The sequence below is a fragment of the Ylistrum balloti genome, unplaced genomic scaffold (assembly GCF_031769215.1).
Source record: "Ylistrum balloti isolate Yb309-2 unplaced genomic scaffold, AGI_CSIRO_Ybal_v1 Utg371370, whole genome shotgun sequence".
Classification (NCBI taxonomy): Eukaryota; Metazoa; Mollusca; class Bivalvia; order Pectinida; family Pectinidae; genus Ylistrum; species Ylistrum balloti.
In genome coordinates, this window is record NW_026782725.1 from 1 (window position 1) to 105246 (window position 105246).

At 35.6% G+C, this 105246-nt stretch overlaps 9 protein-coding genes across 11 annotated transcripts; 3 read left to right on the plus strand and 6 right to left on the minus strand.

Annotated features, from left to right (window-relative positions):
- Window positions 1–3242: 3242 nt before the first annotated feature.
- On the plus strand, window positions 3243–19832 carry LOC132562219 (protein Smaug homolog 2-like). 2 transcript variants are annotated; one of them, XM_060226952.1, is made up of 12 exons: window positions 3243–3618; window positions 3910–4560; window positions 4815–5114; window positions 5460–5578; window positions 5828–5914; window positions 6441–6630; window positions 8121–8209; window positions 9663–9769; window positions 9959–10157; window positions 11179–11248; window positions 12496–12585; window positions 14436–19832. In XM_060226952.1, exons 1-12 carry the CDS (start codon window positions 3417–3419, stop codon window positions 14462–14464), a joined length of 2133 nt encoding a protein of 710 aa, XP_060082935.1. In that variant the 5' UTR covers window positions 3243–3416; the 3' UTR covers window positions 14465–19832. The 2 variants fall into 2 exon arrangements, with proteins under 2 accessions (XP_060082935.1, XP_060082936.1); XM_060226953.1 differs by having other exon boundaries at window positions 5460–5569.
- A 1778-nt stretch (window positions 19833–21610) lies between these two features.
- On the minus strand, window positions 21611–25121 carry LOC132562226 (small ribosomal subunit protein uS12m-like). The gene is made up of 3 exons (XM_060226960.1): window positions 25053–25121; window positions 22819–22924; window positions 21611–22148 (listed from the first exon to the last, which is right to left on the minus strand). The coding sequence occupies exons 2-3, from the start codon at window positions 22919–22921 to the stop codon at window positions 21676–21678; spliced, it is 576 nt and encodes a 191-aa protein (XP_060082943.1). The 5' UTR covers window positions 22922–22924; window positions 25053–25121; the 3' UTR covers window positions 21611–21675.
- Window positions 25122–25429: 308 nt separating this feature from the next.
- Window positions 25430–31876, plus strand: LOC132562227 (mitochondrial 2-oxodicarboxylate carrier-like). Its single transcript, XM_060226961.1, has 8 exons — window positions 25430–25511; window positions 26758–26890; window positions 28801–28930; window positions 29156–29263; window positions 29572–29736; window positions 30260–30441; window positions 30728–30780; window positions 31815–31876. Exons 1-8 carry the CDS (start codon window positions 25430–25432, stop codon window positions 31874–31876), a joined length of 915 nt encoding a protein of 304 aa, XP_060082944.1.
- A 15550-nt stretch (window positions 31877–47426) lies between these two features.
- LOC132562218 (RNA-binding protein 25-like) lies at window positions 47427–64488 on the plus strand. Of its 2 annotated transcripts, none has more exons than XM_060226950.1 (19): window positions 47427–47482; window positions 47868–47968; window positions 49441–49481; window positions 50394–50486; window positions 51064–51156; window positions 51524–51581; window positions 51890–51981; window positions 52371–52704; window positions 53720–53781; window positions 54255–54335; window positions 57564–57820; window positions 58171–58279; window positions 58728–58817; window positions 59085–59158; window positions 59601–59751; window positions 60169–60502; window positions 60620–60882; window positions 61812–61958; window positions 62798–64488. In XM_060226950.1, the coding sequence occupies exons 2-19, from the start codon at window positions 47890–47892 to the stop codon at window positions 62888–62890; spliced, it is 2451 nt and encodes an 816-aa protein (XP_060082933.1). In that variant the 5' UTR covers window positions 47427–47482; window positions 47868–47889; the 3' UTR covers window positions 62891–64488. The 2 variants fall into 2 exon arrangements, with proteins under 2 accessions (XP_060082933.1, XP_060082934.1); XM_060226951.1 differs by having other exon boundaries at window positions 52371–52674.
- A 3251-nt stretch (window positions 64489–67739) lies between these two features.
- On the minus strand, window positions 67740–70376 carry LOC132562220 (uncharacterized). Its single transcript, XM_060226954.1, has 6 exons — window positions 70037–70376; window positions 69689–69883; window positions 69379–69450; window positions 68756–68950; window positions 68438–68512; window positions 67740–67822 (listed from the first exon to the last, which is right to left on the minus strand). Exons 1-6 carry the CDS (start codon window positions 70374–70376, stop codon window positions 67740–67742), a joined length of 960 nt encoding a protein of 319 aa, XP_060082937.1.
- Window positions 70377–76804: 6428 nt separating this feature from the next.
- On the minus strand, window positions 76805–82829 carry LOC132562221 (uncharacterized transmembrane protein DDB_G0289901-like). The gene is made up of 6 exons (XM_060226955.1): window positions 82754–82829; window positions 81043–82278; window positions 80873–80914; window positions 80481–80567; window positions 79915–80208; window positions 76805–76965 (listed from the first exon to the last, which is right to left on the minus strand). Exons 1-6 carry the CDS (start codon window positions 82827–82829, stop codon window positions 76805–76807), a joined length of 1896 nt encoding a protein of 631 aa, XP_060082938.1.
- Window positions 82830–85016: 2187 nt separating this feature from the next.
- LOC132562223 (uncharacterized) lies at window positions 85017–89059 on the minus strand. Its single transcript, XM_060226956.1, has 6 exons — window positions 89043–89059; window positions 88238–88364; window positions 86419–86449; window positions 85956–86099; window positions 85561–85803; window positions 85017–85045 (listed from the first exon to the last, which is right to left on the minus strand). Exons 1-6 carry the CDS (start codon window positions 89057–89059, stop codon window positions 85017–85019), a joined length of 591 nt encoding a protein of 196 aa, XP_060082939.1.
- An 889-nt stretch (window positions 89060–89948) lies between these two features.
- LOC132562224 (uncharacterized) lies at window positions 89949–92294 on the minus strand. The gene is made up of 4 exons (XM_060226957.1): window positions 91850–92294; window positions 91546–91746; window positions 90725–90913; window positions 89949–90529 (listed from the first exon to the last, which is right to left on the minus strand). The coding sequence occupies exons 1-4, from the start codon at window positions 92292–92294 to the stop codon at window positions 89949–89951; spliced, it is 1416 nt and encodes a 471-aa protein (XP_060082940.1).
- Window positions 92295–102386: 10092 nt separating this feature from the next.
- Window positions 102387–103600, minus strand: LOC132562225 (uncharacterized). The gene is made up of 2 exons (XM_060226958.1): window positions 103558–103600; window positions 102387–103327 (listed from the first exon to the last, which is right to left on the minus strand). Exons 1-2 carry the CDS (start codon window positions 103598–103600, stop codon window positions 102387–102389), a joined length of 984 nt encoding a protein of 327 aa, XP_060082941.1.
- Window positions 103601–105246: the final 1646 nt, after the last annotated feature.

The following is a 105246-nucleotide window of genomic DNA, read 5'->3' on the forward strand; positions in this document are numbered from 1 at the left end:
CATATCTCCTTGAATTGTGTTCTTAAAAGCCAAGCATACCTGATATTATCGTTCTATGGTTTTTTCTATGTTTCCTCAACCAAACATGATTATTTATGATTATTTATTATAGTTTCCATGGTTAATTCCTTCCAATTTCTCGTTACAGGTTCGTATTGTGTCGTCCTTCGTAATAGGAAGCCATTTTGTTTGACTTTGTCACATGAATAAAGTTAGAGTTATTCCCCTTTCCCCATTGAAAAAAGCATACCCATGAGCATATACAAAATAACACAACATTTTCATTCTACATTTTATTTACAAAATAACAATAAATAACATGTACAAGAATATTACATAAAATAAATAATCAGAAGTTTTTTTGATTATGGATCGTTTATCAGAAAGTCTTAATACATAGCAGGCCGGTTTAATAGCGTTTCTCGAAACCCCAGAAGTCGTCGTCGTCACTGTGGAAGAACTCCTCGGCGTTGAAGTTGTCTTCCTCTGTCTGGTCGTTGTAATAAATGGCGTTCTCGTCGTCTGATGGTGTGTCAGTAGGGTCAGTGGCGCCGTGGGTCATGGGCGGGTCATGTTACTGTATAGTTATCGTTAATTGGCTAATCACACGCTGTCACTCACTCACACTCGAGGTGAGGAGACGACCCAAGCTGTTTATAACACTGCTGGGCTAACCCTTATCAAAACACCAATTATCGAAATGAGGACTTGTCATACTGGTAAGCTTACTGTACCATTATGGAGAATAACTGTTGTTAGAAACAATTAAGTGAATTCTTGAATGGTACCTGTAAGTTATACACAATGCGACATGCTCTCGGCCATTACGACATTAGCGTACGTGAAATGAAATCGGCAGCTTCAATTTGCATTTTTTACCCGCGGACATTACATGGAAGGTGGGTTTTTTCCCCAGATTTTTGTGTCAAAAAAGGGGTGCGGACATTACACAGATGCGGACATTACGTGGGTTTTTACGGTAATTTGTATTTAAATGAGGGTGTCCCATGGTCTCCTGCTGTGTCTGAGATACATTAGGAAAAAAATGGCAGACAGATTGCCATTTTAGGTTTTGACATATGATAGCACTCAAGAGATTAATCTCAAATTTCATAGATATCAAACACCAAAGTTTCTCTATTTTCCCTTTTTGCTTGTTAGTAACTTAATGCAACAAAGTTATTGAGTATAATTATAAGAGCAAAGAAAAGGAGGTCCCTTTGTTTTAGTAGAGATGGTTCCTCCAAACTTTAATGCAAGTATCTTCTCATCATTGGTTTCGGTTGGCAATATGTTTTGGTATGGCTAACTTTTTTTAACTGTATAATGTGACTTTATTTTTAGATTATCATTTTCAATAACCTGCTTTCTGATTTGAATAAACAAGTGAGGTGTAGACGAGCTCATGAGAAAATAACCTGATTTGAAAAGATTGTGGTATGAAAAGTTAAGAAATTTGGCCCATTTCAGAAAAAAAGAAGAAATAATAAAATCTTCAATCTTACCCTTTAGATAAAGGTGCATATAAACACAGACATCTACCATTTTCTCTTGACAAGATTTGATTTTTTTTTTCTTACATCTTACTGTCATTCCTGTTCTGTTTAGTGATTTGTTTATGTATAATAGCGTTCTTCTGTGCCATTCTTGGGCTATATATATATAGCTAATTCAATTGTCTCTGTGATATCACAAGTAATTGAAGCGTAGACATGCTAATGATACACATGATGATGTCTGTCACTTCAGGTAAGCAAATTTGAGGTTGTATTTGTGGATATCTTCCAGAAAAATACTGGTGTTTCACTGAACACTTTATTGAATAAAGTTTATATTATGAATACATTTCAATAGATTTATGTATTTGTTTGGTTGCAACTAATCGACGTAACATTGCTACCAAGATAAGATTGTTAAGGGTTCAGAAACTAATGTGGCAAGGATATCAGTCACAAAAATTCACCAAGTTTGCCGAGTAGAACAAACAATTTAAAAGTCCTAAATTAGTTGTTGTCACACGAAAAATAAGTAAAAGTATTATTGCTAGATGCATTGGTCTTGTATTATGCATGTCAATGTTGCTTGAAATGTAAGTGTATTTGTGGGCTTCTCATTTGAAATTTAATTCATACAGCTAGCATTTATGCAAATGTGTGAAACGACAATATTGTTAGAACAACATGTACACTCTACATTAAATTGGATTATTTTTTTGTAACTTCGTCATAATTTATGTTCTAATGCATTCTGGCTAATTACGTAAATCATACAATTTATATTATGGACATTATAATCAACACAACAGGCCAGTTTTGTCCGTGGGTGTGTATAAAAATTGTTTTAGTAAATTGATTTAATCATTTTAGTAGATTATTTCATGTAATAGTTCACTAGTTAACAGCACAATAACATTTGATTTCAAAATATTAATGAAATTACACCGTGAAGAAATCAACTAATTTTATACAATTTGAGTTAGTTGATGGGAGTAAATGTATACTGCTGCCATTACTTCACTTTTTTAAGTTATAGATATCTAGCAAAATTCCAGCATGAACACTTAGTGGACAAGAGTACTTGTGTTTGTCAGCTATCTTATATTTTTGTGAAGTATGTCTGATTTAATTGTCATTTTTTTGTGTTCTCATACACTCTTGATATTTTCTATGTATGATAATTAATAGTAACTGTAATTGAAAGCTTGATTTAAATTTTCAAATTTTGGCTGAGTTTTTTTTTTTTTATATAAAAAGTGATTATAATTGAAAATATATATGAGACTCATCAAATCAATTATATATAGCTAGATCAAATAAAGTTTGAGTGAGTCATGTTATGAAATTATGAAAACTTCTGTCCGGTGTCTCGTTGGCAATGCATTACAGCTGTCATCTATAATTTATTAATTTCCAACATCAAAATTTTGTTGTTGCAAAAGAGTCATACAATTTAATTTGTCAGTCTAATGTATAATAATAAGTTTAGCGAGTAACAAGAGATTTTTACTTCACTTGATATTCATCATGATGTTTGTCATCTTTAATAAGCATGATCACCAGTTACCAGAGGTGACAGTGTTTATTTGATTTGTGACTAAACACTAAAACCAAACATTGTGATGTATAATATATATGATGATGTGTATGGATATATTCTCATTATCTTGACTTAATTCAGCTAATTTCACTAGGTTTGTTTGTTTTTAGATTGATTTGGGGTTCAGAGTACCCAGACAGCATGAGAAGTACCAGTATTATAGAGATGATGTACCTTTTTGATGGAGTGGGACTAGGTGATTGAGGAACTCTATTGTAGACGCCAGATGTACATTGAGGATGTTCCTGAAAATGTTGTTTTTTAAGTGACAGAACATTTTATTGTTGTAAGATGTGAACGTAGAACATAACTTTGGAAATATGAAATCAAATAATTTGTTTCGAGATCAGGTGAACTCGGTGACTAATTTGTTTGAGAAATGGAGTGAATGTGAACAGACAGTGGCTCTATGTACACTGTTTAAACAGATTTCTCCTACACAATGCCGATTCCTGGCTCAAGTGTTGGACCAGACGGACTGTACAGATATAAGCCAGACGGAGAATGAGGCCAATGATCCAGGTATGCTTTTCAATAAAGAGACCAACATGAAGAACACCATCAATATATTTTTGGATTACTTTAGTATTTGTATTGCTTTAACCATTTTTTATGTGAAAATATATTGATAGGTAGAAGAGAGCTGCAAAAGTGAAATAATCATATCTGAATAAGATCATACAGTGTCATATGTCTATTTGTTGAGTGTTCTTAGCTTTTCCAAATAATTAAAATCTCATTCTCTTACAACTTGTCTTTGAATACCCAATCTCCAATATTTTTGTTGAAATTTTTAACATCCTTCTTTTACAGGATATATTCACAAATTGGCCAACAATGATTCCAAAGAGTATACTATTGGACAGCTCCTAGCTCATCTTCCACTGCTCCGAACAGGAGAAAATCAGGCCAAGGTTGAATATCTATCTTTGATCTCATCCATATTGGGTTACACAATTCAAAATGGTACTCATATTGAAGAAAGTCGGCAGATTATTTCATATTCATTGATGCATCCTGCAATTACAAGTGATGAACGTTCAGAATTTACCTTATGGATTGGGAAGCTAGAAGAACAGTTCACATATAGTATTCATCCTCAACAAAAGAAGTCTGTGAAAGATGAGGAAAGTATTAGTCAATCTCTAGGGAACTTGAACTTAAATTTCAATGCCACACACAAACCAGTTGAGAGTGGGAGAACAAATGGCTGGCCTGTACACCCACCGGGAGATCCCCTTGTCATCAACACGATGGACCCAATGCCTGTCCCGCCTAATGATCTCCTCATCACTCAACAAAATCTCATCAATCAGCGACAACATCAAGTACCCCCACCTCCACCACCTAACAGTAGTCAAATAAGCTACAATCACACTGCCTGCAAGTCACACCATCCACCTCTCCAGCCAACTAAATCAGCTCCACCCAACTTCATATCAGTGCCTTCTTCACAATCTTCACGTAAGTTTGTTCTTTCAAATATATGATGTCAACTCATTGTTCTGTCGTATTGGTACTATTGTAGATTTGATTTTCCTTGTCATTTAGACATCCTCAGGTATCTAATTCCTACTGCATTGTCAGTTAACTTTTCTATATTTATCAGTTAATGTAATTGAACAGGTAATTTGAGTAGTTATTTTTCAGAATAAATCTACACTTGTTTATATATATATATCTATTTTTTTATTTTGCATTCTTTGTGTTTTCTTTAGTGAACCCTGGTTCACGAGTTCATCAGCCATTAGCGAGGACCCCGTCGGTGTCAGTGGTACCTCCTAGCTCCATCCTAGTGCCAAACCACATCAATGACTGGCTACAGTCAAGTGAGGATCAGTCCTCACATTCCTCATCTGATAGGGGGCGCTCACACTCCATGACTTCATCAGACCATGCTCCACTTTCCCCACAGAGCAGTATCACATCCTCTAGTAGCAGTAGTGGCGACACCCATCAAGATGATGGTCCACAGCCAGTCAAAAATAGCTTTCTGGAGGAAGGCAGTGGAATGAGGGGTAAGAAGTTAGGATGTATACTCTCTTTTATTGTATTGTTTCGGTCAGATATTTAAGTTTACTGAAAACTGCTTCACTGCTTATATCACTCAAGATATTATATCTGAGATCCTTCATGATGCCTATAGCTGTTTGATGTGAAAAGTTAATAATGGTCAAAAAAGTTTTAGTTTCTTAAATTGATGTGGATGTTTTGTTGTTAAAGTAACCGTTTATACTTTAACACCGAGTTTACAGGATAAAATAAACCCTATTACATGTATTGACAATGACTGTGATTTACTGATTGCACAGATAGTGTTGACGGCTTTGAGTTAAGAATATTTAATGTTCTGAATTTTACAGATGTACCTTTATGGTTAAAAACTTTGCGCCTTCACAAATATGCCTATATCTTCCAACAATTAACTTATGAAGAAATGATGAACCTGACAGAGGAGTGGTTGGAATCTCAGGTACAATGGGTTCGTCTTTTTTTATTGGTTGCAATTTTTACCTGTTTTTAGTTTAAATTGTCACAGTTTTCCTACATCATCGGAAAAGATTGTCTATTGATTAATTATAATTGAATCTATTGTCTGTATCCCGTTTTATCTTGGATGTAATGATATTTGATTTTCAATGATGTATTTCACCTGAAATTATCTTCTTGATTTCTAGAATGATTGATTGTACAATTTAGAAACACATAACTTTGTTATATCCATTTATAGAATGTAACGAAAGGTGCTAGAACAAAAATTGTGCTCAGTCTGAACAAGCTTCGTGAAAGACAGTCCTTGCTTCGCTCACTTGAAAAGGTTTGTACTGATTTGATTGCATAAGTTAATTTTACTATGTTTGTTTGGACACTTAAAGTACATTATTATCATGTATCTGAGTGTCAAGACACTGGTCAGATTGTAGAAGTAACCAAGTTCGAACACATGTACTTGCTTGTGCTTGTAAGATTAATGGATTCAACATCACTGCTTACTTAGGTCCTAACATGATGTAAAATTTCCATCAATCACCCTGCATACCTTTGGGTATCCAGAGGAGGGGTCACTTGAAGACATGACAGTGTTGACTCAACACCCCCTTACTTGATTTCATGGTTCTAGTTATAAAGTTGTCAAATGATGTAAGGATATTATTACAACAATACTGTCAATGAATGTTCACAGAGGGTGGTTTTATTATTTCTCCTCGGTTATAACCACTTCTCAACAGAGGTACATTTCAGGTTGATTATGATATGTTAAGTACATAAATATGGGCTAGGTTTTAAAAATTTTGAGTACCTGGGACATATTTATTGTTGCTGTCATTGTCTTTGTGATGTAGGAGATGATGGATGGTGGATCTGTAAAGGCTGCTCTCACAGAGATGAAAGTTATCATCAATACCCCAATGAAGGCGTTCTCCCAGGACACTGACCGACTCCCATCTGTACCTTCAGGTTCAGAAGGAAGCGAATACTCTTATATTGTTGAAGGGGACCTGGTTGCACAGTTTACCAGAGTTATGGGCAAAGGTAGACTTTAGCAAGAAAAGAATTTGAAAAATGAATGATTATGAAGAGTAGAGTAATGGCACCATTGAGTGAAGAAATGTATGTTTTACTGATCAGTGTTAAATTGAAGAATATTAGGTAGCTGAAGAGTAGAAAATGCTGTTTTTAGAATATCAATATTTTTTTTGTGATCTGACTTTAATTGCCTGATTGACTTAATGACTTTAACTGACTTTTAATAGGAAGAAATAGAGCATTGTTCTTGCTTCTGTGTAGATTGTTCTTGGCAAGACTATGATACTGTAAATCACTTAGATTTCTTACTTTATTTCACAAATTTACCTCTTCAGACATATTTGGGAATACGGAAGAAACTCATCTTGAAATTCAAGAGATGTGGAAAATATTTCTCCTTATCTGTATTTCAACTCAAACAAAGTGTCCAAATAAGGTTGACATGTCAGTTTCCTGACGTTGATTACTGTTGAATGAAGTACAGGCCAGATAGCTTGATACAAAAAGCATGATTTAATCTGTTATTTGAAATAGCAGTAAAGAAAAGGAAAGAAATAAATTTCTATTTTCCCTTTTTATTGTTTATTAATCAGAATACATATAAAACAATACCAATCAACTACATTTGCACTCATGTCATTCTGTACACATACACTACCTGTACTGGTGAAGCACTTATACATTATATATTTTACATAATGACAATAAAATAAATTAAAATTTGCTTTTTATAAGCGACTTTAAACGATGTATGAAGCTATAGGTCATATTAACAGAAGTTTACCATGAATAGATCGATATATAAAAAAAACGTGACACTAGAAAATTTTTAGCTGTTAAAGAAAACACTATACAAGTCTTTGACTCGCGCAAAACAAATCACGCAAAAATAAAGACTATCAATGAAAATTCTTTCAGCACTTCGTTGTCAAAGACTAAATCTAGCAAAGTACCCGATCACAGTCCTTTAGTAAACAAACTAAAAATAATTCTCTCATGAAATCATGGGGATCAGATTTTGTCAAAAAAGTTAATACTGGTTTTAGTGTTTGTCTCTATCGTTCCTGAATATGCACCTGATGAAGGATTTGCCTTAAATGCTGAAAACAAACATTTTGACTTTTAAGATCAAGATTCGTTACACAAAAAATGATTTTACAGTACATTAGATAGGGAATTTTGTATCTCATGAGATTTTTTATATACTTCTACATGATGAGTGATGCCACAATTACAATGGCATCATTGTATTCAATAGTCCTTCTGATGTTTAGCCATTCAGAAAAGGAAGGTATCATTACTATAGAGTGGAAACCAGTCAAGTGTTGTGCAATTTTGGAGGGGGTGGGAATATGTATAAGAAAAAAGAAATCATTACCCATATGATTCCAGATTGATTAATCAGTCAAGGGCTGACATTCTACAACAAAATCTCATTCTATACTGGTGGCAGATTCTGTTGATTTGTGATTGTAGATTTATTATTTTGTTTTCAGTTTGTACACAGTTGTTGACGGCCAGCCGTCCAGATGATGAATGTTTTAATCTCTACCTCAGTCTCATTGACAAGTGTATCAATCATGAGGTAATTTGTACATGTTTTTCTGTGTTTGAGACTTGATTCATCTATTCAGTATGATCAAGTATTGTTAGTTGAAAAAAAGTTTATAAATTTGTAATACATACATGAAATATGTTTTACAAGCTTCTGAAAATGTCTGTTTGATCAAGTCTTGACAACTGACAGGCAAAACATAATTCTTGTTATAAGTTATTATGTGATTGATAAAATCATATTTCTTTTTTCGATTCACATCTTTGAGATGCTGTAGGTCATTTGTGATTATTTTCAAGCTGTTAAACTAAATAAAAAATGCTCCAGATTGGTACTGTAGCAAGTCCAACAACACACAACGTTCTTTTGGAAAATTAGTACTGTATTTTCTGGACTATAAACCGCACCTTTTTTCCTTGTGATTATATGTGGATGAAAAGAAAAAAAAAATAGTGAACTAGTACGAGAGAGTACTGAGTTTTTAAGGTGTACCTGCTCCTCACATGTTTGTGACTGAAACAGATCATCTAGAGCCGTCATTTGCACAGGATGATTTGAAGATTGAAATAAAGTAACATTCTCAGGGATTTTATTAATTATTTTTTTATATGAATCGCAATAATATCTTCTGGACGTTCACAGTTACTTCAAAGTTGTAGCTGAAGTTTACAATAGCCTTTTGCATCCTGGGATTGATAGGTCATTGTGTTATAGGCCATATTCTAGAATATCAGCCATGCTTGTTTACAATATGAATGGCATTGTGTAGCGTATAAGAAGAAATGATATGGGATTTTGATTAGTATGCAAGGGCCTTCATTAATAGTTAACAGTAAATATGCTGATGGGGAGATTGTTAAGTAAAATGTACATAATGTCAGGCCCTATATCTGTGCATAGACAATCTGTGAAAGCACCTAAGCCAAACAAGTTTGATATTTGCTGTTTTATTTTTTTTTGTAAATGCATCAATAAAAGAAAGGATTATGTGTGTATAATTCGTTATAAAACTTTAATAAAGGTTACTTTTTCAAATTTTATTGAATGTTTCACTGACGATCTTGATAAATTGCCCTCCGTTGTCTGTTATATCAAAGTATTTTGGCCAACTTAACTGTACCACTTGGTAAGAACTGCCTTCTGTTATCAGTATATCCACAAAACAATAGTAATCACCATGTTGTAACAAAGGTTGTGGTTTATATTCTGGTGCAGCTTATATGTAGATCAAATTGAAAAAAAAAATGCTAAAAATTGGCCCTGTGGCTTATAAACCAGTGTGGTTCGTTAACCAGAAAAAACAACATAAAAACAATTTTGAGAAGTCACAGCACAAAAGTAAGACGAAAATTATTATATCATATGTTGATATCAGTAACGTGCATTGTTCTGAAGCAAGAACAGGATTATAGGTAATCAGGAAGTCTTAATTGATGTCAATAGTCAGGTAAGGTTATTTTAATATTGTTGATTTTGTTTGTAGGCATTTACACATAGACAAAAAAAACTGTTATCCACCTGGAAGCAAGAAACACAGAGAATATATCAACCACCACTCAAATACAGTATGGATAGGAAACTGAAACAAGGGTAGGTTTTTGTATATTTGTATTGATTGGTTCTTGAGTTTTCTAGATGAATTTTTGCTCAACAATAAGTTTTATATATTAAATATATAAAAAGGATATGAAAGCAATCTTGAATGGCCTTTGGTGCACAAATATATTAGTATAACTGGAATGAAAACCAAATGTTTCATCATATTCTTAATTTGTCCAGATGGGGTAATACATTTCCTCTTGGTGCCTCATTGCGTGGAGGTTTAAACCAAAAGGTCCAACGTCAGCCCCGTACAACTACACAGTGGAGTTTTGGTGCCAAAAGGTCTATAGTTGGAGGCACTACCAGTGGTCACCTTCCTCTGACACGCAACACCTCTCTCAATCCAGCACTCTTCTCTCGGCCAGGATTTGTTGAGGTAATTTAGTGATATTAAATGAATGGTTGTAGTTTAAACGGACTCAATGGTTAGATTTCGAGCAAGTAGTCTATTCACAAAATTATAACACCTTTTTGAAAAAAATGGTTATCAGCTTCAAACTGACACTAGTCAACACTCGCGGTTGTGTCTACATTATTGTCAGGTGACCTTTCAGAACCTTCTCTCAATCCGTTGCTTTGTTATGATTTCTAAACTTTCCCGCAATGTGCATGCGCAAGGAGGTTTAAACCAAAAGGTTTCACAGATATTCCAAAGTTCAAGGGTCTACTAAAAAAAAACCTTGATATATCAAGACCTTGAATCATTCATAGTGGGTTATATCGATGTTTCCATGTTCATGGCTATTTTATGACACAATATTTTTACGGGAACAAACACAACAAATACCAAATCAAATTTAAATGAAAAGATGCATTTTAAAAAAAAAAAAAACCAGCATAACTTAAAATAGAAATTAACAAGAAATTGATAATGCATGCTGATGTTTACATTCATGCCTTCATGTTACACAGTATATGTATTTTACGGATCAATTACAATGAAACGATGCTCAGATTTAAGTGGTCTTCAAGTGTTACAGAAATTGTTCCAAGCCTGATACATAAACGTTATAGTCACTAATGAATTCGAAAGAAAGCATATTAATATCATAATGTATTCTATTCAGAAAAGACAGCAATAACATCACACATCTTCGGTCTTGGAAATAACAAGAGTGTGATTTCTTTGATTCAAGCATGGTTAGAATCCTTAACATGGGAAGGCAGTTAATGAGTGCTATGTGCAGTATACACTAGTTATTTCACTTTGTTGTCAAGATTATTTTTATGAATTACAAGGACAACAAGAGCATTCATAGAACTCAAGTGACTATTCAGGCCCTTCAGAATATTGTTTACCCTTTTTTGTCTTTGTCCACTCAATCCACACTTTGATTTTCATAAGATGAATCAAACATTTAACTTTGATAAAAAAATAGATATTTTAATTATTTCAGGGCAAGCAGCCAGTGACAAGAACCCATTCTGCTCCTCTGAGGTCTCCAAATCTTGGTCTGGCTGTGTCAGGTGTGTTATCTATAGAATGCTTAGAAATTGGTCTAAATCTAGCCATTGGTACGGCTAGAACAGCAAACATAATTGGAACTTAAATGATGTCTGTGTGGAACTTGAATTTAACTTGAATTAAAACTGTGGACCCAGGATAATTTGGACCCCATTTGTCTAATTTGAAATTTTGACAGAAATGTTATGGAATATGTCTTTGAAATTCCAGATATATTTGTTAGTTAGTACACACAGCTTTGTGACTGACACACAGATTGAACTTGTATTATTAGGTAGTGATTGGAGCTGTTGTAACTGCTTTCAAGTCATATTATAGAACACTTGCCTATGCCAAATCTATGGATTTAACAATAGTAAAGAAAACATGACCATGGATAGAGTTAGTAAAGTTAAATATCAATGACTTAATAATTAAATTAATGATACATATATTATTAATGATACATATTGTTTTCTATTGATCAAGGAGTACAGCAAAAATATGGAGGTCATAAAAAAGTATTTAAAAAAACAAGTCTCATAAAGTCCCGATTTTCTTTACACATCAAACGCAAAGGAAGTAGGGGTGCAAATACATTGTACTTTAAAACTGGTTTATCATATGTTTCACATACAGAACTATTTAATTGGCAATATTTAATTTACTTCACTGAGGATTACATATTTGACAGCTCAATTTCTAAAATAGAACTTGTAATCGCTTACAACAAAGGGAAATATGTCCTTCATGGAAATTGGAGATCTGGCTATGCAGTAGTGAGCTAACAGAAAATGATACAATTTGTTGCATATTATCCACTAAATTCTTCTTAATCATTCAAGAAAATTTCAATTTCCTACAAAAAAAATGCTTCCAAATGAAAGCAGTACTTAAAGTACTTATAGACATTCATTCATGTGTGTGTTTATAATAAATTGAACATTTATCAAACAGTATAAACATTAAGATAACACCAGTGATAAATAATATCGTAGATATACAACCAATAAAATGTCTTCTTGATGAAAGTTCAAAGTATTGATAATATCAAGTTAAATATGTTGTGATATTTCACTATTACCAAAATAGTGCACAAGTCTATTTGCTTGACATCTACCATAACTTGTTGTGATATGTTTTAAAGTGGAGTTATGTGCTTGTGGAATTAAAAGAAACAATTATTACAAGGCTAGAATGGTAAACTGTTATTTAGATCAGGTAAATTGTATGATAAAATATTGCTAGACCTTCATTTGTTACTTTTCAGATTGTGAATCTACAGCAGACAATGCAGAAAACTATGCTCAGCTGGATTCTCTGTGCATGAGTGTAACAGAACATGCCCTTGGAGGGCCAGGTATTGAAACATCTTCTATTCTATAAGTGATGGTAGACTTAAAGAATGATCTTTGCCCTGTCACTGAGATAATTGAGGGCATGTTTTGGTCTAAGAAAGCAATTGTTTCATTTTGTGTATATTATAGTAAGAAAGACCCAACCACTTATAAAAAAAATTGGATAAATTAATATATATGGTTTCTGATAAATTTCTTTTCAAAGTGCTATAATGTATACTAAAAGGATAAAGAAACACAGGGTGAACTTTAAACCAGAAATTAAGTATGATATCGGGCTTCATTTAAAACGAAATTTTGTATACTTACAGATAAATAAAAGCTTAAAAATTTCCAAAGTCTGTATTTTGCATCTGACAATTGGTTTAGAGGTACTAACGATTAAATTTAATGGACCCATAGGATTTTTAAATTGAAATTGAACTGAGTCATCAATATCTTGTGTGTCCGCCATTTGCTGTGGTCACGGCCATTATTCTTCTGGTCATAGAGTTCATGAGAGCGTTAATCCGTCTTATGGGGATGTTGTCCTACTCTTCAATCAGAGCTCTGGTCAACTGCTCTCAAGTAGCAGGGGGTGGCTAGTGCTTTCGAACCTGTCTATCCAACTGGTCCCAAAGATGCTCGATCGGGGACAAATCAGGGCTATATGGCAGCCAATCTAGTGGTTGAATGTTGTTGTTGGCCAGAAAGACTTGGCAAGTCCTTGCTACGTGGGGCCTAGCATTATCCTGCTGGAGAGTTAGATTATGCTGCTGTAAAAAGGGATAACATGGGGTAGGAGGATTTCATCTCTATACTTAGCTGCTGTTAAATTGCCATCAATAACAACCAATTGTGATTTTAACCCGTGTGAGATTCCTCCCCACACCATTACTGAACCGCCCCTAAACCTATCCCTCTCTACAACGCAAGCGTCCGTAAAACGTTCGCCACGACGTCGGTAGACACATTGACGGCTGTCAGATTGATAAAGACAGAATCGAGACTCGTTCATGAAGAAAACTTGTCTCCACTGCCTCAGTGGAAACCATCGTGGAGCATGTGTAGCGACCCAGGCCATACGACGCTGAAGTCGAGCAGGGGTAAGGTGTGGACCTACGTAGGGGCGACGTGCTCTTACACCAACTTCTCGTAATTGATTCCTTACAGTTTTTTAACTTATAGGACGCCCATGATTTCCACGAACATTAAATGCACTCTCAACGGCAGTAAGGCGCCGATTACACACATGAGAGACGACAATATAGCGATCCTGACGTCGTGACGTTACGCGTGGACGTCCTGACCTAGGTCGATCGGCCAATCGCCCAATTTCCTGAAGACGTCTTTCAAGCCGTTCTGTGGTGGAAACATTAACACCAAAGTGCCTAGCAACCTGATTTTGCAGCTGTCCTTGCATCAGCATCTGAATGGCCTGACCCCTCTGAACTTCTGTGAGTCGTGCCATTCTTAAAACGAATCAAATTCTCAATTAATTTTAGGGAAGCAGTTGGTTTGTATAAAGACTAACGAAGAGTGACTTGACCAACGCTGCATGAGACCAGAACAACACGGTGCACGAGATTCTTCTTTTTTCCTTCCTCCATTTACCAGAGCTGCGCACTGTACCGTGACTAAATTTTCGATACATGACAAGGTGTAATATGACCTAATTACTCAATCCACAAAGTTTCACTGTATTTGGAGAACGCGTTTTCAAAATATCGGAATAAATATTACCCTGCATTTCTTTATCCTCTCAGTATATTTGTCATCAGATATTTCATGTTACATTGCAAAATTATTTCACATCAGGTTTGGTCCAAACTTGATAGATCACTTAATTGAAAATTCAACTTCAAATTTTCAGATTCTGGAGATAAAGGTTCAGGATTTTGAAAATAATGAAGAAAGAAAGAGTGAAAAAGCAGCTAGCAGGAATGTGTACAGACATAACTTAATTCTGTATGAGTTAACTTTTATGAGTTTATGTTAAGAGTTTGTTTTAATAAAATCAAGGCTATAGGGTCAAACCCATTAAAGACAGAATTATCAATGTTATGAATATTTGCTTGGTCTGCTGTGGTGTGTATGAGGATGTTTTTTTTTCTTCTCTGTAGCTTTGTATCTATTTCACCAACCATTGTTTAATTGCCTGTGTTTTCATCTTTACATTTTTTTTTTTTTTTTTTCTTGTAATTTACACTTGAATGAATCCACACCAAGATGTTTCCTAGCTACCATTCATATACTAGTGACAGTATATGTAAATAGATCATATAACCTTGTGATTGTGGCGTGTTCAATATTCACCAATATTTTGCGTTGTTATTGATTTGTTGAATTTTTTTTTCTTTCTTTCTTTTTTCATATCAAGCTTTTTCATATTCTTCCAAACTCAGATGTGTATTGTTTATTTAATTTTATAAGACATAGAATGTTTTGCTGTTTAATTTTAGATTTTAGTTGAATGTATAAAAAAAGTATGGTTACAGCCGGATCTGATACCTATCTTGATTTATGTGTACGCATACTGTGTATATGTCTATTATTTAACATTATGAGTTACCTGTGATCATCGCTTTATAACTTATCATTCATAAATTCACAGAGTGCCTTTTGTCATAAGAGATAAATGTATACTGAAAGGTTCTGCCAAAATCTATGCATGCACAAATCAACCAAATCGGTGCAGTATTCCATGGGTTAAAGTTGGCGTCTTTGTACTGATGGACCTATACTTCAGTGTCAAAGACACTTGTTTTATTATTTGATGGGAGTGAGGATTCTTGCATAAAGAATTTGTCTAAATACATTCTTATTAAGTCTGAGTAGGAGAAAGAATGTCCATGCCTTTACAGAATGTGTTTGGCATAACAGCAAGTGAAAAATGTGATTTTATGAGTTTTGTCTGGGGTGAATCTACCATGGCCAGTAATTTTTGTATCATTTAGTAGTACCTCCTATATAAAGTGTTAGAACCATGAAGTGTCAGTTTGAGAAAATATCAAACCTTATATTAGACTGGTAGATATTTGATGTACATGTGTAACAGATATAATGATATTTATTTAAATGCTGTGTAAAGAGTTTAGAGTTCAAGATTTGACATATGTTGAAGTCTATTATGTGTAGTGAACCAAAATGGACAAACAATATCAAAAAGCATACTGATGTTTGGTTATGTTATCATTTTTCCAAGACTTAACCCAACAACTATCATCTTCAGTCCTTTAGTATCCGTTTACAGAGAATAATCCTGGTTAATTGCAGGGTCTGCATGTTGTGCTGATCCTCTGCATTTGATATTTTCGATGTTCAGTATTTCCTTTCAAAATTTTTATCTTTTTTAAATTGTAATAAACAAGGCATAATGTCAGTTGATTGTACAAGGGATGTCGTGCCCACATTTTTACAATTGATGTCATGTCATTTTTTGTACAAGGAATGCCATATCATCATTTGTTCAAGGGAGGTCTTGTCAAAAGATGTTGTTTGTAAAAATGATGTCATATATAGATATTGTACAAAAGATGGTGTGTCGTTGGTTTTACAAAAGATGGTGTGTTGTTGCATTTACAATGATGTCATTATCCATTGTACAAGAGACGTCATGTTCTTCAAAAGGAAAATCAATGGGATTGTACAAAAATTTCATATCTGAATGTGTCATGTTGGTTTAAGTGGTTGCGTGTGTTAAAAGTGTGTGCCAAGTGTGTTGAGAATGTACAATAATGCAAGATTTATCCCTTTTTTCTTTTTTTTTTTTATGTTTTTGTCGTTTTATGTATTTGAGACGTGTATTGAATGTGTGATATCTTTCGTGTAATAGTCATTGGCACAAGCAGTACTTGATGTTCGTTATATTAAGGAACATATGTGTGATTCCTTGGTCATCTTTTAATTTGTCTTGTGCCATTACTAGAAAAAGTGCCGTCATTTTCTTGTTAATGTGTCTCACATGTTTAGGTATCTCTGCCGGTACAGAGATCAAACAACCGTAGCCCAAATGTACATTTATCACAATTTTATAGAAGTACATGGCTATCTTTGGTTGTAATTATCACACTCAGAGTAATTATATCCCATATATATATAGATTTTAGGAGAGTATGTTAATACAGAGGATGTACATTTCATTAAGAGATATTCTATAACACCATTGGTAATGTTGTGGGAACTATTATACATCAGAGTTATGATGATTTTATGTTAAGTTTGTATTTTTCTTGCTGTAGTAATACAGTGCCTGTAATTTTTTCCTATCTGTAGCAATGCAGTGTTTAATATAGCAGAGAAATCTACCCCCAAGTTGCACTTCTTTTAAAAGATGCAAGTTTTTGTACATTTTTCTACTAAAATGTAATATTAAAGTACTTTTAATTAAAAAAAAAAAGTTTAATCTTCAGCAACTGCTGTTTTTAATGTTGAAGCTGATTCCGTCTAACTTTTCAATACTGCTATAATCTGTAGATTAAATTTGACCGATTATTATGGATGGAAGTGGTTAGGCATGTCTATTTGATGTGTAGTGCTGTTGTGGTAATTTTGATTTTTAGTTTGGTTTCCTATAAATATTTCAAACAATCTGATCATTGATTATTGATGCAGTGCTGAGGAACTTCATTTGTGTTTGATATGGAAGGTATGCCTTCTGTATATTTTTACTGCCTCACACTGTAGATAACTTTATGTTGTGCATTCACATTTCCATTCTTCCTCAATAATCCTACCGGTAACTGTTATGGAAATGACACATTTTAAGAAAGTAAAAGTTTTCACTTCTGAGTTTGAATAAAGATTGAAAAAAAAACCACCCAAAATATTTATCATATATGAATTTATAGTGCATGGTTTCTATAAATTACAGTTCATTGATGTGTTAATACATAAACATTTATGTAAAGTTTTTTTTCTACTATTGTGACAAATAATAATGACAAATTGAAATGCAGCGTTTCCATTTTGATAAACTGAAGATATGTACATCATTGGTGTATTTGCTCTATTTAATATAAATTTTAGTGTTTTTTGATATTTTATAAATTACTGTGTAGGTGTTAACAAAACTACTGCTATTTACTGTTACTATCAGTTTACACTAATATCTGACAAAAAATTCTCTAGCAAAGGGTTCTTGTGTTAACCTGGTCATATGAAGTCATTTGTAGACTTTGGTCGGAAGGCTTAACCAAGCTTATAAGTGTCATTGTTGAATATTTATGAATTCAATTACAACTACAGACCCAACATGTTTGTATTTAACTTTGGTTTATTTCTAAATGTATTGTATTTATAACTTATTTGTAATACAAGTAACCTTTTGAAAAGCTCTAAAAAGCATGATTAACCAGTGATTGAAGAACCTTGATGTATGAATTTTATATATCTTATATTTGTCAGCAGGAGTATGTTATAAATTGTTTCCTTTTACTGAAATTTCCTGTGCTTTTATAACAGCTTTTCTTTTTGACATTGAAAGTTACAAAGCAACATCAAGGCAAAGACATTTTTTTTAACTTAATCCCATTTAGTGTGTACCTGTATAGAGATACATTACACAAGTTCATGTATGGAAAAACTTGTTGGCAGTTGGACTGTAATATAATAGAATTTGTACAAATTGTTTCTTGTTGTGTTGAAGTTAAAGTTTATAACCAAGTTCTGGCAAAAACTAAAGTGTTAATATTTTGTTACATTGTTATGTATTTTAGAGAATTTAAGAATGAAATTCCAATTTAAATTTCTTTAGCTTTACTTTATGTGTATGTTAAAAGTGTGGATAACACTGTGATAATGTTGTATCACAGTGGTAGTGTATACAGGAAAACATGGATATGATGTATGCTTGGTACAAACTGAACTTTAGTCTTTGCTTAAATTCTATTAATTCATAAGTTGCTATCAAACAGATATGGGGCATCCTTGATGATTTAAGTACCAACCTAGTTTCAGGAAATATTCCTGCTCTTACAGAAATAGAACTTTGACACAGTGTAACACTCTTTGATAGTGCATTTATATGGTGAAGGAGGGATCCATACGAATCTTAAAAGAACAATTCTCAAGACATCATTGTACACTGTTGGACGTAACAGTAACTGAACTATATTACAAACATGTGACATTAAAATCCTCCACCATTCCTGTTTATGTACTACAATACCAGTATTACCACTGCATTGCCAATGCCGTCTGTATAAAAATACAAATAATACACTGATATGACAAAGAGTTTTGCTTTTCAGAGCATGACCTAAGCAGGCTTGTGACCTGGTAGTCCAAACATCACTTGAAAACTTAGCTACACATGTGTATATCGTATGTATATCCATAGCATGACGTACCTGTTACAGTATTATAGTGTTGTACCACCTTCCAGACCTTAGAGGTTTCCTTAGATGTCATACCATTTTTCAGACGTAAATTGCATAGCAATGTCCATTGGTTTAAAGCTAGTGTTAGCAAAATATGATCACAGATAAGGTATTTATGATTATTGTAACAAGTTCTTCGTTTTAACCTGCACTTGTTAAAATGAATTGTTTTGGGATATTTTTATTCTTGTTACTATGAAATGAAAAAAAATTGTTTGGAATGGGAAAAAAAATTTGATGAACATGCAATTTTGTAACAGGTTCTACAGGGTATTTGTTTCAATTGCAAAATGAATTTTGTTCATTGCCAAGTGAACATTTATCTTCAGTCTGGAAATGATTGATTAACCGTGATTGAATAATTAAAACTGGTATTGTAACTAACCCCCCACGTGCAAAAGTTCATGTTTTCTAAATAACCTTGAGAATTTAACAACCTTTTTAACCTGTTGATATTATTTACATAATTGTATGGTAATGAAGAATTTTTTTATCTTGTACTCAATACTACTTAAAAGTGCTTTATTCTGTGTAAATCAAAGTTAGAACTTAAATTAACTTTGCTCAATTTTGAATATAGATACTAATATTTACATGTGGCTCTATGACTTTGGAGGTGTGTGTGAAGTAATCTTCCCTGCTTTCATATTTAAACCATCATGAACTGAAATTTTATCACCTGCCAGATAACCATCCATGACTAGTAGCATACAAAGAAATATTGTTTCTCTGTACCCACACATTGACGAGAAACCAATTCTATGGTTTCAGTTGTATTTTACATGTGCAGAGTTTATAATGATGAAGTTGTACACATTGATTTTTACGAGTAAGTTGGTAGTTTGTCAGAGGAATTATCCTGGAAGGGAAATAAATGGTCTTGTTCTGAATATTGCTTTGTGTTATTTGTTGAGGGTTAATCAGGGGTAAATCAAATTTGAATGCAAACCACAAGGAACACAAAAACAAGGGATACGAGAGCGGCCTTGTTGCCCACCATCTTATCTTCATTGATGCTTTTTCAGTTGGATCTTTTCCGTTCTTTTCATCTGAAAGTGGGATATTCAAATTGCCGTGCATCTGTTGTCCATAAGCTATGATTTTTAACAAAATTTCTTCAGAAGCACTTAATGAATCATTCTCAAATTTCATATGTAGTTTCCCTTGGTCCCCAGTTAGTAGTTATGTATTACACATTTTGGAACAGATTATAAAACTAAAATGACCAATAGGTCAATTTTGACATCATATGAAACTTGAGAACGATTAATTCAGTCCTTCTCAAGAAATAGTAATGATAAAGAAGATAAAGACATGAAAAGACCAATAAAAAACAATCAGGCTCCACGTCAAGGGAGTTGTTGATAAGTTGGGGCTGTTTTCTTTTATAATATCGGCTGAATTGCAAGTGAGCTTATACTGTGATGCTGCATCCATCACCAGTGTCAGTTTTGACTGAATATTTGGACGATGCATGGATGAAGGGCTTTCAAGTTTGTTCAAATTAATTACCTACTTTCAAGGTCTCACTTGTCCAATGTAATAAGATATGTATCTTCAAATAAAGTGTGGCTAAATAACCAGAACCTTGCAACCATGATACTTGTTTAGCAGCATGCTGGGATGATATGCTATCATGTTGTAAAACTGATTGACCTTGACTCACTAAGGTTGATGGAGTCAAATCTGATTTCTCAATGATCTCTAGATAAAGGCTAGAGGCATATCAAGATTTTAGGTCATCTGAAACAAAGTCAAAGATAAAGTTGTCGCAGGTGAAGGTCAAGGCCGCTAGGCCTGGTTTTTAAAGTTAATCTTTACCTACTTTCAAGGTCTGCGGGATTCAGTAGATTGGAATCCTTGAAGGACTTATGAATAACAGGACAAGAGTTGTGATCTGTATGCATGTAGCCTGAATAAGATGCACGACAGGGAAAGGTACAGGCCCAATTGCTCTCTTGGTGATGTTGGCTTCAGAAACAACTCTACTGGATGGTATTGCTACTTGTACCAATGCATAAACATAATGAACTGGTAAAATGAGCTTAATCCATAGTTTGTCCTAAAGGAAATTTGTTTTCAACTCATTTCTTTCAAACTTGGTAGGCTTTATAACTATGACATTAAACCGAATTTTCTTAAACGACAGTGTAAAAATGAAATATTTTTGAAAGAGTTAACACCCTTTTTTTTAAACAATTTGTTAGAAATTTTATAGGCAGTCTTCATTGAAATTCATACCTGAGCAAAACTGAAGATCAAGTTATATGGCTATTTGTATGGTTACTGGAAAACGATGGAAACTAGAAATTTCACCATTAAAAGGCACTACAAGATCTCCGATAGATACATATGTAAGAGATGTGAAATTATCTTGGATGGTTTCAGGATAACATAGAAAGCATTGGTCTTTATAGAAACAATTTAGTTTTGTTTTGTTTTTTGTTTTTCGTGATGTTTCCTCATTTGACCAATGAAGTCTTTGAGAGCAATGAAATGACTAGGATATTTTAGAACATTTTGAGACAGATCTTTTACATAAATTCACAAGAAGATACAGAAATGAATCTGTTGATTTTCACTGTGTCAAATTACTTTCCTTAACCCTATGTCCTGTGTGATTGGTCTGCAACGTAATTGCAGGAGGTATAATAAACACATTTAAGACTAAAAATGCAAAATCAATTTATTTTTGAAGACATGAAGCAAGCCAGTAGAATTGCAGATATACATTCATACTTTTTTCTTTTTGATGACATGTGGCAAGTCATATTTTCCACGAACACAACACAGTCTTACTCCTGGGACGTCCTGAAGTCTACCTCCTTTGAGCAGTACCATAGAGTGCTCCTGTAGATTGTGTCCCTCATATGGGACATATGCTGTAGTCTCAATTCCGTTACTAAGCTTTACTCGTACACATTTTCTGGAGGCAGAATTAGGTTTTTTGGGCTTTTTTATAATGGCTTTTAATACAAGACCTCTTTTATAAGCATTTCCACCAAGAATACCATACTTCTTCTTCTTCTTTTTGACTTTTCCTCGTCTATGCAATTGGCCTAATGTCATATCACGCTGTAATGAGATTTGGGGAAAGTGATATTTCTGACATAGACTATGAGCATCTGTCCTTGTATTGCTGCCAATTTGTAGGGTTGATAGGCTTCGCAAATTCACACTTCCAGTTGCAAAATTGGTCTTTATTCCTAGAATTAAAAAGAAATTTATTAAGAAATGCAGGATAAAATCTGTATTTAGGTTGTGTAATAATATAATAATAAATTTGGAGTCATGCATGGCTTATTTTTATACACAGAACTTACTAGCTGCATTTGATATAACCCAAATCTTTAGAAGCTGTATGCTGCTTTGGACTAACATACAGCAGAGACCTAAATGTCCAATATATAAATATTTTAACAGAAACAATGTTTATAGTTAATAGGTATTCAATTCACACAAATTGTATATTACTAATGCTAAACATGTCATGCATGTGATCATCAGAGTTATCTGTATGCTTATGCTATATGTCAAATGTACATGGGTCCTTACAACGAATGATCCAATCCCTCCCAATTCAAAATGAGGTACAAATATCTGGAAACAGGTGATGAACACTACCAAGAGGTTATCAAGAACAATTCACATACCACCAAGATTCAGCTGTGTACAATACATTGCTGTATACTAGTATCATATCAGTCCACTTTCTTTGTGTATAATACTGATTTATCAACTAGTATCATATAAGGGCATGGGTGATTGACTGCCAAGATTTTTCTGTGTACGATATCGTGTTACTTGTACCTGACCATAGTTATCACTGTCCTACTTCAATCTATTAATGATCAATTCCAAAATGAAATATTTTACCTGACATTATTCCAGTCTTCACTTGCAAGTGTCGAGTTACTTTTGGAAGACATCTTACAGACAAAGAAGCAAATTGTTGACATATACCCAGCAGTGCCATCATCTCCTACAATTCACAAAATATCCAAGTTGTCACAAAAGATCTATTTATAATATCCAAGCAAATAATAGAATTTTTCGTTGATAATGAAAATGTAATATCTTTTTAACATAGTCCTCTATCATTCAATTCATTACTTTTGACACCATTGAAAGGCATCTATAATTTTCAAAACTTTGTCTTATTATTATAACAAAAACAAGGAATAAGAAATTAAATGAAACAAAATTATACCAAATATGGAATTAATGTTTAAACTACCATTTACAGAGTTTTCAAGCAAAATGATCCCCCCCTCCCTCAGTGATGTTTCAGGCCAAATTTGGTTTAATTATATGTCCAGACATAACAGAGGGTGAGTTATAAAGGCTAATTCCTTTAAGGGCTCTCACTCCTTGCCTCCTAGAGGTCAATATACCTTCAGTATCATAGACTATGATTGTCTTCTCCACATAATGTTTCAGACCAAACTTGGGTAACATCTGTCCAAGCATATCCAAGGATAAATATTACAGAGGAACAAGAAACTGCCTGTATCTCTGTAATGCTATGGTCAAGAGTTTATAAAACATTTTTCTCCAATAGCTCATATCTGATTTTTTCAAAATGAATAGTAGTACAACGCTTAAAAATTGATTGTGTTTACTTTTATGACAAATAATTTCTGTTCATGAAACAAAATGCGTGTTTAAACTATTAGCAATTGAAATACCACACTACTTCCAGCTTGAAATAGGAAGAAATGATTTTTAAGTAGAAAGGTCAGTTTTGGACTGATTTATGATTTATTAGTGTTAATTCTGTCACGAAATTGAAATTCACTTGTCACTAGCAGAAAAAATTGCTCTGATCAGTGCTAAGTCAACATTAAGGTAACTTTCATGTAAGCAGTTGAAACAGTTGGATCGGTTGTACCTGCAAGAAAAACACCAGGTACAGATCAGGAACATGGATGGCACATGCTGATTGAGGGGTTCAGCCGTACCTGTCCAAAACTCACTGGCTAAATATCAATAGTTTTTAGAACTTCAGCATATTTCCGAAAGCATTAGGCTATTAAGTATGAGTGAGATGAATGGTATCTTCATTTCAGTTAACTGTTATATGCTTGACAAAATATGTAACTGTGCATTTTGAACTTAACACATGGTAAACTTTTGGTTAGTTCAAACAAAATTAATATAACATTGTTGAACCTGTTCAAATCATATAAAATTATGCTTGAGACAGTAAGTTAGAGTTTGAACTATCAGGATCGACATTGCCCAAAATCACGACAAAGTGTCTAAAAGTGTCTTATCAGGACAGGAAACTACCAGTCAGAAATGGCATTTTCTGGAGGTCGATTATAAAATCATTATCTTTTGAAACACTAACTGTACTGTAATACAAGGTAATAAACTGTTAAGAAATCACAGGTTTCATTTTGATCTCCATTTATTACTTTAGATACCGTGGCAAAGAACCCAGCATGAAAAATGCACATTTCTGCTTGTGTATTAGATGTGTATTGGACAGTCAGTGTTGACATATTGGTATGCAGGGAGTAAATTGAGACTTTATATGACTACAGATTAAAGTTTATCAAAATCTTCAAATCTTAATGTGAGGTGAAACAATGTTGCTGCATGACAAAGTGTATATAATCCATACTGTCCCCTCCTTTTATTACATAATAACAGTAAGAAGAGAAGACTTTGAGGAGTTCACAACTCACGAAAAGTCACCACTAGGCTTATCCCATATTTCCATATCAGAGGAGGAATTTTTTAAGCCAATTCCAGCGTTTAAAGCAAAATTTGCAGTTTTAGACCCCATTTCAAGTCCCAAGAGGTAGGATCAACTTAATTTGCATAGAGTAGGGAACCCAGGTTCGATTCTTGTAATGACATCGGACATGAATGTGTTTTCTCCGCCCAATTAACCGATAAATCAAATGAACAAAAAAGACCCAACCGATATGTCCAAAAATGTTGACCACATGAAGGTCGAAACCGCTCGACGGTAGGGCCTGTATTTGTTCGCTGAGTCGTAATGTATGATGATGCCGGTACTGGTTTATATAGTTTATGATGCTGATGAACTGAAATAACCAAATACAATATCTTTTTAAAGAAATATCTCAATATCTAACCTTTTAACGACTCACTCGTAGGTTGGAGGAGGGCACTATGGAATCTAGGTGCTTTAGACGCTCAACTTTCGCACGTAAGTCCCCAAAAAAATCAAACATTAGAAAGGCAAGATACAGGGAGAAACTATTTATTGGAAATAAGAAAATATGTAATACAGAAAATAGCTCTTGGTTGCAAATCGCTATAGTTTCTAATCTTCCCAAGTGACTTATATAATATTCTGCGATTAAAATCATAATGTGGTAGTTCATTGAAAATAAATGGACGGTAAATGCTATCTTATTATATGCTCCCCTCAGCTGAAACTACGGGTCAAAGAAGCAGAAGGTGCCCGTTTCGAGTACTTGCCAAACTTTATCATCTGTCAAAACACGTAATGACGTCCCCCGCAATGAACACTCAACAAAGGAGTCCATATGCCTTAGCCCTAATGCAGTTTTCTGCAGGAGGTTGTGCAGGTGATATTGAGTGTTTATTTATTTACTGCACACACTTTACCGTTGCCGGAGCATTTCAGTTCATTTAAAGAGGCATGCTCCCTTCCATTACTTTTATAATTTTCAATACAGTTAACCCAGATATTATTGAACATACTCTGAATGTGATAGGCTAAATTAGTTTAGATCTTTCACAGATTGCTACACGTCGGAAATTTGTAAAATGTATTTTTCTTTGAAGTGACAATATTATAAGAGTTGCATCCCTTTCATAATTGATAACCACAGAGACAAAGTTGACATGCATTTGAAAACTGAGAAAGTCATCTGTTACACTGATATATTTTATCGATGTTGAATCATTGCCTTCCAAATTTGGTCCAAAACCAAAAAGTCACTAGTGAGCTGATTTGCACTCTTGTTGGTCCTAAACATTTCTGGACTGTGGAATCCATAGATTGAAGCAAGGAAATTTAACAAGTGTTCTGCATTCTGCATCTGATTTTGAGAGTGGTTATCAAATTACAGAGTAGCTAACTAATTGACAAAATCAAAGTATTTCACAAATCAAGACTTATTCATGTTTACTTTAACAGTATAAAAGTTTGAGGTGTCAAACTTACAAAACAATTGTTATGACTATATCCATGAAAAGTTTGAAGATCAGAGAAGAAAAATAGAAACATGAAAGTTAGAATTGTATGTACAAACAATTTTTTTTTTCAAATGATAGGGAAAAAATATAAATAGAAAAATAGGTCTTATACAGTCTCCCATGGGACCCCAAAAAAGAACTAATAACCAAGAACTGCTTGAGGTACCATCTCATTCTCATCCCATTGGACCCCAGATAAACAACAATTTAGAAAAAGAAAACTGATTTATGGAATTCTTGATAGACTTAGTGTTCTGTGTGGGTATTTCAGGTTTAAGAAAAAAGGTTATAATTTGGTAATCTTCATCATAATTTTTAACACAAAATTAATATGACTAGGAAACATTACTATGATTACACTCGGCTTGTGCTTAATTTTTTCAAAACCGACTTTATTTATATTTCCCCTTAAAACTTGTTCTCAATTCCTTTAACTGTTTCCTTCAATATTAAAAGTTTTAACAGTGTTAAGTGGTATTATTATCAGGTCTTACAATGCATGCTGTCCCTGTAGTCTATACCTGTTGTATAAGTTAAGCTATAGACAGATTAGAATGAAAATGCTGAGAAAATTTAACAACTTGTATCTATAACATGGTGCTTTTGGAATAGGTTTTGTGGAAGTTTCAATCATGCATCCTCTGGATTTGGTAAAAACAAGATTCCAGATTCAACGTGGTCCTGAAGACCCAAACAGATACACCTCTCTGCTGGACTGTTTCCGTAAGATGTATAGACAAGAGGGGTAAGTGCTGAAGGCAAAAATCATTGAAGTACTGATAACATGTGACAGGGTTGTTCCTAAACATATTTCTTACTATCTTCATGATATATTTGTCTACAGTGGAACTTTGTTACACTTGCTATTGTGATTAAAAAAAAATTAAACAGGGAGCCAACACATTGTTTTTTACTCATAGACAGGGAGTGGGCTTATTGCATAACAATGAAATATCATTTCTTTGTGATTTTCCAATGCAATTAACATATAGGTGGGCTTATTACCAGTCATGGACTAAATGAGGGATAAATCTGGTATATGAATACTTCACAGCAATAGTCTAAGCATAACCAAGCTTGACAATTTTGTGTAGAGAGAGGATAATTAAATGAGGTTATATTGTATACAGTTATTACTTTTTATAATGAACGAAATTTTAGCAGATGATTGAAATGTGTATGAATCTGAAGCTTTTTTATTTACTGGAGAGGTTATATGTTTTAACATCTATAGCACAACAAAATTATAGTATAATGCTGCATCTATCTGCTAAAGCTTTTGAAAATGCAACTTATTCAAATCTGACCATATTTGGTTAGTTTCCACTTAGATGGATTTGCTGTAAGGTCTCTTGGATAAATGACATTGACTAACAGAGTTTTGTGACAGCAAGGGGTGAAATATATTGTAAATATTTTACTACATTGTCTGAAATATCTGAAAATCTATGATATTGTAGTATGTTATGAAGACCAAACATGTACAGATTTGTGTTGTTTTGCGATAAGATGTCAAATGTTAGGTCTTGTAAAGTCCAATATTCTTTTTTTTCTTTTCAAATTGATAAGTTTAGAGGCTAAGTTCATCGCAATATATTCTATTTAAGGTTGGTCTGAAAATAATAAAAAGATATTATATAATGACTTGAATGCCTTTCATGCCTTGTAAGTTCAAACAGCTTCTTCTGAAGAGCCACCTTGCTCAATCACAACATTTCGTTATGCATTGGAAAACAAAATACATCAAGAAAATACCAACATGTCAACATAATCATAATCCAAACTCAAATTCCATAAAATTCAGGCAAAATATAAACAAAAGAAAGATTTACACAGAGACCCCTGATAAAGGACTAGGAGAATAAGAACAGGTGTTCTGGAAGAATAAGCACCTTCTGCTTCATTGACGATACTTGCCATGTAAACCTTGGTCAATCCAAGTAAATAATGTCACAGTCTCAAATGAGAAAAAGGTATACAACAACGGAACCAACAGGCAAACTAACAAGCATCAAAAACATCAGCTCACAAAGAGATAGAATATTTCTCAATGCAATCACTATGGCGACCATAAAACTGAAAACTTAAAATCGAAGTGATACTGAATAAGAAAGAAAAACTATATAGAAATTAAAGCTTAAACCCTGATATTTAATTTGAAAATATATGCACTTATTTAAAGAACATTGTACTATTTAAAGACGAAAGTTTGACCACCAAGAATCTCAAGGAAGAACAGAATAACTGTAGCCAAAACACTTTGTTGGTCATAAACATATGATAACAGAATAATCTTGTATTGGCATCTCATTAGACCTATAACTCTGAAATCTGTTTTTTTTTCCCAAAAAGAGTATTAGGTTTTTATTATGTATGAAATAAAATTTATGATAAGTAAAATATCTGTTTAAAAGCTGCTCTTTTTGGTCCTTGTCAAGAGCGCATTTCACTTCCGGCAAAATTCTACCTGATGAAATGAATATGGCAGTATGAATACTACCATTTACAGTCAGAGGAAAGGATTGCTCTTGTTAAAATCCGGACAAAATCTTGTATAAAGTATTTCTTAATTCTGCTCTTTCTTTCCTTCTGCTGTTTATTGAATCTCTTAACAGGTAAAACACATAACTGATATCTGCATTTTACATGGAACAGGGCCTTTTCCTTCTACAAAGGTATTTTACCTCCACTGATGGCAGAGACACCAAAAAGAGCTGTTAAATTCTTCACCTTTGAACAATACAAAACCATATTTGCTTATGGATCTTACCTCCCAGAATCTGTTGTAAGTATCTGTCATTCATGCTGTTAATTGCATCATGAATAACCATGTTTACTGATCATATTTTTCTGTATTTATATATCAAAATCTACTGGGGGAAAAGGCATAGCCTTTTTTAAGGTCTCTGTAGTTTGTATTGATCAGCTGTGTGCTATTGTAGATTCTTGCCCAAGTGACAGCTGAGTTTGGACTATTGCACTAAAGGATGGATTTCTCTTTCAATTGTAGATATTCACACTTTCAGGACTATGCTCTGGCTTAACAGAAGCATTTGTCATCAATCCCTTTGAAGTTGTAAAAGTGAAATTACAAGCAGAGCGCAGCTTATTCACAGAGGTCAGTATAATGGATATGAATATTCAGCCTTGATATGTTAGCTCAGTTGGTTTAAGAATCGGACTTAAACTAAATGTGAAGATTAAAATTTTGTGGCTTGGTTCTTACTTGAGGAGGTTTGTGTTTCCTTAGAAGCATGTCTTTGAGGAGCTGAGAAACAAGCTGTTACAGCAATGTGCATTTACCTACATCTGTGATCCTGTTCTCCAGTAATGTAAACTATTAATTTATTGTACATGAATGTGATGTTTTTAAAAAGAACTCACATATTTTAAATAGGTTACCTAACAATGATTGTACACTTACAGCAAAAGGGTACCATTGCTACTGCCAAGGAGATCCTTGCTCAAGACGGCTTTGGTAAAAGAGGATTAAACAAGGGTCTGACCTCAACACTAGGTAGGCATGGCGTCTTCAACATGATCTACTTCAGCTTCTACCATAATGTCAAGGGCATGGTTCCTGAGTATGAGGTATGAATATATCTACCACTTCCAAGTATTATTTAAATAAGGCAAATGATTTATAATATTAACTTAATTTGTTCATCTCCAATGTTTGTCTACAATGGTTGCTTAAATTGCAGTAGAGGAATTTGTTACTTAAAATTGTAGCTCTCCATGAGGATAACATATCTCATTCTTAGACCTTAAATGAAATAAGTATAACAAGTATACACAAGTATGAAATGATATTTAGTCTGATGTATAAGCATGCTTGTTAAGGCTATTAAAGATTTTATTTCTATATATGACTGATAAGAAATGTCTTTATTGCAGCATTTATTAGCAGATGAACATAGCAGCCCATTGGGTCTCTTATTCTTTTTTTGTACTGATAACTTACATCATGGAATATGTTTGAAAGGATCGGTGGTGGGCACAGTCATAAGAGTTAAAAGAATGCTTAATCCTTGAATATTATTATTATATATAACTGATAAGAAATGTCTTTACTGCAGCATTTACTCTGCTTTATTTGTTCTTATATTTTTAGGATAAGAAACTTGACCTGATGCGAAGATTTGTCATCGGTTTGTGTTCTGGGGTCCTAGCATCTTGTGTAAACATTCCTTTTGATGTGGCTAAGAGCAGAATCCAAGGACCTCAGCCTGTTCCAGGCCAAATCAAGTACCGCACCTGCTTTGCCACGATTAGAACTGTATATGTAGAAGAAGGGTAAGTAGCTCAAGAAAACCTTTGATTTGATCTTACAATTCAAACTGTTCAGCAGAAAATAATTCTGCTGATTGGATATGAAATTAAAATGACTGGAAAAGTATGATGACTAGATTTATGTCACAGTAGTCAAACAAAACATAGGGGGAAGCTTCAGTTCAATCATCTTTATCAACTTCAATGTATCTTGTTGCAGAGAAAAATTCACAAATTGAAAGACAGTATATTTACAAGGATATTCATTATGAACTTCAGTATTTATCTCTTTATTCATTTTAACTTTCAGATTCTTGGCTCTTTATAAAGGATTACTACCAAAGATATTGAGACTTGGCCCAGGTTAGTGATATTTATATTTAGACATTTTAACTAGTGCCTCCAGGGATAAGAAATTTCAATAATCATTTAAAACTCTTTATTCTTTCATGGTTCTTGTTGTTATGGAAAGTGTCTTATGTCTTAAACAAAAATGGTCAATGGTACTTATTTGGATATGTTTACTCTTTGAAATGTGTACACTTGCTGGTCACATGACAACATGTCTTAATGACCTATTGCTGTTGTTTTTTATCTGTTGATCAACTTTTACTTTTAACTTTTTCTTGTGAGCATGATTTATTGAGTAAATAGGAACAGAAGTCTGTGAAATTTTGTATGCAGTCTTATATCAATAAGATTGCAGATGAGTTTGCCAATAGATGTGACTTAATCATAATTAACAGAGTTATAGCCCTTTGAAATTTTATTACTGTTGGATCTTGTGAACACAATAACATGAGTAAATAAGAATGGATTTTCATTAAACTTGCTGTACATCTTTATATTATTTATATCTTGGATGAGTTTGGTAATGGGACCAATTTTAATGGCAAATTTCAGAGTTTCAGAGCCCTTAATTTGCAGTTTAAGTTCGGTTGAGATTAGTAAGGTGATATTTAGGCTCATGGGTCACTTGTCTAATTATTTGCTATATTGAATTTCTGGTGTTGGAAATGCAGTTCTAATGATTATGAGTTGTAGAAAATTTGTGCTTTTTTTTGCCATGGTTTGGTAACTGACAAATTAGTAAAAAATCATCACAGCTCTTTCAGTAAATCCATAAACCAAAGACTTCATAATGTGTTCAGTGTGTTGTTATAATTAATGTACCCTGGTAATTGAAATTTATTATTCTTGTATGTTAAATTCATTCAGGTTAATACAGGCTCATAAGTGATATGATATAATCAGGGGTGATATTTCTTGAGTCTTTGTTCATATGAATGCATAATATTGACATAAATATCCACTCTGATGTATGTAGGTAAACAAATTATAAGGCTGAATACAACCAAGAAATGATCACTAAAGCATTAGTTATTGTTCTGTTGCAGGAGGGGCTATAATGCTGTTGGTCTATGAATATGCATTTGCTTGGATGAAGGAGAATCTATGATCTGGATTCCTTATTGCTACCTGTCGCCAGGCATAAACTTGTTGTGATATAAGTAACTTCAGCATTCCGACAAGAAAAAAATGAGGTTTATATTTGTTTGGTTTAAGGGGTTTACTCGTATTTTTCTGAAACAACGTTTTTAACATTCACATTAGTGTTAAAAGATGTCTGTTACATCTATACATCAGTATGTTGATGTAGCCAATTTGCATTCATATTGGCATTTTAATCAGTCTCAATTCAATCTGTTATGTTTTATCAGCTTATGGTTATAAGTTATCTTATTACATTAAGTATTTGATAGATCTCTTTTGTATAATCTGGTTGAAGCAGTTCAGGCAGAAAAGAAAATATATAGACTGATATTCACAAAAAATATCAACAAATCAAAAAATCAGGAAGACATCTTACCTTTACCTGAAATAAATATAAACCCCTAAGCCAGTTACATAATTTTAAACAGACTAGACCTATTTAATAATATATGCTAGTTTTTTAGATTAGATGTGGTCTCAATATGTACCTTTCAGGCTCAACCATTTCAACCATTTATGAAGAAGTAGTGCTATTGTTTGTGGTATTGAAGGATCTTTATTGTCAGTGCAAATCATACTCAAGCAGCAAACTGATGTCATCAAAATGTTTGCTTCTTATGAAAGTCGCATGTTAGCAATGCAAGTCTCACGGAAAGAAGTGAAGTCACTAATCTAATTGCATTCATAGCCCTATAAAAACACATTCAACTTTAAGTGTTCATATGAATACGAAATGCACTGGCCAGCAGAATTGATATCAAGGTGTTTGTGAATTCAGTGTATTTTCCCATTAACATATCTTTACAACTAAGATTTTTAAGCAGCAAATCCATGTGTGAATAGATGTGAGTACCAGTATGGGAGTTTGGATTGTATTTTTGTATTAACAGGGTGTGAGGTTGAATATGGCTTCCTTGTAGATAAAAGTTGAATATAAATATTTGTGTGAAGTTCATGGGTACTTAGGTACTGGTGTATATGATTTGTTAAGAAGGAAAGGATATGGTAGTTTGTGTTGTTAGGTACAATATTATGATTGAAAAGTGTTGTAAAGTGAAAATTTATGTCTTGATCAGTACATTTTGATGAGAAAAAGCGAGACAACAGTTTTTATGAGTTGATAGATACGATCTTTGTATGTACAGTGTGTAAAGAGGGCATTCATTTGAAAATATAGTGATGCATCAATTTTATGTTGTTGCTAGGAGAAAATTCTGGTGAAGAACTTTAGTGTTTATTTCTTTTGATGTTATTGATACACAGATTGTCTAGATATTCTGTCACTTTAAAGTTTTCCAAAACATCAGGTAACAGGTGGTAGATAATCTATAAACCAGTGTTGTTCTGAACGTGAGGTAACAGATGGAAGTTAATTACCTATCCCACCAGAGCTGAAGGCTCAAATGAGCTATAGTTATAGGGTTCCATAATTTATTTTCATGTTTTAAGAGAAAATGAATTCAAAATGGCCATCATTACTGCCATCTGTAGAATCTACTTTGACTGAACAATTCTTATGCTATTTGAATGATGTTGATGAAACTTTGTAGGGATGATCAGTGGGTGATTTTTTTACATATAGTGATTTCATGGTCATTAGAAGTAAATTATGGCCACCAGGGCAATACTTGTTTGTTAAGTTATGAAAAGTTGTGGAACTGTACAAATTATCAGTAAGGAGGTGGATAAAATTTGGGATCATTACAGTACATGGTTTCATTTTAATTTAACTGTAATTTTTAATTTTTGTCTCTCTGTTAAACTGCATATGTAGAGCTAAAGCTAGAACTTACAGTTAGAAGCCATACCAAGGGTATTCTAGTGATAAGGATTATGCTGTTAAAAATATTCTGGGAAAATGCTTGCTGTCCGAAATTGCTGTGCTGGGTCTAGCAAGGGAAGATTAATCTCTATTTGTAACTTTTCTGTACCTGAAATGTAACTTTTAGACCATAAACTAAGAAGTCAGTGTTATGTATTGTCAGCTTAATTGAAATTGTATAATGATTGAAAAAAAAAAGAACAATATGGTCCAATCAATCCATATCAGTAGGATGAAATATTGATTGAAATTGACGACTTATTTGACCTGTAACATTTGTTGTCCTTAATGTTGACCTTTGACAAACCTTTGTATTGTAATAAGATGTGCAAATGAAAATGATTCAACATTGAATGATAATGATGACTTATTTGACCTCTGATCAAATATATATTGACCTTTGACATTACATGGTAATAAGATGAGCAAATATAAAGGATACAACTTGGATTGAAATTGCATACAATTTTGATTGATTGATATATATGGACAACTTATTTGACCTGTGACCTTTGTCATCTATATTTGATCATTGGCATAATAAGATATGCAAATATAAAACATACAATCTCAATTACCTGTACTTACTTGGTCTTTGGTAATCATTTATTGACCTTTGACTTTGATGACTTATTTTAGCCAGTACCATTGATGACCTTTATGTTTTCAAATACATGTATTAAATGAGAGAGAGAATAGAGAGAGAGAGAGAGACTATTCCTAAAAGTTCATTGTATATTTAGAAATACCAAAAATTATACCATTGACAAAAATTAAAGAACACTTTACATTGTATATTTCAATATATGTTTTCTGTAAAATAGAATTATTTACTACCACATCTTCTAAAAACAACAGAAGCCAGAATGACTTAAAGACTATCCTGTTGGCACATCTTTTAAAAGTAGCAGTACATTAATTCATTAAAGTTTTTTTCATTTTAATTTGTTAATTGATAAATAAGATAAGATGCATTATCATCAAGGAATACATAATGATGTATGTGTTCGATACACACGGGTAATACAGCTCAGCTTGAATTTGTCAATACTTTTTTTTACAAAGGTACCTGATTAAGTTTTTGTAAGTGAGGTAGAAATGTTTTCTAAAAGCAAATCTGTGATTTTCTTGTGTTATTTTTTAATCAAATATTGATACATACCATCTACAGAAAAGAATAATACACATGGAGTTAAATGTTTTATATGTTTCATATATCTTTATATACATTAGTGTGAAAATAAAAAAAAATAGAAATTGTGGATTGTTACAACTCAATAGCTGTGATATTTCCATCATTATTATATTGTAATTTAGCACTGTTTTTTTCTACATAGTCCATTTTTTCATACAATTAAATAGAAAAATATAGCTAACTGATCAGACATGATTTTTTTTTAATTTTTGAAATTTTGAAGAGAAATTTATTTTTTTTAATGGGACCAAAAATGTTTGTTGTGTTCTTCAATTAGAGCTTTATTATTGAATAATATTATTGATATATTATTAAATTCAATGGTTATATCAACCATGTATCTTTGTAATATATAATTGGTAAGCAGAACATGCAAGACCACTTTTTATGGATATTCTGGTTTTTATTACATTAAATGAAATAATTTAGATCTTGTAATTATCACTTTATTGATTTTATAATGATAATGATTTTACATTAGTTGTACAACATACAGCAGGTTGATTTTATAATGATAAAGGATTTTTAGGTCACCAAAGACAGTCTCATGGTGACCTATTCTAATCACTTTCATTCCGCATTGTGCACCGTGCATCTGTAAACAATTCAACATTTTCGACTTCTTCTCAAAAACCCCTGATCCGATTCAATGAAATTTTGCAGAAACCTTCCCTGCCCTAAGATGTACCAAAATTGTGAATTATACAGTCCGCAACCCCAAGGGGCCAGAGGGGTGTAGTTAAAAGGACTTAAATTTTAAAAATCTTATGCTCAAGACCCAGATATGATAGACTCAAATACTCTTCATGAATGGAAGCATTTTAAGGTGCTTTACCTAAATTGTAAATTTCGTAGCCCTAGGATCTCACATTTGCCTTGTGGGCAGGGAGTAAAGTTTACTATAGTTTATATATAGAAAATTAGATTTTTTAGCATGATTTGTTTTATTTCCGTTGGAAATATCGCAAACATGGTTAGAATTATCAGTGAAGGATGACGACTTGATGGTATGCCCATTTTGATCCTACTAGGATCTTGTCATATTGCTTGTGCGCCATACAATAGATTGAATTTGCAGTGATAAAGGATTGTTATATTGCTGGCACAGCACAACATACAACAATTTTTTTTTATTACTTAGTTAGTAGAGATATAATGTTCATGTATACTACAAATTCTTTTTGATGATGAACTTGTTGTGAATCCACATATATCAATATCTATTTTTAAAGTCTTTCTTTCCCTGGTTTTGTTTTGATATCAGTTATAAGCTCACCAGGTGCTAAGGGTTAAGTAATCGTATGTCAACTTTTCCTTTCACACTTTTTTTTCTGATGGTTTTGTTTTGATATCAGTTATAAGCTCACCAGGTGCTAAGGGTTAAGTAATCGTATGTCAACTTTTCCTTTCACACTTTTTTTTCTGATGAAACAGAAGGCCGACAATCAAAATATGTAAGTGGTAGGTTCCTTTGATGAAGCCTGAAAAACTCCTGTACAGAATGACCTGGACCTATGTTGTAGGTCACAGGGGTCAAACCTGTTATAACACTGAAATGCCTTATGATTAATTTTACCAAAAGGTCTTATATATTGTTATATTTCAATGATAGGTCTCTAGTATGATGTCTGACAAAATTGCAAAAAAGAAATGACCTTGGCCTATATTCAAGGTCACAGGGGTCACATTTGATATAACACTCAATTGCCTTCTACTAATTCACCAATAGGCCTAGAATCATGATTGGCACTTCAACATTTACCATTGAATCACTTAGATTAGTTTCAATACTTTGTAAGGGGTTATGATTGTGGTTGTGTTATTTTCAAGATTTTTATAGATGAAAGCACCTATTCAGCAGGCAACATACATTTCTAGTCTACAATATACATTTGTATAAGTAATTATGTTGTAAGATTTCAAGTTTTATATCAAAACCATCATGTGAATCAAATCTACATGACGTTTTAAAAATGTTTAATATAATCATATACCTTTACCAGGCTTTGTAGAATTTACAACCTTAAATTTTCATGAATTTGTCAGTATTCTTTTAATGCTGTCTCGGCTTTACAAATTAATGTAATTTTCAGACTTTGTTCAACTGTTGTAAGATTGATATATATATGACAATATGGGAAACCTGTTTCCTAATGTGTTCAGTCAATGTGCAAGTCATTTTTAAACTATCACAATCAGGCATTATGATATGTATTCATCATGAACCCCATTGAAATATATCAAGTGTTCCCATAGAGGTGATGTGTCTCTTTTCTACATTTATTTCTTTTCAATTTTTTCAAGTACAATATTTAATACAGGTACCATAGATGTGGACAGCTTCATGCCTAATCATGAAAATATTTAAGGTGCAATGTCCTTTTGTTTTGTGCATTATTGTTCTTCTGCCCAGGAAACCTATACTAATAACATGTGTTGTGAGAGACTGGTCTTAGAGTGTGATGAAAATTCAAAAATCATTTGTGATATTCAATAAAACAATAATATATGGGTGTGTGTGTTCAGATGTTATTCTTTAAACCACATGTGATGTGGATGCTAGTTTGATAAAAGAAATTTCTTAATTCAACTGTGTGGATGCAATACTATTCTCCAGATGTAAGACTGCTACACAAACCACCAGTGTATCCTATCTGTCTGGAAAGTATGATCAAGATGCATCCATACTAGTGAGATTATCAGCCCTACATCCTCATGCTCTTTATATATGATTAGGGTTCATTTTGTTAGCTCAGCTGGTACTGTGTTAATTAAAACCTATGTTAAATATCTGAAAACAGGAAAGATGATGTAAGTGGACAGATGGTAAAGGTAGGAAGATATATTTATTAAGGAATTATGCTGTTTCCATCTCTCTGCTTCATCAGTACGACTCTCACCTGCTGCCTCAATCTCTCTACTTCATCAGTATGACTCTCACCTGCTGCCTCCATCCCTCTGTTTCATCAGTAGGACTCTCATCTGCTGCCTCCATCTCTCTACTCCATCAGTACGACTCTCATCTGCTGCCTCAATCCCTCTGTTCCATTCTGCTTCATCATCTCTCTCTCATCTGCTGCCTCCATCTCTCTGCTTCATCAGCATGACTCTCACCTGCTGCCTCCATCTCTCTGCTTCATCAGCATGACTCTCACCTGTTGCCTCCATCTCTCTGCTTCATCAGTATGACTCTCACCTGCTGCCTCAATCTCTCTGTTACATCAGTACGACTCTCATCTGCTGCCTCCATCTCTCTGTTTCATCAGCATGACTCATCTGCTGCCTCAATCCATCTGTTACATCAGTACGACTCTCATCTGCTGCCTCCATCTCTCTGTTTCATCAGTAGGACTCTCATCTGCTACTTCCATCCCTCTGCTTCATCAACATGACACTCATCTGCTGCCTCCATCTCTCTACTTCATCAGCATGACTCTCATCTGCTGCCTCCATCTCTCTGCTTCATCAGCATGACTCTCATCTGCTGCCTCCATCTCTCTACTTCATCAGCATGACTCTCACCTGTTGCCTCCATCTCTCTGCTTCATCAGTATGACTCTCACCTGCTGCCTCAATCCCTCTGTTTCATCAGTAGGACTCTCATCTGCTGCCTCCATTCCTCTGTTTCATCAGCATGACTCATCTGCTGCCTCAATCCCTCTGTTTCATCAGTACGACTCTCATCTGCTGCCTCCATCTCTCTGCTTCATCAGCATGACTCTCACCTGCTGCCTCCATCTCTCTGCTTCATCAGCATGACTCTCACCTGTTGCCTCCATCTCTCTGCTTCATCAGCATGACTCTCACCTGCTGCCTCAATCTCTCTGTTACATCAGTACGACTCTCATCTGCTGCCTCCATCTCTCTGTTTCATCAGCATGAGTCATCTGCTGCCTCCATCTCTCTACTTCATCAGTACGACTCTCATCTGCTGCCTCCATCTCTCTACTTCATCAGTACGACTCTCATCTGCTGCCTCCATCTCTCTACTTCATCAGCGACTCTCATATGCTGCCTCATCCTGCTGCCTCCATCTCTCTGCTTCATCAGCATGACTCTCACCTGCTGATCTCACTCTCATCTGCTGCCTCCATCTCTCTACTTCATCAACATGACACTCATCTGCTGCCTCCATCTCTCAGCTTCATCTGCATGACTCTCATCTGCTGCCTCCATCTTTCTACTTCATCAGCATGACACTCATCTGCTGCCTCCGTCTCTCTGCTTCATCTGCATGACTCTCATCTGCTGCCTCCATCTCTCTGCTTCATCAGCATGACTCTCACCTGCTGCCTCCATCTCTCTGCTTCATCAGCATGACTCTCATCTGCTGCCTCCATCTCTCTACTTCATCAGTACGACTCTCATCTGCTGCCTCCATCTCTCTGTTTCATCAGCATGACTCTTCTGCTGCCTCAGTCTCTCTACTTCATCAGCATGACTCTCATCTGCTGCCTCCATCTCTCTGCTTCATCAGCATGACTCTCACCTGCTGCCTCCATCTCTCTGCTTCATCAGCATGACTCTCACCTGCTGCCTCCATCTCTCTGCTTCATCAGCATGACTCTCACCTGCTGCCTCCATCTCTCTGCTTCATCAGCATGACTCTCACCTGCTGCCTCCATCTCTCTGCTTCATCAGCATGACTCTCACCTGCTGCCTCCATCTCTCTGCTTCATCAGCATGACTCTCACCTGCTGCCTCAATCCCTCTGTTTCATCAGTACGACTCTCATCTGCTGCCTCCATCTCTCTACTTCATCAGTACGACTCTCATCTGCTGCCTCCATCTCTCTACTTCATCAGCACGACTCTCATATGCTGCCTCCATCTCTCTGCTTCATCAGTATGACTCTCACCTGCTGCCTCCATCTCTCTGCTTCATCAGCATGACTCTCACCTGTTGCCTCCATCTCTCTGCTTCATCAGTATGACTCTCACCTGCTGCCTCAATCCCTCTGTTTCATCAGTAGGACTCTCATCTGCTGCCTCCATTCCTCTGTTTCATCAGCATGACTCATCTGCTGCCTCCATCTCTCATCTGCTGCCTCCATCTCTCTGCTTCATCAGCATGACTCTCACCTGGTGCCTCCATCTCTCTGCTTCATCAGCATGACTCTCACCTGCTGCCTCCATCTCTCTGCTTCATGCATGACTCTCACCTGCTGCCTCCATCTCTCTGCTTCATCAGTTTCATGACTCTCACCTGCTGCCTCCATCTCTCTGCTTCATCAGCATGACTCTCACCTGCTGCCTCCATCTCTCTGCTTCATCAGCATGACTCTCACCTGCTGCCTCCATCTCTCTGCTTCATCAGTATGACTCTCACCTGCTGCCTCCATCTCTCTTCTTCATCAGCATGACTCTCATCTGCTGCCTCCATCTCTCTGCTTCATCAGCATGACTCTCATCTGCTGCCTCCATCTCTCTACTTCATCAGCACGACTCTCATCTGCTGCCTCCATCTCTCTGCTTCATCAGCATGACTCTCACCTGCTGCCTCCATCTCTCTGCTTCATCAGCATGACTCTCACCTGCTGCCTCCATCTCTCTGCTTCATCAGTATGACTCTCACCTGCTGCCTAAATCTCTCTGTTACATCAGTACGACTCTCATCTGCTGCCTCCATCTCTCTACTTCATCAGTACGACTCTCATCTGCTGCCTCCATCTCTCTACTTCATCAGTACGACTCTCATCTGCTGCCTCCATCTCTCTACTTCATCAGCACGACTCTCATCTGCTGCCTCCATCTCTCTGCTTCATCAGCATGACTCTCACCTGCTGCCTCCATCTCTCTGCTTCATCAGCATGACTCTCACCTGTTGCCTCCATCTCTCTGCTTCATCAGTATGACTCTCACCTGCTGCCTCAATCTCTCTGTTTCATCAGTATGACTCTCATCTGCTGCCTCCATTCCTCTGTTTCATCAGCATGACTCATCTGCTGCCTCAATCCCTCTGTTTCATCAGTACGACTCTCATCTGCTGCCTCCATCTCTCTGCTTCATCAGCACGACTCTCATCTGCTGCCTCCATCTCTCTGCTTCATCAGCATGACTCTCATCTGCTGCCTCCATCTCTCTGCTTCATCAGTATGACTCTCACCTGCTGCCTCCATCTCTCTGCTTCATCAGCATGACTCTCACCTGCTGCCTCCATCTCTCTGCTTCATCAGCATGACTCTCATCTGCTGCCTCCATCTCTGCCTCCATCTCTCTGCTTCATCAGCATGACTCTCACCTGCTGCCTCCATCTCTCTGCTTCATCAGCATGACTCTCACCTGTTGCCTCCATCTCTCTGCTTCATCAGCATGACTCTCACCTGCTGCCTCCATCTCTCTGCTTCATCAGCATGACTCTCACCTGCTGCCTCCATCTCTCTGCTTCATCAGCATGACTCTCACCTGCTGCCTCCATCTCTCTGCTTCATCAGTATGACTCTCACCTGCTGCCTTAATCTCTCTGTTACATCAGTACGACTCTCACCTGTTGCCTCCATCTCTCTGCTTCATCAGTATGACTCTCACCTGCTGCCTTAATCTCTCTGCTTCATCAGCATGACTCTCATCTGCTGCCTCCATCTCTCTACTTCATCAACATGACACTCATCTGCTGCCTCCATCTCTCAGCTTCATCTGCATGACTCTCATCTGCTGCCTCCATCTCTCTACTTCATCAGCACGACTCTCATATGCTGCCTCCGTCCCTCTACTTCATCAGTACGACTCTCATCTGCTGCCTCCATCTCTCTGCTTCATCAGCATGACTCTCATCTGCTGCCTCCATCTCTCTGCTTCATCAGTAGGACTCTCATCTGCTGCCTCCATCTCTCTACTTCATCAACATGACTCTCATCTGCTGCCTCCATCTCTCTACTTCATCAACATGACTCTCATCTGCTGCCTCCATCCCTCTGCTTCACCGGTTAGACTCTCATCTGCTGCCTCCATCTCTCTACTTCATCAACATGACACTCATCTGCTGCCTCCATCTCTCAGCTTCATCTGCATGACTCTCATCTGCTGCCTCCATCTTTCTACTTCATCAGCATGACTCTCACCTGTTGCCTCCATCTCTCTACTTCATCAGTATGACTCTCACCTGCTGCCTCAATCTCTCTGTTACATCAGCATGACTCTCATCTGCTGCCTCCATCTCTCTACTTCATCAGTACGACTCTCATCTGCTGCCTCCATCTCTCATCTGCTGCCTCCATCTCTCTACTTCATCAGTACGACTCTCATCTGCTGCCTCCATCTCTCTACTTCATCAGCACGACTCTCATCTGCTGCCTCCATCTCTCTGTTTCATCAGCATGAGTCATCTGCTGCCTCCATCTCTCTACTTCATCAGCATGACTCTCATCTGCTGCCTCCATCTCTCTACTTCATCAGCATGACTCTCACCTGTTGCCTCCATCTCTCTGCTTCATCTCTCTCTTCATCAGCATGACTCTCACCTGCTGCCTCCATCTCTCTGCTTCATATATGTTCCCTGCTCCCTCTACTCTCGTTTCATCAGTATATGACCTCATCTGCTACACACCTCCATCCTCCTCTACTTCATCACCTTTATGATCTCATCCCTGCCTCAATCCCTCTGTCATGACCTTTATATGTTTCCTCCATCCCTCTTCATCCGACTCTCACCTGCTGCCTCCATCTCTCTGCTTCATCAGCTTTATATGACTCTCACCTGCTGCCTCCACCTTTATATGTTTCCTCTGCATCCCTCTACTCCGTCAGTACCACCTTTATATGTTTCCTCCATCCCTCTACTCCGTCAGTACAACCCTTATATGTTTCCTCCATCCCTCTACTCCGTCAGTACGACCCTTATATGTATCCTCCATCCCTCTACTCCGTCAGTACGACCTTTATATGTATCCTCCGTCCCTCTACTCCGTCAGTACAACCCTTATATGTATCCTCCGTCCCTCTACTCCGTCAGTACAACACTGATATGTTTCCTCCGTCCCTCTACTCCGTCAGTACGACCCTTATATGTATCCTCCGTCCCTCTACTCCGTCAGTACCACCTTTATATGTATCCTCCATCCCTCTACTCCGTCAGTACCACCTTTATATGTTTCCTCCATCCCTCTACTCCGTCAGTACAACCTTATATGTATCCTCCGTCCCTCTACTCCGTCAGTACGACCCTTATGTATCCTCCGTCCCTCTACTCCGTCAGTACAACCCTTATATGTTTCCTCCATCCCTCTACTCCGTCAGTACCACCTTTATATGTATCCTCCGTCCCTCTACCCCGTCAATACCACCTTTATATGTATCCTCCGTCCCTCTACTCCGTCAGTACCACCTTTATATGTTTCCTCCATCCCTCTACTCCGTCAGTACCACCTTTATATGTTTCCTCCATCCCTCTACTCCGTCAGTACCACCTTTATATGTTTCCTCCATCCCTACCACCTTTATATGTTCCTCCGTCCCTCTCTCCGTCAGTACCACCTTTCCTCCTCCGTCCCTCTACTCCGTCAGTACCACCTTTATATGTATCCTCCGTCCCTCTACTCCGTCAGTACCACCTTTATATGTTTCCTCCTTCCCTCTACTCCGTCAGTACCACCTTTATATGTTTCCTCCGTCCCTCTACCCCGTCAATACCACCTTTATATGTATCCTCCGTCCCTCTACTCCGTCAGTACCACCTTTATATGTTTCCTCCATCCCTCTACTCCGTCAGTACCACCTTTATATGTATCCTCCATCCTCACAGTTATATGTATCCTCCGTCCCTCTACTCCGTCAGTACCACCTTTATATGTTTCCTCCGTCCCTCTACTCCGTCAGTACCACCTTTATATGTTTCCTCCATCCCTCTACTCCGTCAGTACCACCTTTATATGTTTCCTCCATCCCTCTACTCCGTCAGTACCACCTTTATATGTTTCCTCCGTCCCTCTACTCCGTCAGTACCACCTTTATATGTTTCCTCCGTCCCTCTACTCCGTCAGTACCACCTTTATATGTTTCCTCCATCCCTCTACTCCGTCAGTACCACCTTTATATGTTCCTCCTCCCTCCCGTCTACCACCTTTATATGTTTCCTCCGTCAGTACCACCTTTATATGTTTCCTCCGTCCCTCTACTCCGTCAGTACCACCTTTATATGTTTCCTCCGTCCCTCTACTCCGTCAGTACCACCTTTATATGTTTCCTCCATCCCTCTACTCCGTCAGTACCACCTTTATATGTTTCCTCCATCCCTCTACTCCGTCAGTACCACCTTTATATGTTTCCTCCGTCCCTCTACTCCGTCAGTACCACCTTTATATGTATCCTCCGTCCCTCTACTCCGTCAGTACCACCTTTATATGTATCCTCCGTCCCTCTACTCCGTCAGTACCACCTTTATATGTTTCCTCCATACCCCTTTATATGTTTCCTCCATCCCTCTACTCCGTCAGTACCACCTTTATATGTTTCCTCCGTCCCTCTACTCCGTCAGTACAACCTTTATATGTTTCCTCCGTCCCTCTACTCCGTCAGTACAACCCTTATATGTATCCTCCGTCCCTCTACTCCGTCAGTACGACCCTTATGTATCCTCCGTCCCTCTACTCCGTCAGTACGACCCTTATATATCCTCCGTCCCTCTACTCCGTCAGTACAACCCTGATATGTTTCCTCCGTCCCTCTACTCCGTTAGCACGACACTTATATGTATCCTCCGTCCCTCTACTCCGTCAGTACAACACTGATATGTTTCCTCCGTCCCTCTACTCCGTCAGTACCACCTTTATATGTATCCTCCGTCCCTCTACTCCGTCAGTACCACCTTTATATGTTTCCTCCGTCCCTCTACTCCGTCAGTACCACCTTTATATGTTTCCTCCATCCCTCTACTCCGTCAGTACCACCTTTATATGTTTCCTCCATCCCTCTACTCCGTCAGTATACCACCTTTATATGTATCCTCCTCCCTCTACTCGTCAGTACCACCTTTATATGTACCACCTCTTATATGTTTCCTCCATCCCTCTACTCCGTCAGTACCACCTTTATATGTTTCCTCCATCCCTCTACTCCGTCAGTACCACCTTTATATGTTTCCTCCATCCCTCTACTCCGTCAGTACCACCTTTATATGTTTCCTCCATCCCTCTACTCCGTCAGTACCACCTTTATATGTTTCCTCCATCCCTCTACTCCGTCAGTACCACCTTTATATGTTTCCTCCATCCCTCTACTCCGTCAGTACCACCTTTATATGTTTCCTCCATCCCTCTACTCCGTCAGTACCACCTTTATATGTTTCCTCCATCCCTCTACTCCGTCAGTACCACCTTTATATGTTTCCTCCATCCCTCTACTCCGTCAGTACCACCTCCGTCTCTCTACTCCGTCAATACCACCTTTATATGTTTCCTCCATCCCTCTACTCCGTCAGTACCACCTTTATATGTTTCCTCCATCCCTCTACTCCGTCAGTACCACCTTTATATGTTTCCTCCATCCCTCTACTCCGTCAGTACCACCTTTATATGTTTCCTCCATCCCTCTACTCCGTCAGTACCACCTTTATATGTATCCTCCGTCCCTCTACTCCGTCAGTACCACCTTTATATGTTTCCTCCGTCTCTCTACTCCACTATTATACATTAATCTTTTTCTTTACGTGTCTGATATATTCACATTTCTGAATGACATACTATTGAAAACTTGAAAAACTCTTCATATTGATATGTTTATTTTTCGAATATTTATGTCATTTTTGCGTTACAGTAACACCTATAGTCATATACCATACCATAATGCACAAAAAGAAAGGAAAAATGGAATAAATCAACCTTAATGTTACGGTGAATGGCAGACTATTTGTAACCACCATTTGGTATACGTTTACATTTCTGATTCCAATTCCAAAGTCAAGATCATCTGAAAAAGTATTTAGATTTTACTCTTTTCCATCAAGTCAGACTTGAACGGCGCATCAATTTAAAACCACCGTGAAGAAGGGTATTTGAACTATCTCCTAATTATTTACATGAAACCACAACTATCATGTTGATAATCGAAAGAAATGTTTTCAGTTTCAATATTTTTATAAGATCATATCTTATTAAACTATGTACATGTATCGGTTAGAAAAACATGTTTCATTCAGTACTTATCCTTCAGGAAAAGGAGGGTGATCAAAAAAAAAAAAAAAAAAGAAAAAGAGGCTAAATGTTTAGAGTAAGCAATATTCATAATCAAAACCAGTTTATTTTTACCATTCAATATACTAAAATCCGGAAACAAATTATTCCTAATTAAAAACAGCTGATGCCTTATATCTAAGGAAAATTCACCCTCCAATACAATTGTTTCTTATCGTCAACTACATTTTCTATACTATATTTACATAATCTTTATTCAATGGGATCTTTGGCCTACCATACTGCTCGGTTTCTATAGCACTAGAGTGGTAGCACAAACGAAATGAAGTAAGGATTGCAGTGGGTTGTAGGAATAAGCAAACTAGAGACGTAACTTTCCGTACAAAGTTATATAACTTATAAGGACGTAATTCATTTACATTATTACCTCGTCTCTTACTCCATAAGCCTGATCTTCCATTACGACTGTTTTAAAGATCCCTCAAATGATAAAACGATCGAATTATCAAAACATGTCAGGAAGACCTAGCAAAGAAGTTTGAGTTCACTTTCAGATATAATGATAATGTCTTGTCTTTCAATAACGAGGAATTTATTAACCACGTTTATCACCATTTCTGGATAGCAATATCATTATTTTGGTTTCGGAACTAGGATAAGGCAATATTAGGCACTGAACCCGTCTACCAAAACTAGTATAATCAAACAGCTTATTAGACATTGACCGTGTATTCTCTCATTTTATCCTGCAACAGGCAATTTCACCATTGTCAGAATACGCCTACCGCATACAGTTTTGTTGTATTCGGCAGTGACAGAAAACAGTTGTATTTTAGCACGTGCGTAAGTTCGACGGAATTAATTTCTGAATATATGTTGCAGTGAACAAGCTTATTTACGAAAATTCATAAATTTATTGTCATATCCGGACGTCAAAATCAGGTAAACACAAATTGAGTAACAAAACTATGTAAGTTTCAATCAATGTTGTAGGATAAATAACATAAATGTTCTGTGCCTTAAGATATAAGCTGTACTATGGGTCTGGAAAGAGAGACAAAAGTGGCTCCTCAGACGCTCAACGCCTTTGTCTTTCTTTACCATCGCGAGTTGCGAGCAGGCAATTTGGCCGCAGACAACAGATTCACGTCATCATTCTTGTTCTTAGTCGTTCCCCATTATCTTAAGCGTCTTCTTTTCAGCAGCTTTTTAATGAAATGCGTTAATAAACAATGCCATCATAATATTTTGTGTTGAAAATATTTAGTAAATTTTATTGAAATTATAAATTGATAGAAAACTTCTGCCTAATTATCTTTAAAATGTTTCAATTTCCCGTGACGTCATAGGCCTCGTGCACGATTTAGTGTCCGCCATTTTGTTTTGCATGTAATTGTTCCTGGTCCGGCAAGTCGATGTTGTTTGCAAGGTATGGTCTTTCTCATATTTGATTATTTTTCACATTTTGATTGTTAACAACTGAACAATTTCATTTGTGTTTGAATTCGATTACCGATCACCATTCCTACTTGCTGTTAGAAAGTTGGCTTTATGATTTACATGACATTTTCTGGCGTTCAGTAATCAATCGCTTCGGAAGGAAAACACGAATTTATGCCTATTGTTTTATTCAAATGCAGATGTTGGTTATATTTAATAATTTATTAAATTCCAGCTAATTCACAGATGAAGAAATGACAAGATTTAATATTTTATAATTTATAAAAGGGTTATTTGGTGTTGTTGTAGCAATTTCTTTATAACATTCATATACAATCATTTGTGTTGACCGGTGGGTGTTTTCTTCTCTCTAGGTTTACATAAAGGGGCCGGAGCATGTCATTTCCTCAAAGACCTCCCCTGGGCATGCCACCAATGGCTCCAGGCATGGGATATGCGTTTGCAACGCCTATGGGTAAGTAAATTTGATATTGGGATTCCAGACACCCAATCGCATAGCCAACAGGTCGTCGCCAAGTATCCATTTATTATTGAACACATTGCAGGGTATAGTCGAGAATCTGTTGCCTACTTGGGGATACTATATTGCGGTCCAGTATTGAACATTTTTCCAATATGATATGCTGTCATGTATGTTTACAAAGATAACTCTAGAGAGTGATGCTAGCATACATGTTTACAAAGACAACTCTTGAGAGATTAACTGAGAAACAGGATGGTTTGTGTCCTTGAGCAAGACACTTCACCCGAATTGCCCATGTTGTTAGTGAAGCAAATAGCAACTACTGAAATAAGCCCATGCCTTGGAATGATTCTGGTTAATCACTTTAGGATAACCCAGATAAACAAACAGCAATCATATTTCTTGCTTTGTGATCTGACTAGTACGAGTACATGATGAAAGTATATTGCTTATTTAGATACAATACTTAAGCCAGATACTGTGAAAACATGTGTATTTTGTGCATTTATATATTGGTAGGTATTTTTTGAGGTTTGAAATGCTGAAAATATGCTTCTAGTTCCAGGAGTTAAGAAATTGATCTCAGAATATTCTGCTTATTCGTCAGGTCAACAGCCACAAAGGTCCAAAACTTAAAAGAAATTTCTTTAAGATTTGTTTCCATCTCATTTACTTAAAGTATTTCCCAAAAAGTTATATATATCTATTTGTAATATATCTACCAAAAAAATATAACACAGACAAGCATTAACACACACTCTCAGCTTAATTTCACTTATGAAAATGAATGTTTTTATATGACATTTACTGTTAATCTTAAATGAATTATTTCATTGTCAAATCTTGATATATGTCTCCATTGTTTGTACAAATGGCACAAAAGAGAAATAAAAGGGGGCGGGCAAATTTTTTATTTAAGGCTATTGTCTGAACATTAGCGCATGCGTAAGAAGTGGGATTATAGGCATGTGACTAGAGGAGGTGTTGCTAACACAAACATGATAAACTAGAATTGAGGAGGGTGGAGAAAATGTATGTTTAGTGAGTGTATTGGCATTATGAAACATGTCCTGTTTCAAAATATTTTAAGATAAAGAACAGCCCAAGCGTGGGTTACTTATTTCCAGCGCTTTATATAGGGCCGGAGTTCATATGTTCATGAACTCCATGCCAATATTAGAAAAGACGATAGAACGTCAGAATAACTCCAACAAGTCTATATATAGTAGGCCTTATCAACCTTGTTAGTGATGTTATCTCTGATAAAGGTAACTACCTTTCAATGACCAAACCAGGTAATAATAGCTTCTGCGAGTCAAGTTATTTTTCAGGTCTTACTATCCTATAGCTGCAAAATGTATGCACCCCCTCTCCTAAAAAAAATTGCACATTATGTGGGTTTTTACAGTACTAATTTGTAAAGATGTATATGTGGTAAATATCCATGTTTTTTTTTTTTACAGGAATGATGCCTATGAGCATGGGTGTAATGCAGCCAACAACAGTAAGTTCAGATCATTTTTAGAAAATTTCATCCTGAACTGATAGGCTATCCAGATATTTTGGATTAAGCAGATTGACAAGAAAGGAAATGGAAATTCTTGCAGTCCTCAACTACATAAACAATACTTTAAATGCTAACCAATGCAATTGAGCCACCTGGTCTCTTAAAATCAATCTCATCCAGATCTGCTTCAATAAAATAAATATTAACATTGAATGGATTAAATTTTGTGGAGAGATGTAAATATTTCTATTTGTTCTTAATTGATGACATAGATATCAGGGCATGAGAGGGTTGATGTATGACTTTTTTCACATGAAAAGTTGTTGTTTTTGATGGAGACTTTCAAAAAGTAATAGGAAGTTAACATTACTATCAGCATAATTTGAATTACATGGTAAGCTGATTCTTCTATCCAAAACCAAATTTGTCAGTGAGAAATCCCCATTCCCCCCATGCATGACAGGTAAATATCGGCCAAAAAATAAAGATTTTAGAGGAATATTTAAAATGATTCAGGAATTGTTTTCATGTTACTAGTAGTTTGCAGTGGGAAACAAAATTTTACAAATAATTCAAATGGTATAAAGATTGTTATTTTTTTGGTGGGGGTGGCAGATGTTTGCTTTTAGATGTCTTGGCCAAATGAGCACTAGAAAAATATTATTTTAAGGATATTACATTTTAACTATCACCTTTCGAAGTCTGATTCCAAATTTTTGTGGGAGAAAAAAAAAGGAGCTGATGCTCTAAGGTTTGTGATCAGTTGGTGCTAGTATCATTGTTAACATGTCAAGTACTTTCTTATAACAAAAATTCAAATAGCATACATAATTAGGAAGTCGTGAACTTGAACATTGCTAATAGTATATCTAAACTTATAATCATTCACAACATTCTCTTTCTGTCAAGGTTATGAGACCATTAGTGACCTCACAGGCAAACCTGACTCCCCAATCATTGAAGCCATCAAAGAAACAGCTGGTGCCACAAGAGATTCCTAAGGTAAGTTGTCATATATTTTTTTGCTGTGAAAACCAGGTTTCATCTGACATTTGTTGGTAACAAATGATATTAGGATGTTTAACAAACATGAATTGATGTTACATCAGAAACATATGCTTTGTAAGAGAGTGCATACCCAGTGTCTGCTCAATATCTTGAGGAATTTCACCATGAAAACTTTAAAAAATTATTATTTGAGAGAGAGAATTTTTTCAATGTTTCATGAAGAGACTTACATTTGACACATTCAGTCATAGATTTATTGGTGACAAACAAAATCATATTTTACTGTCAAGGTCTGAAAAGTAGGAGTACTTAACTCATTGGTAAAAAATATCTGGAGCACTAAGGGTTGTGTAGCGTTTCAAAAAAATATATTCACAGATGTACAATGTATATACTTTGCTATGGACATGAAGAAAATGTTCTTGATAATTCAAACATAGTTAGTTACTGTCAGTTTCCTTGAAATTCTGACAAGTTTGATACAATTATTATGTTGTTAATACTATGACCATATTACAGAACTGTAAATCGATCATTATCAGGTTGTTTATCATGTTGTTTTCTGCTCTAGGATGATGATGAAGAAAAGCCTCCAGTAACCACAGTATTTGTTGGAAATATTAGTGACAGAGCTCCTGATGCCATGGTGAGACAGATGCTACAGGTACGTCAAGTCAAAATATTAGACATTAGATTTGATTAATATTCCCATTTTAAAAAATAGAAGTTTCATTAATGGTAATTTTGTAAGTCATGAATGTTTGCATTTTAAGTGATTTTTGGCAGAAAACAAACTTTAAATTGGTTTGATAGAATGTGAAGAAATCACAAAAGTTAATACAAAAAACAGGTTATTTCATCATTAATTTACTGGTATTTTTTACTAATGATATTTTTAGCTATAACATTTCTGTTTCCCTCATGAGGAAGCTTACAGGTAACATTTAAGTTAAAACATTTCAATATCTTATTTAATTGTTGTATATTTAGAAGCATTTAAAATGATTTAAGTTAAGCTGATTTTTTTTCAGAGATGTGGTAATGTTCTCAGTTGGAAACGAGTTCAAGGTGCATCTGGGAAATTGCAAGGTATGAATTATGTGAAAAGTTGCATGGCATACAGTATTTAGAGCTGGTAATCCTTTGTTATAATGCCTTACAAAAAGTAATACATAAATACCTGTTTTGGTTATTCAGGTTATGTGAAATTTGCATGTCAAATATTCCTTGAACTTTTGCCAAATTTTGACTTGAGTCCCATATCTGTCCACTCACAGTTCATTAGTAAAACATGTAGAATCAAATATTATTTCTGGTGCAACTGCTCAGGTTAAATTTTAATGGCTTTGATTAATTTCAAAAAGTGATAACAATATTGAACTTGTTTTTTATTTCAGCATTTGGATTTTGCGAGTATGAAAACCCAGAAGCAACGCTACGTTGCATGAGGCTCCTTAATGAATGGGAAATTACAGATAAAAAGCTGGTGGTATGTACCTACATTATCATCACACAATATTTCTTACATTATTTGCACATCCTTGAACGCTGCTGAACTGCACTTGCAAAAAAAAAGTTCAAGGTGTTGTGATAAATTTTGAGTGTTTAGTTTGTTAATTCTAGGTTCATTGTACATATTTGTAGTGATTAATCTTGTTGTAAGTTGTATAATTTACATGACATGAGTAAATGGAACTTGGGGTTTCACCAGAAACCTGTCAACCCCTGATCAGGACAATTTCATTTGATTTGGTGTAATTAGTCAAAATAAGGTATATTTTCCATATGATGTCGGAATCAAAATAGATGTGATCTGTTGGTATTTATGAGTGGAGCATACTTCTTGTGTATGTAATCATTTGTTATTATCAATTTTAGGTGAAAGTTGATGCTAAAACAAAAACGTTACTAGATGAGTACAGAGCCAAGAAAAAAGCTAAACTGACTGCAATTAAGGAAAAAAACACCAAAGAAAAAAGTGAGACAGCTGAAAATGGAGATGATGAAAAGGAAGATGGTGATAAAGAAAAAGAGGATAAAGAGAGCAAGTCTTCAGAGAATGGTGATAATCAAGAAGATGATCTCGACGAATTTTCAAAGAGAGAAGACAGAGTGGCAAAAGCAGGCCTTGATGCCATTATGAGAGAATATGCTTCTGATCTCAGTAAACCTGTACCTTCAGGTAGGAAGGATTCAAAAGTGTCTTTGGCAGGTACATGTAATTTGTTTCATGGTCATATTTGGATTTCCTTTTTATAATACCAGGAATTTTATCTCTAGTATGAAGCGTACTTGGAAGAAGCTTGAGGTGCACAAATAACACCGATCTTATGACAGAGCTGGTATGGTGAATATACTAAACTCAATAACAAGACACATAAGTGGAATTTGGCGTGTACTTTCTTTTCAAAGTCAATGTGGAAGCTGTCTTGAGAGATCTTCTATCAGACTAACATGACCTGTCGAGACAGATTCCAAGTTTTTTTGTTCTTTGGAGCATGCATTTGTCACAAATTTTGCATGCTAGTTGAACTGATATAAGAAAAAGTAAATACAGAAAGAAGTTTTATTGCTGTACCCTTTTTCATGTTTGTCATTTTTGCAAAATCGTCCAATAATGAATTTTTATTGTAAAACTTCTGTTTACACCTTTTGACTTGATTTGATCATAGAACTTTTCAGACTTCACATAACACTTAGTTTGCTTTTGAGTTGTGTGCACTTTCTAATTAACTCTTTTATGATGACTTCATACCTTTGTTAAAGGGTATGGAAACATTTCGGGTCTTTGTTTTTCTGTTACATACTTTTTTACAATTGTAAATAGTGTTTTAATCATAAAGATATTAAGAAAAATCAATTTGTATATTGGTTCTGATCGTTGGTTCTAAATTTCGGTGTAGAGTCATTATTGTGTTGACCTACTTTGTGTAACTGAAACTCTTCAGGTAACTGTTAAATTTTGTATACCTTTGAGTTCTGATAGATTAAGCATAACAGTTTTCAATACTTTTCCTGTTGAACTTCTGAACATTGAATTGGGAAAAAAAATTGATGACGAATATGTGATATTAGATCAATTTGCAATATTGTTTTGTACAGAGTTACAAGTTATGATAAGATAATGAAATGTTTTCAATAGTTAAGATGTTAAAAAGCAGGTGAAGTTTAAGAAAAAATCTTGTCTGGATAATGCTGAATTAAAACTCTCACATACTTACTTTTAGACACTGATAAAGAACAGAAGACTGTACAAAAAAAGAAGGAAGAAAAAGAAATAAAAGATACTGTAAGTATAATTCCAGAGTTATTGTTTACACAAATACACAAGCCATGTCCATTTTGATGTGATCATATCCATCTCATGATTGCTTTTTTAAAAAAAAAAAAAAAAAAGTCAGTAAAAACCAATTGGTGTAGGATCTGGATTTTTTAATAGTTGCCTCCAAGGATAGTAACCTTGATGGACAAAGTGGTTAAATTTGTAAATTACTCAGTCATCTGACTAACCAAGAGACTGTGAATCATAATATCTAGGCTAAAGCCTTCTGATGTTGAGTGTTGCAATGCTTGTGAAATGAACTAATTGATTCCTATTGAAGATTACTTTGTTCAGACCACATCATTTATGTTTCAGGGAGTATCCACCAGTTTTAAATGTTGCTAAATAGGCTTCTTAATACTAAAATGGAAAAAAGAAGTTTTTGGTGTTGACAGATAAATTTCCTTGTACCTGAATTTGTGTTCTATTGTAATTTACAGGGAATTGATGATATAGACATGGAGGAGGACAAAAGGGAAATCATCAACAGAGAGATTAGAAGTTTCAGAGATCTACACAAGGTATGCAACTTCAATTAACTTGCTAAATAGCTTTCAGCCTTAATACTTTTTGTTATATGTAAATGTGTACTTTGTTTTCCTGAATTTTGAATATTTGTCTTGTATATTACTTACCTTCCTAATTTTTTATTCAAAACATTTTATAATTGCTATTTTACTGTGAACCTACAAGAAATATGATGTTAACTTAACAGGTTTAGGACAGTTCATATTCAGGAAAACAAGTTCAAATTTTGTTCTATTTCAGAAATTATTGGGTCTTAAAATAATATAACTTCTGACATCTGTTCCATGGCAGGGTGGCTTTTAAATCTGACTTGATTCTAAGATATTTACGTAAATATTTTATATTTAAAACTATTTGAAATTGTCTCCCTATGTCCAATATTAGATACAGCTAATACCAATTTTTAAGTATCTTGCTTTAGAGTAAGAAAAAAAAACATCCAGTTGCAAAAGTGAAATTCCTTCTCTGTTATAATATAACCTATTTGTATATCCACAAACATTAGATTGAGCTTGAAGGTTAAAGGGTAAAGATCCAAAAGTTTTGAAGTACCTCTGATTTTTCCTAGAGTTGAGCATGTTCTTTAAAATTGTCTTTATTTAGATTTGGTTTTTGAATAAAAAGAATTAAAATTTCTGTCCTGAAATATTGATAATTTGTTGAATAACAGGCTGTATTTCATTACTCAAAAATTACTAGATTCTCTCGATGCTATGCGGCAAGCATCCGATCAACATGAATAGCAGTAAATTATTATTGTAAAGACCAGCCGGTAAGTAGCTACTTAGTTTTATATTTTGATATATATTTGCCATTATCCTGGATGAAGAAGAGTTGGAGGTACAACGGTAAGTCATTTTGATCAGCTAAATAAAAACAAGAAACTGGCTTCAAAACAAAATTTATAGACTGACATTATCCTTATGCCATACTGGTTCAGGTCCCTGTTCAGATAAAATGGTTTTAAGTGAGTAGTGATCTGATACATGATGAGAACAAGAAGTTTGAGGTTAGTGCCATTACTTTACTTTGGTTGGTTCAATGCTCTATCTCTGGGGGCCCAGCATAAGGTAAGTAAAATTTACTTACCTTTTTATCTTGTGTTTTTATCCAAGTCATTTTGATTTTAGCTACTTACACTGAAAGTGTGACTTCATTGTATTTGGTAGTGTGTGGTGGAAGTCAGTGATCAGTTTTATCTGGTATGTCTGATAGTGTACTTGAGTTTTATAGGAGAGGATAGTCTTGCCCTGTGAGGCAACATGTATAAGACCTAACATCTAAAGGTAAGAAGGTTACAGGATGTCTTATTGGAAGTTAACCTCTGTTACCTCAGATACTGTCTGGAAATTTGTCATATTTTTAAACACTTATTTGAATTTACATCAGTCCTTCCATAATTTTATCCTGTTTTAGTGATTGTCAACCATTTTTTATTAATTTTTTTTATTTTTATTTTCATTACCCCATATTTAAACCTAAAAATGTTTCATCTGTGATTGTGGATTTTTTACCACCTTCATAAAAATGGAAATTATTTTGACAAAATTTCAACAAATGATCTTAACAAAAATTTGTCAAGAAGGGGTAGGGGTTGGGATGTTAATGTCAATTTTTGTGTTATTAGCAGCAACTTAAACCTGTCTTGGGTGAGATTTCACACCTGGAATAGGCCATCGAAGGGAACTAGGAGGATGGATTTCTACAAAGCAGAGAAGTAATATGTATATGTAGTGAATGGTTTGGTATCAAGCCTTGGCCCAGACTCAATGCCTGGATTAGGGAGAGGTTGACTGTTTGATTATAGTCAGCAATCACTCTTGACATCTTTGGCATGGTCATGGATGTTGGTGTTCTTAGTTTTCTGAAGTCTGAGACTATCAAATCATTGCTTTAGCACATTGTGCAGTATCACTAGTCTGCCAACAGAATTTATACATTTGTATATATACATATGTTATATATATATGTGTGTGTGTCTTTGTGTAACTCTGTCTACTTTTCCAAGTACCAGAAATTTTTTGAGATTTCAGCATTGACTGAACTTACTAATTCCAAGTAGTTGCACAAGGCATTATATTTGAGATTCCGGATGACTGGTCTAGTACTTTACTAATTTTCGGTCTAGTACTGTACTAATTCGGATCACATTAAAACTTTCTTTATCTTGATCTGTAGTCACATGACCTGAAATATGCAGTCAAGAGCTTGACTCTTCCTGAAAGAGGAACATGGAAGAAGTTAGTGCTCTTACCATGGCACTTATGTTTAGACCCTGTTATAATAATCTCCTTAACCTTGCTATCTGAAGCATGGTTATACATCAAGCACACACCATTTCCAGGAGGGAAGTACATCACATTTTCAACTATCTATTAGATGGTTACTAGCTCAGCCAAAGGGATATTTCCTTAAAGCTAAATAAGTAAAGCATTGGATTGGTAATCTGGAGTTCTTTGTATAACAGCACATACACACTCAAACATACACATATATATGTTATGTATAATATATAAATTCAGCATTTTAAGGATGACAGCAATATTTTGTCAGTTTTATTGTTCTCAAGCAATTGGAAACACAGAAAATTGCCATTAAACAGGTACACAATACAAACCTTTTAATCATTCAAAAGCTTTTTATTGGTACTTGAGAGGCAGTTACATGATTCTTACCTTTGTAACAATCTCAGTGTGTCAGATTCTAAAAACCTATTGGAGTGATGAAGACTTGCTATGAATTTATCACATATATTTAATCAATAGGAAAATCCTATCTGTACTATTCATGTATGCATAAATGATCTAGGACAACGGCAATAAAGCCAGCAAACAAACAAGCAAGTACTTCTCATTCAGTAGAGATAGATATACCACTGTTTTAATTGAATTTGATCTGTACTTTTTTTTTCGGATGGAATCTTACTAATTCAAAATTCTAAATTGGTATATCTACGTTCTGATATCTGTAGTTTTATGAAACAGTGAGGATTGTTAACTTAAAAATGTTTCTTTGATGAAATTAACTTGAATATTATATCTTTTTAGATTTAATGATTTGTTACATTTTGCTTTACAGATGGTGACATATTTGCTTAAAGTTTTACAGAATGAATTTGTTTATGCAGCAGTATCATCATTTTAGATTAAGAGATGGCTGAGTTTAAAAAAAGAAAAAAAAAAGGCAATTTCATCAAGTGTGATTTTCATTTTGTTTTGCAGGGGGAAGATGAACCAGAAAAAGATCAAGAAAAGGAAAGGGAACGGGAACGTAGAATTCTGGAAGAAAAGAGAAGAAGGGAACGAGAGAGAGCTCGGGAACGGGAAAGGGAAAGAGAAAGGGAACGAGAGAGGGAACGCGAACGAGAACGAGAAATGGAACGATATGAAAGAGAACGTTACGAAAGATTACGTAGCAGGTCTCGTTCCCCTTCAAGTCGAAGGAGAAGGTCTCCTAGTAGAGATAGATCCAGAGAAAGGTATGTTGCAAGTTTATTGGCAATAAAACTGGGTATGCAGATTAGATATATAAATTTCATTGTCAGGGATATAAGCTTCAGTACATACCTTACACCTGTTTGTATTATTATTTTGAAATCATCAGAATTATTGAAAACTCAAAAGTGGTATTATAAGGTGTGTATGTAAAATTTCAGGATCTATAAATTGTTCAAAGAAGTGGGGAATCAAATGAAATATTAAGATAACCTAATGTCTTCAGGATGCTGGAAGGAAAAGCTAAAAATTTGGAAATACGTTATGATTTGATAAAATTTGTTGATATGATCTCCAAAAACTTCATTATAAAAATGCTTGATTTTTATTTAAGAAAAATGCGAGATAGAGATCGAGATAGAGATGTTGAAGAGGAGGAAGAAGCTCATGAGAGAAGGAAATTAGAAAAGAAACTTCGGGAAAAAGAAGCAGCTTACCAAGAGGTAACATTCCTCGTTGGCTGTATAGCTACAATAAATCTGCTAAAATTATTTTGTATTAATCGGTGCTCAAATAGTATAATGTGTTTGTGCATCCAGAGTTACTATTACTTAAAATAGGTCAGCATCTACTACATATGAAATGTTGTTTCGCCAATAGACCTGGCAGTGTTCATTTGTTGTAAATAATATTTGATAGCCTACTTCCAGCCAAACAGAGACTTACAATCCAACATGCGATGACTTTTAGTCAGGGTCTGTACCATTAATTATAGAATTTAGAACAGTAATGATATATTGTTAAAAACCTACATCTTTAGGATAATGGCTGTCATAAAGGATTGTCATGTGAAAGGAGGTGGCCTTATCTTTCTTAAAATGCTTTGCATTTAATTTGTTATTTTGTTGATTTTAAGGTGATGTATATTTTGTTTTTTACTCAAATATATAGAGGTTGAAAAATTGGGAAGCAAGAGAAAGAAAAAAATCTAGAGAATATGAGAAAGACAGAGAAAGGGAAGAAGAACGCAAAACTGAAGAGGTAAATATGACTTGTTTGCTTTTGACACTTCTTGTGTACACTCTTGGAATTATAGACAAAAACAAACTTAAAATACTTTGAATACAATGACATTTGTTCTTAATTTAATCAGATCTCTTCATTACTAAATTAGCTTCCTTTGGCATTCGTTACTTTTGCTGCTTTCGCAAATTCTTATGGTAATGTAGCAGCCCCTATTACACCGAGAAAAAGTTTCCTTAATGGTAAGGATTAATGGGTTGTTTTTTGTAATTCCTACAATTTCAGATGCGTGAAGCTCGACGGCTGAAAGAATTTTTAGAAGATTATGATGATGAAAGGGATGATCCTAAATTTTACAAGTAAGATCATTAAATCTTCTTAACTTAATTCTTTAAAAATAATTGGTATTTCCTAATTCATTGATGGCTCTCGTGAATGGTGATCCAGTTTTTTTACCAAAGAGGTCTTATTCACTATGAACAAGACTCCGTGGAAATGTGAGGTTTGAAAAACTTTGCTGTGCTTGATCAGAATATTTTTACTGATAATTCCATCAAAAACAACATGAAAAGTTTATCTACTTAGTAATATTGTGAAAATTTCATATGACAGTTTGGCTTGATCTTGATTTTGTATGAATCATGTTGTCACTTCTTTAGGATAAAGCTTAATGTTTTGAGTGATGATATTTAATATTGGGTTGTGTTAGTATTTGATATTGAACAACCCGAAAAGGCTTTATTATTTGGAAGTACATTGTCATTATATTAAGGTGAAATTTTTTTTCGAATTCCTTTGTAGAGGTAGCATGCTGGCTAGGAGGATGAAGGAGCGAGAAAAAGAGCGTGAGGCAGATGCACGCGATCGGCAACGTGAGAAAGAGGAGTTGGAAGAAATTCGTCGAAAACTGATGGATGAGGGTCACCCAGACCCAGAAGCAGAGCTAGCAAAGGTAAAGTCTTTACAAAATTTTCAATTAACTTCAATGATTTGACATGAAGGTATTTTAGATTTAATACAATAGATATTAGTAAGTTTGTATTTTCTGGTCTGGAAGATGGTAATTCATAGAGGATATGTAATAATGTCATCAGAAATAACAAATATATCTCACAGGTGCATTTAATATTTTAGTACCTTTCATGAGTGAAAGATATAAAAGATATTAGACACACGAGTGAAATAGATTTGTTTTTTCTGGAGACAACGAAAATGTCTATATAACCCACCACCAATGATTCAAAGCATCGATGTATCAAAGGTTTTTGCTAGTCCCTTGAATTTCGAAACATCAAAGTTTGATTGTATATTGTTACAGAGAAATGATTAATATTCATGTTATGTGAAAAGGATTTTTCTCTATTTCCAGATTGAGCGTGAGAGAGAAGAACACCTTAAGCCACGACTCCAGCTCTTACCACAACCAGTCCCAAAGTCTCCTGAAGTTCCACCTCCAAGGGAAGAGCTGCGAGAGGAGATAGAAGAAAATGAGGAAGAATATGAGCAGGAAGATGAGGATTCCAGAGGAGCTAAGTTACCACCCAAAATGCAGTCAACACTGCGACCGATCGACAATGACGCAAGCTCTTTATCTGATGAGGATGATGACAGTAACCTGCCATTTACAGATACAACACCTCAGCCAGTTTATGGTCCAGCAAAGGAGGAAAATGCAAAGCTAGGCTTCAGTTCTCTCAAATTAGGTTTGCTCCTTTGCATTATACATTCAAAATTGATTTTCTTTTGGATAAAGAAGTTTAAAGTGATAATTCTTTGTATAGATATCCAGTGAGTTTATTGAAAGTGTTTCTTTGATCCAGGTGCAGGAAGTCCTGTGGAAGGTTTGCCACCTAAAAGAAAGAAGCTCACAGTTGGAGATGTGTTCAATCAAGATGATGATGAAGGATCCGATGGAGCCAAGAAACGAAAATTGGTTCCACTGGACTATGATGATGACAAGTCTGAAAAGAAACCCACAACAGCTGAAGAGAAGCGTACAAGAATTAAGCACCTTATTGAAAATATACCAACTGCTAAAGACGAATTATTTGCTTATCCATTGGACTGGAACATTGTTGATCAGGTATTTGATCTATATAAAAGAAATGGCTGTCAGAAAATTTTGACTTTTGCTTTGGAAATAACTTGCTGTTAGAGAACAATGTGTCATGATTAGACCCCTATCAGAATAATAAGGGGGAGGAGTGGTGCTATAGTTCTATATTTTTGTCCTTCCTCCTTCTATCTTTCTGTCCTTCTTATTTATATTTGGACCTTTGACCTACATGTAAGAAAAACTTGTCAAAGCTTTATCTCCTACCCATCTTGTCAGTGGAACTTCATATTTTTGATATAGGTTAAGTTTGGTGAGACAATATAACATGAACCAAAAGAAAGTAACTCTGCCTTATGTTTTGACCTTTTATTTACATCAAAGAAATAGTTTGTTCAGGCTCTATATCCTACAGAACATCACTCTGACATACATTTTGAGATTTGACCTACATCAAAGAAAAAGATTGTGTGCACCATCTCCTACACTATTAGCCACTGGAACTTCATACTTTATGTATGAGTTCACCTTGGTGAGGTGGTTTGTTGATGAGGGACTGTAATTCACTGAATTGTGTTATCTGTTTTTAAACCTTATCTTAAAATATTGCCATAGTGACTGATAACAATTTTTTTGTTTAAATCTACGGGTTCATAATGTCAATAGACCACAGAACATTGTTATCTTCTAGTGTATTTTTTTTTTTGGTCTATAATCTGTTTACCATCTCATCACACTATATTCAACCTTTGTGTACATAGGATCATAGTACAGCTAAAAAAATTTAATCAAATTCTATATCATCTCGTACACTATGTATGTCAGTGCTAGTACACACCACACTGGTCATTTGTCTGAAGAAGGTGATTGAGTAGTCATTAAAACGTTACCTTCTAATCTTCTACTGGTTGTGTTATGAGAACTTCTATTCTATAATAAATTGTTGCTTTTAATTACAGAGTCTCATGGACAAGAGAATTAAACCTTGGGTAAACAAGAAGATAATAGAATATATTGGAGAGGAAGAACCTACTCTTACTGACTTTATATGTCAGAAAGTTGTGGCAAGAAGCGTGCCCCAGAATATACTCAATGATGTTGCAATGGTAAGTTTCACAAGTAGCTGAAACATTTAATTGGTAGAGGTGAAACATTTATATTTGTAAGAAATTATACATAGAAACATTTAAGTAGCATTGATGTAAGGGATAGAAACATTTATATTGGTGTAGGAGTTATATTATTATTGATGTAAGGGATAGAAACATTTATATTGGTGTATGAGTTATATTATTATTGATGTAAGGGATAGAGGAGTTATATTATTATTGATGTAAGGGATAGAAACATTTATATTGGTGTAGGAGTTATATTATTATTGATGTAAGGGATAGAAACATTTATATTGGTGTAGGAGTTATATTATTATTGATGTAAGGGATAGAAACATTTATATTGGTGTAGGAGTTATATTATTATTGATGTAAGGGATAGAAACATTTATATTGGTGTAGGAGTTATATTATTATTGATGTAAGGGATGTAAGGGATAGAAACATTTATATTGTTATATTATTATTGATGTAAGGGAGAAACATTTATATTGGTGTAGGAGTTATATTATTATTGATGTAAGGGATAGAAACATTTATATTGGTGTAGGAGTTATATTATTATTGATGTAAGGGATAGAAACATTTATATTGGTGTAGGAGTTATATTATTATTGATGTAAGGGACAGAAACATTTATATTGGTGTAGGAGTTATATTATTATTGATGTAAGGGACAGAAACATTTATATTTGTGTAGGAATTTTATGGTTATTTATGTAAGAAATTGAAACATTAATATTTGTGTAGGAGTTATATTTATGCTTTTCCACATGATGATGAAGTCTTTTTAATGTTGATGGAACTGTATATGGAAGCATTATTTCTTGCAGGTCCTAGATGAAGAAGCCGAGGTTTTTGTTGTGAAAATGTGGAGACTTTTAGTGTACGAGACACAAGCCAAAAAGCTCGGACTAGTTAAATGACAGCATATTTGGACTTGATCTTGGAAATTACACTGTATCATAAGCCTTTTTTAGGCTGCTGAGTGCTCAACATGTGTCAAAATTTTAAAAGTACACAGACAATTGGACAATTGTCAAATTGAGTTATTCTGGATTTGATGACAAATAGGATTTAAACATCAGAGAAGTGATTGCTTATGAACAGTTGAAAAATTAAGATTTACGAAAAAATTGGTACTGTTTCCAATTCATTGTAGGAAGTTAGGATGTATATAGATTTATAGGAAGCTGAAGAGAGATTTACATATAAAACGTGGTGTTAACATCAGGTTTTGAAATGCCATAAAATGGCTCTTCTTTATATATTGTGTTCTTAAAAGGTTTCTTTCAAAAAGGAATAGATTCTGTATTTGGTCTACTGAAAATTCTTTTGGGAATTGAACATCATTGGAATCAATTTACAATAGACCCTTATCATTGATATTTTAGAAAATATTTTCTGTGATAGAGAATAGAGCCTGTGAAGGATTTTTTACCGTGAAAGTTGCGATTGCGATATTTTTGAAATAATCTAAATACTGTTATGTTTTTGTATTTGATGATCATGAATGTCATGAGGTGTGCCAGCTTTTTCTTTCTTTTGAAATCTTATCAGAACTTGATTTTTATTTTATTTCTTGTGCATAATCTTATCTGAAAGATGAAATTATTGTAATAAGAATACAGTTAAAATATTGATATGAAATGTTGATTCAAACACTATCAAATCCGATGATCTTAAGAGATATAGTTTTCTTTAGTTTTAATCATGTTTGATTCATAGTTGAATTGTTACCCGCAATCTCATTAAACCCTGTGAACATGGAGGTTTTCTTCCCTGCAAGTTCACACAAAGTGCTGTAGGTACTGCAACAAGGATTTGGCTAGGAGAGCATGTTCCTGTAGTTAGCACCTGCTGCGGAGTATGATAGTTGTGTCTGTGTTGGTCAATATTTGTATTGTGTGAATAAAAGGGGATATGGCATATTGAATGGTTTGTAGAAAAGTTGTTACAGTAACTACAGCTATTATGAAGGCAGCATAGGGATCAACATTATTCATCACTACTGTAGGGGCTGTTCTAGTCAAATATCTACCAAAGGATTTCAGGTCTCTGGAATAGGAACCATGACGAAATTAATTCTATTAGTAAGAACTAAATTTGCTTTATATTCCTAGCTGGATTTCTCCCACAGGCAATTTTTCTGGAATAGCCCTTAGACATGATTATGGTACAGCAATTATATATGGAAGTTTGAATTACCAGTTGGGCACAGGGGTAATTTGTCATTATTGCTAGATGTGTATTTGTGCAGTGAGGAGCTTGAGATTGTACAAGGTAATGAAAGGGAGCAAATGGTAATGAATGTTGAATGATTGTAGTAAACTTGAGTTTTGCTGAGAGATATGTAGTGTAACTTATTCCAAGTTAATTAAAAGCAGAATGTTAGTGTAAGAATGTTAGTGAAAGATGATATGACCAGCATCTGGTCGTGATGGTGTACAAGGTTGTAGTTAGGTGTACAAGAGTGAGCGAGGATAATGATCCAACAAATCTGAATAAAACTGTTGACAGTAAATACTCTTAACTTTGTGTGTTGTTTCTGCCTGTCGTTTTTGGCTCATCAGGTCAATGTCCGTCCGTCAACACTTCATCCCAAAATTCCTTCTAGTCATAAATGACTTCGAGAATTTTGACCAAATTAGGTCAAAAGCATCCCTGAGGGAAAAGGAACACAGGATTGTTGAAAAATTTTGTCAGAAGCATTGTTTGGGAAAGGGGAACAAATGTTGTGTAAACGATGGGTCTCTGCCCAATAATATACACTTAGTAGACATGCGTTATGGGAATGGAGTTGGGAATGTAAAGTAGGGTAAATAGGGAACAATTATCAGATATATTGGGGCGATGCATTGATCATGGTCATCAGAATAGTATCTAGGGTCAATTATTTGATACATAATAAAGGAGATACATTTATGATGGTCATCAGAATAGTATCCAGGGAGACAATACCCCATAGATATTATTCTAATGGCCATCATCAATGTATCCCCCTACTATTTTAGATAATTTTCTGAAATATTGGAGGAGGGAACATATAATAATCCTATACTGTGTGTTCTTTTACTTAAATTTTTCTTGGAAGTCAAACTCAGTAATACCCATACTTAGTGCCACCTCCCTTTACACTTTATGTAAAAGGCCGAAGACCAGTTGTTCCCCTCTGAAAGATAACTACTTGGAAATGAAGCTGGTCAGGATCCATCATCCTGGAAGCTTTGAATCCTTTCAGTCTTATGAAGTGTAACTACAGACAGTTTATTGATAACAATTATTATAAAGTCTTGGCTCAACATTAATTCAAAGGAATCAGTCTTTGGCTCAAAATACACAAATAAAGAAAATAAATCGGTCACTCTATCAGAATTTTCATTTATTGTGTCATATGTAGCAGAAAGCATTGGGCGTTATAGAATGTGTTCGAAAGCAAGAGGCCCATAGGGCCAATATCGCTCACCTGGATCTTTAAGTCTAGAAATGTTATACATACTACAGGTTGGCTATTTCAAAATTTCAAAATTAAAGCTTAGTCACTTAATCTCTTTGATGGGACAAAACCAATGGGTAAATTCTTATATCATTACTGTCTTTCTCTTTTAATTCCCAGCAAGAGTTTATATGGTTATGGGGTTATGTGTGCCACACTCAAGGGTCAATTCTTACATTACAAATATGTTTATCTTTTAATGCCAAGCAATTATATATATATATGTGTGTTTGTGTGTGTATTTATGGGGTGAGGATTTCAACTGTTTCAAACATATCACCCAGAAATTAAGTACAGAGGGGTGGGGCCACACCCAAGGGCCAGTTCTTGCATAGTGAATGTGTTTATCTCTTGGCGCTCAGCATTGCCATATATGGTTTAAGGGTGGGGATCTCAACTGTTAAAGCTAATACCATGAAATTAAGTCCCTGGGGTTGGGGCCAGACCCAAAGGCCAATTCTAACATCATGCTTGTGTATATTTCTTGATGCCCAACGTTGCTATACATGGTTATGGGATGAAGATTTAAACTGTTTTCAAACACATTTCCGCTATTTAGCGCTTCCCCTTCTGCTAAAGGGTGCTGAAATCCACCATTTATACAAAATCGATTTCCCTTCACCCAATGATGCTTCTGAACAAATCTGGTCAAAATCAAATCACGCTATATATATGTGTGTGTGAATGAAAAAAGATGTTGAGGGGGATAAAAATACAAAAGGGGGTGGAGGTACTTTAATGATGGCCAGAAAAACTATCCGGATACTTTCTTGATGGGGGTACAAATATTACATGACACCGAGACCCAATGAGGGAAATGGAGTAAATATTTTTTAAAAACCTGTAGGATAATGGGATTTTGCCCAAATATGGTCGGAAGCTTTCTTGTGAGAAGGGGAATCAGTTTAGTATAAAAGACTGGTCTAGCGGCCCTGGGACAGGAATTGCAAGGCCGAATGGGAGAAATCGAGCAAATTCATCTTCTGTAGGTATATTGGCATGTCATCCAATTTAATTATTGAGTGTATTAGACTATTGTATAATGGTTTTGCCGACCCTATGGGACAGGAGTGGGTCCAAGGAAGAATTCCTTTTTCCTTTATATTTGGTGAAGCAAACAAAGCCAGGTGAGCGATACAAGCCCTATGGGTTTTTTGTTTACTGTAGTATATACTGGAGAACTAAGCACATAATTGTACCTGGAAATTAAAGATCGCATTGAAGTTATAAACATATGGTTAAACCTATAAAAGCAGAATGCTTTTCGTTACAGTACCACCTCTAAAACGTTTTGGCTACGAATACTGTTTGAAGCCCGAATTCCTGTGAAGCACTTAAGTTCTGATTTTGTTATAGTTAGGATTCATATCGAACAAAATATTTGTTTAGAATATTTTCATTAATAAAAGGAGACTCTTTCATAAATTTCGTATGAGATGTAAACTCTGGATGCAGCCTATACATTCTAAATGTTCTATACGACTGTTGAATGTGGAATACTTTATGTAAAATACTTTAAAGGATTCTATGGAAAGCGGGTATGACATGCTTAAGCCACAAAGCCTCCATACTTTCCTTCAAAAAGTGTTTCCCGCCAGGTTTATAGAAGCTATAAAACGTTTGTTTTTCGCTTTCATACGAAGCAATTTTACAACCATTTAATGAGGCATTTCCATGACGTCTTCAGCACATTTATAGTTTATCCAGCCTGCTGCTGTTGTTTCCTTGGCTTGTAGTTTTAATAAAGACATCGTGACTAAATCTTTATCTGGATCTTGACGTTAAGAGTTAAGAATTTCCTCAGCAATCTCGAAAATGATTCGATAAAGGAGTTAGGTCCAAAAACAAAATCGACAGATGGTTTGCTTCATAAAAACCATTTGGCATGTCGTACCGGCTTTTCATTAACGTCAGTGTTTTGCAACTAAAGTGTATGGTAAAGGCAGATGTGGTGGTAAAAAATTAACGATTAACAGTGTTATTTCCACAGTTTGCAAATTTTTACATGAAATGTGATACGAAAAAGAACCTTTTAAGACTGCTTTTATTAGCATAAGCACCCATAACAGGTTTGAAAAAAGTCTTATATCATAAGATGTTTTTGTATGAAATATCCGTGTCTTATGTGCAAATCTTTAGAGGAAATCATGGGGTTTTAGAAGAAAAGACACATTGGAGAAACCATTTACTGAGCTAAACATTTCAATAAACAAGAAATATGAACGATTTTTTGTAGTAATGTATTCCGTAATTGCATTAGTTTAAGACAGCTTTTATAATCAAAATTCGGTTTCTGCAGTTTTTGTTTTCAAGGTATCAAGAAGCTCTTGTAGATATGCTACGGTTTCCTCTAAATTTGTACCTGAAAAGAAATTCAAATTATATTTAAATTGCTGTTCCAATAACTGATGAATTCACATATGTTCTAATCGTCAAAAATAGCGCCTTCACATCCTAACATATTTTCTAACTACTGTAGTAATAAACCCCGTGAGTAGCTCTCTCTTGTGATACCTAAACAAACAAACGTTGTTTTAGTACCACGCTCAATATCGGGGCCATCATCGTAAGGTATATATATAGGTATTAAAAACCTTTCAATTGATTTAAATTGAACATCAGCAACATCATTCAAAATGTGAAACGGAAAGCAAATAACCTCGTTAACAATCGCTATCACTGGTACCAGTCATAGGAATAACAAAGCCAAAGAAATCAGACCCCGATTGTTCAAAGACCGGTTAGCGATAACCAGTACCTATTAAAATTTTAGACCATTCTTAATCATTGCACAGATGTAGATTTTTTATGACAGGCCAGATATATTTTGAGCTTTAACTTTACTTTTAATGATCTTGTACTTTCTGTGGCGACAATTTTACTTTTTCACAAACCGGTGGTTAACTAACTAACCTTTGACCAGCCTTAGCTATGTGTTTATTTTTATGTAATATCGATACATGATAAAGAGACTTACTACCTTTATGGGGGTTGATGACAGAAGTGTGGACATTTGCTTCCTGGTCTATAGAACCATAACTGTCTGGTACACCTTGTAGTAAACACAAAAACATAAATGTTCTTCTGATCTCGTTACAAATGACAACGCATTATAAACAGGATTCACTGAACAGGATTTGAGGATTTATACTCATGTCTGCTCCTTGAACTTAACATTGCCAAATAACAGTGTAAAGCTTTACATCATCGTCGAATTGGTGATATCGGTTGGTTTATGGATAGTCTGCATAACAATCTCGATGCCTACACTGTATCATAAAAATGTCGAACTTACCAGGCCAGCTTTTGCTCCAAGAACCGTTCCAAGATGTTTTTTCAGTGACTCCATGAGGTAAGTCGCTTTCCTCTGCTGTGTGTTTACTTGGCCATTCTCCCTTCCACTGTCCTGCCCAGTTTGTGTTGACTGTTGGTGTCCCTTGGCTTCCCGATTGTGTTGTGCTATTTTCACTTGGATCTCCAATGGACGAATCTGTTGGAAAGAAATCCTTTAATGTGTTCATCACTATGATTTTGATTGTGTTGAATTTGATCAGTTTGTGGTCTCCGGGTGTGCATGATAAAAAACTGTACTATTTTTTCACTGCATTTCCTTACAATTTGTGCTGTTGATCTTGAAGCCTGATTAGCGTTTCAGAATGTTATGTAACCACCATAAATCCTCTTCTTTGTCATTAACGTGATGACATACCTGATTGAGATCAATGATCCAGTGAATTTCGACAACTTCATTTCCAATTATGGGACACTGAATGAAAATAACATTAATTGAACTGGCTCTGCTTTGTTAGCATGCGCTTAATTTGTTACCAGCTAAAGGAATAACTAAAGAACAAGAAACCAGTTACATATTTTCATCAAATAATGACACTCGCGATACATGATAAAGAGACTTATTACCTTTGTGAAGGTTGGTGGCAGAAGTGTGGACATTGACTCCCTGATCTATAGAACCATAACTGTCTGGCACACCTTGTAGTAAACATAAAAAAAACATGAATGCTCTTCTGATCTCGTTACAAAGACAACGCATGATAAACAGGATTCACTGGACAGGAATTTATTATCAAAAAATATTTGTCTGTCCCTTGCACTTATCATTGCCTTATAACTGTTACATCATCGTCGAATTGGTGATATCCGTTTGTTAACGGATAGTCTGCATTACAATCTCGATGCCTACACTGTATGAGAAAAATGTCGAACTTACCAGGCCAGCTTTTGCTCCAAGAACCGTTCCACGATGTTTTTTCAGTGACTCCATGAGGTAAGTCGCTTTCCTCTGCTGTGTGTTTACTTGGCCATTCTCCCTTCCACTGTCCTGCCCAGTTTGTGTTGACTGTTGGCGTCCCTTGGCTTTCCGATTGTGTTGTGCTATTTCCAGTTGGACCTCTCATGAACGAATCTGTTGGAAAGAAATACTTTAATGTGATTTCGATTGTGCTGGATTTGAAAAAGCTTGGTCTCCTCGTGTTCGGGTACTCGATCTCCTTATGATTTGGTTTTTTCTACATTGAAATCTTCACAACCTGTTTTTGACATTAACATAACGACATACCTGACTGAGAGTTGGCATCAAATGATCCAGTGAATTTGGCATTTAATTGGGTTGGGTTAAATGTGTTTGGAAGATAACTGGCGGTCAGTTTGTTTGGATCATAGGACGTCATAACGCCGTTTGAGCTGTGAGGTTGGACACCACCTTCGTGTTTATTATAGCCATCAGTCATGTACTTGTTGCTAAGATTATTTGGGTCGAAAGCCATGATGTAATTCCTGGCATATTGGTTTGGGTCATACGACGTGACGCTGAAATCTGTGTTTTGGTTGTATGATGCCTTATCGACATTCGCATTTGGATTGTAGTCGATGATTGTATAACCAAGGTCTGCGTTCATCACTGTGTTTGGGTCAAAACTCTGCACTGTCGAACCTGATTGGCTCATACCTCCATCACCTGGGGAGAAGAGAACTGTTTAAAAGGCCTGCCTAAATCCAGCGAGTGTTACGTGTTATATAACTGATTGACTGAATAGGTCTTTCTCAGTTGTCAAAAGTTCGTGAACAAACTAAACCAACTAGGGTAGTACCTAGTAAGCCATTGTAAACGAATTCAGCTAATTTCTAACGCATGTGATACAAGTAACTGATAATACTATGGAGGACAAAATGGGTTAATTCGAAAGAAAGTCAAAAAAGTTCCTAGATCAAGATAGACATTGCAGAAACAGACATTGCATTTGTACTGCAATTTTGAATATTCACCACAGTGCCCCTAGCCACTTTTCATGCTGCATACCTTTGAAATAAAAAATCTACCCCAGGCTGCTCTGCCAGCTTTGGCTTTGAGTTCATCAACAGGTGAGTTTTTCTATTTGTAAATTTTCATAAAGTTAATAAATAGTGAGCACTAGGGCCAGATATATATTGTAGGGAATGTGAACTTACATTCGTAATCGGTGACTTGTGCACATGGACATGATCGCGAGGAAGCAATTTATCAAACTTAACTATAAAGAGATTTTGACAAATCTTGATAATTTTGATAAAAGTCTTCTACAAGTACATTTGATTGTCCATCGTGTAAAAACATAATGAACACTTTAATTAATCGAAATCGGAATAGGAAATCAAGGACTCTTCTTACTTCAATCTTTTCCTGAAACGCTGAGTTAGATTTTCTTATTGTGCTCTAAATACCAATATCCCCCAACATATGGTTTTGGCAAGTTGAAATTGATTCGCTATTGTTGGCTTTTCCCCATAGTAACGATTTCCGTGCAAAATGGTTTTCACAATGATCTAATTAGGAAATATGCCATTTCTTTGCATGGTCCAAAGTTGGATGGTTGTAATACTTGTAAGAATGTTTGGCGGGTGTCATCAACGAAGAAGGCGTTTACTCATACTTAACACCTTAAAATGAGTATCCGTGTAAACATATCTCTTTTGCTAGCCTGGCAGACGGTATGCTGATCAAATCGACCTGCATCGAATTTTCTTGGTCCCAAGTGATGCCCATTTTATTAGAAATGTGTTGAAAAAATGTCTGACAAGCGCCCCATATAGGATTTTAAAAAATTGATAAATATTTGACAGACTGTTTTTTATATTCATCTGTGTGTTTCCCATGGTAAGTAGTTGTGCATCAGAGGGAGATTTTTAATAAATCTAATTCGGAGGTTTCCCTTGTTAATTGATGTTACCATATGATCAATTTACCTATCAATACAACATATTGCGAAGGATGAGATCATAGGAAAGAACTAAAAGAGGGTGAAATTCCAACAAATAAGAACCAATAAAAATCAAATAACGGTTAGCGCCAGTGTGCCTCTTGTACATAGTTTGCATCAGTTTTATTTGAGTTTTGTATCAAGATTATGTTGATATGTCGAGTAGTAATTTTCACTATTGTTTTTAAACGAGAGCAATGTTGGCTTGTCTGGAGATTTTGCTTGGCATAATACCCTGATGGACTTTTTGACACCCAACTCGTACCTGAGAAAAGTATTTAGACTGTGTTCCTAATCAAAATATATCAAAGTACTTCAGCAATCGCAAGGAAAACAGGAAGCATAGCTGTACATTAATTCAATGTCCATAATGTACTAAATTACACAGTCAACTTGTAGCTGGGGTCTATGGCAGAAGAAGTTAAGTCAGTAAACTATCACTTACTAAGAAAAGTCTAGTTTGTTTGAGGGGGTTTACTTTTCTCCAAGTGTATCTCCTTTGATTAGGATAATACTCCCCGAAAATGTCAATTAAATTGAATAATATAATGCTTAAAACTTAAGCCTTTGGACCCATAATCAATATCTGGGTTAAGAACAAGATTAAAATCACCACAGATGATGGATTGGATTCAGGTACAAGTCACATGTTTCATTCCCATAAATTTAATGAATTTGAAAAAGGGAAAGGGTCTCTGGAAGTTCAACAATTCTTTTCTTTTTGACACAGAATATGTTAAATTAGTTACTGATACTATTACTGATACAAAAATACAATATAGTTCATTTGTTTATAATTACAATAATATCAATGATATATATGAGGAAAATTTACAGTTTAATATTGATGATCATTTCTTGAAACTCTTATAATGAATATTAGAGGTAAAACAATTTCTTACCCTCCTTACAAGAAAAAACTGAACCATTTGAGAGAAAATCAGTTGATAAAATCCATATAACATATAGAAAATAGGGAAAATATAGAATTAAGTGAAATTGATAGTAAATTGGGAAAAAAACTATAAACTATTCGTCTTCATAAATCAAAAGGAAGTATCATAAGATCTAGAGCTAAGTAGGTAGAGGAGGGGAAAACCTACCAGTTACTTTTTCAACGTATAGAATTTTCACTCCAACAAAAATCCCAAAATTCAAAAAGATGATAGAACAATGATCACTAAACAAGACAAGGCAAAATGAGACAAACTTAAATGACAATGACCTTGAAATTTATCTTAATTTTAATGACTTACCCAGACCAAGTCAGAATCAAAGTCTCTAGAACGTAAAACCTCTTTCAATGAAGCGAGTATGTTATTGAAAAATATGAAAAATGACAGCCTATGATATGATGGATTCATCATGGAATTTTTCAATATAATTGGTAAATTTCTGGTAAAATCACTAAAAATTTGCTTCTTAAACGTGGACTATCAGAAACAGAATAATAACTTGCTTTCCAAAAAGCGATAAACTAAGACATTAAAAAAAACCTGGCGTCCAATATCATTTTTTGATATATCGTATCAAAATAGCATCAGGGGTTATATCATACAGAATAAACAATATTCTTAATAAATTATTTGTTATGATCAGACTTGGATTTTATCTTGCAGGTATATTGGGGAGAAAACACGTTTATTATATGATTATAAAATTTACTGAAGAAAATGATATACCTGTTATGATTTTGATGATTAATTTTGAAAAAAAATTGACTCTGTATCTGAATTATATTACATTATTTTTCGTTTTCGTAAATAATATTTTAAGATGGTTTAATACATTACTTAATAATGTTTTACCTACATTTAACCAGGGAGGGAACTAACCAACTTTTATCGAAATTAAAAGGTCTTATCGTCAAAGTGACTCAATTGCCCCCTATATCTTTATAATGTGTGCAGAAATTTTAGCTATTTGTTGGAGGAAATATAATCCTTTTAAAGGAATTAAGACAGAGAATTTAGAAACCGTAACATCTCAATATGCAGACGTTACATTTTTTTTTACGTTAGATGGATCAGAGAAGAAACTCTCATTGAATTAACAAACAGATCTGTAAACATATCCGGCTTAAAAACTTTGGATTGGTAGCAAGAAATACAGTAGAGATAAAATGCTTCCACAGTTTAATCTACTTGAATTTGATGTGAAATTAAATAACATTCTCATATTGAATTTTGATAAAAATAAATGTAAAATTGAAAAATCTAAGCAATGGACAAAAAGAAATTAACTTCTATTGGTAAGATTTATATTTTGAAATCATTATTCATAACCCAGTTCAATCACTTGTTTCTATTCCTGCCAAAATCAAGAAACCAATACCTTACTTTTTGCATTTTATGGAATAGATAGTAAAACAGATAAAATCAAAAGAAACGTTGTTGTTAAAAAATACGGTGATGGCGGATTGATGATGGTTAATTAGAATACTTTTATTGACGCTCTTAAACTGGGATTGCATAGGGAATGGAAATGAATTTTGAAAGGATGTGTTGATGAATATTTGTGATGAAAATATATCAAAATAATAGTAATATATGTACGAACAGCTTTTGGAAAGATGTGTTTTAAAGCTTGGTACAAATTGAATAAATCAAAAGAAATTAGGGAACTTGAGAAAAGATAACGTTTTAACCAAAATATTTAGCTTAACAATAATATTACTATTGCAGGTAAATCACTCTTCTATCAATCATAGTATAAATCAGGAATACACACTCCTTCAGATCAGATAATTTACTCTATACCTTCGAAGAACTTTCAGAAAAAACATGAACTTCACTTATGCGGGGATGCCATGAAGTATAAAATCTACTACAAAGTCTAGAAACAACCCTCAACATCTTACATAGTCAACCCTCTTCTTCTCATCTCTCCTTTCCTGTGTTAGCAACGTTTAGTATTTTTCCAGTCTTTACTTTCATTTCTCTACATAATAGATTATATTATATGCAACTATGTAAATGAAGCATGTTTTTGCATAATTATATATTGAATGTGTTTTTTGTGTGTAAGCATGTTTCTGCATGAGTATTTATGTGTGCATGTCAATACTAAATGTTTGTGGTGTGTTTATAAATGAACCACTATAAAGATATATAATATATATGATAATTAACCTATATAGATAATCTCATGGTTAGAGACAAACAGCAGCAAAGGTACGTATTGTATAGCTAAAGGTAAAGTAGGAAGTCTTGTATAGCTAGACATTTAAAAAACATACACTTATAAATACGTGCAGAGAGCAAGATAAAAAGATAACAGCTATGAATTTCACCCCCACTTCAAAAAAGTATATTATAGCACCACTCTACAGAACCGTTATCTTATGAAGATTGATGATGGTTTTAAAACAAAACAAACTTCATCATTCAGACAATTTGTCTCTCACGTTATATCGTATGTATCGCGAACGATGCATTCTGTGTATAGTATCATACATGTTGTTATTGTTGGGGATGGATAATGCTATAACGTGTTTCATAATTCAAAGGACTAGATGTCAATTGCATGATCTCAGAAACGTTATAAAAAGTTGGCCAAGTATGGGGATGTGTGTCTGGGCAAGTGTGGGGATATGTGTCTGGCCAAGTGTGAGGATTGGTGTCTGGCGAAGTATGGGTATGAGTGTCTGGCCAAGTGTAGGTTGGGTGTCTGACCAAGTATGGGGATGGGTGTCTGACCAAATGTGAGGATTGGTGTCTGGCGAGGTATGGGTATTGGTGTCTGGGCAAGTGTGGGGTTGAGTGTCTGGCCAAGTATGGGGATGGGTGTCTGACCTAGTATGGGGATAGGTGTCTGACCAAGTTTGGGATGGGTATCTGGCCAAGTATGGGTATAGCTGGCACTTGATGATCCACTTGTACTGCCTCCAGTTGAACCCCTGCTATCATTAGATTGAACACCGAACCACTCGACCCGTTACTGGAACCCATCGTGTATAAATAGTACAAATTCCACTAATACTAAATAATCATTCCAGTTTTATCTGCTTATATCTCATGTATGAATAAAATCATGATTAACAATCCTGAGGAAATACTGATTTTACAGTAGAGGATAGATGTGAAATTGAGGTATTATCGGAACAGGATATGTGTATTTTTACGTACACACGTTATTAGATTACATATAATATAATCAACATTATATGGCTCTGATTTTTCCTCACTACAAAATATCTCATTTATGTAAATAAAAGCTGTGATCTTGCGTTTGTATATTTTGATTAAGATATTTTGATTTATTATAAAGTAACTGCTGTATACACAATTTAAGTAATTTCGGACGGTCTTGTATTCCAGTGTTAATAATGTTAATAACTCTCCTACTAAAATGTCTTTCGCATGCCAATAAAAAAAACCCTTGTAACTATGTACTTAATTGTACAAAACATGTGCTAACTGGTAGCAACTGTTCTTTGGAAAGTGGCTCGGTGTATTTGCACACATGAGATATACATCTATACCTAAGATACTGTTTTGTCGATATGAAAATCGTCGACCATCTGACGTAAGTTCGTCCCTCTACGTTTGCTTTTTTATGAATAAATACCTCACCGGAATGAGAAGCTATATAGGATAACATTCTGAAACAAATTTAAGTTTGAAAGTCGATCTCTTCTTCGCAGCTGCGCAACTGCAGTGTCTTGATTTTCCTACAGTGTAGCAGTCTTATAAATATATTTTTTCAATGTTAATATATTATGATCTAGATCTAACCATCTTATTACATACATCAGCTATCAGGGTTATTTGACAAATTTACAAATAGAAAAAAATCTTCAGTCATGACTTGTCACATATCATTAGGATGATCTGGATGAAAATAAGTAACTACGGGATTCTCTACGTTCATAATTAAATGGTTTTGTCTCACGTCGTGTGTGATATAAATGCGAGACTCTTACGGTATGCTTTTGATTTTGATTCCTCTGTACTGTTTCTTGTCATTCCGTGTATTGATGTCCTACTTTCGCGTGTGTTAATCTCTCACCATACTTTACTGAGATTTTATATGACCTGCTTCTCTAGCTCTGAAAAACTAACATGCGCAGCCTCTTAAAATGTTTATGTTTATTCTGGGATTGACAAAACAATAAGCAATCGGAGTAGCAAGTTTCCATCACCTGACTTCATATCCTGAGTGTTGAAAGGCTCGAACACAGTGTTGCTCCATGCTGGCTTGTCCTGGGATGTAGCTCGAACATGGCGGCGACTTGTCTCTTGTTGGCTTACTGAAAATATCAATATCATAACAAATAATTTAGATAAGTAGTAACATAATGGTGGAGAAAACGTTCATAAGTACCGTTTTCATAAGCTCTAATTCATCCGTTGTGTCTATTATTCGTCAACCAATCTCGAGGACTTTTTCAGTTCATACTAATATTCAATAAAAATCAACTATCGTTGATAAGACGGTTGTCCTATGCAAATTAATTTGATGGACAAGTTACAATTCAATACTGTATAGCGCGATGAAAATGAAGAGGAAGGTCCAAACTTAAGTTGTGGAACTTGAAACTAATCATGTCGGAATGTTGTCGAGGATGTATATCTAAAACTCCATCATATATAAATCTTCTGTCGTACAGTACTATTTTTACTGTTTTCGTGGCAGAATTAAGATATTGTTCAGGTCAAGATATTGTTCAGGTCAAGATATATATTCAACATTTGATAGTTAACAAATCTCACATTGTACAGCATTACTTGTACTGTTTAAAATCAAGATGCTTTTCGGCGGTTCAAATTTTTGCAGTTTAACCAAAATCTTGTCGGTAAAGAAGACCTGAAATTATAGACGGTCTATGTTTTCCTCTTCTGATTTCATGTCCATGGTGATTTTTTTTCGTGATTCAGAATGAGGAAAAAGCGAAACCCCTCAGAATAACGAGATTTACAGTACTATTTGTAAAGAGCTCCAAATTAAGTTGATATAGTACCACATCTGTCACAATAGGAATCGATATATCACATTTTGCGAATGTGAAACATCACAAAGAAGAGAGATTCTTCACTAAATAAAGTAGATTAATAAAATGACCAGTCTACTTACAGGGAAGTGTCAAACTAGACCTCCGACCTAAAACAGAAAGATACACCACGTAAAAAAATACACGAACGAGAATCGACATTGTGTTATATTCAGAAATAAGGAGATGTGTGAAATAAGTATTGGCCGTTATCAACCTGGTCGTGCATGTGGGAAGGGATATTATCAGTTAGAATAGCAGTTTATCATGCAGGATTCGGTACGAACAGATACTGGAAAGTTATCAGCATAGGTGAAGTAGAGAAAATCCCATGATATCGTTCTGTCCGAGACAAGCAGTAACACCTGCAACAGCTGAAATGTAGGATTAGTTTTAAGCATAATTCTCGGATATTTAATTTATTTTGAATTCATGCGAGTAAAATCGAGGACATCAGATGTAAACTAAAACTGATATTATATAAGGAAGTGGCATTTATATTTCTGTAAATGTATACTTGATGTCATGAAAACTTAAACAAATACTTATGAAACTATTAAGCTATAATTTGGAAACAACATATTTCGTTTCAGCGTTTTTATTGATGTTTAAATTCTGTATTGAAGATTACCTGCATAGCGTTTTACATCAAAGGATACTTGCAATGATAATTAAATAATGATAGAATGATGTAAACAAGACGCGTAAGTCTGGATGGAAAACAATTTTAGACCAACTGAAATCATATAGAAAAAATTAACTAGAAAACCATGAAAAACACATGATCGTAGAGGTACTGTATATCACTTAAATGTTATACTTTAATTCATCCGTCCAGGTTGTCTTGGCGACTATCCACAGATGAACTAACAGTCATGTATTGCTAACATAAATTTTACCATCTCCAGATCACACAGGAAGCAAAGACAATAGCAGGTTATACGGAAAGGTTTTGCCCAAGGGTTATACAAAGTTGTTCAAAAAGTCAAGGAAAGCGAAGCAAACGCTTACAGCAGCTCATAAGAGGAAGGGCGCAAATACCAGGTAAATATTAAAGTGTAAAAATAAGCAAACATGTATCTGCAGCATTAGTTTGATTTAATATTTCATACATATATTGTTGGTTGACCCCAGCTGCTTTTTTTGCTAACTAAACACCTACTGTTAAATCTTTATTTCTTACCAACGCCCTGATTACTTATTGCGAACAGAAAGACCTCCTCCTGTAATGACAATGTAATGGTTACGATATTATCTTTTAGATAGATTTTTATTGAATGTTGCTGTGTTAGCTATGTCGTTTATATCAGTGAATGCCAGTGTCTAACTTTCTCTATTTCCGCCTGAACGACAAATATGGAAATAATCTGGCGAAACATAAATGAGAAAGATTTATAGTAAATCTATATCATTCCTTCACTTTAAAGCAAAACATGATACCTCGCTAGTTAAATATATTGGTTCTGGCACCATATAGTGGCTTTCGCTAAACGGCATTGTTAAACATTGATGTGAAGCAATTTGCTGTTACATTTAAATCATACCATTCATGAATCCCATCGGGTCCACTAAGTCATGTCCCCCTGAGAAACCAATTGCACCGCCTGAGAGTGTGTAAAGTAAGTAAAGAAAATAAGGGAGTTAAAGTTCGTTTTCCTTTAAAATTATTGGACCTTTAACTGATAAATTCCAATAAGCTATTATTGAGATTTCTCAGATTTTTTATGATTCGATATTGCTATTTAGTATTTGATGTCTTACCGCTCATGGCTCCCAGAGGATCTAAAGGGGAGTTGCCTGTGGTCCCTGCACTCCATTTCGCGGATCAATGTAAGTCGTGGAAAGGAAGATATTATCTTGTGTAACACAGCATGTGCAATTTAATCTCAAACCTGAGCAATAAGCTATGCGCCATCACCCAAGCAGACAAAGCAAACATTCCGGAAAACAAGAAATGGGTTGGATGAACTACGAGTAAGAATATAAACAAACCACATAATTTAAATTTCGGTACAATGATAATCTTTTCGTCAATTTCCCTATGAAACGAAAAATGCATGTATGTTTGACCGGAAGTGCTATCTCTCTTGAGCGGTATTGATATGCGTGAAACGATCGATTAGGTCGGTACCAAAGCGTGATTAAAAAGCTCCTTCTCAACTTGTTTCGTGCCACATGCACAATGAGTAAATACCATAATAAATTCACCTGACGACTGTCTATTTCCTGACCCGGAGGACACACCTCCTCCCATCATGGCACTCGGATTGAACATCGAACCAGTTGAACTTCCTCCAGATGAACCTCCACCCATCATTGCGCTCGGGTTGAACATCGAACCACTTGAACTTCCTCCAGATGAACCCCCTGCCATCATTGGATTGAACATGGAGCCACTAGACCCGCTACTGGAACCCATACTTTGTCCCCCACTCATACCGGATGCTCCACTCATTACTGCACTGGCATCCAGTTTTCCGCCGTTTGCAGGTGCTGACGCGCCTTAACGGTTGTATAAATACTCGTAACTCATGTAAGACATCCATATTTAAGATACGTGATACCATCTCTTACTTTGCAGAATTTTATATTGTTCTTCTTATTAATGTCATATCCAATGTATATATGGTGATAGTGGCCCTAAATTCAAGCTATAAATATGTAATAATCTAGTAGAAGAAAACTTAGGAACTGGACTGCTATCCAATTTTAAGGACTATGATAAAATATTGAATTAACTAGATATTGCTGCATCTCATACTTCAGGACCTTACCTCCAAACATGTTCAGACTGGTTCCTTGTTGTGCCATCTGCATATTTACAGATCCAGCGTTGAAAGAACCGGTGTTGCTACCTCCTCCTATAAATAGGAATTATTTCTAGCTAAAACATTATTATATGAACACGTCGCCAGAACACTTACATTCGTCAGAGAGACAACGCCTAGAGATAGAAACAGACACAGAGATGGAAAACCTGTCCCAACCGACCAAGCAGAAGCGTGCGTTATCATTTTTGCGTTTAGAATGAAAACTTCCGTCATATCTATTTCATGTTATTGGATATTTTATTAGACTTATGTGAAAAACGTTCATATCTATTAAGATTTTAAAATATTTATATATGTTTATGTGGTGGTAACTCTCTGTGGTGTCTGATACGTACCATTGCTGCTTTGAGGCCCCATGTACTTGTTCAAATCGGCACCTTTAATATTCAGAAAAATTGACAAAATGTTTGAAGGAAAGACATGTTTTGAGTATTTTGTAAATAGCATTTAAATTCATTCTTTAATTGTTCTATGAACAATTTGATTATGATCTGTATTTTTTTACCAATTAATGGATTAAGTGGATTGAATCCAGATGTAGCCAGTGAGTTGGTTGCGACCGGGTCAAATGATCCAGAGCTTCCACCTGAAGTAGAAGACGACTGACTACCACTTGGTGACTGAGCCTGCTGACCAGATTGAGGTTGAGACTGGCTCGACTGTGACCCCGAAGATGAGCCGGAAGTGGAACCTCCAATACTTTGCTGTTGTGGGTTGAATCCTTGACCTTTGGAGAAAGACGGTGCATTTCCTCCAGTTCCAGCACCCGAGTTAGCAGCGTTGGGATCATACTTTCCGCCAGTGTTAATAATGTTATTGGGATCATAACTGGGTATAAACGAACCTGATGACCCACCGCTACTAGAGCCTGGTGTCATACTGTTGGTGGAAGATGAAACACCGGTATTTCCCCCGCTACTTGATTGTGCTTGTCCCACGTTTGAATTGACTTGATTAGGATCAAACGATGTTGACGGTGACTGACCAGAAGAAGTCTGACTGATTCCTTGGCTGTTCTGCGAGGGTTTTCCGAAAGAATTAGCATTGCCGGCACTTTGTGGTGATCCACTGATCTGGGAATTTCCAAACGTGCTTGCACCTGAAGAACTTCCAGATGAACCACCTAATTGGGAATTTCCAAACGTGCTAGAGGAACTTCCGGAGGATCCACTTGACTGAGAACCCCCAAAACTATTTGCAGATGTCCCAAAGGAACCTTGTTGTCCAGGTTGACTTCCGGTCGAAGATCCTGAAGTCTGTGGAGACGATTGAGAGGACGAAAATGGCGATCCTGTTGACGATGATCCACTTCCGGTGATGGGATTTAAATTTGAACTGGAAGTGGAGGCACTTGATTGTGATCCACTCATTCCATTAGGGTTGAACATAGAACCTTGATTTTGATTCATCTGGTTCGGATTAAAAGAAGCAGAACTAGTTTGTCCCCCCGAGGACTGACCTGTACTTGCAGATTGTCCTGCACTACTTGATTGTTGTTGTGACGACCCTGAACCACTCATTCCGTTGACATTATTAGGGTTAAACATGTTACTTCCCATACCTCCCATTAGACTGTTAGGGTTAAAACTTCCATAATACTGGCTGTTGGCCGATTGTGTCCCACTAGAACCTGAAGAAACACCGGCCATCATGGCGTTCGGGTTAAACAAAGATGAAGAGCTCCCCATCATAGCATTAGGGTTGAACATGTCTCTGCGTAAGAATTTATGTAGTATGTCATCTGCAATGTTTTGAATATTGTATTGATTAATTGTGGTGAACTCAAACACTTCCCTGAAATGACGACTATTTTATTCACATTTTTCTTCACCAAGTGATTACCATCATTAATGGTTTTATGCTAATATTTTCTTTGATTTACACATGACAGAAATCGATATTAAGGTTTAATTCGTGAATATGTCCTTATATAGAACAAAACTTTTTAGTGTAATCGATTTTCTTATAGTTCTTTTGTAGTTCATCTTTACAAATATTTACATAGTATACAATTCCATCAGAATAAAAATTGTTGGTTGGCTATATATAAAATTCAACAGATCGAACATTTAGTGCCTCTTAACAATGTAAGATAGTGATGTTAAAATTCCGATACCCGCATTCATATTCAAGAAATCTGTTGTGATTGTTTCAGATCCAAAATATATACAAAATAATCCACTTGTGCAATCCTTCAAATACACATGAGAACTTACCGTATGTTTCAGATCCTCCAGTCAGTGGTGGCTGAATTTCCACCATAACAAGAATTATTAGCATCCAAGTCTGCATGGTTCTTACAACACTCCTGAACTTTCGGATTTCGGTTAGTTGTTATCGTGAATGCCCTGGCTATCGTAGACATGCGATGGTCACTCTCCATTAAACTTGGTCACGCACAAGTATGTGTATACTTTAACATGTTATTTTGGTAGTAATCAGCTCATGTACAGACGTTATGTATTTAATGACAAATCTATAGCAGTTATGTTATAGAATGTTATTGAGGTTATATTTGTTATGAATTTGTATCATATAGCAGTGCTTGAGCATATTTCGCATGTTCTTCCATGGGATCGCTTGAATTTTAGGTATTCAGTGTTAGCAATGGAAATGTATTTACGTATATAGTAGGAAATGGAATATCACACAACCTCTATTTAACACGCTGAAACATATATCACCGAATACTATATATCTAAAACACGTAATGAAATGGCTCAAAACAATGTTCCGAATTACTTATCTAGGACAGGACTTTTTTTTTATCTTAATACGTGTCTTTTGTGCTGTCAACTGCATGTCCGTATTGCCTGACCATCGGTCCAATTATGAACATATTGACCCTCTATTGACAGATTTTGCCGGATTGTCTTGTTTTCCGACGATATGAAGGATATGGCGTAATATGGCGATCCGTTATGCTCATTTAACTTATCGGATTAGACAGATATGAACATTTAACCTGTTTTGATAATATGAGGGATGTACCAGCTTAACTTATCTTCATTTCAAGGATTAAAGCAAAGAAAAGAAAAGAAAACACAAATATATCGTCATATTGTTTAATTCAAATCCTGTTTTGAATATTAATGACTAGTAATAGTAGTAATGTCGCCATTATCTGGTATGTTTGTAACAACACTAGATCTCCTTTACGTAAAGAATAATAGAATATTGGAACTCGGGGTGAAGATATTGAAAATTCAGCGAGAAGATTGTTCCCATAGAGTGAGATATATCTGACCTTTTAAAAACCGAAACGTTGAGCATTATAAACGAATATAAAGCTTTATGATCAAGTGACTTCATGTTTAATTGTTCGGTACTTGTGTTAAGGAGCCTTGTGACCTCTAACAGATATGGGTCTTCTTATCTTTCCTCTAATGTTCGTCATGTATACATGTCACATGGCGATAGGAGTGTTCAGCGTGATTTCTGAAGGACTTCCAACTTTCCAAATTGAAAATCAGCAGAAATAAAATTAGTGTTACACAATCAGGAAGTAGATGGATCCAGAAATCGTATTTACAGGCTAAACTTAAAATATGATAATCTTATAAACGAAGAAATATCCTTTTTAGTTGTGTTTTAGTGGATAAAATCACTTAAAAGGTTTTCACCTAAAACTAACGATACTGTTTTTCCACCAGAAGAAAATAAAAAAAAAAATCATTGTTGACCAACGTGTGAAGGTAGAGGACACAGCTGATAATTGATCTATTCAACATTTATTTCTGTTCAAATATGTATCTTTTTATCATAGCTTTAAGGCGGCTATTTTTATCGTTATACAACATACATCTTTGATACTGTCCAAATGAATGTTGTTACTCTCTCCACATATGGGACGTCGTCATGAGTTCTTTCCTATAATAAAGTTGCTTTATGGATAATGTTCGAATCAATGATGAACGACCAGATGATGACGTATGTGCAAACAATATCTGGTTGATACAGCCTGACCAAAACAATCCTGTAGTTGAACCAAAGACATGTTTCTCTACGTATGCTGTATTTTTTGAGTGCGACTTTGGCAGATGTAGTTGACGGTGGAAGCTGTTGTAGCGCTCCATTTGAAATTGAATCCTCAGTGCTCATTAAAGAAGTAATAAACAACTTGTGTTTTAGGTATTATATTCCTTTTTCATTCAGAAACGTAACGACTTTTCAGAGCGATTTAATTGTGTCTTATTATTTTTGGACGCTGGTAACCCGTAGGCACTTTTGGATTTCTTCATAACCTTCCAGAATATCTACACTCAGAGCTTTTTTTATCAGAGCCATAAAGTATACAACAGGTCTGTAATTCTCGAATGTAGAAATCGTCATCACAAAAACCAACTGTTACATATTACTTACAGGATACAGAAACAAAACAAAACGTTCTGACAACTTGTTGATGAACGAGTAACGGTAGATTTTACAGTGTTCTTTATTGTAATGACAAAACACAAGGATATCTTGCCTGAAGAAACATCATTTTCCCGTCATCAACTTGACAAACTCTGGAAGAAAGGAAACATTATTTACATTATGTGTATGATAACTAAGGCAGTATGTAATAAGATCAGTGACATGCGACATTGTAAAACATTTTTTATTCCATGAAGTTACTTTATTACTCATAATACCGTCCTGTGTGATAGACGATAACGATGATACGGCATCGACTGATGTAATTCCACATAGAGAAGATAATGATTGTGTGCTTCAAGATAAGTGATATTTTCAAATGTGTTGTAAATTACTACTTGGATAAATGTTCGACTTCTGTGAAAACAAGCTATTGAACCAAAGTTTGCTATACAATATTAAAATGGTTGTCATTTCATAGATAGATTCTATGGGTTTTTTTCATATATGATACAGTCACACCGCTAAGAAATATGGCACAACCTGATTGCTATTTGATGAATTAACCAGATTTGGTGGAGGAGAAAAGTCGCCATAATCAGCCACTATACTCATCAAGTCGGTGAACTGTCACGTCACATATCTACATTACTACTTCAATTCATACCTTTATAGTTTATTTTCCCGTCGTTATTAATGTCCGCTTCACTCATTAACATATTGACTTCTGAGTCGGTAAGAACTTCTCCAGATGTGGCTACAACGCTCTGCAGCTCATTGGCAGTGAGGAAACCATTGCCATCTTTATCAAACAGGCGAAACGCTTCTACCAGACCAGTCTCTATGTCTGCTTCTTGTAACCTCTTAGCAACAAGATGGAGAAACTCATCGAAATCTATCGAACCGTTTCCTGATAAAAACAATGATTTGGTAATGTAAGCCTTTTTAATAATGATATGGTACTCCAGTATGGCAATAGTATATTGGATGTAAAACTGCGTAGAAATTCGTGGAAATGTGAATTAAGTAATAGAAAAGGAAACATGAATCCAGGTGTCTCACCGTCATTGTCCACTAATGATATCATATCACTGATCTCGGCATCAGTAGGGTTCTGACCTAGAGATCGCATCACGTGACCGAGTTCCTTAGTTGTTATAGTTCCGTCACCATCATGGTCGAACAGGAGGAAAGTCTCCTTAAAGTCTGCATTCATAAACGAACGAACATTTCTTAATGATGCAATAAGTGAAAATGTCACAAGCAGTCCCATATATCTATGTATCGAAAGTATTCGTAAACGTTTAATTATTGTATCATGTTAAGATTTCAACAATTCGTAATACTACTGGAAATGATAACTTCACTGTAACATCACAAAGGTTCTTAGACGAAATAGAAATAAGTACATCATACTTAAACGTCTTGGGCACTCTGTTATCTTCTTACTACATATATCCTTTATCATCTACAATGTTTATAGTGTTGTTCCATGTAATATCTCTGCTGTGTACATATAACATACCTGATATTTGTTCTTTGGTCAGCTGATGGACCTGAAATGGAGACAGTGTTACTACACATGATCACCTAGTTCCTTTGTCCTATTTTAATCGCTTTAAAATAACGTGACATACACCCTTAAATCTTTGTGTATCAATAGAGTTACATACATCCTTAATTAAGTCTCATTGTTAAGCAATTGTCAACATACTGTTGATAGTACCGAGTACCAACTACAATGTCCAGTTGATTATAGCATTATAGATGCTTTCTTGATGTACTACTTAAGTCTTCTTGATAAAAAAGGGAAATCAAGATCGTTCTTTTGTGTTAATTATCAGAAGACAATACCACAAAGTAGAGACAACCTTTGGATGTGTTTGACATGCCGTCAAAGCATTGACTACATTAATGTGAATAAAATAATAGTTGTTACCAATGATACTGCTCAATTGTATATAAACGTTGGGACACGAAGACACGACGAACCTCGGGGACTAAATGTACACTAATCATATGCAGCGTACTACAAGGTTAACATCCTCTACATATTATTGTTTAATTACATGCGTATAATGCATGTCGGCTATTGCGAATAAATCAAAGTGAGCTCGGTCAGGGTCGTAAAGCATAATATATATATATTAATATTTCTGATTTGATAATGTAAGATTCAGGACGACTATCGTCTGTTGTATATACTTGTCCCCGGTCTCTGATCTATCTACATATTGATTTCTTATTAATATTTTTATCATAGGAAAAAAAGCCGAGTTTTAGGTAATTTTATATAATGCTTTTAAAAAACTTTTTCAGTATTCCAGGTAAACGATACAAAGCGACGTCCATAGATCTGATATAATATTTAGGGTCATTTCATAATGATATTATAGTTCAAAATGTCAGAATTACAGAAAATTCCTTAGTATTTTTTGTTGTTGTATGTAGGGGTGTATACAAATGATGATAATCCTAACTTTTACGCCGAATTAAGAGATTCATATCGATATCTGTAAAACTAAAATAACGATAACAATTAAGGATGAATTCATCACAACATTATTAAGCTATTTCTGAAATGACAGTATCACATAAACATGAATTTGATATAACAATACACAAGTGGCGGTTGTTAGAAGACGCTGGACTATAGTTTAGGACTTCGATGACAGGTAGCAGGTATTATACATGGCATCACCCATCAGGGTAATTTACCAGTATGATATTTTCTTATACACATATGGTGTTTGAAGCTAGATCAAACTTATTGGCATTATAACACGAAATATCGTACAAATGACTCACTAATAAAAAACACTTTTTGATACAAATAAGATACAGTAGAGCTAAACAATGAACCAAACTGCATCGTACAGCTGTTTCGTCTTTCTAGGACTCGTCAGTGATGGTAAACACAAAATAAGAAGTCTAGAAGGCGACTGAGAAAGACATACATCGGTCGTCGGTTTTTTTCTCGATGAAGATATTAATTCGTACACGCATGTATGTATCATGTGGATCTCCTATAAGAGGACGATATAAGTTTATGGAAGTTTACCATATTTAGATAGGAAGTGCAATATATCATGAAAGGACGTGATATCGTCGTCCTTGCCAGCCCATTGTTAACAATATATATATATATATATATAGTTGACAGATCTTTAACTAAGTTTTTAAAGGTAATTATACATAGACAGTATGCATGTTATTATTCCAAAAAATATTTTACATCTAATTATTTAGATAATTACTTAACATATATCGAACATACACACCAATCATTACAGACTCGTTTTCTTTATATGTGACCTGAATGTAGATTTCATTTTTCTCCTGACCTTGCTTGGAACACGGAATTCAGGGTCCGAATACTCCGATCCATTGCTAGAAGACTTCCGGAAGAAACTCATTTTCTTTGTCGTAGAAAATGTACTTTTCTTTATGATACTCATTGCCATTTTTATCCTTTCCAAACGACCGTGCCCAAAGTTTTACTGTGATCAAAATAGCCCTGAACTATCTACAGTGGTAACAATATGTCATACTTCGCTAGTATTGAAAACGGGTTCAACTTATTTGGAGAATACCATGTGTTACCTATTGGGTTTTAAATGTGAGGACAATGAAACTTATAATAACATGTTAGAACGCTATTTGAATAGAATGTTTACTTTTAAAAGGTAGTGTATACATAGAGTGTCTTAAGAAGTGTTGTATACGTACCATTGTGGTAGGAATAGATCCAATTATGGCTGTTTTGGCGTTTCCTTAACTATAAACACTAGGATTGGACGCTTTGATCGGCAATGTCCACAGATTGCAGATAATTCTGTTGCTATAGTAGGTGTCTAGAAGACATCTGACATGGACGTCGTCTATGTTTGAACAAACAAGCACTCATTACGAGTATTAGGTATGATAAACAATAGGGACACATTTGATGAAATATCAATTTACAAGCCTGTGTGTAACAGTAAAGATTGATTCTGACAGTTATTGGATCAGTGCGTGTTGATTGCGTCCCACTGACAATAGATCATAAGTACAAAGGTGAAGCTGTGTATGTAATGGTATTCCCTTGGTTAGTCAGATAATTATCAACAGATCATCTATATTGTTGATTCTACATCTCCGACTATATACTTGTTATCATTCGTCATGTTCTGAAATTTCAGATTATTTTAGTTACTGAATGATATCTTTGTAACATTTTTTTTTTATTTCTGAAATCGTGTGTATGTGTGTTTGCGTGTTTGCGTGCATGCATGGGCGCGCGTGCGTATGTATGAGTGAGTGAAGATTTTACAAAAGACATGCAAGTAAATAACATATTTCAATACAAATTTAGACTTAGAATTAAAGTACATTAAATACTTGTTTCTCCTTCTAGGACATAAGAGCCAAAATCTAGAAGGGGAGGTGCACTAACATACAGTGTGCATATGGATTTTCTTAAGTGTGCTTTATATTTGCATTTTCAAAATGTCTACAAATGTTTGTTAATCACAAAATTATTGTTGTACAAAAACGCCACCTATTTGTGTTGCGCTCACACATTAATTCTTTAACGACGCATTTCATTCCTTCCACGAAAATATGCAACATCAACAATGTTGTACCTGGCTTTCATTGGGGACGCGATTTATAATGTTGTGTTGGGTAACTTGGTCAACTTCCATTTCAGTGTTCGATGTATCAATAATACAACAACTTTTGGGATGGTTTCAGAATTTATTTTAAATGTTTCAACAACAACAAAAACTTAAAAAACAGAAAACAAAAACAAAACAAGTTTCTGCTCGTCTGTCTGCTGCTGTCTACACTGAAACAACAGTTTTATGAAAATGAAATATAATTATTCAGCTTAAAAGTATTTCATTTTCTTTCTAACAGATTGTCAATCTTTTATATCACTGCCGTTATAATGATAATGTAAAGGGGTAAATTCTTAAATCTATGAATCAAAGACAATATGCTTGGAAATGACAACTGTAGGTGGAATGATAATCTCTGGTGATTATTTTGATACATGACATATTACAATTTACCTTATCGTCCGCCTCCACCCATCATGAGGTTAGGATTGAAGAAATTGAAAACCTGGCTGTTGATCTGATCCGGATTAAAGCCAGAACCACCTCCGCCTCCTTGTCCTAGTTGAGCTTTTGAGGGATCAAGGAAGCTGACTTGGATTTGATTTAACTTGTTTGGATCAAACGACGGTATAGAACTGGAACTGGATGATCCACTACTTCCGCTCCCACTACTGCTGCTTCCTCCACTGCTACCTGAAGACATAGCCGAGGAGGGTGACCCTCCTCCCATTGTAAATGCACCAGGGTTAGTAAACATACCAGGCTGTGTCATCTGTGATGCACCAGATGTTTGACTAGATCCGCCGGTTTGACTGGCTCCTCCTGGCTGACTAGATCCACCGGTCTGACTGGCTCCTCCTGGCTGACTAGATCCACTGGTTTGACTGGCTCCTCCTGGCTGACTAGATCCACCGGTTGCGCTTGATCCACTGGTCTGACTGGATCCACTGGAACTAGACCCTCCAGAAGATGGTACAGCAGCAGGTGACGAGGTTCCACTCATGCTTGGTCCTTGTGCAGTTTGTCTTTTGATATCTAAAAACAAACATATCTTCTGCCGTAATGCAGCTTTTGGATCAGCTAATTACCTTAAACTTATAACAAATACTGCAATGGATATTAATCTTAAATAATGAACATACAAACTGTGCATTTAACCGTTAAAACAATGTGCTCGTGATTGTCACTCCAATTACAACAATTCATTACAATCTTAAAGTCTAAACATACAACGTCTGCCGAGCTGGGACTGGGGATCGAACATGTTGAAGCTGATGGTGTTCCATTGGTCAGGGTTGTACATTCCACCGGTTGCGCCACCTGCCCCGAGCTTGGAGGTGGAAGGGTCTAAGAAACTTGAAGTCAGCTGATTGACTGCGTTAGGGTCGTAATTAGGGATTGTAGCCTGTCTTGTCAGACCTGTAAACAAACAAACATAGTGACAACTAAGTAGCAAAGCATTCTTATTCTTGTTTACAATGGGTGGTATTTCTTATTTCTGAAAACAGTCAATGGGGAAATTTAATGGTTACAGTTTATTTTTGGTGATACGATTGTGACCGGGACAAATTGTGTGTTGCTATTTCATAATATATTGTAAAAAAGACAAACATTTCTTTATAAAATAACTAGGTACATAAAAGGTATTTAAATTACCAGGTACAGTTGCGTTCAATTATGACCCGTCATTGATGCTAAGGTCTATACTATTTTTGAATCTAGGAGGCGGCTAGTGAAAGGCAAAAATGATCTAAAGGAATATCAAATTCCAAGTGGGAAGTGCACTAGCCACATACTTCGGTAGATATTTTTATTTTCATATATTTCATGTACAGGTATACATTCTGAACCGTACCACCATTCGAATGATCTAAACCGTAGCATGCATGGTACGGCAAACTTCGGGAGTTAAAAGTAAGATATTCTCATTAGATGCTCGTACATCCAACAATTACCTTTCCAATGAAAACAGATATTATTTGAGTTGGTTACTAGAACTTAGTGTACCGTGTATAGATCTGAGATATATATATATATATAATCTCACTTACGACGTCTGCCGAGCTGAGACTGGGGGTTGAACATGTTGAAGCTGATGGTGTTCCATTGGTCAGGGTTGTACATACCACCGGTTGCGCCACCTGCCCCGAGTTTTGACTTTGAAGGGTCTAAGAAACTTGAAGTCAGTTGATTGACCGCATTAGGATCGTAATTAGGAATTGAAGAAGATCCTCCGGAGGATTGTCGTTTAACTGAAAGGACAGCAGCATGATAGTAAGAGTAACGAATACTGTTTTACTGGATCAGTCATAATTAGCAGTATGTGTTTCTATCATTTTTGCAGTTTTTACTGACCTAGTGTTCTCCGTCCGACCAATGACGAGAATAGCATGCCATTAATTTTGTTCGGATCAAAGGTAGATGAGAAACCAACTGAGGCCATTTGACTTGCACCGAATGGATTCATATTTGATGGAGAGTTTGTCATGGATTGGCTTGTTGAATTGGAAGATACATTAGAGCTACTTCCAAAAGGATTCATATTCATTGGATTTCCAGACTGCATTGGATTGCCTGCAGGGTTTGCTTGGCCTGAGTACCCTGCAGTGCTCTGTTGTCCAGCCGAGGCCTGGGGGTTAAAGGGGTTTGGCATTCCAGATGGCCCTGACAAGGGATTGGAGTTAGTATTATTTCCAGAGGATGCTGACGTAAGAGAGGAAGATGAAGAGACACTTTGAAAACCAGCATTATTCATCTGAGTTTGGGCAGCGAAAGGATTCATAGCGCCCACACCAGTCATGCTACCGATGTTTGCAGGATTTAATCCTAAGAAACCGGAAGTTGCTCCAGAACCGGAAGTCTGTCTCCGGTGTCCTATTGAAGGAGACTGAAAACTTGCATTTCACGATGATAAATTTTGTAGGGATTTTTTTAAAAATATGATAACATTATTCGAAGATAATAGAATGAATGCGAAGCACATAACAGTGATAGGAGTGTGTCTATTCCGTACATCATTGGAAAACATATTTTGTTGGCCGTACGCTGTTTATGTGAAATCGTTCCAATTTGAAGATAAATTTACGGTGCCTGAAACTCAAGTGAGGATGTAGCTTTTCATCCTACACCATGTCACCGTTGTGAAATAATATATCATTTCGTTATTTGAAATACCATTTTATGATGCACATTAAAATGAAAAAGAAGAACGAGTATGCATCGCCTCGTTATTACTTTCGTCATCATTCCTCATGCGTTCGTTACACAAGCTTATGCAATATTCAAGAAAGTCCAATATTTGCCGTTGTATTTAAGTTAAAACCTTCAAATATATAAGCAAAGATTCCAGGAAAAGTATATACGTTTGAGGGAAGAAAGATTAATAAATACTCGATACTACTCTTCCAGCAGGATACCGTGTTCTGATGTGATTCATCTACGAGTTATCAAATTTAGAAAAAATTGGTAAACATATCATTTGAAAGAAACGTGCAAGACGAGAAAGAAGTTTCTGAATTTTCAGGAGTTCATCATGAAATTCCAATTTTGACTGTCGCCACATAATTAATTTTCACACTTTGTGCAACACATTCCATATGTGAATTAAAATAGATTTGCTGTAACAAAAGGCACATATTAAATCATCATCGGTATTTATACCCTAGTAATAGCCCTAATTCTTCACTCACTCTTACCTTCATAGCTCCTCCCTAATCCCCCCTGAAGGAGGGTTATAACGAAAAGAAGGGAAAACCACTTCATGATGTTCTAATCTTTCAAGATTGCGATTGTAACAACGGATCAGAGACAATACATGCAGATGACAGATATAAAGGGTGTGTGGAGGATTATCTTAGGCATGACGCCGCTCTTTGTTATCGTGAATGAAAGGCTGACCTCACCTATCACTACTGACCATTATTCTGTTGGACAGAAATATCTAAATCCAGTAAGTGGACATCTGCCGACCTTCACACCTGAATAGTGGTTCGTTTCTAGGTGTGCCTTATGTAACACATATCACAGCGGTATTAAGAATAGTAGTAAGTGTTCACGGTCATTTCAACTTTATCGTAAGACCGAAGATCACTTACATACGTAAGAAATATAAAACTGCTTAAAGAATTAAAAATTACAATCGACCACACAAGATAATACTCTAATACACAGCTACGGGATTGTCACCAACTTCGAAATTAAAAACACGCTTACTGGCGCTGGCCGTCCACTCCCCTTAGATTATCTTATGACTCGTGCAACATACGGACAGGAGCACTTCGCAGAGCACTGGGTTATACTAAGCAATGCCAAATATCAATTAATTTACTGCACGTTGATTATACCTTTTGTGATAATTGTCACCATATGTTTAATATGCCTCTATGGGATGCGATCGCCATTGTAAATATTTCGCCGTTGGTTACTTGTCTTAAATTCATACAAGATTCAAGAAAGAACGGATACTGCACTGCAGGAAAATTTCATGTAACTCGCAGTCATATTTTTTATTTTTCTAATTAGTTTGCAATGTAGTGGGTATCGTTAATTTTGTCAAAAATCACATCAGAAAACAGGTGAATGCTTATATAAATAATTATCAGAAGGGCAATGATCTGCTGTGTCGTTCGTGTGTCACATATCGAAACTTTTTCTGTTTGTAAATATGTGTAACAGATCAGGATTGTTACTATTTATTGGTGCATTGTGTTTTCTCTAGGATTTCCATGAAATATCTCCCCTGCCATATTACGAATACCAAATATTTACTTAATCTTAAGTGATTCAACGAAATAATATAATTGCTCCTCGTACTATATCATTACTTTCATTACAGACAAAATAAGCAAAATTATGGCTAAGACGCCGCCCCATCAAAAACATAGCCATAATGCTTCACTTAAAATCCAGGTAATATATCCTGTTTAATGTTCATATAAGACAGTGACAAAATAAGAAGCATAGCTCTCAATTAAAAGATAACAAATAATCATTCGGATACCATCATACTTGTTTTATTTTCAATGCAATGAATACGTTCTTCGGTGGGGTTTCTAGATGTGCAGGTTGGTTGAGTTTGGAGTGGATGCAGGCACTGAGGTGATTTTTGTCGGGCTATTTGTAGTAGTTGGAGGTGGTGGAGTGGACATGGACGCTGTCGATTCTGTCACTGTGGATTTCTCCGTCAAGGAAGCTTCATAAGTATTCAAAGCGGAGCTGGGAACGAAATTCATTTGCATGTTGTTTACTGCCACTGGATCGAACACAGGCATGGGAATGTTTGAATTCTTATTTGGCAGTTGTAGATTAAAGAACGTGCTACCCTGTGCCGCAACAGAACCGTCAACACCGGTAGAGTTGAATATGTCTAGTGCACTAAAGTGCATGTTTTCCTGATTTACCTCATTGGGATTGAACACCTTAGCATTACCACTTAGGTATATCTGTCCTGGAATGAATTCAGAGTTGTACTGACTAAAACCAGAAGATGTCATGTTAATGTCCTTGTTTTTATCCACAGGTAGAAAAGGCGGCATGAAATTCATGTGCATATCATTTATTTTTGTTGGGTCGAAATTAGTTTCAGTCGTCTTTGCTAAATCGTACCCAGGATTACGATTGAGCATATTAGAAGGATCAAAGTTCATTTGTACACTGTTCACGTCATTTGGATTGAAGACAGCGGTATTTACATCCGAGGGATCAAATCTCCCGCCAAACGTCGACCCTCCAGTACCCCCAAGAATACCCATCCCCAAAAATGCTGACATATTATCACTGACGGAAGGTTTTGTTGAAGTATTTACTTGCTTATCATCAAGAGTATCTACGACAGCCGCCTGATTGACTTTGTTTGCATCAAACACTCCGGTAAAAATAGAATTATCCATCATGTTCAATGCACCAGCGCCAAAGAAGTTCTTGAATGCGTTTGTCGTTACAGTTGACTGATTAGAATCCTGACCTACAAGGACACTGGTCTTCATTGGGTCGAACATAGCACTGCCCGAATTAGCGCTGAAACCCATCTGTTGGTTTAAATCGAAACTCATCTTCGCCTGATTCACATCGGCTGGATTAAACAAACCTTGTGACTGGTCATAATTTGACTGGAGTGCAGTTTGAGATACAGTATTACTTGCCTTGCCACCTTCTCCAGTTATTGCTGACATCATAAGCGACATTCCCGATTGAAATTTCCCCATTTGATTCATCTGAACAGGATTAAATGCGGTATTAGCCATATTATTGTTTTGTAGAGACGGCACCTGGTTATAGCCCATCATAAGAGATCCGGGACTAAAATTCATCATTTGGGCAATACCTAAATTGACGTTGTTTGGGTTGAATAATGGTTCATCAGTACTCGCTGGAGTTGTACTAGAGGTAGTTGCAACGACTGTCGTCACCGGTTGGTTAAATGGCACAGCTGTACTGGATAAAGCCATTGAATGGTTTGAATCACTGGAGATAGGACTGGGTGTTTGTGGTTCAGAAGAATTGCGTTTTACAATGTTTGCTCTATTTTCATAACGAGACGACTTTCGTACAGATTTTGTCTTGCGTATATCTGATAGTGAATTACTTCCTCGCCCGCTATATACAGACATGGATAATGAGTCTGCGTCGAATTGACGTTGAGCAGCGTTGATTTGATCGGGGTTGAATTTCGCAGACTGGAACATGTTGGTAAGGGATAACGCGTTATCCTTGTCATGGATCGGTGACAAAGGTTGTGATTGAAAACCATTCCCAGAATGATGTCGAAGTGATGTTTGGGAAGGTGTGAGTAAGGGTTCTTCTAATGGTTTATTATCAGGGAAACTGGCAGGTGGATCTACACTTTCACTACCTTCATTCTTTATGAACTGTAAATAGGTGCTTGGTATACTGTTTAAAGCCGGACGGTTGAATGTATTTGGATCGTAGCTAGGCCTAAAACTTGTTCGGTCCTCCTGGTTTAGCTGCTGCTTTGGCTGTCCACTGTAACTCATCAACATCTTATTGACTGTATCTGCATTGAACATATTCTTGGGCAAATCCTTATTGTCAGAAGACAGTGGATATATGCCAGGTTGAAATCCACTGCTACCGAACAAGTTGATCTTATCGGGATCGAATGTGAACTTCTGGCCTGAAAGTCCTAAAGGAGTCAGCATTGTGTCAGGCTTAAAGTTGAGTTGACCAGACCCAATATCATACGGTTTCTTCTGCTGTTCTACGTCTGTCTGACTACCAGGTTGTGTGTTCTCGGGTATCTGATTAGCAAAGTTCCATTGATTTGCAGTGATGTAATTTTGCTTTGCCAGGAATGCGTTAGGGTTGTATTGTGATGTTTCCGCTTCTATCGATTCCATCAATCTGTTTGGATCAAACGACGTTTCCACTTTTGAGGCAGATGATTGACCATGGGCTCCTGTACTCTGTAACACTGTGTTAGGAATTACTTGACCGCTGTGGTCGCCTCCGCCTCCATTACTAGGCCTTATAATGTACGCGGGATTTAATTGCGGCTGATTAAGTGGATTTATCAGTTGTGGTTGCTGGTTCGGTGAAGTTCCAATAGTCTGTAGCGAGGAAAGCGATGCCTGACCACTATTTACACTAGGGTGTTGATTGGACAGATTGTTGTAATAAGAATGGTCTGTGCTGCCTTCCTGTTGTGTTTGGGAACCTGTTGTCATCGGTACAGATTGTTGTTGGTTAATTGATCCACTATTTACGCCATATGATAGGTGTGGATTTAGGCCAATATTCGTTGTAACGGGTATTTGTCCCTGGATATGGTCTTGAACATGTGTCTTGCTTTCGGTTTGAATGTGCATCTGATCAGCTGGTGACTGCTTTTTCAATTCCACATTGATTATGTCCGAGAGTGTCTTTAGAGAGTTGGCGTCCATGAGCGCGAGACTTTTGATGATATAGTTAGAGAGTGTGTAAGGATATTTTCCGACATTGTTGCTATAGTAGTCGGGTTGTTGTGTGGGCGGCAAGCGAGTACTGGGTTGTGCTGTCATCCCGACGCTGCCCTTGTTTACAGGATTGAGGTATGGCGGTAGATGGAAAGGTTTCGGGTCATCAATACTTTTGCTTAGATCAAGACCTGGCAGCGGGATGGAACTGCTATCTGTGGGCATTAAGAATATACTCATTGTACATGTGCTAATTTTCATCTTGATAATGAATAAAGAGCGAGTAGGTAACAAATCATATAAGATTAATTGTCGTACACAGTCCTTCGTATGTAAATTATGTGCGAGGAAGTTTTTGGTTTTGGTTATTAACTTTAGTTTGAAACCTACATTTTCAGCTGTCATATGAATAGAAAGGAAAAGAGACGTTTCATGTGGATTAATTATCGATTTAACATTGAAAATATGTTAAAATGGTAAAAGCAACCAGTAGTTTGTACGTAATTCAAATGTTCAAAATTCTAATTTCTATATATAAATTATCGAGCAAACAATATTCTGTTTATGATTTATTTCCACAATTTTTTAGAAAACTATATATCACTTCAAGTCCAAAAAACACGGTAATGATTTGATGAAATATGCTTAAGTAATCGTGAAGTAGAATAATCATGACAAAGTTGATGGTAACCGATTGTTACTGCAGAGAAATGTCTTATTCATTGGTTTATCCTGCTTCTTTTCCTGTAAACATCACATGATACGTTACATCTATGCATACAAATGCAATGTTACTGCAATATTGTACAATCTAGATATCTATCTAAATAGAATACTATATTATGTTTTCCATGATTTAAGTAAAGTTTACTTACCGGAAATCCACATCATTACCATCAGAACGATAACTAAAGTCACCGTATTTTCCATTCTCATATTTCCTTCGGCAATTTATCAATATGAAAGTTCAAGTAAATGTTTTACTCCTGCTTAGAAACTAAGAAAAAATAATTAAGTTTCATCCAGCAATGTGTCCAGTTAACCTTATCGGGAAGTTCGTCATGGTTTATCTCCGTGTCCTGCCATCCCTCTTCACATCATTACTCTGGGAAAGCAGCTGTGTGACTTTATCATCAACTTAAACACGCATTAGATATGCTGTATATCTGTTATAACATCGTGTATGTAGGAAGTCGTCATGATTATAGTCTCAGACAAATGATAGGGAGATGATAAATCTAATCACTTACATCTCTCAAGGTACAATACTCCTTATATATGCTTGACCATAAGTTACGGACCAATCATATCGTAGATTGGGATTAATTTTGTTTGCTGTAATTAAGAAAATATAAAGAAATGTTATTTTACACATCTCGCGAGACTATACAGTCAACAAAAAATGATATTTACAAAGTCAGAAGTGCTGTATCATTAGAGCTACTATTATTCGAATGTCTGTTGACGTTACGCCGCTATTGAGAACATTGACGTTCCGATGTCCTGTTGGCAGTGATGAATTGAACTCGCCTTGCCTGTCTACACAGAAGTTTATCTGCTTTTTCTGTAGTCTTTTGAGGTAATGCCAGTCCTGGGACGCTCGTGAAGATGCTTTGACAAATCCCAAACTTCATACGGTACTTCCTTACTGAAAGTGTTTGCTTAGGATTGCTTTACAGTTTTGAAGGTCACCGTTACGATGAATAGAAAAAATCAGTTGTCCTGCGATATCTCAAATTTGCTTTGGCCAATCAAGCTCAAACCCCCTACAATACTTCCGGATTGTTTTTAAGCTTCGAAGGGCAAAAATTCAAGGTCACTGTTACTATAAATAGAAAAACTCATGTTTGCTTAAGCCAATCAAACCTTATGCAATGCTTCCTTACTAAAATGAGTTTGGATTGCATTTCAGGTATCCGGGTCAAAATTACTGTTACTTTAGATAGAAAATTGGTTTCCGTGACATAACTTGGCCTATCGAACGTTCTTACCGAAAGTGGTGCCTGCTAGACATTCTTTTTCAGACCCCGAAGTCCCATGTTGAGGTTATTATTGCTATAATGGAAAATCCATTGAGTTAAATAACTCGAGTCTGCTGTAGCCAATCTAACTCAAACATGATGCAATGCCTCTTCACCAAAAGTGCCTGTTTGAGATTGTCATTCAGGTCTAAAAGTAAAAAACTATAAGTTAAAATCAGTTTTCCGTAAGATAACTTGAGTTTGCTTTGCCCAAACTAAATCAAACTTAATATAATGCTTCCTTACCAAAACTACTTGCTTGGGAAATTGCTTTTAATAGCCTACGTTCTAAGGTCAATGTCATTTTTATCATAACTAACAAAATTTGTTGAATGTATTTGGTATTACGTTATTTTTTTCGTAACAGTCTTTCTTGACTTTTGTGGCAGAGTGTATTTAAGTTCTTGCCAGTTGCCAGTAATCTGTCAGTCTTGGGTGTGTCTGTAAGGGAGGGTGGGGGATTTACAGCCACATAGCGGGGTCTTTTGTTTCCTTTAGTAATTCTCTGTAGTATCTTTTTAGTTTATTACACAGGACCCTAGTGAATCCATCAGTGGTCTATATGGGAACTTATCGGATCTATGGAGTTAGGTATGTGTGCCTAATCTGTGCAATATTATATCATACTGAGAAAAAGTCTTAGCGGATCGTAAGCCTCAACCGAATTAAGAACTAAGAATAAGTCTGTATTTGCTTAATTTGCTTCTTATCAGAGAAAATAAGTTGCGTCATATTTCGAGTTTGAGGGTGTGTTGGAATAAAAAAAATCCACCAAGAAAATATCAACATGGCAATGTCATCATAATTCAAACTCAATAATTCCATAAAACTAGGCAAAATATGAACAAAAGAAAGATTTACACGCAGTTTCCTGAAAAGGAGAATAGCTTCATGTCGCTCAATGAAATAGAATATTTCTCAATGAGCTAACTAGTGCGACAAGAAAAACCCATAATTTTCATCAACCTGCATTTTGAACCCTTGTTTGCGAGTTTGTCACTCGGTTGATAATGGGAACAGACCCTTGAATATCGAATAAACTGTGGCATGTAAATACCACAGGTTGGAGATGCAAGGGATGCAAGGAATTGCTATCTAGAAATAGAAAATTCACCATAGGCAAGTTGAAATCATCATGTTTATTATACAGCTTGATGGAAAGCTGTCCGTATTTGTTTGGTTGTAGCTGATGTAGAAGAGTCTGTCGTATCTTTGTTTCTGATCTATGATTTAAGTTCTGGGGGATATATACGATAAACGTAGTCAATAAATTTCTTTTTATTTTAAAGACCTGGTAAGGTCTATGTAACCTGTTTTGATAAGCTCTTCAATAAATTCAGCTTCGTATGAAAACAAAAACAAGTCAGCCAACATAGGTGGACAGTTGGTTCCCATCGGTATGCCAATAGTCAGTTGGAAGATCTTGCCACTAAACCGGACGAGTTCGTCCTCTGTATATTTCTTCTTTGATTTGGATGTAAATTTTATTAATTCATTTTAGAATGGTGTATGGTGGTGTACAGGGTGGAAAAAAGTATAGAAAAAAAAGAGATTTTTACAGCTGTTTACAATGTTATAACTAATTGTCAAATCTAAAAACCTTAATAATAATTGTAGATGTCCAAAGTATCAACTATATAGTTAATATAGCTGATGTTGACGGTTAATAAACGTGTATTGATTGAAGAATTATTTTTGAAATCGAAGAAAAAACCGATATATTAATGAATGATAATGCGTTGAAATCAAATCAATGCTAACAATAATAAATCTTTGGTAATACCAAAGTTTATTCAAACACTTGTTGACCTAATGAGGTATGTATTCCAGGAGCGACCGATGACTGTTAGGATAAGCAGAACGATATCAAAGACAGAAGGTTGGAACGCTTGGAATCAACAGTGATAAGGTAAATAATAGAACAAAGGATCTTTGTCGTTTACAAGCGATCCCTGGGTTTTTTATCTTTCTTTTTTCTTTCTGCTTTTTTACCGCAATGTTCAACCGAGGGTGAGTTTCTTTTTTGCTGATGAAATTTCTAAAGAGAGTTTTGGCGAAGGCAGCAATAGTTCATTTGACCAAAATAAATACTATCAACTGAAACTGCAGGGGTTCTAGATGCAGTTCTTGGTCTGAGGAATAGATAATGGCATTTAATAGAAGATCTTAGGAAAGGCAACATTTTCCTCTTGATCCCAATGATATCAATTATTTTGGTTTGCATTTTTAGTATCGACATGGCTGTTTACGTTTTTAACGAAAGAGTTCAAAGTTTGAACAAAACCGATGCTTATTTCTACAAATGAAAAACAGTATCCAAAACTCACAAGATATATAGGATCAATGACATTGTAATTAATAATGGTTGAAAGGATCAGAACAGAAGCTGAGCTCTCGATATCATTGATCAGACAACCAGGAACCGAATGATAAATGAAATTTATAGAGATATCGCTTTGAAATTAAATTAATGAATGGTGAAAAAACTATGCAATATGATAAATTGAGAAAAGAAAACCCTCATCAAATGTGGCAAAATGGGATATCTCATAAGCAATGATAAAAGATGCTAGAATAAATGGTAATTATGAATTGGCATATTGCATACCTTGCTTTCTCTCACAGTGACGCTTGGTGAGTAGAGGGCGGGTGTGTAAGAGAGGGCGTGTCCGTACGTAAAAGAGGGGTTTCTGTGAGGTGGCGTTAGTATTTGTGTATAAGAGTTAAACGGAGATTTGTTTTTCAAAAGCTAGTTCATTTGACCTTTAATCCGTGCTTAAATAATTTGATCCAAATTTTCTGTCGATACGAAGATTCGGCTCAAATTCCGTTGCTTATATTTACTTTAACATATGACATAAATATGAATAAAAATACTTAAAAGTTAACTAAGAAACAAAAGCATATACATTTTAATAAGATAATCTTTTTTTCTTCTGTCGTAGATTTCTAATAGTGCGGTTACTGTGTGGGCATTTCTGGTCCCATACCTGGAAGCCTCATGACTTGCTTATCATCAGAAGATTTACCGTTTGGTATCTTGTTAAGGTTAGCGTCTTCTTTCTTTTTTGTTGAATAAATCATGGATGAAGTAGGTGTTATGATAACTGCAGCTGATATCTTGGTTTCCGAGGTGGTTGGGAGCGTTGTTGAATTGGCTGACGTAGTGGGAAGGTCAGTTGATAACATAGTAGATGATGTTGTCTTTTGCTTTTCGAGTAGTCTCATATAATTTTGATATAGCTTTGCAAATGTAACCACGTGCTCGTTTGGCTTTAATTTACCATTCCCATTCATGTCATTGAATTCTTTGAGAAGAAGTTCGAGAGGGACTGGTTGCACAACATTGTTCGGGTGGACATTTGTCTGGGGAATAATTTGGTGTGGTCTGCCTGAATCCGGTGGTCCGAAATACATCGGTAGAACTGGTTCCATGTCATTATGTGCATGAGCAATGGGATTGCTGGGTTCTATAATCATACCTTCAATATACGACTGCATAGGTCGTTCATGAAGCGGTATAGCATCCACGTGGACAGCGTCAGCCACTATGTGAAAGTTACCATTCAGAAGATGTTTAAGCATTCCCAACATAGGTTCGCTGTTCTTAGTAAGGGTCCATTTGATCTGTCCAGGCTTGGAAGCCATGACAGGGGATCCTTGACCATACGTTACTTTGCCGGGTTTCATATAGCTGTCATGCACTAATTGCGAAGCAAGCGATATGCCAGCAATACCGGATGATTCAATTCCTTCGTGTGAAAAAGGACTGGATGGAAAACTTGACTTCTGAAACATGTTTTGATAAGGTTCATCTAGATGTGCAGCCGATGGTCCAATATTGGCATGAAGAAAGCGTCCAGCTGACATATAATTCGGTCTAGATTCAGTCACCAAATTCCCTAAAATAGAAACAAAAACCATATATTATTTGGCGTGATATTGAATGATACACAAACGAAATGGCATCAACTAGTATGAATATTAATTTAGGATACCCATTTTCATAATGGATTTTTGTATGTATTATTGATTACACATCACATTGTGGGTAGCATTTGGTAAGTATCAATATGATGTATGTTTATCGGTAGCTATTCTAAAGTTTTATATATATTTCTACAAAATTTACCTGCTGCAAGTGACAAAAAGACGGAGAGGATGGCCTGTGACATAGCGGAGTCATACATTGTACAGCGAGCTTTGACGTGTACGTGTTTGGTAAGGTCTCTTTATAATAAAGTAACTTGGCGTAGTGGAAACAGGTGCAATTAACGTCACTGGACAGCAGACTGATATGGTATCTTTTGAGTTTCTCACGACACACGAATACTGATATTATATTCTTATCAAATATGGCAAACTCGCGAAAATGACGGAGTACCTAGGACAAGCCAAGTTGTCATTTATTCATAAAGCAATGTTGATCCAGTATTTTTATGAATTATATAAGATATTTCATAAAATATATAGGATATCATATCAAGCACATATGTATATAAACTCGTTTAATTTTCTTTATAACATGTCTCATATTATTTCATGAGATATATATATTTATTATGTTTATTATATAAGATTTCTCATAAAGTAATTAAGATATATCAAACATGGTGTAAGGTATCTCATTAAGCAAATAAGATGTCTTGCAGATTTTCATTTAGCACAGGATCAGCGTTGTTTCACGAATACCTGACAACTTGACTTGACATAAGCAGATAAAACATATGGTCAGCAAAATCTAGTGTTTTTGATAAAATACTCAAAATATGCATCTATTAAGTAAGTTTTTGCTTTTTTAAGTATCAGATTACATATCTGATACATATTTATCGTTATTCATAATAATTCGTAAATACTGAGTTTATGGCTCCAAATGACGTCCGTCCGTCTGAACAGTGGATGAAATTATTTCTAGTTTGTGATTACAGGACCACGACACCAGGTTGTCAAAAATCCTTACTAGAATTGACTTCTGTTAACTATTATACAGAAGACTTCGCACTTGTATATATAATCGTAACGTCGAGTAAGGTGGGGCAACTCTCCATGGTTTTGTGTAGCAGTAAGGGAGATAAGGCAAGTTTCAGATGTTCGCTTTTGATGACAGAATTACATGAGACATACAAATTACTACCGATGAAGGGAAGGTGTGAACGACACACTTACTATAGTATTGAACAAAGTACTGATACTATTGTATTGAAGTATTCAAATAATCGAGTCAAGTATACAACGACCTCTGTGATTGGTCGGGGGCGGAGTTTAGACAACCTGAATAGTTGATCTGACACCCAATTTGTACCGGTAGGCGGAGTTAATGTACACTATCAGTTACATAACAATTACGAAGTAATCGCTGGAAAAATGTCCGACGACGGCAACAGTACGCAAAATTTTCTACGTCAGATTGACCCAGGGTTGGCGAAATATGCGTCAGAATTCAAGGAATGTGATGTCAGCAATCTTAATACCTTGCGATATTTATTACCAAGTGAGGTAAATTCCATGGAAATGCCACAGGTGTACAAACGAATGGTGATAGATAAGATCATTAACATGCAAACGCCAGAAACTAAAAGTGCATTTAAAAAGAAAATGACGGCAGATGCCGGCACGGCCGCATCACATCCACCTAAACGGCTGAAGTTTGAAAACACTGTTAGTAGTCCCGGTATTGACGTTACGGATGCAGCAAAATCCGACTCGGGGATTTGTGGATCGACGCAGAATGACAGTTACCTTAAAAAAAACTGGGTCGTCTGAGAGACGAAAAGGAAACACTTGTGATTTTGCTTTCTCACAAAATCTAGTAGAGAAT

Coding starts and splice junctions, on each gene's coding strand:
- LOC132562219 (XM_060226952.1), top strand. CDS start 3,417: ATGAAATCAAATAATTTGTTTCGAGATCAGGTGAACTCGGTGACTAAT. Junction 5,915..6,440: donor TGCTTCGCTCACTTGAAAAG/GTTTGTACTGAT, acceptor TTTGTGATGTAG/GAGATGATGGATGGTGGATC. Junction 9,770..9,958: donor GATAGGAAACTGAAACAAGG/GTAGGTTTTTGT, acceptor TAATTTGTCCAG/ATGGGGTAATACATTTCCTC.
- LOC132562226 (XM_060226960.1), bottom strand. CDS start 22,921: ATGATGGCACTGCTGGGTATATGTCAACAATTTGCTTCTTTGTCTGTA. Junction 22,149..22,818: donor GAAGACTGGAATAATGTCAG/GTAAAATATTTC, acceptor TTTTAATTCTAG/GAATAAAGACCAATTTTGCA.
- LOC132562227 (XM_060226961.1), top strand. CDS start 25,430: ATGACGTCCCCCGCAATGAACACTCAACAAAGGAGTCCATATGCCTTA. Junction 25,512..26,757: donor TTCTGCAGGAGGTTGTGCAG/GTGATATTGAGT, acceptor CTTTTGGAATAG/GTTTTGTGGAAGTTTCAATC. Junction 29,264..29,571: donor AGCGCAGCTTATTCACAGAG/GTCAGTATAATG, acceptor GTACACTTACAG/CAAAAGGGTACCATTGCTAC.
- LOC132562218 (XM_060226950.1), top strand. CDS start 47,890: ATGTCATTTCCTCAAAGACCTCCCCTGGGCATGCCACCAATGGCTCCA. Junction 51,582..51,889: donor TGCATCTGGGAAATTGCAAG/GTATGAATTATG, acceptor TTTTTATTTCAG/CATTTGGATTTTGCGAGTAT. Junction 60,503..60,619: donor CTTCAGTTCTCTCAAATTAG/GTTTGCTCCTTT, acceptor TCTTTGATCCAG/GTGCAGGAAGTCCTGTGGAA.
- LOC132562220 (XM_060226954.1), bottom strand. CDS start 70,376: ATGAACGCAGACCTTGGTTATACAATCATCGACTACAATCCAAATGCG. Junction 69,451..69,688: donor TTGGAGCAAAAGCTGGCCTG/GTAAGTTCGACA, acceptor GTTTACTACAAG/GTGTGCCAGACAGTTATGGT. Junction 67,823..68,437: donor CATCAACCCCCATAAAGGTA/GTAAGTCTCTTT, acceptor ATTTCTTTTCAG/GTACAAATTTAGAGGAAACC.
- LOC132562221 (XM_060226955.1), bottom strand. CDS start 82,829: ATGCAGACTTGGATGCTAATAATTCTTGTTATGGTGGAAATTCAGCCA. Junction 80,915..81,042: donor TCCACTTAATCCATTAATTG/GTAAAAAAATAC, acceptor TGAATATTAAAG/GTGCCGATTTGAACAAGTAC. Junction 76,966..79,914: donor AGGAAATAGACAGTCGTCAG/GTGAATTTATTA, acceptor TGATATTTTCAG/TAAGCCAACAAGAGACAAGT.
- LOC132562223 (XM_060226956.1), bottom strand. Junction 86,100..86,418: donor GACCAAAGAACAAATATCAG/GTATGTTATATG, acceptor TTATGAATGCAG/ACTTTAAGGAGACTTTCCTC. Junction 85,046..85,560: donor CGGGAAAATAAACTATAAAG/GTATGAATTGAA, acceptor CCTTTCTTCCAG/AGTTTGTCAAGTTGATGACG.
- LOC132562224 (XM_060226957.1), bottom strand. CDS start 92,294: ATGACTGGTGTGGGCGCTATGAATCCTTTCGCTGCCCAAACTCAGATG. Junction 91,747..91,849: donor GGTCGGACGGAGAACACTAG/GTCAGTAAAAAC, acceptor CTGTCCTTTCAG/TTAAACGACAATCCTCCGGA. Junction 90,530..90,724: donor GTCCCAGCTCGGCAGACGTT/GTATGTTTAGAC, acceptor GTTTGTTTTTAG/ATATCAAAAGACAAACTGCA.
- LOC132562225 (XM_060226958.1), bottom strand. CDS start 103,600: ATGTCACAGGCCATCCTCTCCGTCTTTTTGTCACTTGCAGCAG. Junction 103,328..103,557: donor CTTTTTGTCACTTGCAGCAG/GTAAATTTTGTA, acceptor TTTCTATTTTAG/GGAATTTGGTGACTGAATCT.